Source organism: Nyctereutes procyonoides, unplaced genomic scaffold, assembly GCF_905146905.1.
Source record: "Nyctereutes procyonoides isolate TBG_1078 unplaced genomic scaffold, NYPRO_anot_genome, whole genome shotgun sequence".
NCBI lineage: Eukaryota > Metazoa > Chordata > Mammalia > Carnivora > Canidae > Nyctereutes > Nyctereutes procyonoides.
The window spans coordinates 50539228-50682866 of NW_026575049.1; the positions used below are offsets into that span (position 1 = coordinate 50539228).

The 143639-nt window shown below is 47.9% G+C and overlaps 1 protein-coding gene and 2 pseudogenes across 1 annotated transcript; 1 reads left to right on the forward strand and 2 right to left on the reverse strand.

The window, feature by feature from the left end:
* Window positions 1–2094: 2094 nt before the first annotated feature.
* On the reverse strand, window positions 2095–51155 carry KCNK12 (potassium two pore domain channel subfamily K member 12). Its single transcript, XM_055328967.1, has 2 exons — window positions 50643–51155; window positions 2095–3104 (listed from the first exon to the last, which is right to left on the reverse strand). Exons 1-2 carry the CDS (start codon window positions 51031–51033, stop codon window positions 2197–2199), a joined length of 1299 nt encoding a protein of 432 aa, XP_055184942.1. The 5' UTR covers window positions 51034–51155; the 3' UTR covers window positions 2095–2196.
* On the forward strand, window positions 19324–19464 carry LOC129512255 (U5 spliceosomal RNA; annotated as a pseudogene).
* An 11014-nt stretch (window positions 51156–62169) lies between the features above and the next one.
* LOC129512250 (U4 spliceosomal RNA) lies at window positions 62170–62351 on the reverse strand (annotated as a pseudogene).
* Window positions 62352–143639: the final 81288 nt, after the last annotated feature.

Sequence of the window (143639 nt, forward strand, 5' to 3'; positions counted from 1 at the left end):
TTTTATCAAGTCCTCATGGTCTACATGCCTCTGTCATGGGGATCTCCCACCCCCAAGTTATTGCTCGTTGCCTGGGTGACGCTTCTAATTGGATGCCTTTTCATCTTCCCTTCTTTTAGAGGGTTTGGCATGACACTACTTCTAGGTCCCATGAGAGGGCCTTGGCCTAGAGCGTGTGTGCCTCTCTGAGTGTGCTGTTACTGCAGTGTGACTGCAGCCATGGCTCGGGCGGGGCAGGGGTGTCGCTAGCTGGCCTGAGTGACAGTCACAGTGAATCCTGAGGTGTGGTTCTCTGGAAGCCTGCCCTTCTGGATTCAGCAAGGCTGACCTCTCTCCTGGCTGCTCTGCCTCAGTGACCTCACCTGAAGATTAGGACCTGTGTTTAGATCCCAATCCCAATTAGAAATTACCCAAAGTAGCTAAGAGAGTCGGTCAGATCCCAACATATTTTCCCCTTCTTGTCACCAACTGGAGGGGGCATATGGGAGATTGACATTCAAGCATGACTCCTGATGCTGTGTGCACATGTGTGTATGTGTGTGTGCATGCGCGTGTGTGTGTGCACATGTGTGTTCCAGGCACATATTCTTCCTTCACTGCCAGGGAGGGAGATTTCACGGCTTTTCATGCCTCTCAGGCATACAGTGTGAGGCGTCCTGGTGCTCTTCTAAGACTTCCTGTCAGAAGCTGTAGATATTGATGGGTCACACCGTGTCTGACTACGTTCTGGCGTCTGTCCTTGGGATCATCTTCTTAGATGAGGAAAATGGGCCAAAAGAGTATCGGTTCTTTACAGTCCAAGACAGGAACACTATCCTTTCAATGAAGGCAGCATCTGGTTAGTGACCCCTATGCAGCAATGGGTGGAGAACCAGTCCCTCAGCTTGAGGATCATCCAGCACAGAACTGATTCTAAAACGGCTTCCATCCACCCGTTCCATCAGCTCCCTCCCTCCCGCCTTCCTCCACCTCCGATACAGACTGTGCGTGGAGAAAACAAATTCACTTGATTGTCAGTGGGGGCCAAACAGGGTTTAGAATGGGATCTGTCCTCAAAACATTATGGGCTCTGGAGCCAAATTCTCTGACATTTGCAGGATGGCTGCTTTGGGTCCCTGGTGCTGCAGAGCCCTGACTCAGAAGGGGGTTCTGGAGGCTGCACTCTGCACCCTTAGGCTCTCTGAGAGGGGAAAAAGGAGCAGCTCAACGGGAGTCAAGAAACAAAATCCACAGCAACGAAGCAAGATTGCGCCTGAGAGGACTCAGACATTCCTTATTAGTAATGAAAAGCATTCCCAAGGACAACGCTGGTGAAATAAAGGAGGGTTGGGGGGGGGGATTCTGAGATGAGCCCCCAGCCTCAGAGATCAGCTGGGCTGAAGCAAAACAGGGCTCCTGCAGCCTGACTGCTCCCCTCCCTGCCGGCCACCCTGGGTTTCCGGCATTAAAGTAGCTGCCCTGTGTGCCGAGCCGAATGCAGGGACTCCAGGCTGAGAAAGGCCAGCTGCGCCCCTTACCATCCCAATTTCCAAATCTCGGGGAAACGCCACGGTCCGCGAGTCGGTGCTATGTTGCGTCTCATTGCATAATACTACACGGTTCTCCGTGTGTAGCGGCTGTCCTATTTATATACATCGGTAGGCAACATATGGCTCTCCCCACCCCCACCTGTCAAAACTGTGACTACATCACTTCTGACGACCAGAAGGAAGCTGCTAGGCTGGGCCAGGATTCTAAATGCTGCGGAGGTAATTCAGAGCCATGAGAAGTCGCACCATATGCTTTGGGGTTGCCGGCTGCTTGTGTGCATGGGGACGGGGTTTGGTGCCATCCGCAAGACCCAGGGACGCCCCCTCCTCGCGGCCGTGGGCGCACGGGGTGAGGGTCCAGGGCGCCGCTCCCTCGCTCCCTGGAGGGGAATCCGCTGGGGGCGGGGGCGGGGGGGGCGGAGCACGCGGTTCTTCAAGAGGGGACCCACGAGGACGACAGGCTCCCCCGAAACCTGCCCTGGATAACATCAGGCCTGGCCAAATAGTATTTCTTTTTTTAAAAAAAAAATTTTTTTTTTTTGGTTTGATTTTATTGGGTAAAGATTAAGAAAGCGCCAGCGTCTGCGAGAAGGAAGGCGGGCGGCGGCGGGGGCCCGCCGGCCCGGCCGGGGTCCGGGGTCCGGGGTCCGGGGCGCGGCCCGGCGGTCTACCTGGAGGCGCTGGTCTCGGCCAGCCGGTTGTTCATGATGCCCAGCGCGCCCACGCCGCCCGAGAAGCCGTTCTGGCGCGTGTGGACGCACGCGCCGCGCGGGTAGCCGTTGGCCGTCTCGGACAGCTGCTTCTGCAGCAGCGCCAGCGACACCTTGTTGGAGGCCGTGAGGTCGCGCATGGAGATGAGCTCGCCCGACAGGCGGCGGCCCTCGGCGTCGCTGTCGCGGGCCGCGGGGTCGGCGCCGAGCGCGGCCAGGCGGCGGCGCAGCCGCGAGCCCGGGGTGATGGCGTTGCGCCGGGCCAGGGGCGCGCCGGGCGCCGGGCAGCAGCGCGCGCAGCAGCGGCAGCTCAGCTTGCGCAGCATCCAGTTGAGCACCTGCTTGATGAGGATGGAGATGACGTTGAAGAGCGAGTAGATGCAGCACACGCCGAGCAGGATGAAGAGGAAGTTGCCCAGGCGGTAGAGCCCCTGGTTCCGGTAGGCGGCGTGCTGGCTGCTCACCAGGTCCCCGAAGCCGATGGTGCTGAAGGTGACGAAGCAGAAGTAGAGGGAGTCCACGTAGTCCCAGCCCTCCACGCTGGTGTACATGGCCGAGGCGCAGCACGACAGCAGCACGGCGAACAGGCCGAGGATGAGCAGCACGTGGTACACCGAGGGCTTCCAGCCCGCCAGGCCGTCGGCCTCCGCCAGCGCCGAGCCCGAGCCGCGCCGGAGGCTGGCGGGCAGCAGGCCGCTGCGGCGCAGCTGGCGCTCGCGGCAGGCGCGCATGATGAAGGCCAGCAGCGAGATGATGCGCTCCAGGAAGAGGTTGAAGAACAGGATGGTCCCGGCGCAGCCGAACAGCCCGTAGGCGATGAGGAAGGCCTTGCCGCCCACCGTGGCGGGGGTGGTCATGCCGAAACCTGCGGAGACAGGGCGAGGGTCAGCGAGGGTCAGCGAGGGTCAGCGAGGGCCCGGCGGGGGCCCCGGGGCAGGGCGCAGGGCGAACGCGGGTGCCGACGCGCCTCCGCCCCGAGGGGCATCACCCAGAGGAGGGGAACAGGCCCTGGGCGCGGTTTCCTGATGGGGTAGGGGGGGCAAGGCCTAAACTGATGGAGGAGATCTGTACATGGAAATGGGCGGGACAGGATGGTCACTAGGAAGGACCCATGAAATGAAACCACTACCTGGGTGCAGACCAGTGAGATAGCTGCTAAGCCACAGAGATGTCACCTGCTTTCCCATTCCTAATTTTTTTTTTTTTTTTAAGGTAACCGATGGCAAACGTGGGCCCACGTAGGACAGAATTCCATAAAGGCTTCATTTGTTTTTTTTTTTTTTTTTTTTTTGAGATTTTATTTATTTATTCATGAGAGACACAGAGCGAGAGAAGAGAGAGAGAGAGGCAGAGACACAGGCAGAGGGAGAAGCAGGCTCCATGCAGGGAGCCCAACGTGGGACTGGATCCTGGACCTCCAGGATCACCCCCTGTGCCAAAGACAGGCACTAAAACGCTGAGCCACCCAGGGATCCCCTAAAGGCTTCATTTTAACTGAAATTCCTAGGGACCAGGTAGAGTGTGTTCAGTCTGAGCAGATATGTGTGAGAGTCTCTGGAAGGGGGGTTATGAAACTGACAAAAAGATTGTTTGAGAATGAGCAGGCAACCTCCAGAGAGTGAGCTGGCTCTGCTGTGGAGCATCAGTTCCTTCTCCCCCAAGGACTGTCACCACCCTTGTTCAAAGGTTGTTGCCCTTCTTGCCCTTCTTGCCCCAGCGGGTCCTGTGCTGTCCTGTGTTGGGGGTCACTTTTGTCCTGGGAGGCCTGCCCTGTGCGGAGGCAGCTACCTAGTAGTTTGAATTCATAATTAAGTCTTAACTTGCCCACTTGGTCAAAGCAGAGTCTTTAAGGGAGATTCTTTATCAATGGATTTCTGCAGAAAGCTTGGCTTCCCACCAGTTTGCTAGGCCTTCCCGCCTGAGCTCTCAGCCTACTGCCAGCTCTGGTCTCTTTGTGGGACCCACGTTTGCCTCACTCTGGTTATAGAAGGGGTTTAATCTCTTGGCACAAAGATTCACTGCTACTTGCAGTCCGAGCTGGAAGTAGATCACAAATCGGAACAGCACCCTGGCACCTTTCAGCACCTACACAGCAGAAGTTCAGGGGTATCACTGTTAAATTTATGCCCCATGTCAGGAAGGCTGCCTGTGTGCTACCAGTGGGGTGAAGCCAGCCCTGGGAACTGGTGGAGGAGAGTTTTGTCTCACGTGGCTTACTCTTTCCTTCAAAAAGTCAGGGGAAAAAAAATTTTTTTTCGGTAATTCCTTAAGCCTATATACTAATCATTCTCTAGATTCCATGGAGGAAATCTCAATTGCCTGACCACAGTCTCATCTTATGCTTAATGATTTAAGTTAGGAGAAAAGCTTATGATGATACCCATGTTGAAGAAGATGAATTATATCCCTAGATACAGATTTTGGCCACAAGAGAGTAAAAAAACAAAACAACAAAAACCCAAAAAACAAAACTAAACTAAAACCACAGGAGCAGTGTAGCCAATTTAATAGAGGGATTTTTTTCCACACTTTAAAGCCAAACCCAAGGGGCACCTGGGTGGCTCAGTTGGTTAAGTGTCTGCCTTTGGCTCAGGTCATGATCAAGTCCTGTGGGGTTCCCTGCTCAGTGAGGAGTCTGTTTCTCCCTCTCCCTCTGCCCCTCTCCCGTTGCCCCTTCCCCCATAACATTCTCTCAAATAAATAAAATTTAAAAAATTACAAAAAAAATAAAGCCAAACCCACGTTCTTGGGTTCACAAAAAAAATCAGCTCTGAGTCTATATGGTTATATGTGGAGTGAAAGTGTTTGTATTTGTGTGTATGTGTGCACATTTATATAAAGTCCTAGATAGATGACCCAACTATCCAGCAACATAACTAAGTCACAGTCTGTTCATACAAGGAAATACTAGACAGCAATGAGAAAGCACAAACTACAACTACTTGTAATAATATGAATGAATCTCACAAAAAGAATGTTAGGGTGCCTGGGTGGCTCAGTCATTTAAGTGTCTGCCTTTAGCTCAGGTCATGATCCTAGAATCCTGGGATTAAGCCCCGGATCAGGCTCCCTTCTCAGTGGGAATCCTGCTTCTTCCTCTCCTTACCCCAGGCTCGTGTTCTTTCTCGCGTGCTCTCTCTCTCAAATAAAATCTTAAAACAAAAAATGTTACAGAAGCTGAACACAGAACACCTTCTGTATTAGTCCATTTCCAAAATTCAAAACCAAGCAAAATTTTTTTAGGGATGCATTGTTGGTTGGTCAAATTATAAGGAAAATCAGGAAGTATTTAAAGTTTTTATCTGAGTAATCTCTATACCCAACCAATGTAGGATTCGAACTCATGACCCCAAGATCAAGAGTCTGATACTCTCCTAACAACCAACCAGGTGCTCCCTCCTCCACCTTTTTAAGTTCTTATTTAAGGGAAGTAATTTCAATAAAAGAATTGGAATTTCCTGTGGGGGTGACAGGGGTAATAAATGGGAGGGGATACAGGGACTTCTGAGGGCCTGGAAATGTTAATCTGGTAGTGGTTACATGGGTGTTGTATAATTATCTGTGTGTTTTTGAGTTTGCTTCTTTTTGTATTATGATAAAAACTAAAAAAAAAAAAAAAAAGACTAGACTCTTAAGTGTAAGGGACCTTAATTCTGATCTACCTCTCACTATATAAGTGAGGGAGCAGAGGCAGAGGGGACATAACCTCTAGCTTGCTGGGGACAGATACCATACATACGTCCTGGCTTCTAGCCTGATCTTTAGACCATTCTACACTACACTGCTTCTACACACTGAGGAAAAACAGCACCTCTAATAAGGGATTCTTTTGCTAGATTCTGGAAGAAATGGGAAGTCCTGAGTCTGGAAAATTAACACTTGCCTGAGAGAACATCAAATGAGATTTTCCCAATCTTTAGGATTTTTAGCTGAAGTTTCAAATCTAAGAGTGATGTGTGGTATGTTATCCCATATTTGAAAGGGAAGTTCTAGATGCTTCTATGCTGGATTACTAGAAGATGAAAATGGGTCTGGTGACTAGCACCCCATACCCCCCATCTCCAGCCTATATGGAAAGGCTAGAAATTATCCAGGGATAATGGGAGATGGTCACGAAGTAGCAGAGCTGTTGTAGTAGAACGTGCTGTGTTATCCTGTACCCACCCCCAGGCCACGTGTTGGGGGTGCAGTTAAGAGCACCTCAGGCTGCAGACAGAGGAGAGCTTGCTCTTGCAGCTCTTGCCACTTGCAGAGGCTAGCAGAGCTGCAGACACAGGCAGGCCCAGCCAGGGCCACTCCACTGGATGGAGTATGGTGAGAGTTTTGAGAGAGCCAGAGGTATTTCCTAGAGTCTAAGATGTGCTGGAGAGTTTCTTTGGATGGAAGGCTGGCTGGAGGAGCTCACAGGGACAGGGGCAGGGAAGAGGGGAGCAGCCTGCACTTCCAATGCTTGTTGCATCAAGGATGTATGAGAGTGACAGGGTCGAGGGGATGTGCAGAAGGCAGCCAGATCTGAAGGGACTCTCCCCAAGAGGGTTGCTCCTGGATGGAGGGGCCCCTAGCAATAAGAGGCTAAGGGGTGGGGTGCTGGGAAGCATTCGAGGTACTCACAGGAGGTTGAATGGAGAGGGCACATCCACTGATAGAACAGTGTAGGGCAGTGGTCCCTGTGCCTGGTCTCCAAAAACCCATAAATGGGCCCCATGAAAGGGCATGGCTGTCCCAACAGTGCCCATTGCAGAGCCACTATCAATGGCTAAGAAAGGATTATAGTGGCACCAGTGATGTCAGACCAAGAGCAAACACAGATTGCTCCTTCTACACTGCAAGAAGGGAGAGGCTGAGCTTTGATTAGAAGTGAACTTGAAGGGGCGCCTGGGTGGCTCAGCGGTGGAGCGTCTGCCTTGGGCTCAGGGCGTGATCCTGGAGACCCGGAATCGGGTCCCACATCAGGCTCCCTGCAGGGAGCCTGCTTCTCCCTCTCCCTGTGTCTCTCTGCCTCTCTCTCTGTACATCTCTCATGAGTAAATAAAATCTTTAAAAAAAAAAAGAAGTGAACTTGAAGATTGAGTTTAGATCAGACTGGATATCTGAGGATGAGTTTCAATTTTAAAACTGCTGGTATTTAAAATAACAACTAATTGGAAAACTCTAGCATGTGCCCAAGATGTGAAGGGATCCAAAGGGAAGTCCTTTAAGACAGCAGATGAAGACGAGGCCATTTCCCTGGGTCAGCCCATTAAATAAACTGATTCCACCTGGATTCCCTTGCTGGGAGGAAGGCCGGCGCCACCCCTGCCCCTCCAGTGTCAGCCCCACAGAGCGAGGCACATCCCACTCAACAGACAGGAAGCCGTGGACCAAGGGGTTGAGTGGTGCCAAGACCCCACAGCATGGAAGGGTAAGGTGAGTCTGAAGCCCAGGTGTGCCAGTGTCCACCATCCACATCCTTCCCCCCACCCCACGTTGCCTTCTGAGGGCACTGCGGGGCCTCCATTCCTCCTAGAAAACCTAATTTCAATCTGGCAGCCTAGTGCTCTCATGTGGGGAGGCTGACCCTCTGTCATGCCCCCCAAGAGTCTTCTTTCCCCCCGTGGCTCTCTTTCTGGTGACCATTGCTGGGGAGAAGGGCCACTGCTCCTCCTCTATGGTTCCCATCAAGGTGGACTCTTCACCCCTCTTGTGGCACAGTGAAGATAAGATGGCTGTATAACCAGACTCGATCTGGGGCTTGGTTAGGGACAGTAGGCGGAATGCAATGCAGGGGGGACCTCCACTTTTGGCTAACAGACTGGCTGGTTGCCCACAGGCAGGGGACTCATTTGCCCCTTGGGGTCCTCACAGGACTCCCCTACCTGACCTAACTGCCCTGGGTCAAAGGCTGTGCTCTCCATCAGGAGCAGCCCCAGATTCCTTCAAACTCCCCTATGTCTAGCTTCCTAGGCCCCCTCTGGAGCTGGATTTCTTTTTTAAAAAAAATTTTAGGGCAGCCTGGGTGGCTCAGCGGTTTAGTGCCACCTTCATCCCTGGGTCTGATCCTGGAGTCCCGGGATCGAGTCCCACGTCGGGCTCCCTGCATGGAGCCTGCTTCTCCCTCTGCCTGTGTCTCTGCGCCCCCCCCCCCCCGTGTGTCTGTCATGAATAAATAGATAAAATCTTTTAAAAAATTAAAAAAATATAAAATTTTTAGTTTTTTAAAAGATTATTAATTTGAGAGAGAGAAAACATGAGTGGGGGGGGGAGGGACAGAGGGAGAGGGAGAAGCAGACTCCCCGCTGAGCAGGGAGCCCAATGCGGGGCTCTCTCCTAGGACTCCAAGATCATGACCTGCCTGAGCTGAAGGCAGACCCTTAACCGAGTGAGCCCCCGGGGTATCCCTAGAGCTGGGTCTCTTGTTGAGGATACATCTCTTCCCTTGATGATGGGACTAAGAATGAGACATGTTTCCCCACCAACTATTCTCCTTCCCCAAAGGAGTGTGGCCTTCTCCCAGGGCCTCTGCAAGGCACACCACTAGATACACTGCTGGAAGACCAACATCCGCCCACTCCTTCAGCAAACACAGCTTGGCAGGCTTTGTGCTGGGCTTGGGGATACGGTGGAAGCCAGACAGGTGGAAAACCAGCTGCCCTCATAGTATCTGGGCTGTATTCTTAGAGGTTTTGTACTGATTTTTATTTCTCTGCTGCTGCAGGCTCACCCCTGGGCCAGGGCACAGCTTTTCCCTGTTGCCCGCACATATAGGCTGGGCCAGGACTTGTTCTGGGGTCTCCTTATGGCCATGAGCATGGGCCCAAAGTGGTGCCAAATGCTTGACTGGCTGTGGTACTATCCTCCCAGAATGAAGGGGACGTGCAGGTCAGGAGCGTCTCTGACAGCACAGGGGGCACCCTGTGCAGTGTTCCTCTCACCAGCCCTATTCCTGTGGTTTGGCTCTGTGCTCACCACACCTCCTTTTGCTTTCCTACAGAGGACCTGTCTGCTCAGCTCAGGAAATAGGAAAGAGGTGACAGTTTATCCTCCTTCCCCACTCACCCCCAAAGGCTCAGAGCTCTGGGGGGCCCCCCAAGCCTTAGGGTCAGGCTTCTTGCTGAGGGCCGAGGGGCAGGCTGTCTGTGCCTGGCACTGCTATCTAGCCAGGTGCTTCCCAGAGGGGATGAGCAGTCCCCCACACTCCTGCAATCTGTGGGGAGCCAGGCCGGCTGCGGAGAGGGGCCTTAAAGCTTCAGCCAGAGAAAAGGCAAACCCAGCCACCCCGAGAGTCTCTTCCTTCCCCCAATCACACCCTGCAGAGGCGTAATCTGTCCCCAGGTTCGCACCAAGCCTGCTGTTTTGTTTATGCCACAATTGATCTGCCATCCCAGTTTGCAAGGAGCAGACACTTGGGGGCTTTATTATGCCGCTTTGACAAAAGCTGTGAAGCTCATTCCCACAGTCTGTCTGGTACCGCCCTCGCAAATGGGGCCCTGGTGACAGGGCCTCTGGAGTTCAGCTTAAGGAGGCTGATCTGTATTGGGCTCTGGGCAGCCTCTGTGCTGGACACTGGACACATGTTCTCTCGTCCAGTTCCCCCAACCACCCTGTGACATGGGCTAAGGGAGGTGAAGGTAGTGGGCTGAGTTACAGTTTGTAAGCGGCTGAGCTGACCCTGAAGCCCTTTCCACTGTGCCTGACGGATGGCATGGCAAGTCTTTGCTCTTCACCTGGGGGACATTATTTTTCTGGCTCTACAGTGTCACCTTGGGAAAGGGGAGATATAATTTATAGTCCAATCCAGTATACTTTTGAGAGTAAAAGGGTCACTAGTAATAACTACCCCAGGACAGCAGGTATAAATCAGGGCTGATCCAAGAAACTAGGTTGTATGATTAAAATGCAGATTCCAAAGCAGAGACCAGTTAACTCAGCTGGTTAGTGTGGTGCTAATAAAATGCCGATTCTAAGGCAGGTCCCGCTCCAGAGGTTTATTTAGTGGGTCAAGAAGAGGACCCAGGAATCTGCATTTAAATAAATGTTCCCTGATGATTTTTTTTAAAAAGATTTATTTATTCATGAGAGACACAGAGAGAGACAGAGGGGCAGAGACACAGGCAGAGGGAAGCAGGCTCCATGCAGGGAGGCTGACGTGGGAATCGATCCTGGGACTCCAGCATCATGCCCTGGGCTGAAGGCAGCGCTAAACCGCTGAGCCACCCGGGCTGCCCTTCCCTGATGATTCTGATGCAGACAGGCTAAAGCCTGTTCTTTAAGAAACAATGTTATAAGGACACCAGGGAGGCTCAGTGCTTGAGTGGCTGCTTTTGGATCAGGGTGTGATCCCAGATTCCTGGGAGCAAGTCCCACATCAAGGCTCCCCACAGGGAGCCTGCTTCTCCCTCTGCCCTATGTTTCTACCTCTCCCTCTTTGTCTCTCATGAATAAATAAATAAAATCTTAAGAAAAAAAAAAGAAACAATGTTCTAAGGTAGCCCTGGATATCCTGTTTGGAATCTGCCCAGTTTCAAATTTTTTAAAAGATTTTATTCATTTATTCATGAGAGACACACAGAGAGAGGCAGAGACATAGGCAGAGGGAGAAGCATGCTTCCTGCAGGGAGCCCGATGTGGGACTCGATCCCAGGACCCTAGGATCACAACCCGAGCCAAAGGCAGATAGATGCTCAACCACTGAGCTACCCAGGCACTCCTAATTTCAAATATTTTGATTTAAATTTCTCTTAAAAATTTGGCCTTACTGAGGTATAATTAATATACAAAATTGTAAGATATTTAAAGTGTATATTATTGATTTAATTTCAAGTGGCCCAAAACACTTGTGGATGGTGTAGCTGTTTCCTTAACAATATCTCCTACCCCCCACTCCTATGTGAGGCAGCCAGGCCACTTGAAGAACTGACCTTCATCCAGGTGCAGGCTAGGTCAATGGAAATTACCAGTTCCCTTACTGGGATTGGCTCAAGGATGGATAGACCTAAATCAATCAGTGCAGGGCATTTTTATGGCTACAGAGATTGGTGCAGGAATGGGCATGTGATCCCATTCAGGCAAATCAGATGAAAGAGTTTCTCTGATGGTTTCTGGGTTAAAAGATTGACATTTAGAGCTGCCCTGGATGTGGAGGGAGCAGAAGTAGCCCCAAGAGTAGTTGGCAGCCTTCTGTGGCCATGAGGTGGAGCCAGCCTTAGATGAAGCTGATGCTGCAGGAGGCTGAGTGGAGGTAGCCTGAAAGAATGAAGCTTCATGACCCCAGTGAGCTGTGACATCAAAAACTGGCCATGCTCCCCGACCTACCTCTGGACTTTCAATTCTTGGGCTCATAAACCCCTTCTCCTGCTTACACCTTCCATGACATACACCCCAACACACTCCAACTGGTGTTGGAGCACCAGGGTAAACAGCTCAGCGTCCAGGAAATATCACCAGACTTGAACTCAAAGGTTGGACCTCTGTTGTGGCCTCTATGGGCCAAGAGTGAAGCAAGTCACTACCACTAACTTCTCTGAGCCCCAATTTCTTCATCTATAAAATGTCAGCCTCCCAAAGTTCACTACAAAGTGAACCTTCTTTGTAAACTGCAATACCAACGTGTGCTTCTCATGATGATAAAATAGACTTACTGGTGGTGGGGAGAAGGTGGGGGTGAGTAGAATTCCCAAAATTAAAAAAAAAATGATGGATGAACGTGAAACAAGTTATTATGGCAGGACTTTTCAGAGCACTTATTGTGTGATTTATGAATCCGAGGGGGCTGTGCTAACACTAACCAGTGTTCCCCATACTAATCTGACCTCAGATTGTATTTAACTGCCTCAGGTGACCTGAGTGTTTCAAAGAATAATCTTTGGGAAATGCTGCAGTCTATCCTCACGAAGACTTAAGGATGAGATATTTTAAAAAACGCTTATGAGTACCCACATTTTCCAATAGTCACCGTGACAATGCAGTGCCTAGAATAGCCTCTGGTGTGCAGAACGTGCTTGAGCTAAGCTTGTCGAGTGAATAAATAGACTCTCCCCCTGCTGTTTGGAGCAGTGATTCTCAAACTAGATTGCCTAGGACCCATCTGGGGATCTTGTTGGATTCTGGGGCAGGGCTCCCAATTCTGCATTTGTAACCTGGCTTCAGGTGATGACATTGCAGATGGCCACTGAATTTTATTTTTAGTAGCAAGCATAAATGACTTACGGGACTAATTACCTTCGGGGGCCTGTCTCCACAGTGAGATGGGAATCCCTTGCAGCTGAGGCCACATCATATTGGCTATTTGGAACTCTGCTGCTCAGGTTTGAACCCTAGCTCCACCACCCCCTGGCTGTGTGTCTTTGAACAAATTCATTAACCTCTCTGTGCCTCAAAGCCCTTATCGGTAAAATGCAGGTAACATAACTACCTCGATCATTTCTTGTATTGAGTTAATATATGCAAAGTATTTAATGCCTAGCACATTAGTAAGCCCTTAATAAAGACTTATTATTAATCTTCCTATGCTCTACAGTGAACAAGGGAATCTTATGTGAAGTAGGCAATGATAGTTATTTGTTGACTGAATGATTGAAAGTAAAAATTTCAAGAACCTCTCAAGGGTAAGAGTTAACTATCAGAGATAGTGGAAAGTAGAGGTGTGGAGTCAACAGGCAGGGATGGGCAAAGCCACATTAGGGTTGCCAGATAAAATACAGAACTCCTAGTTAAATATCAAATCATTTTTTAGTATAAGCATGTCCCAATGATTCATTATTGAGCACTTGGCTGGCTCAATCAGAAGAGCATGTGACTCTTGAACTCAGGGTTGTGAGTTTGAGCCCCACGTTGGGCACAGAGGTTACTAAAAAATAATAATAAAATAAAAAAATGTTCTTTAAGGGTTATATATTAGGGGCACCTGGCTGGCTCAGTTGCTGCAGTGTGCAACTCTTGATCTCAAGGTTGTGAGTTCAAGCCCCATGTTGGGTGTAGAGATTATGTCAAAATCAAATCTTAAAAAAAAGGATTAATTATTTATCTGAAATCCAAATATAATTGGGTGTCCTGTATTTTTATTTGCTCAATTTGGTGACCCTACCCATGGCTCCACTTGTTTGCTTGGCACAGTTCTCTGGGAAGGCTTTCCCAACACATTCAATCTCATTTGATCCTTCCTGACTGGCTGGAGGAAGGATTAACAGCCTCACTTTAATAATCAAGGAGCCTGAAGCTCACTGGAGTCTGGGCCTTACCCAAGACCAGGCTAGCAGTCAGGCCTTCCCATGGCCATCCCTCTCCCAGCAGGGAGCAGTGGAAGATTCCAGGTGGGATGTAGGGTGGAGGGTTGAACTGCCATTAGGCTGCTCTGTGGTTAGAGTCAAGACACTGACTCATGCTGCTCTAAGTCACTACCCTGGGTTGGTTGTGGGGGAATAGGGGGAGACAGCCAACAGGCCTGGGTAAGCCCTGAACATTTTAGGAGAGCTCCAGGCTGAAAGAATGGACAGGAAAAGTCACTAAAGCATTCAGTGAGGAATAAAAAGGTGGTTGAGCCTAATAATAGTTGACATGTACTGAGGCCATCACTACTTCCAGGTCCTGGACCAAGACTTCGTGTATATCCATGCATTTCATCCTCACTATGACCCCGTGAGGCACTGGGTTTTATTCATTCTAAGTCACAGCTATTTTTTTCCCCTTGCATTTTAACATCCCTGAAATCAGGGTGCTTCTTAGGATAATGACCTGACATAGTTTATTTGGCAACATTTTAAATTCTTCATGGTACACAATACTGGTGCATTTATAATCGATGGTGCATTTTTAATCTCAGATGGGATGAGCCACAGTGGAAGGTTAACATCATCCCCATTTGCAAGATTAGCAAATACAGTCACACTGAACAGCTAAGGACCCTGAAGTTAAATAACTTGCCCAGATCACACAAGGGGAAGAGCCAGGGTCTGAAAGCAGAGGAAGGAGCTTGCGATGTGATACAGTCAAGTGCACGGGGGTTTGGAAGGAAGAGAAGGCCGGAGCCACAGCAGCTCTTTGCTCCCTGCTGTGCAAGAGAAGCACCTGGGAGACTTAAAGCTGCCCCCAGTGCGCAGGCGCGCCCACCTGGCGCCCACCGGGGTCAGAGCCCGCACTGAGGTCCTCCGGGTGGCCGGTCTGGGCGAGACCCCAGGAGGCCTATTTGTCCAGAAGGGTGGGTGGGGGTTCGAGAGGGAGGACATAGAGACCTGGCTTTGAGAAAAGCACTCACTCAAGAGTGAGTGGCGACCCTGTGGAGGCGGGAAGAGGGCCATGAGGGAGAACTTGCCCTCCACTTCGTTCTCAGGCTGAATTTACAGGAGCATCATGGAGTGAGGCCTCTAGAAACACCTCTCAGGGGCACCGCTAGAAGCTTCTCCAGCATCTCAGCCTGACCCCCGGCAACAGGGACAAACTTACAGGCTGCAGAGGACAAAACTGGCCAGTCCCCATTCCTGTTCTTTCCCAAGGCAAGCATGGGAAGGGCCAAGGCCACATTTCTTGGGAGCTGAGAGCAGACTGGGAGCCGAGGCCGGTGTCAGGCTCTTGCCTCCCTTGCCGATGGGGCAGCGTGGACGTGTTACTTCTCCGGCTCACAATGGCCTGCGGCCCGCCTGCCTGGGTCCGCGGAGTGCCCCCAAAGCAGCAGGTTAACTGGCAGACAGCAGGGCTCTCTCACTGCTCGGGGGCATCAGGTGAAAGGTGCAAGCCAGGGGGCAGCCAGGAAGGGCTGCCCGTCTACACCCGCGAGACTGACTCTCCTGACTGCTTTCACCTCACTGGGCCTCGGTTTGCGGGCAGCTGCAGGTGAGTGGCGGCATCGGCTCAGGACCTGCTGCAGGCCCTGGCCCCTGAGCCGGGTGGGGACCCAGCTGGAGGCCGGCACCGCCTCCCCCCATCCCGGGGTGCAGAGTGGCAGCGGGCGGGACACTGGAAAGCGGGACTGCTGTGGCGGAGCTGGGACCGTGGGCTGCTATATCGGTGGGCGCTTTGGATTTGTCTAGATTGCTGGATCCGAGGACAGCAGCCCTTGGCTCCCTTCTCCCTGCAGCTGAGCATGGGGTGGGGTGCGCCCTGGATGCTTGGTGACTCAGGACAAAGCACCTGGAAAACGCGGGCCCCTCCTTCTCCTGTTTGCTTTTGGCTTGTTGTAGGGGGGCCTTTGGGATGGCCTTTGTTTGAGGAGAGAAGGTGGGGTGGCTGAGAGAGCAGAGAGCTAAAGACAAGACTGAACCCCCCAGGCTGCAGGCTAATGATGTTTCACACGAGAAAAGTTTTGGTAAACCGTGAGCAATGGGCAGGTGACCCCAAGAACTGGTTTTGAACCCTGGCCCGGCTTTCCTGGCCAGCGGGGCTGGTTGGAACCTCCTCCTACTCTGTGCCACTTCTGTGGGATTAAGGTTTTCTCTCCTCACCAGAAATCATTCAGCAAAATGAGTTATTAAAAGCCAGTTAACTACTCCTGCCTCCGGGTAGCTCCTGCTTAACAACCTCTCCTGGGGAGCAGCTGTCAAACCCAGGCCCTGTGGAGCTGGCGGGAAGATGAGTCATTTACATGGAGCCCATCCTCCGTCCTGCCCCCCAGATCTGTCCCTGCCTCTTTGATGACTAATCCTTTTCAAGGATGAGATCACTGCCCCTCCTGCCCCCCACTGTCCCAAAAGAGCAGAGCCCTAGCCTCGGCCCAGGATTGTGGGGGAAGCTGAATCCAAGGTGAGGGGAGTCCCTGATGGGACATGGGACTAGCCAGCAGGAGCTGGAGTTGGCGCAGCAACGTGAGAAAAGCCTGAGGCCCGCCCTGGCCTCACTCCTTGCTCTTGGACCTCTGGGCTGCGGTGAGGCTGCCATTCGGGGAGGAGCTTGTGAGCTCGCGGCTTGGAAGTGTCACTACAATGTCAACTGAATCTCATGCCGCCTCAAATCCTCTATCATAACAGGAGCAGAGGTTTTATTATTATCTTTTTAAGATATTTCTTTCTTTATTCATGAGAGACACACAGAGAGGCAGAGACATAGGCAGAGAGAGAAGCAGGCTCCCTGTGGGGCACCTGATGCAGTACTCGATCCCAGGACCCTGGGATCATGCCCTGAGCCGAAGGCAACGCTCAACCACTGAGCCACCCAGGAGCCCGAGGAGCAGAGGTTTTGAAGCCCATGGTGGTTCCTGTAAAGCAGGGTCTTGCTGTCCCACGGACAGTTCGACCTCCTCTCAGTCAATTCCGCTTTCCTGCCCCTGGAGCTGTGCCTCCCGTTCTTCATGCCTGCCTGTGGAGCAGCAAGCCACATTGGAAGGGGGGTGTCTGTGAGGGGAGACACAAGGAAGGGAGCCAAGTGCCTGGGAAGCTGAACCTTCTGAGCCATTGGGGACAGGCTCTCCGTGCACGGGGCAACTCCTCAAGGCCCTGGTCTGTATGAGGAGTTGTCCCTATCTCTCCTTACAGGAGGAGGCCTGTGAACTGCTCCAGAGGAGTGATAAAGACAGAAGGCATCATGCAGACAACTGTTGGGAGCTGCAGTGGGGGAAGTGCACTTGAGGGTCCCCGCAGAACCCTGTGTCTGCCCTGGCGCCCCCTGACATGCCCTCTGCTCTCTGGACCAGCAAACAAGCTAGAGGGGCTGCCCCAGCACCTTGGCACGGGGGTCTCTGTTAGGGCCTGGCTATGTCGGAAGGGATGGGACTTGAGGTGCCTGGACTGAGGCTAAGGGGTCAGGAGCACCTCCTCCTCCACATGGGGCAGGGCTGCTCCTACCGCACATTCTGCTCTCGGCCACTTACAGGGAAGGATGGTTGCCCCGTGGGCTCACGGGAGGTGAGGGATTGAGGGACTGGGTATGGAGGCCTACTCTGTGCCCTCCATTCTGCTGGTGCTTTCCCAGATGTACCCCCAGAGCAACTCCTGGAGCAGGTGCTTCTGGCCCTTATTCAGGTGAGAAAACCAAGGTCAGAGAAGTCAAGTAATGGAACAAAAGAACACCAGCACACAGGTCCTAAACCCCACACCCATGGCTCTTTCCATTCCCCCTCTCGAGGCCCGACTCAGCCTCTAGCTCAGAGCCTCTAGCTCAGAGAATGCACTGTGATCGTGCCCTGAAACATGCAAACAACTATGCCATGATGGGGAACCGTGGCCAAAATGCCTACCCCGGGTCTGTGGCATGAGTGTGCATCTGATCCTGAGTGACAGGAGACGGAGGCTGGGGCTCAGTGGTGTTAAAGACCTTGTCGAGAGTCACAGACAGTGGCATGACTGGGATTCCAGCTCAGGTCTGCCCAACCGCAAAACCCACATTCCTCATCAGCTTGCCTTTAGCCCCCCACCCCCATTCACAGAAAATGACAGCTTATCTAGTGGTCACCAGCAAGGACTGTCCCACAAACATGGTTTCCATCTGAGTTTGAACTTATCTAACATGTTTTTGGAAATCTGCTATGTGCTGGGCAGGGACAGGGGACAGCACACTGTGACGGACTGTATCGTCCGGGCTCTGCAGCCAGAGGCTACCAGTAACATACCAGGAGATACACAAAATTGAGTTTACCGACTCACTGCCACAAGGGAGATGTACACCATGGGGAGCTGTGGGGTGTCTCGGCCAGCAGGTATCAGACAGGACTGAGTTAGGATTTGGGCTTGGGTTAGGTGATTTGGAGGGTTGCTCAAGGAAGCAAGGCTTTGCTCTGGATTAGATGCTGCCAGGGAGCAGGGATAATTCTAGGATTGAACATTTTAAAGATTTTATTTATTTATTTGAGATAGAGCACTCGAGAGAGAGCACTAGTGGGGGGAGGGCAGAGGAAGAGACTGAGCACGGAGCCAATGTGGGGCTGGATCCAAGGACCCTGAGACCATGACCTGAGCCAAAGGCAGACGCTTAACCAACTGACCCACCCAGGCACCCCTAGGATTGGACATTTTAATAATTGCTACCTATAAGGTGGGAATACTGGAGCAATGCCATAGCTGTGGTTGATAAAGCAGCAGCAGTCATTCATAGCAACCGGGTGGGGGGGTGGTGTTTAGTCATGTTGGTGGCTTGGAGGATGTTCTTATGTAGTCTGTGTTCAGACATGACTGTGGGTGAGTGGTCTTTTTATCTTACTCCTCTGTGGTCATCAGGTAGCCTTGCCTAAAGTTGGTGTCCCGTGGAATTGCTTATGTTCCGTGTCTGAACACCCCTGCCTAGATGTGAGCACAGGCCTGCTCTCAGCTCACAGGGGCTGCTCCTGTCTTTCTCAGAATGGTTCTGCACTCAGCATTCCATAACAGCATTTTATCGGATGCCATTCATTTTTTAAAAGAAATTCCTTCTAAGTCCTTCAGTTTATTAAAAAACATGTAAGTATATATACACGTATATATATGCACGTGTGTGTGCCTGCACGTGTATTTGATTCAAGTGGAACGCATCTCTCGATTGTAGAAATATGGGTGATTTTCATTTTAATTTTCTTCTGTATGCTTTTGTAAATATTTCACATTTCCTCTGGTACAAATGGGATTGTTAGTTACTACTTTTGAAATCATAACCTTTCCCCTAACAATGATTTTTTTTTCCTTTTTAAGATTTTTATTTATTTATTCATGAGACACACACACAGAGAGAGAGAGGCAGAGACACAGGCAGAGGGAGAAGCAGGCTCCATGCAGGGAGCCCGCCATGGGACTCAATCCCCGGTCTCCAGGATCACACCCTGGGCTGAAGGTGGCGCTAAACAGCTGAGCCACCTAGGCTGCCCCTAACAATTATTATTATTATTTTTTTTAAATTTATAAATAGGTAGGAACACCTGGGTGGCTCAGTGGTTGAGTGTCTGCCTTTGGCTTAGGGTGTGATCCCAGAATCCAGGATCAGTCCCACATTGGGCTCCCTGAGGGGAGCCTGCTTCTACCTCTCTGTGTCTCTGCCTCTCTCTCTCTGTGTCTCTCATGAATAAATAAATCTCTTTAAACAAATTTATAAATAGGTGTGTGTGGCTGGCTCAGTCAGTAGAATATATGCAACTCTTGATCTTGAGGTCGTGAGTTCAAGCCCCCTGTTGGGCACAGAGATTACTAAATAAATACATGAAATTAAAATGTATAAATAGACTCTGGTTTCTCTTCAGATTGAATAAATCTTTCGCCTTTTTTTTTTTAATCTTTCGCCTTTTACTAAGGATTTCCATGGAGAGAAACAACTCTGAGTCTTTGACTAATTTTTTTTGAGGCCTTACTTTGTGTGAGGCTTAAAAAAAAAAAAAAGTATAAATAGAAATGAATGAGATAAGGCCCTGTTCTCAAAAGAATGACCCTGAGACCCTGGGAGTATGAGAGACATCACAAGAAGCTAGGAAATAAGAGAAGAGGCCTAGGGGGCTTCCCAGAGGAGGTGCCGCTGGCTGAGTAGTAAACATGTCTTAGCCAAGCAGGTGGAGGTTGGGAAATGGATTCAGGGGTCATATGGATTAGACTTCTTAGGGAGCGTATACAGTAAGAGAATAAGGGCCTCTGGGGAACCCTGGCATTTAAAGGGGAGAAGAGGAGCCCGTGAAGGAGCTTTCATGCACTTAACAGATATTTGAGGATCTACTGTGTGCCAGGTGTTAGACTAGGCCGTTGGGATTCATCAGTAATTTTTTTTTTTTATGATAGTCACAGAGAGAGAGAGAGAGAGAGGCAGAGACACAGGCAGAGGGAGAAGCAGGCTCCATGCACCGGGAGCCCGACGTGGGATTCGATCCCGGGTCTCCAGGATCGCACCCTGGGCCAAAGGCAGGCGCCAAACCGCTGCGCCACCCAGGGATCCCTCATCAGTAGTTTAAATAGTTCCTTGCCCTCACAAGGCTTATATTTCAGCTTGGGAAATGGATACTAAAGTACAAACAATGTGCAAGTAAATTGTATTGGAAAATAGTTGATACCATGGAGAAAAGGAAAAACTAGAGCTGGCTAAGAGGGTGAGGGTGCCATGGGCTGGGAGAGCGCATGCTGCAGCATGAAGTGGGGTGAGCCAGGGCAGGCCTCACTAAGGAAGTAACATCTGATGAAGCACTGGAAGAAGTGATGTCTGGGGTAAGAGTGTTCCAGGCCAGTCAGCAGCCAGAGCAAAGGCCCTGTGGCAGGAGCTGGAGGTGGAGGAGGAGAGCAGGAGAAAGAAAGAAAATACTAGACAGAGGGATTAGTCAGCAAATCTCTCATTCACCCTCTCAGGGCAAAGTCTAACTCACACAGATGCCCCAGAACAGAAGAGAAGCTGTCACTCTCATTTGATTTTAGCATGAGGGATAAACAGATAAGCTAGTGCTCTTTAAAAAAGCGGAAGAAGTAGAATAACTATTCAAGTAGATTTCAAGAGACAGCAGAAATGCTGAATATAACTGATAACTACCTTTTATCTCTATCAGCAGATCACATGCTATTTTAGAAGGAATTAAGATAAGAACAACCATCGGTTGCTCAGTGTACAGAGCAAATTTTTATGTTTCATTTAATTAATTTTTTAAAAGACTTTATTTATTCATGAGAGACACAGGTAGAGGGAGAAGCAGGGTCCCCACAAGGAACCTGGTGCAGGACTCGATCCTGGACCCTGGGATCACGCCCTGAGCCAAGGGCAGGCACTCAACCACTGAGCCACCCAGGTGTCCCTAATTTGTTTATTTGAGAGTATGTGTGCATGAGCACAATTAGGGTGGGGGAGCGTGGGGGGAGGAGCATAGGGAGAAGGAGAGATAGAATCCCAGACTCCACACAGTGTGGGGCCCCAAGTGGGGCTTGATCTTACAACCCCAGGATCATGACCTGAGCCAAAGGCAGATGCTTAACCGACTGAGCCACCCAGGCGCTCCAAGCTATTACAATTTTTACATGACAGTAATAATAATAAAGCCATCTCTCTGGCTGCTGTGTTGAGCACAGCCTGAAGAGTCGGGATCTAGGAGTCCAGTTCAGAGGCTCCAACACCGAACAGGTCGGGGTGGCCCCAAGCAGAGCAGTAGCCAGGAGGAGCCTAGGAAAGGGGAGGCCAAAGGGAGGACACAAAAGCAGGAGAGGACAAAGTCACCAAAGCTAGAACAGACAAAGGGTTTGAGAAGCATGGATGAGGGAGTAAGAGGTCAGAGACTTCTAGAAGGATCTAACCAGATAGAAACCTGACAGGTCCCCTGGGATTTGGCAACTGGGAGAAACTGGCTGTAGGCATGAAATGAGGGGATAGGGCTTCATGAATTCCAGGCTGCAGGGGCAAAGCTCCGGTAGGGGAGGACATGGACACAGCGGAGGAGTCTGCCTTTGAAGCAGCTTAGGGGAGGAAGGCTAGGACACCCTGACCTGGCAAGGCTCAGGGCCAAGACAGGTGCTTCACTTACTTTACCTCAGGGAGTATTATGGTCTTTTTTTTTTTAATGTTTTTATTTTTATTTTAAGATTTTACTTATTTATTCATGACAGACAGAGAAAAGCACAGACAACACAGGCAGAGGGAGAAGCAGGCTCCATGCAGGAAGCCTGATGTGGGACTCGATCTCAGGACTCCAGGATTGCCCCTGGGCCAAAGGCAGGCGCTAAACTGCTGAGCCACCCAGGGATCCCCGGGAGTATTATGGTCTTAATGTTTGCCTTAATGGATGGTCTTAATGTTAATGCATCACCGTGAGGTGATGGCAGTAGGAGGTAAGGCCTTTGAGAGGTGATAGGTTAGCGGGAGAAGCCCTCTAACCTATGAATGGGCTCAGTGCCTGTACACGAGCTCCCTCATCTCTGCCATCATATGGGGATACAGGGAACAGGTGTCACCTATGAACCAGGAACTGGGCGCTCACCAGACACCGAATCTGCCGACACCCTGATCATGGACTTCCTAGCCTCCAGAGCCATAAGAAATAGATACTGTTTAAGCCACTCAGTCTCTGGTGTATTGGTCATGGCAGCCCGAACAGACCAGGCGGGGAGGTGGAGTAGCTTGTTCAAGGATCTGAAGAGGACGGTTAAAATCCTGGGTCCTGGAATCAGATTCAGATTGTACCTCGGTCCGCACTCACTCGGAGCTACCTGCCATGTCTGTCTTGTCTGTCAGGTGGAGATAGCAGTCCTGTGCAGGGTGGCTCTTGGACTCAGCAGAGTGAACATCAGTCTGTGTCTTCACTGTCAAGGTGACACACCTGGCAAGGGCAGTGAGGGAGGAGTTCCTAGCTGGGCAGACCTCTACCTTGGAAGAAAGACAGACAAATGCTCCTAAAATTTCAGGTGTCAGATGTTGCTTTTAGGCATTTACTCCTTGTCTTAGTCTGTTCGAGCTTCTATAACACAATCCTATATACTGGTGGCTCATAAATGACAGACATTTATTCCTCACAGAGCTGGAGACTGGGATGTCTAAGATGAAGGTGCCAGCAGATTTGATGTCTGGTGAGAGCCCTCTTCCTGCCTCACAGGTGCCATTGGTCTGCATTTATGAGGGAAGGAGTGAGAGATCTCTCTGGGATCTTTTTTATAAAGTCACTAATCTCTTGGGACACCTGGGTGGCTCAGTGGTTGAGCATCTGCTTTCAGCTCAGGGTGTGATCCCAGGGTCCTGGGATTGAGTCCTGCATTAGGTTCCCTTGGAGCTTACTTCTCCTTTTGCCTATGTCTCTGACATCTCTCTGTGTCTCTCATGAATAAATAAAATCTTAAAAAATATAGTCACTAATTCCATTATGAGGCCTCCACCCTTAGCACCTAATCACCTCTCAGAAGCCCTGCTACCCAATAGCATCATCTTAAGGATCAGATCTCAACATATGAACTTTAGGGGGACACAGGCATTTCAGACCATACTACCCCCTCACTTACATGTGCACTCACCTGGCCTCCCTCTTCTATAACATTATGATGTGCCTACTGTGTGCCAGCCATGAGGTGTGTTCACTGTGCCAAGGGGCCTAGTGTCTATCTTAGGAAGTGGGAAGACAGAGGCTCACCTCATTAGAGGCTTGGACAAGAGCCTGGAGGTTCTGAGCAGCAAGCCCCCTCCTGTGGGGTCTCTAGATGCCATCTCTCCACTAAGTCAAGTCATCAAAAAACAGCTACCGTGGACCATACCATCTTTGCTTCCCATAGAGATGCTTTCAGAAATGATTTAATGTTTTACTGCCTGACTTTAGGAAGACCAGGTCTGTTTCTTCAAAACGAAAGAAAAAAATCATTGCCCACAACCCTGATTAAAGATCCACGAGGGCCACCTTAGTGGCATAGTCGGTTGGGCATCTGACTCTTGATTTCAGCTCAGGTCATGATCTTGGGGTCCTGGGATCAAGCCCCACATTGGGCTATGCACTCGGCAGGGAGTCTGCTTAAGGATTCTCTCCGTCTCTTTCTGGCCCTCCCAGAAATACATATAAATAAATACAAATAAATAAATTTTAAAAAAGGTCCATCAGAGTTGCTTCTCCTTGGCTTTAGGATCTGAAGTGTTGGTTTGCTAGGGAGACCTGTCCACTTGCTTCCTTTCCTGAGTGCCTAGTGTGCCCACTGAGGGGTAGCTTGGAGGCAGTGCAGCGACAAGTGGCTGTAGGACTGTATCCCAGCGCCTGGGACAACTCATCAATCTTAAATCATTTTTTAGCCCCTTTCACCCCTTCCTCCCTGCTTGTCCACAAGACCTGCTGAGCACCTGGCTCTGTGCAAGCACTGTGCTGGGGTACCACCCTGCCCTATTAGAGCTCACAGCTTAGTTTCTTCTAGTTTTACTGTGAAGTTCATTCACACTATGTAAAAGAAGCTAGCTTTTAGTTATATCTAATAAGCAGCAACAGTTTCTAGAAATCTTCAAGTCACAGCAAGCCCACCAAATACACGGAATCTCTTTCTCTAGAGTGGGTGGTCTTTAAAATGCAGACCAACTCTTTCACCAAGGAAGGCTCTGACAGGTTTCACTCTGAAGGCAGGGGGATGACCTCGATGACCTCTCACTCCCCTCCTAATTCTTATGTTGAAGCCTAACTAACCCTTCCAGTTCCCCAGAACGTGACTGTCTTTGTTCATAGAGCCTTTAAAGAGGAAACTAAGGAAAAATGAGACCATGTAAGTAGATCCTAAACAGGACTGAGGTCCTTATAAGAAGAGATTAGGACCCACATACTGAGGCAGGACCACGTGAGGACACATAAAGAAGACAGCCACCGCCTACATGTCAAGGAAAGAGGCCTCAAAAGAAACCACCCCTGAGGACACCTTGATCATGGACTGTTGGCCTCCACAGCCATGAGAAGATGAGCCACCCAGTCCGTGGTGTTTTGTTGTGACAGCCCACGCTGGCTGCTGGAGCCCATGTGCAAGGCTGCAAAAGCCCTGCACCACTGCACCCTTGCTCATCCTGGGTTTTTACAGCAGTGGTGGCAGCAGGGAGCTCAAATGCACAGCTTAGTTTCTGAGCCCTGATCAGGAGGCTGTGTTTATATTTATCCTGCTAACTGCAGGGGACTGTTTATACCCAGAGCAATAACCTCCCAGGCGAGATGAGGGCAGCCAAGGAACCAGCTGCTTCCGTCAGGCCTGCTGGCTTCCTCCAGCCGGGCCCACACTGTCAGGCCCCATGGTTGTCAGGTGCCACCTCCCTCCAGACTCTCTGTGATGCCAGCTTTCCTCACCCCCACACCAGGCTTGGGCTCAGGGGCCGAAGTCTGGTTTTCCTGGAACACAGGCAGATTGCAGAGAAGCTGACTGCTTCTCTCAGGCTCTCCAGAATGTGCACAGCCCAAAGATTCCTGCCTTTGCAAACCAGTCTTCATCCTAGTCTCACTCAGATTCAGCATGATATGGGGTGTCCAGTAGGTGCTCAATAAACAGAGTGAGAAGGTGTTTGGGTTTAAAGAATTGGTCTAGACTTAAACCTTCATAAACTGTAAAGTGCTTTTTTGCTGCTCATCCTTTCTTCTTGCTCCCCTTCTGGCAGCTCTGAGAGGATGGTCTCCTGGGAGTGGGGCCCAGCCACTCTGGGATTGTTCAGGGATCTTAAAGCTTGCCTGGCCTCCAAGGAGCCAATGAGAGTTTCCAGCAGGACTGGCTGTCACTCTGATTTCTTACCAGAGAAATCACTGCCACATTGTGACCCTGGAAGTCCCCAGCCCAGGTAGGAGTGTGGTGGGGGTATCCAAGCCAGGTGAGGGTGCCCAGGCTTCTGCTACCTGCAGAGAATTCAAGGATACAGGGAGCCAGCGCAGGCCACCGTAGAAAGCAAGGAAAGATGCAGATGGGCTTACAGGTTTTCAGTGCTGGCTAGAGGGTTTCCCTTCATAATTCTGGGTGGCTTAATACCTGGGGGTCAGTCTGCACACGGACATGCACATTTAAAGGGACTATTTGAGGTGGGAACTTTTAATTTCCTTGAGCAGGTGTGTCAGAGTGACTGTGAAAAAGGGACCTGCCAGAGCACTGGATCACAGAACCTGTCACAACCACGGCCACCACCGCAAGCACAGATGACAACCACGTTGTTTAGCTCTCATCACTACTCTGTGTCACTTTCCTCTTGGTTTCCACTTGGTTTCTCTGGGGGTTTACAGCTGTAAAGGTCATTTTCACATACAGTTTATTTACCTTTCCTCCCAACCATCTGAGGTGGGTGGGAGTACCCTGTTTTTAGATACACAGTCTGAGGTTCAGACAGGCATGGTCTGTGGCAAGAAAGTGGTAGAGGTGGGTGTCAGAATTGAGGTCTGTTATCCCACAGTGGCTGACCCAACCCTCTTTTTAGGTCTTTGACAACGCTGTCCTAGGCTTTCAGAGCAGAAACTCATCAGAAGCTAGGTGTTCCTGTCCCAGAAGACAATGGGGTATATTCCCTCAGGCGTGTGTTCTGGCTCTTTGGGAGGAAGGGCAGAGCGGGGATCACCATGGTTACGTGGCCCTGGACACTGCCCCTGGATGAGCCCTCTGGGAGCCAGGCCAGCGACTAGGGCTTGGGGATGGGTCATTCCCTCCTCCTCTCTGCTACTATGATTCTGAAGGTCTATAAAAGAAGTGTGCCATCTTTATAGTCTATTTCTCATCTCTCTGCCACACAATGAGGCATCATCTACCCAGATTCAATTCTTCTAGCTCTTTCTATTACTGATGAGAGGAGATCAGGGGCTCTTTCCACCAAGGAGCCAAGAGGATGCCCATCACTGCTTCTAGGAGCAGGGGTCCTCAGATGTGGCACTGAGTCCCCAGGGCCTGCCTTCCCTCAGTTCTTGGTGGGCACAAAAGGCCAAGCAACATTCTAGAAACACAGCCACCAATTTCACCTCTCTTTTGGACTGACTACTGTCTCAGAGGAGAGCGAAGACAGACGTCTACCCAGAGGACAGACACACAGACATGCTAGGTACTCCTATTTCCCTGTCTTGTCCCCCCAGCTCCCTCTCAATACACACACAGGGTATCACAGGGATAAAGCCAGACCAAAGGGATTCTTATCACATTAGCTCTTTGTATCATTTCAGCCTGTTCTTCAGCGAGGCCTCGTAGCCCAGGGAAGCCCTGGCCTCTGCGTGCAGGACTTATGCCTTACCAGCTCTGAATGACAGGGATTGTGGATTGCGGCCTGGGGTCAGCATCTGGGAAAGCCTTTCTCTTTCATACGGCACTTTACCAGGTCCTTGAGATGGCCAGCATCATTGTTCCCAGGGTTTTCACTAAAACGTATCAGTCCCGTGTACTTTTCTGTCTGAATAACTCATAGATTGCAAAAGCTATAATTTCATGGGATTTGTTTCAAATGCCCTTTGTTGGCAGACGTGGGCTCAGCATGAACATTCTAATTTTCCAGCCTCCTAAATGGCCCCCCTGTAGCTAACACGCACCACGCACCAACATAACACACCCTCTTTCCACCCCCAGACAACCCGATTACTCACTCACATGGTCTTCACCAGGGTCCTCCTGGGAGGAGGGGGAGAGTCCCTGGCCTAGGTCTTGTGGGGGAGGCATTCATGCTTCTGACAAGCTACAGCACATCCTCTCCAAAGAATACTATGCATCCAACAACAGGCATGCTTTTAAAAAGTTTATTTCTATATTATGTATCAATAAGGTAAGACCTCAAATTTTTGTCCAGAAAAAGACTCAAAGGCAAATCTCTCTTGAAGTTCTATTATAGCAGTAGAAATATTGGAAATTTCTTTTCTTTCACTTCTTTGTGCTTCTCCCTTTATCAAATGTTCAACAATGAGCATATATGATTTTAATGGGTTAAAAACTATGTCATTATTTTTTAAAGGCAAGGTCTAACCGGCTGGCAGGGAGGGAAGTCATACCTGTGTGGTCAGAGAGTCACCGACAGGAGTGAAACGAAGAAGGAGGGTCAGTGGAGTCTGAACTACAAGGGTGGGCTCTGCTGAGGAAGAGGCCTTTGAATGCTGTGTGGGTTTTGGAGATGTGAAGGGGGAGAATAGGAGAGGGCTTTCAGGGCAGTGGTAATTTCATAATAAAGAATGGAGGGAGGGCAGCCCGGGTGGCTCAGTGGTTTAGCGCCACCTTCAGCCCAGGGTGTGATCCTGGAGACCCGGGATTGAGTCCCAGGTCAGGCTCCCTGCATGGAGCCTGCTTCTCCCTCTGCCTGTGTTTCTGACTCTCTCTATCTCTCATGAATAAATAGTCTTAAAAAAAAAAAAAAGAATGGAGAGGTGCCAGGTCATTTGACTAGAGCTGAGGGCAGAGCAAAGAGAAGCAAGGAGAAGCTTGGAGAGGCTGTAGCCAGTTTCTAGAAGTCTGGAAGATACCAGGCAGGCTGCCACCAGAGGATGGACCCTTTGGGAGGCCTGAATTCAGCTCCATGTCTATCCCCAGTTCAGTCACTTACTAAATCCCTTTTATGTCTCTCAATCCTCCACCATTCTGGCAGCACCAGCTTTGCAGGCAGGGTGGGGTGGGTGGTGGGCTATCTGCAGAGGAAGGGACCCAGGATCAGAGTCTCCCTTTTGTCACTTTCTAGCTCTTTTTGTCACTTTCTAGCTCTAGAAGCCCTTTAACTTCTCTTTGCTTCAGTTTTCTCATCTGTAAAGTGAGGATAGGGATTGCACCTGTTTCCATAGGACCGTGATGAGGATTAAATGAAATAAATCCTCATAAACCTAGCATAGGGCTTGGAAACGTTGACCATTTGTGCTGTTAGAGAACAAAGAACAGAATTTCTAAAGATAGAAGATGAGGAAGAATGGAGAAGAGAAAGGTGGCAGAATAAAATTCCCAGACTAAATTTTGTTCCTTTGTTTTCTTTGAGTAAATAATTGGCTCAGGAGGCCAGCTGGCATTATCTACGTGTTCTCTTGGGGAGGAACCCACCCACATTAAACTCCCAGAGAGAGACAGCTATGGACAGGGAAAAACTGTAAATGAAACCTGCTCATGGGTGCCCTAGGACCAGAGGAACAGCCCCTCCCCTGTCAGAAACTTCTAAGGGCTTCCAGAGCCTAGAGCTGTGGGTCCCAGTTATCTGGCTTGGATTCCCACAACTCTGCATTTATTGCAAAGGCATCTGGATCTGTTCACTGAGCATTGTTCTCAGCCATAATAACTTTCCCCTACATGCTTGTGCTATTATTTTCCAAGTACATGTGAAGTAAAACCACGAATACATTTAAAAGTGGTATTGAAGGGGATCCCTGGGTGGCTCAGTGGTTTAGTGCCTGCCTTTGGCCCAGGGCGCGATCCTGGAGTCCCGGGATCGAGTCCCATGTCGGGCTCCCGGCATGGAGCCTGCTTCTCCCTCCTCCTGTGTCTCTGTTTCTGTCTCTCTCTATGTCTATCATAAATAAATAAAAAATAAAATCTTAAAAAAAAGTGATATTGAATTAATTCAGAGGATTTTGTCAATATGTATTTTCCCTATTAATTAATGGATACTGCAAGTATATGTAACTTCTATCATATGGGTTCTGTGAAAATATTCTAAATAAATGTAAATATTTATTATTAAAAATATTTAAAATGATCCTCACCTTTAAAAAGGTCTGGAGACTTCTATTTTTAAGATGATCATCTAATCACCTGGATTAATCCCCTCTCCCTCTAAGACCTTGTTAAAAATGACAGTGAGGGGATAGATAGAAGGGCGTAAAGCAGGAACAACACTGAAAATGGGGAGGGAAATCCTTCTAGTGGATGAGGAATCTCAACATACTCCTGGAAGTTGACAGCAGTTGAGGTGGGTGTGGCTGAACAGGGGAAGGAGAGGAAGGATTCCCAAAGAACCCTGAACAGGCTTGGGTGAGGGCAATACCATAAAGATAATGGCTGGCTGCTCACCCACTGACCTAAAGAGAAATGTGAGCCTACAAGCCCCACTCATGCAGTCAGATTTTCTATTTTTAATTCTTAAATATGAATGGACAGCCACAGTTCAGACATTCACAGAAAGCCTGTGACCTCCTTCTGTCGGTTCTCCTAGCTAAGCCACTCCTTCAGCCTTTGGACCACTAAGGCTCAGTCTTCAGATCACTTCTGAGTCCCATGATCATTCCCTTGGCTGCACACTGGAGTTCCCTAAGGATTTAACAAGATACTCATTCCTATGCCGTACCCCTAGAGAATATCATACAGTTGGATGGTGGGGGTAGGGTGATAGTTGGACATTAGGACGTTAAAAAGCTTCCTAGGTACTTTTAACATGCAGCCAGGGTTGAGAACTGCCCAAGCTGATCTTTGGCAGGGGGTCAGATGACACTTGTAAGAGTGGTCCTCACTCCTGCCTGCACATTAGAACCATCTGGAGAACTTTAAAAAATATCAATTCCTAGATCTAATCCCCAGAGATTCTGATTCAGTTGGCTTAAGGCCGAGTCTGAACATTGACGTTTTTCCTAAGTTTCCTAAGTGTTTTTAATACCACTGCAGCCAGGGTTAAGAACTATTGATCTAGGGGAGCCCTGGTGGTGCAGTGGTTTGGCACCCCCTGCAGCCTGGGGTGTGATCCTGGAGACCCGGGATCAAGTTCCACATTGGCCTCCCTACATGGATCCTGCTTCTCCCTTTCCCCGTGTCTCTGCCTCTCTGTGTGTGTGTCTATGAATACATAAATAAAATCTTAAAAAAAAAGAACCATTGATCTAAAAGAAATTGATATCTCATTCCCGAATTCTCTCAAGTTCTAGACATGCATATCCAACTGCCTAATTGACATCCAACCTGAAGTCTAGCAGGCATCTCAAAATTAATATCTTCAAAATTGAGCTCTTGACTCTCATCTTCATCCCAGCAACTCCTCTTCTTGATTTGACTACAGCCTTCCTTATCTCAGTAAATGGCAAATCCAAGCTTCCAGTTGCCAAGGTCAAAAGTCTTAGAGTCCTTTTTGATTATTTTCTTTCTTTCACACCTTGTATCTGATCCATTAGCAAATCCTTCCATTCTACCCTTGCAACATATCCAGAAGGAGTAGCTGGGTCCAGACATACTCCCACCATAAACAACTAGGACACTAGACAAAATCTATGAAATGATTTTTTTTCAAACACTGCAATACAGGACATACAGGATTATGATCCCTGAGAGAAGGGAAACTAACAAGGCAAGACCTTTTATTGCCCTGGCTTTCTGCTTGGAGGCAATTGTCAGCAGCAGAGGAAATGGATCCAGACAGAGCCCAATGCTCTCCACTGAATTGAGAAAACAGAGATTTGAATTCAAGGAAGACAGGGCAGCTATCGCAAAGGCAGTGCCCACAGGGTAGTATATATGGGAAAGGAAGAAACTACCAAGATAAATTATAGAGGTTTCCTTGAGTCATTGGCTGAATAACAATCTGTACGGGTGTAGGGTGAAACTTCTTAAGACCAAGAAAAAAAAAACAACTTCCAGGAAAGAATAGCTGCCAGAGTTGTGTAAGCCAGACAATTTCTAGAGCTCTTACAGAACCAGGAATCACCTGAGTTCCCACCAACCAGGGTGCAAAGGTTTTAATTAATATACAAGACATTCAGTAGAGACCCAGGAAGAGTTACACCTTAATAGTGTGGCTTAACTAGCCACAGAGAAAAGTTTCCTTTAGATGTGTCTTTAAAAAGTTTAAAAACAAGCCTGGAAAAGATCAGATATATCTGTAAGTAACTCAGCTGTCTGCCAGAACAAAGTCTAACCCTTTAAAAAAAAATTGAGAGAGCAAGTGAGAGCACACATGAACAGGGGAAGAGGCAGAGGGAAAGAGAATCTCCAGGAGACTCCCTACTGAGTGAAGAGCCTGGTACAGGGCTCAATATCATGACCCTGAGATCATGACCTGACTGGAAATCAAGAGTCGGAGGCTTAACCAACTGAGCCACCTATCCAACCCTTTTTAAAGGAGTACAGCATAATCAGCCATCAAAAATGTAAAATTCACAATGTCTCTAATAAAAATATTATCAGACATGCAAAGAAGCAGAAATTCACAAACAAGAAATATCAGCCAGTAGAAAGCTATCCAGAAATGCTAGAGATTGGGGATCCAACAAGACATTTAAATAGCTATTATAAATATGTTAAATATACTCAAGGATTTAAGAAAAGATGAACATAATAAGGGAAATAGGAAAAACTTTTTAAAAGAGCTAAGAACTTCTAGAGATAAAAAAAATAAAATATCTGAGATGGAAATTTCACACTGGATAGGACTGACAGTAGATTAGCCACTTCAGGGGGAAAAAAAAAAGATTGAACCTGAAGACATAGCAATAGAAACTATCCAAAATGAGGCACAGTGAGAAAAAAAAGTCTGAAAAAAAAAGCAAAGGTAAGAGCTTCAGTTTTCTGTGAGATAGTATCAGATGCTCTAACATATGTGTAATTGGAGTCCACAAAGAGATGGTTGGGGTAACAAAAAGAATATTTGAAAAAATAATGGTCAAAAATTTTCCAAAGCTGGCAAAATTTATAAACACACAAATCCAAGAAGTTCAATAAGATCCAAGTAGGATAAACACAAAAAAGACCATGCCAAATCACATCAGAATCAAATTGCTGAGAATCAGGGATGAAGGGAAAATCTTAAAAGCAGCCAAAGGAAAAAAGGCACATTACTTACATATAAACAAAGACAAAAATCACAGACTTCTTGTCAGAGACCTTGTAAGCCAGGAAATAATCTTTAAAAGGCTGAATGAGGGATGCCTGGGTGGCTCAGTGGTGAGCATTTGCCTTCAGCTCGGGGTGTGCTCCCAGAGTCCCGGGATCGAGTCCCACATAGGGCTCCCTGCATGGATCCTGCTTCTCCCACTGCATATGTCTCTGCCTCTCTCTCTCTCTCTCTCTCTCTCTCATGAATAAATTAAAAATCTTAAAAAAAAACTTAAAAAAAAGGCTGAAGGAAACAAAACAACCCTTCAACCTAGATTTCTATACCCAGTTAATATATCTTCCCTGAAAGCTCTTCTGAAAGATCTAATCACTTCTCCCTGGCTTTGCCATTAAAACCTAGTCCAAGTCACCATCATCTCTCACCTGGAATATTACAAAAGCCTCCTAACTGGTTCCCATGCTTCTATACTTGCTCCTCTAAAGTTTTTTCTTGAACAGTAGTCAGAGTAATCTTAAAATATAAATCAGATTATCTCCCTGCTCTCTCCAGCGATTCTCTGTTTCACTCAGTAAAATCCAAAGGCCTTGCCATGGCCCAACAGACCCTGCATGATCTAGTTCTTAGTTATTGTTCTGACTTCACATTCTAACACTCTCCCACTTAATCCTCCTCCAAATACTAGTCCAGGCACATTAGCCTCACTGCTTCTCCTCCAATAAACCATGCAAGCTTGTGCTTAAGAACCATGGTTGGAATAATCTTCCACCAGGCAGCCAAATGGCTCACTCTCTTACTCCACTCGATGTCTTTGCTCATCAGAGACCCTTTTAGATCACCTAGTCAAAAACAGCACCCCTGTTTCCATCATTCTTTTTCTCGTACCTTGCTTTTTTCTTTTTGTAGCCTTTATCACCATCTGACACTTATCTATTGACTGTTTTCTTCAACTAGAATGTTACAGTGGGGACTTTGTCTACTTGTTCAGTTCTGTATGTGGAGGGTGAAATCAATCACTCCAATGCCTACACACACATACTGCTTCCCTACCTCACATTTTTCTGGAACTCTCCAGTTATAGGCTCCTTGATGCATGAAACACTTTGGGACCCTCAAAGGGGCTGGAAGGAGCCCTGAATGACATGTTTTCGCACAGTGGCGCCACTCTGCAGTTTGAAACCCTGGAACATTATAAGAGGTAAAGGCCAGGGCCTTACAGATGTTAGCTTCTTCAATCATATTACATGGAAAAGTTGGGCCTCTATCTGCAGGGTCTGAGTCATCTCCTTCCTCCATTCTCAGCTCTGGGGAGTGGGGCAGGGTCAGGAACTAGGGTAAAATTAGAGTACTCAGCTCCAGCCCTGCAGCTGGGGTGCCCTTCAGCCATAAACAGCTATAAAAGAAGAATTTTTTAATGGAAAAACCACTTAAAGTGAAATAAAACAGATTTATTTGGAGGTGAAGATGGTTATAGGAGCAAAGATGCCATGAATTAAGGTCGCTGCTACATACTCACCTCTGTTGCAGTCTTACCACCTTTCCCTAGTGCCTTTCTTACTTGCAAGACACAGGAGACTGCCCTCTGTAATTTGTGAGCAGGGAGGGGAGGGCTATCCTGCTGAGCCTAGATTTGGAGGACGGGCTTTCTCCTCTGGCCTCAGCCTGACTTCACTCCCCACTTTCTCTGCAGCTGGAGCATCCTCACCTACTTCCCCCCCATTATTACACACACACACACACACACACACACACACACACCCTTCTGGATGTAATGTAGAGATCCCCAGGCTCACATTCAGTCCCTTTTCCTGGATCTTGATGTGTGGCCTTGATGTCAAGAAATGGGGGCAGAACAGAGAACAAGAAAACCCAAGAGTAGTGGAGATGGTGTTGAGTCACTTTGAGTGCCAGTCACTAGATCCTGCCATTTGGTTCCTGAAAACCCCTCTCTCAGCTTATCTTTTCCCTTCCAAAGGCCACAGGATCCCTGTCCCCTGTCCCTAGCCCCTTTCACCCAGTTTACTCTGCACACAGATATTCAGGATCCTGGATTTGGATTGCCATATAAACAAATGAACAAACATTTATGGACCCTTGGCCTATTATGGGGGGATCTTCCCTGCAACCCTGTGAGGGAGACATTATTGTGGGGAAGATTTGTATATAGCTGCTAAGTCTAATGTGCCAAATTCTGCTAGCTCTTTGTTCAATGTGTGTACACCAGTAGCTATAAAATAAAATTATAACCATCATAGATCATGAGCCACTTAGAGCTCATGAAGAAACAATACACATTGGCAATCCTTTTGAATGAGTTTGGAATCACATTGCAGTTCAGAGCTAAATATACAAACTAAGTACCTACTCCTCAAGGATTTACCACCCATATAGACATGTAAGCTCCCCATAAAGTGCAGGGGACAGCTGGTAGTGGGCTGATTTAAATGTTTGAGGTGAACAGCCAAAACGAGGTACTTCACAATTATCTGGTTGTTTCCAGGCAGTCTAGAGAATGACAATTTAGACTAACTAGATTGCCTGATTTAATGACATACTATATAGTGACTAATCAGCCAAAATGCTCCTCTAAAACACTCATCATCACATTGTAACTCCTGCTCAAGAACATATAATGGCTCCTTATTGCTCCCCATGCCAAGTCTAAACATTTCTGCCTGGCTTTTCAGGGTTCACTGATATGACCTAAACCTATAAAACCAGTTTTACCTGTCATTGCTCCTTAACATGCTTAAGCTAGGCTGGTCATGATGTCACTCACTGTTCCTCCAGACCTCCCTGTCCTACAGTCTGAGAGGTGGCACCAGACACAGTGAAGTGAGCAAAGGATCTGGGGTCAGAGAGCTCAGCTCAGGATCCAGTTTTGCCACTCATGGTGTGCCCTCAGCCACATTCTTTTTAATAAAAGCAATAGCTCACTCAGAGTGCCTATGAAATGCTGGGGCCAGACTAAGCACTACACTCATTATGTCCTATAGTTCTCCTGACAACTGGTGAGATAAGCACTACTATTACTTCCATTTTATAGATGTTAAAACTGAAGCTGTGGAAGTTCGTTCATTTGTTCAACAAGTGCCAGGTGCTGTGCTCAGCAATAGGAATATAACCGTGGATGAGAGAGAGAACCCTGCTCTCAAGGAGCAAGGAGTGACGAGAGGTCAGGCAACAGACAAACAAGTAAACAAACACATAAGCCAGATGATTTATGAAGGCATTTCATGCTCTAATAAGACATGGAAGTAAAAACAAAAAAACAAAAACAAAAACATGGAAGTGTGATGAATGGTGGCCAGGAGTGAGAAGGGTCATCAGTGTGGTCAGGGAAGATTCTTTAAAAGGTGATGTTTGGGATCCCTGGGTGGCGCAGCGGTTTGGCGCCTGCCTTTGGCCCAGGGCACGATCCTGGAGACCCAGGATCGAATCCCACATTGGGCTCCCGGTGCATGGAGCCTGCTTCTCCCTCGGCCTGTGTCTCTGCCTCTCTCTCTCTCTCTCTCTCTCTCTCTCTCTCTCTCTCTCTGTGAGTATCATAAATAAATAAAAATTCTAAAAAAAAAAAAAAAAAAAAAAAAAAAAAAAATAAAAGGTGATGTTTTAGCTTTTGACATTGAGACTTTTTTTTAAAAATTTATTTACGATAGTCACAGAGAGAGAGAGAGGCAGAGACACAGGCAGAGGGAGAAGCAGGCTCCATGCACCAGGAGCCCGACGTGGGATTCAATCCCGGGTCTCCAGGATCACGCCCTGAGCCAAAGGCAGGTGCCAAACCGCTGCGCCACCCAGGGATCCTTGACATTGAGACTTGAATGTGGTTAAGAAGTCAGCCATGCTAAGACTCAAGGAGCAGGGTTCTAAGGAGCAGAAACAGCAAATGCAAGTACCCTGAGGCCTAATAAGTCCAGTTCGGTATAGTGACAGAAGCAAAGGAGAGAGAGCGGTACTGGTGAGGCTGACAGGAGACAAGGCCAGATTCCACAGGGCCTTGCAGGGCATGGTTAAGGAATCCGATTTCCTGCAGTGGGACATCACAGAAGGGTTTCAAGTGGAAAACTGGACAAGAACCTGGTCTGATGATACCTTTAAAGATCTCTGTGGCTGCTGTGTAGAGAAGAGGTTGTCAAGATGCAGACAAGAAACTGAGGGGTGGTTAGAAGACTGATTTAGTTGCCCCAGCCACAGGTGATGGTGTTGGTGATTAGGGTAGAAGGTAGTGATTGGTATGGGGATGAGAGGATGGGATCTGCATGTATTTTGCAGACTGAACTGACAGGAGTTGATGATGGATTAGATATGGAAGGTTAGGGAGAAAGAGGAATCAGGACAGCTCCTTATGTTGGTGACATTTATTCAGACAAGGAAGACTGAGCTGGGGCAGGAATCAAGTGGTTTTTTAACTATTTGATACCAAATTAGCCAGCTACGTTGAGAGTCAAGGAGGAAGTTGGGCCTATGGTCTTGAAGCTTAGTGTAGAAGATTGGAGTTATTGTGGAGATCATCAGCAGATAGACATGGGCTGCAAAGGAATGGGAATATGCAGACCCAAAATATGCAATTTTGGCATGGAATTATTTTGGGCTGAAGGCAATGGAGAGACAGCAGATATAGGAAAGCTCTCTACCTTTCCCCTATCTCTCTAAATGTAGGGTATAAAATTTCCTTTGTGAAGATGTCTTCTCTTCCCTCAACTGTACCAGAAAGAAAAGAGCTCTTCATCATGAGAGACACTCTTATCACCCTGATACTGCATGAGATTGAGTGTGCATAAGAAACCTTACTAAGGGCAGCCCCAGTGGCTCAGCAGTTTAGAGCCGCTTTCAGCCCAGGGCTTGATCCTGGAGACCTGGGATGGAGTCCCATATCAGGCTCTCTGCATGGAGCCTGCTTCTCCCTCTGCCTGTGTCTCTGCCTCCCTCTCTCTCTCTGTGTCTCTTCATGAATAAATAAATAAATAATCTTAAAAAAAAAAAGAAACCTTACTAAAATAACCCTTATGTTCCATTAGTTTCCCCTACCTACAACTCATCACTCCTAGATAATTTATCACTCCTAGTAGGCTAAACTCTTTTTTCTTTGTCTTATAACTTCACAATTTATCGTTCTTCATTAAGATGGCATATAAGCCCCTGGCTAACTTTTTGGGTATTCAATTCTTTCCTTAAAGGGCCTTCATGTATAAACATAATAATCCCTTTGTCCTGCGAATCCGGCTTTTGTCATTTAATTTGCGGGGCCCCAGAAACTGAATCTAAGGGGGTAGAGGAAAAAGACTTTTCCTCCCCCACAGGTGAAATCAGATTGCCTGAAGAGAGAGCAAAGAGAACAGTCTGGGGACTGAGTTTGGGGCTGTCCAACACTGCAAGGCAACATGGAGGTGGGGATCCAGCAAAGGAAACTAAAGAGGGCAGCCAGTGAGGCTAAAGACAGCATGATGTCTCAGAAGCCAAGAGAGAAGAGGACTTCAAGAAGGAGTGTCAGCCATGTTTCATATTGGTGAGATGCTGAGTAAGATGAGAACAGGGAAGTCACTACTGGATTTGCAGGAGGAGGCTGCTGGGGATCTTGCAAGCATAGATTCTTGAAAGGTGGGGTGACATCTTGATTGATGTAGATCCAGAGGAGAAGGGAGGAGAGCAAGGGAAATGTTGACTACCATTTTGAGAAGTTTTCCTGTAAAGGGGAGCAGAGAAAGGAGGAGGTAGCTGAAGGACAATGCAGGGGCCTAGAGAGGGGTCTATTAAGAAGGGAGAAAATATATCATGTTGGCATACTAATTAAGGACACTGGTAATGCAAGGGAGTGGGTAATGGCGGGAACAGAATCTTTGAGCAAGTTAGAGGGGATGGGACCTAGTGATCCAGACATTTGGAAGGCAGCTATGCTCACCACTATACCACCAACGCGAACCAGGCATTTGAAAGTGGATCATTCATCTGCCATCCTAACAGGGAGAGAAGCTCCATATGAGTGGATTTGGGGATGTGAGCCTAAGAGAGAACCTGTCAGGTTACTTTTATTTTCTTAATGAAGTGTGAGCAGAGTGAGGGGTGTGGGAGGCAGGAGGCGGGAGGCGGGAGGTGGGAGGAGAGGGGATAGCAGTGAATTGACATGATTGGAAGGAGGGCCTTCCAGTTGGATGTCCAGCTGGTACCCAGGATCACTAATGTAAAATTGGATCGGCCAGCATTGTGCCATTGTTTTCTCCAGCCACATTCAGCTGCTTGGGTGCAGGACAGGAATAGGTGGAAAGCTGGTGCTTTGATGGGGACAGGGGCACAGCACACAGGGAGAAGAGCAAGAAAGTTAAGGGTCTCTGCAGAGGGAGTAAATCCAGGCTGGATTAGGAAAGAAGCAGGGACCCAAACAAGATGATGGAAACATGAGTAGGACACTGTGGGTCCCAAGGTCCCAGGATGGCTGTTCTGGGGCAATAGAGGATGAGAGCTGGAAGGACAGGAGGTGGTGGTCAGAAGAAGAGATGTTTGGAGCCAAACACTTTGAAGGTAGTGCAGGGTCACAGCAAGGAGAGAGGTAGAGCCGAGGTGGGACAGAAAAGAGCATGGTTGCAGATGAGACGGTCCAGGGACATAAGCCTCAGGTCCTTGACGGGTTATGCTCCGGAGACAGGAGCGGGGTGCAGAGAACGGCAGTGAGCAGGGCTTCCTCGGTGATGGGTGATCAAGCAAGAGACATGTCCCAGCAACCCAGCTAGAGAATAATAGAGCTGAAATTCAAACCCTGGACCAGGGCTCTGGGTGCCCTTCCTGTCCCCTGTGTCACACGGCAAGTTGTCTGCTGGTGATGCAGCTTTTCTCATTCTGCCAGTGGAGCCACGAACAACACCCACCCCCTGCTGAATGGTGCGGGCCGGGGAGCTTTGTAAGGCACTTTTTGCACAGCAGGCATACAGTCCAGTGTGCTGCCCTGTGGGGAACAGGGCACCCTACCCACTTCAACTCTTGGCACACCTACTTCTGTGATGCCCACCAGGCCGTGCAGAGTGCTCACTAATTTGACCATACTCGCCTGCCATTAGGGACCGTGCTGCCTCAGGGGCTTGAGGCTGGTGTGTAGGTGGTGATGGCAAGAGAGGGGACTCTGTGGCTGCTGGGCTTCGCACTTACTGGTTGCATGGTACTACGCTCACTCTAAATGCACTGAGGTGCCTGGTTCTACTTAAAGAAGCGCTGGGGTGAATCCCTCTGCAAACTGACACTTTCTTGTACAAGGTGAATCATCATCTGATCTTCACATTTTATTTTTTCATAAACTGGTGCCCAGGTAGACTTGAGAACCTTGGAAACAGCCATTCATCCCATAGATATTCCTGGAGCCCCTCCCATGTGCCAAGCCCTGTGCCAGCCAATGGGAGGCAGAGATCAGAGATCACAGATCGGAAGACACAGGCCCCAGGCTGCTGGCAGGGTAGAGCCCTGTGGTTCTGCGTCCAGAGGCAGGGTCCTCTTCTCTGCCGACTGCTGAGCGCTTTCAGAGCTCCCCTACCACTGGTTCACCTGCCTCTCACCTTCCCTTCCCCACTCTCCATTTAAAAATAGAAGCCAGCCATCAAAACCTGCATGGTCTCCAAAATGCACCCTGCCCTCCTAAGAAATGCCAACCAGCTCAACGTGGGCAGAGTTTTATGTGTTCCTTTCCCTCTGGGCCTGGGCTGTCTCTGCAGCATTTCTGGCAGGCCCCGGTGTGAGGAGCTCAGAATTCAGAACACTTGGCAGCAGGGAAGGAGATCGCGGCCATTTGGAAAGGATTAGGAAGAAGTTAAACGGAGTGCGGTTCGGGGTTTGTGTTTATCTCAACTGCAACTTTCCAAAAAGCTGGGACACCCAATTCCAATAAAAGCCTCCCCAAGTATTTTTGGAGGCATTGTGATGGTGCTGGATTGTGTGGGTGGGGGTGGTTTTTCCCAGTTTGTGCAATGCGTTTAGTGACTGGGAAAACCTCTGTCCAATTTGGTGCACCAACCTGTTTCCCAAGGGATATGCCCTGGGCAGGTGGCGAGGCAGCAGTGCTGGGCTAAAGGGTGGAATTCGGCAGGGCCTCCTGAGGGCTGGGGACCAGAGGCTGTGGCCAAGGCCAGGCCAGACGGGGAATCAGAGTCGGTGGGAGAGCTGGGATCAGAAGTCTGGCTCCGTTATTCAGGACTGAACTTCTGCTACCACTCCTGGGGGGACGGGCTGCGGTTCAGAATTGGCTGGTATGGTTTCACACCAAGGATGGTGCCGGGCCCCAGCAGGGTAGGAAAGGACCAAGCAGACTCAGAGAGCCACGGAGGCAGCACCATCAGCCAGGGGAAGCCCCGTCATGGTGAGCTGACTGCCTGCTGCACACCTGCCAGCTGCTGAGAGAGCGTTGAAACAATGGCCCAGCAGAAGGGCCAGGGCACAGCCCGCCCCTCTGGCTCCAGGGCAAAGGGAGAGGGAGGGGCAGGGAGATTCCTGGAGCCCAGCTTGGGCCCAGCTTTTTGCATTAAAAAAAATATTTTTTATTACTATGTCCAGCAGTCCAAGGTTTTCAGTTACTCACACTCATTTATTCATTCCATCCATTCAGCATACGTTGATTAATCACCTACTTTGTGCCAAACATTCTGCCCCATGATTTACAGAAACTATCTCTTTGCTTTAATTATCTTCATCCATCTCCAGACGGTGCCCCTTTATAGTAGTCATTCTGTGCAGTGACAAGCCCTACTGAGACAGAGCTCCAAACTCAGAGGAGGAGGAAGGGAGAGTAGTTTCTGACATCTAGGACGTGCTAGGTCCTGTGGCAGCTTTTGACATAGCTTGTATTGTTTCCAGGGAATCTGGCATAGAGACAAATAGTGGCCACAAGTCTAGGGGCAGTAAGAGGGTCTTGCTCTAGTGGCCTTGAGGACCAAGTTCACCGGCTAGAAGATGGCAAGAAAGGGAAGAGCATTTCAGGTGGAAAGTAACAGCATAAACTACGGCCTGGAGGCTTAAAGTGCCTGTAGCTTGGGGGTGGGGTGGTGTGGAGTAGGGGGTGGGGGAGGGATGGCCAGAAGTTAAGAGTGGCTAGAAGGGGGGGGGTGCAGGGAGTGGGGTCAGTTTCATGTGCTCCCCTAATATCTGGGTAGGTTTGCCTCCAGGACATAACCTTGAGCAGAATCTTTCATAAAGCAACTGGCCCATGGGAACTGAGCTGGCCGTGTCCCCAGACTTTCTTGGCTGGTGTGAGGACCTTCTGGTTATTTGGTTTTGTGTTCCTGCCTCTCTGTGTCCACTGCTGCTAGCCCAAGTGCAAGGCTGAGGGCCCTTATGTCACAGGGTCCCCTCTCTGGGCAGGAACTTGGTAAAGTTCCACACAGGCTCCCAGAGTTCTGCTGAGCTCCGCACAAAGCACTTCGTGTCTGCCTTCTCTCATCTGCTGGCAGCCTCCCTCACAGAGAGGAGCAGGTTGTAAAGAATGGAAAGCAAGCAGCCCTTGGTTCAGTGTAGCCATTGGGGCTGCAAGGAGCACAGCAGAGACAAATCTGAGTCCCTAAATTGTGCTTGAGTCCTTGCCGATACCTTCTCACGTTCTCCTCCTCCACCCTCATCACCCAGCAGATCCCAGAGTGGGCTGTGATCCTTCTCTAATAGGTAATGCAGGGCTCAGGGGCAGCAGAAAGGCATCAGGAGTCCTAAATCCTCCATCCCGCCAATGACTCACTTGCTATGTGTCTCCAGGCAAATCTCTTGACCTTTCTGAGCCTATTTCTTTGTCTATGAAATGGGATAACAGCATCTTCTTTGATGTTCTAGGGTTTTTGAAAGGTTCCTGAGTAAATATGGGTGAAAGCACAGTAAACTGCGAAACTGGACATGTGGATGAGGGGGAGACCATCAGTGAGAATAATGAGGCTTCAGCTATGCCTCCTGCCCCCCAGAACCAAGGCCCTTGGTGTTGGCAGGGGAGAGTTTGGAGTGGGGAGATGTTGGCAGGCCCTGCAGCTTCCCCCCACCTTCCTGTTCTGCCCTAGAAGGTCTCTGACTGGGGATGCTTTCTCTGCCCATCATGCTATCAGGGCCTGGCAACCTGGAGCAACACTGTGGCTCCCGGGGCTCTTTGCTGCAGTGCCACCCCCTCTCCCCATGGCCTCCACCCGCTGTCCCAGCACCAGGCCCACCTCAGAGAAAGGTGGCAGGGCCCGACTTCAGCCCACATGAAGCTCCGCTGGTCCCAGCTCCATGACCTTCCCCTAAGACCAAGCACTGCCGAGAGGCCCCAATTCCCCTGGGAGACCAGGAGGGAGGGCAGGGGTTGCCCTGCCAGGGCTCCATTTGGGGAGTGGGGAGCAGAGGAGCTGTGTCCCCCACTGGGGACACTGGTCTAACCCACACTCAATCATTCATTCAGTTGTTTGCTAAATATGTTCTTTAAAAAGATTAAGGTGCGCACACATGTGAAGAATTATTAAGACGTTCTAGTTGAGGAACCAAAGAAAATGCATTTTAAAAAGCACCCTCCCAGGCCACTTATGTAACAGTGCAGGACAGCAACACGCCCCAGAGACAGTGGCCAATGAGAGGGCAGCAGATTACACACTGCAGGGTGGCTGAGGCCCAGAAGACAGGCACAGCACGGTGTGTGCGACTGAGTGCAGGGGATGAGCAGTGCCTCAGTTTCCCTCCTGTGCAGTGAGGCAACACAGCGCTTGCCAATGGGGCCAGCCCAGTTCTGGTCAGCTGATGCTTCCTGAGGGCTGGCCAGACATTGCACGCATGGCCTAGCTCGTTCAGTCCTTAAAGTAATACCCCATGGGGCAGGAACTCTCATTATCCTCACTCTACAGAGGAAGCCCAGGTGTGCGGAGCAGTACATCCGTTCACCAGGAGCCCATGGCTTTAAGTGGCAGAACTGGGACAGAACTCAAGCAGGCCAGTTGCGGAGCTGGTGTGTTCAGTCTGCACTGTATTGTACTGGGAGACTATGAGCAAATCACCTTCCAAGGCGTGAGAACGTCAGAGCTGGAAGGGACCCCCAGGGACTGGTACTCCTTCTTTTTAGGAATGGAGAAACTGAGGTACCAGGTGGCGACGTGTCTTGCCCAAAGCCACACAGCCAGTGAGTGACAGAGGTGGGTCTCAGCTGTCCTTTGATTCACCACTGTTTCTCTACACCCTGGCTAGTACAGGTACAGCCTGGGGAATGGTGATAACAGGTATTCCTGGGAGCTCGTTAGGAATGCAGAGTCTCAGGTTCCCTTAGACTTAACTGAGCAGAAACCTGCATTTTGACAAGAGCTCAGTGATTCACATGCAAACTCACATGCAGTTTGAGAAGCACTGCTCTTTGCTACGTAGTCTACCTTCCTGGTCTGCAGTCTTGTTACTGTGAGTACGATGACGTTGTATGCAGATACAGAATAACCTGAAATCATAAAATTCTGGAAGCTCCATCCCAGGCTTACATGGGGGTAAGTCCTCTGGGAACTGGGGGAGGCAGACAAAACAGGTCCCCCAGAGTTTAGCTCTTCAGGGGCTCAGGCACACCAGTCACAGGGGACCAATTACTTAGCTGGGAGCTTAGCCCTGAGCTGGGGGTTAACAGACAAGGGTCCAGAGCATCCTCCACCATCATCACTGACGGCTAGTGGAGGAGGTCTAGACTCCCTTGAGGAAAAGCCAGACCTGGAAGCTGGCTTGGGAATGGCAGGTTCAGGATAGAAGTTCCTGAGGTAGAGCCTGGCAGCAAGGGATGGTTGCCGAGAGCTGGCCAGGGCTGAGGGCCAAGGAGCTTTGGTTCTTTATCGGCACCCTCCCAGCACCTCCCTGCATACTGTGAAAGGCTCTGCTCAGTCCCATGGAAAGTCCTATGTCCTCAGAGCCTTGAGACCCTCTGCCTCCTCACTCTTCCCTGCACAGAAGTCCTGCCGCTCGCTGCCCCTGAGTGAAGTCAGAAGTTGAGACAGCGTAGCATGCCCAGCTCAGGCCCATACTCATTCTGATTTGTGGGCTGGCAACCCCTGTCTCCGTCCCGGCTCCTGGGGAAGTCAGCAGAACTAGGGTCAGAAGACTGGGGAAGACCCAGGCTGGGAGTGACCACAGGAACACAGTGGCCTTTTGCTCTGTTTCCCAGCTCCTTTGAACCTGAGGCAGCCACACAGGGGTAAGGAGAGTCCCACTGTAGTTGGCAGTCTCCCTACACAGACCACCTTCAGATGAAGCAGCAGCTTTTCCTGGAGGACACCCAAGGCACCTGACTTACTGCTGTTCCTCTGATGGCCTACTCTCTTCTCTCTACACTCTTCCCATTTCTCTTCAGTGTATATAGCATAATGCTCCTCTGACTTGCTGTATGACCTTGGGCAACCTCTCCCCATCTCTGAACCTTATGTGAAATGAGCAATGGGGCTAAATTAGCCATCTTCAGGTGGATCTTGGAGGAGCTCCTGGGCTCCTCGGAGAAACCTCTGGGGAGAGCATGGGATCCAAAGGTAGGCCTGATGGGCATGGCTCCTGCCCCTATCTCCTCCAATCAGAGTAACTTTGCTGTTTGCTATAATAGGATGTTTGTTGGCATCTTTTGGCAAAATGGCCTAAACGCTTGGGAGACAAGTTCTGAAGGACTTTTATGGTACTGTCCAGCTGGAATCCCCTAGGGGTAGATCTTTGCTCCATGTGGCACAGTTCTAGGCCTTTCCAGGCTGGAGCCTATCAGGACTAAGGGAAGGACGTTCCCTCTCAGCTGGATTGGCCCAGGAATAGAGGGGACAGGAGGGAAGAGGGTCCGGGTACCCCAACCCCTTCGGTCTTTGATGGCCTGGCAGCTACTCTCATCTGTTCCTCTTTCCTGTCCTTCTTCACTGTCCATAAACCTCCCAAAGGAAGCAGCTCTCATTAAAGCAGTAGAGGCTGACAGTGTTGACACCACAGCCTTGTTCAAGGGGTGGCTCAGCCCCCGGGACTGAATGCAATCCTGGCAAAAACAAAGTGGCCTGTTTCCATAGCACAATTGGCTGGATAACTATCCAGTCTCTGCTAGGCCATGGAGAGGTGTAGGCTCAGCTTGGGGGAGACCAGACAGTCCCCCACTCTGAAGGAGCTGGCCCAGAAGCCACGAAGATAGCAGTATCCACTGACTCAGCAATTTCACCACGGGGAATTCAACCCAAGGAGATATTGCAGAAAGAAAAGGCCATCTGCATAAAGATGATCACTGTGGCATTACTCAAAATAGCCCTAAACAGGGAACTACCCAGCTTCCCAGCAATAGAAGTAGTAAATTATAGAACATCAACCAGATGGAATATTATGCACCCACTAAAATTAGCATGTGAAGGCTATGTGGAAACATGGAAACAACACTGGTGGTAAAATGTTAACGAAAGGGAAGCGGCTCCGCAAAGATCAGTTCTCTTTCTTTTCCCTACCAAAGGCGTGATAGAGAACCGCAGCCATATCATGAGTGACTTGCTGTCTTGTTCACTGAAGAAAAGATGACTGAATGTCTCCCACGTGCTGGGGCCAGGGCTGGGTGCTAAGGATATAGCATGGCTGAGAACACATTTCCTGCTCCCCATCTAGCGCCTCCAATCTAACACTGAAGTTCTTCCCTAAATGTCCTTCAAAGCTGTCATAGCATCATCTTTCTTTTTTTTTTTTCTTTTCTTTTTTTAAGCATCATCTTTCAATAAAAAGTAGTTGGTGAGGAAAGTAAGAGAAGAGAGGTGTTCCCCTCCTTCTGAGTAATGTTCATTCCCTCCTGGGATCAAAGCAACCTCCAGCTGGATCACATACATGTCAGAAGAAAAGCAAATGTAAATGTGGTAGTGACATTTCGGTCTTATAATGTCTTAGTTTCCTTTGAAGCAAAAACTGTTTTAAAAATCCATGATAAAAAAGAGGAAAAAAGTTAGGACTTGTTACTAATCTCACGGCTGAATAATTAAGTGTGCCTAATTCTGAAAGTAGCAAACGAAATTATGCAGTGCCAAAAGTGACAACTCTCATACCTACACCATCCCGTCTATAGCAGCGTGGTTTTAACTTTATAGCTAAAATACACTGCCAGAAAACCTAATAAAAGGAAGCAAAAATATTTCTGTTTATATCAAGCTGCCATTTGAGAAAGACTTTTAAATATGTTCTTCCCCATGTGTAAATCTGACAGCAGTTGCATAATTAAAACCCCAGTGGAGAGTTTCCTTTTAATCTTTTCAAAGTAAACCAGTAAAACATCCTTTAGGATGTAAAATGATGGATTAATACCCTTTGGATTGCTGGCTCGTCTTTGAACTAGAGCACTGCCTCCAAGAATATTATTTAGTGCTAAAAGAACACAAGCCACCATCTTTATCTGTAGGAGTTCATGTAATCACAGAAGATGCAGACAGTGATGTGCCAAAGGCCACACATGCATCTATGATGAGTTATGCTCATCTCAGATTTTGCTAAATGGAGGACTGAATTAAATGAATGCATTCACATTAAAACCAACTTGATTTCAACCCCTTAGGAATATGTCACATAGCATAAATGAAAGAAATAATAATTACCCAGGACTTCAATTCAGTGTGAGCAATCAATATGAATATTTTAGACCACAGGGTGTTTTTTTTTTTTTTAATTTTACTTGAGCTATTCAGGTTGAATTTCTATACAGCCTCAACTATGGCTGAACAATCACTAGCAAATTTTTCCTAGATCTGTACCATGTGGACACAAACGTGTCTATACAGTTACAAACTGCCTAGCTCTGAGTATAGGGTCTTGCACAAGCCAAATGTCTGGACAAATATTTCATCTTATTATGATGTTCTATCTAACCCTGAATATACATAGGCACATCTGAACTTTTCTTCTGTGTCATCCTCTAGCTGAAAGCCCATTCCTGCCCTTTCTTCCTCTTCCCGGCACACACACACAGTGGCAAAAGAAGGCAGAAAGCAAGTGGTTTCTGTCTTTGTACCATTCTGATAAACATCAGAATGTCTCCTACTTGCTAGCACCTCTGTCTCTGACCTTCTTTGTGTTGGCTCCTGCCTTCTCAGCTTAGACCTGCCAGATGCTTCTAGTCTGTCGGACCTCTAAGATATGTTTGATCCTTCAGGTTTTCTCTGGAATTAATCAGTTGTTGTCCTGACCAACAGACCAGTCCTCTTGCCCAGCCCTGACCTCCCATCAGACCCACATACACCCATACCCAATATTAAATACTTCAGTCTCAAACAAGGATGTGCCCACCAACAATGCACATGAAATTGGTAGACCAAACACTGCATAACATGGATTCTGGAGCCAGCTGAACGTATAATTAACTGTGACCTGAGATGAGTCCCTTAACACTCTGTACTACGTGAGATTAGACTAAAGGTCTCTCTTGTTCTATTCATCTTTAGTGAAAACAGCCAGGATATGCTGCCCATAAACCCTGTTGATACATCTGCTGGAATATGTTTTAACCTGTGTCTTGCAGGATAAGCTTTAACTTTTTCAAATGTAGCACTGGGCCTGACATACACAATGCAACAGATTTATAGGATATATAAAAGAAGGTTTTTACATACTAAAATCTAGATGAATTCATTTAGCAGGGTCCGCACAACACAAAAAAGCAATGTCCATACTGCTGCAAGGACCATATACACCATGATATTCACTGATCAGATAAAACTGAGTGCATGCTAATTTTCCTCTCCATTGGATGAAGTGGCAGGCAAAGAATCCTGACTGCCCGTCTTGGACTGAGCTTTGGCTCCCTGAACTGCTAAATCCATAAAAGCACCAATACTAATAATAATTGTCCCTGAAGACTCAGGGCATTTAAGGGAAAGAAACTATGTAAGCATAAGAGAAACTGACATATGTAGGTCTTTACTTAAATCTCAGTACATTTTGCAAGAACAGGCTGAAATGACAACCTTGTTACTTTGGGATTCAGCACAATTTATCTGACAGATAGGAGTGACCAATTTGAACCACTGCCCCAGACCACTAGAGCAAGTGGATAACTGACAGAGATCCTGCTACCCGCGAGGCTGTCTTGGCATCCCTGCAAAGGTCTGGTTTGATGCCAAGCTGTCCACAGGCTAGTTCTGGTCCCTGAGTGCGGCTCCCCTCAGAGATACATGTCTCCCTGCGGCAGATTTTGGAAACAGTATGCTGGGTCATTCGTAACACAGCCACATGCTTCAGTGTAGCCCTCCTACACTGCTTGCCTACATCTGAAAACACAAATCAAGAAAGAGAACATAGCTCCTTTCTGCTTGACTAAAGAACAGCCAATCCTGCCAATAGATTAAAGGCTGGGGCTTGTAACAATTTGCCAACAGACTTGATTTTGTGCAAAGACTGAGAGAAGCTTTAGAAACTGTGGCTGGGCAGTGAATGAAGAAATTTATGGGAGCTCATCAGAGAGGCACAGAGACAATATCATACAGGTCACTGGCATGGGGCCCCATTTGGGTGCACTCACTGCCTATAGGAAGAGGACACTACTAACCTTTCCCTTTGGCCTGTGGGTTCCATTAGAAAGCTAAAACCAGAGTGTGTAAGTGGGAGAGAAATGCTGCGGCCACCCAATATGTGCACAGGTGTGCCTCTAGGTGGAAAAAAGCAAAAGGGTCTGTTTACAAGAGTTAGAGCACAAATCAGTAATGAGCTATGAATGTATGATGTCATCCTCTAGGACTAAGCTTCCTTAGTACTTTTAAAGCACTTAAAAAAAACTCTAGTTGCTATAGCAACTTGATGCAGCTCTTAAAAGGGTTTGTTGTTTTTTTTTTTTTTTTTGAGGGGGTCATTTTATATCTTCAATCACCATAACAACATGATATAGCTTTTAAAGGGTATTTTTATCCAATTTGTGTGTGCTTTGGGCTTGGGCCATATTTGCCTTTTCTACTTAAAATAATCAGATCAAGCATGACACACGAAAAATCATTGAAGGAAAGGAAGCCCTTTCGTAGACTATACATATACACTCAGAGAGACATCTCTAGCTGCTCATATCCTGCACATGGATGAAGTCTTTCTCTGTCTCCCAGCAGCCATCAGGAATGGCTTACACTGGCCAGTGAGTTTGTGCCCATCTCTGAGCTGGCACACCAAACTAGCCCAGAGAACTACGGACAGAAGGTGTGTCCGTACAGTCCCTCATTTCTCAGCCCAGTGAATCCAGCCCCCTCCTCTGAAACTACCACCAGGAGACAGTACCTTGGAGTGACTAGTGATACAGCTAAATGCCTTCTCCCACCCTGGGACTCAAAGCAGGAGCAGATGGGACATACACAAAATCTCACCAAAGTGGAAATCCTGTATTTATTGCGCACTCTGTAGTAACTGGGGAGGAGGTCTGTTTCACATGACACCCAGGATCCAGGGAAAGGGGGGAGGGAGGATGGGGAAAGTGGGTGACAAAAGAAGAAACGGAAGGGGTGGAGCGCAGAGCAGTAAGCGGCTCCAGGATCTCTACAGGAGAGGCTCAGAGGGAGAGGGTCAAAGTGGGAGAAGTGGGGGGCTTATTAATGGAGTATTTACATTGCATATTTTGTACGGTTGTGAAACCGTGAACTGTTTATGTCAAAAATAAGGAAAAGGGCTGGTAAAATGTATAGAGAAACCTCTCCTTCCGCCACCCCACCCAGCAGCCCTTCCCTTGGTGGAGAAGATGGCAGGGTGACAACAGAGGTCAAGAAAGTGGAGAAGTTGGGAAGGGGGTGGAGGAAGAAGGGCAAGAAAACCAAGGGAGTGGAGAGAATAAGAGCGAAGTCCCGGCTTCCAAGTGTAACGGGCTTGGGGGGAGGGGAAGGTGCGGTGTAGAAGCGGGTGGGAAGGAGATCAGGACAGTGGTCGCCCTCCCCAGGGTAAAGGGCTAGAGGGTACTGAAGGAAAACGCCTGGTAAAGTAAGAGAGGAGGAGGGAGAGGTAAAAACCCTGTGTGTTGGGGAGGGGAGCGGGGGTGGCTTCCCGCATCCTCTGCATGAGCAGACAGGCTCGGGGGGCGCGAGAAATCGGAAGGACACAGCAGGCCCTGGACGCTTTTGCTCACAAGTCCTTTTAGAGGAGAAAACAGGCGCGCAGAGGTCAAGTCACAGGAGCGCGGGAGCGCGGGCGGCCCGGGTCGGCCCAGCGCGGGGCTGAGGGTTCTCCCCACTGGGCAGCCCTGCCTGGCGAGTCCCCGCTGGGTGAGCGCCAGCGACGCGCCCCTCGGGCCGCTGCCCGCGCCGAGAGAGCCGGTTAGGAAGGGGCAGGGTCGGGAGGGGCGCGCGGGCGGGGAGGCGAGGGGAGGGGAGGGGAGGGGAGGGCGGGCCGCGAGCCGGCAGCGGGTGTCGGAGGCCAGGGGGAGCCGGGGACGCGGCCCGGCCTCGGAGCGGGAGCGGCGGAGAGGGCGGCAGGTGCCAGGCGCGGGGAGGAAAGGCGCGCGGGGCGCGCCGCTCACCTATGGTCGACACCACGGTGCCCACGAAGTAGAAGGCGCCGGGGAAGTCCCAGCGCGGGCGCAGCGCGTCGGCCCGGACGCCGGCGGCCAGCGCGGCCTCGTAGTGCCGGAGGAAGGCGCGCAGCTCCGGCTCCGCCACGCCGTGCGCCGCGCTGAAGTTGCGCAGCGTGTCGCCCCAGCGCGCCCGCGCCTCCGCCTCGCCCGGGCTCTCGAGCGCCGAGAAGACGGTGGCGCCCGCCACCAGGTAGAGGCCGATGAGCGCCGCCAGCAGCACGAAGCGGCCCGTGTCCTCGTTGAGGTGCGAGCGGCGGCAGCAGCAGCAGCAGCAGGAGGGGCGCGGCAGGCGGCGGCGGCAGCGGCGGGGCGGGGGCCGGGGGCTGCGGGAGGACATGGTCCGGAGCTCAGCCCCGGGGCCGGGGCGGCGCTCGAGGCCCGGGCCGCGACATCGCCCCCGCGGGAGCAGAAGCGTGAGGATGGTGGCCGGGGGTCGGGGCCGCCGCGGAGCCCCTTGCCGCCTGCCCCGGAGCCCGGACGGCGGGGCGCCTCGCCGCCTCCTCCGCCGCCGCCTCCGCCGCCGCCGCCTCCTCCGCCGCCGCCTCCTCCTCCGCCGCCGCCGCCGCCGCCGCGCCGCCGCCTCCTCGGCGCTCAGGCCGCACACGGGTCCCGCGGCCCTTCGGGCGCCCGGGCTGGGACGCTCCGCTCCGCGCCCCGACGCCTCGCCGGCTCCCGCGGTTCCTCACCCGCCCCCCGCGGGCGCAGGGGTCTGAAGCGAGGCCCCTGCCGCCCTGTGGCCGGCGTCCGCGGGGCCCCGGGCCTCATACTCCTCCCCAGGCAGGCCGCGGGCCGCGGGCGGGGCGGGCTCCGGAGCCGGGGAGCCTGGACTGGGACGCCGCAGGAGGGCACGGAGAGAGCCCCCGGGGGCGTCCCATGAGGCGCCCCGCTCGGCGGCTCCGGGCGCGGGCTGCGCGGGCTGCGCGGGCTGCGCGGGCTGCGCGGGCAGGCGGCTCCCACCCCCGGGCCTGGGCTGGCGGCGTCGGCTTCGGAGCCTCAGAAGCGAGCCGAGTCCCGGGAAGCGCTCCCTTTCCAGCTCCAGCCGGAGAGCCGCGCGGCACGGAGAGGCGGAGTCACCGGCGCCCGGGGCGGGGTGTTGGGGGGGGGGGAGATGAGGACGGAAAGAAAGGGGTGGGGAGTTGGGCTGCTGCGACGCCTCCCGGCCGTTCCCGCGGCGCTAACTGCGGGCGCCGGAGCAGGTGTCCGGGTGCGGTGGGGAGCCCTGCCCGCCCCGCCGGGCTTCGGCGCCGGAGCCCCTTCCTTATCTCCAGGCCGCCGCCAAACTTTGCTCAACTTGCTGTGCTCTGCGGTCCCGGGGGCTGGGGGCCGCCCGGCGCGAATCCTCCAGCTGCCGGCTCTGGGCTGCAGCCCGAAGTTGAAGTTCCCTCCTGCCCGCTGCTTCTTCCTGGATCCTTCCGCGGCGCTAGGTCCCCGGCGGTTCCTTTGGGGGAAAGGATCCCGCCCGGGAAGGAATGGCGGTGGGGCCACTCGGCTCCGGGCGACCTGGGAAGGAGGGCGTCTCCTCGGCTCCCGCCCGGGCGGCGGCCGGCGTCAGCACCGCGGACAGCGCATCGGTGCGGCAGTGGGGGCGGGCGGCGGGCGGCGGGCGGCGGGCGGCGCGAGCTGCGGGGCCCGCAGGCGGGGCGAGGCCGCCAGCCCGCCGCGCTGCTCCCCAGACCTGCCTCCCTTTCTCCTTCCCCTTGGCCCCCCTCCCGAGTCGGCGGCAGGTGCAGCCACCCAGCAGCGCGCTGACAGGGCGAGGACGCTGCGGAACAGAGACAGGGGAGGAGTCAAGCGCAAGTAGGGGATCGAGGTGCCCCCGGAGGAGGAGGCGGCGCCCAGACCCACCCTGCCGCTGCTACCTCTTCTTTCGCCACCCCGGCTCCCTGACTTCTGCAGCCCGGGGTGGGGGAGCCTGGATAGGAACCCGGCTGCCGCAGGGTGGGTCAGCGAGGTGCAGGGGCAGCTCGCCAGCGGGCTCTCCCGAGGCGGGCGTGGGGGGCGGAGGAAAGGGTGTGCTCTTGGGAGCGGCGGGGGCGGGCAATCGTCGCCCCTCGGTCCTGCGACCGGCCGGGAAGCCGCGGGTGCTCTGCGCGACTGTGGGAGCTCCTCCTCGAAACACAGTCCGGTCTTGTTGGCCTGGGTCACAAAGTTCTATTGTAAGGAACGCCCTCGCCCTCGGTATGGACGGAAAACCATCCTCTTCGGGCAGCCAGCCCTTCTGTTTCCCACCTTCCCATGATGATGATGATGAGACTACGCAGGTAACAGAAAATAAAAACAGTGATGGTGACTGTGTTTAGACACGCTAGGTGGGCGAACTGTGGCAAAATGCAGAGCTATCTCCCCGCCCCATTTCGCAGCCTGTCCGGCAACCACAATAGAAAACACTCAAGCTAAGGTCGACCTAAAGTAGTGGCAGCATCATCTGTCCCCTAAGGGTCAGGGTGCTCAAAGTGGTTCCGAAAAGAGCCTCCACTACTCACTGAGCATTTCCCAGCTTAGAAACTAGGTACCTCTGACCCCATGCCCCCACATGGAGACTGGGGGTGGGTGGGAAACAGGAGAAAGTTAAAAGGCATCTGATTTGGGGCATTGATTTTCTTAAATGAGGTACACTGGAGACTTGGATCTTTCTAGAAATGCTGTTCCAGTTTGCAGATAGAGCGAACTGCACTCCCCTGTGTGTAAGGAAGGGATAAACAAGAAGAGACTCCACCACCATAGTCAGAACTAGGATTTCTGGCTATGGGTGGCATATATCAAGTTTCGTAGTGATCTTCTTAGAAAGGGGCAGGGGAACCTTTGCCTGAGGAAGAGAATATCTCATTCATCATGGGAGCCTTAAACAACACAAATTATTCCCATTGTAGACTATCGCTATTATTTGCAAAATGCACTTCAGTTACACTCTCTCCGAGTCTTTGCCTCTCTTCAGCTCTCCAGCAGTGTTTCCCCAACTTCTCTCTTCCCTACAATACCCCCATCTCTTTGAGTTCCTGCAGCCAGGGGGACAACCCAGCCATGGACCTTTGGAGCTGGATTCTACTTGACTGGTCAGCCCTGACAGAAACCCTGAGAAGTGTCACCCCAGGAGTTGGCGTGGGAAGCCTCCGGATGCAGCTGAAGGGCATTGCCAGGCCTCTCGGTGGCTTTCTTTGCCCAGACTCCCAAGGCAGGGACAGAGCGCTTTGCTGCAGTGTTCTGTGCCTCTGGACCAGTTCCTTGCCCAGTTGGCAGAGGGCCTGCCTTGTCCTCCAGCTTGTTATTCTAGCTTGATTAGCAGCAACCCCCTGGCATCAATCTCAACTCTGAATGATCTAATCAATTTATATAATAGGAAAATGATGAGTTCCCTGCACAGAGGCACGGAGTCCTTTGGGGGCCCAGCCCCATGACGAATGCCACTTTTGCTCACTGAATCAATATTTAAGTCACTGATTTCCAGCTGGCTATCTTCAAAGCCTTTACCTTGGCCCTGAATTGCTGCAAGAGCCTCCTAGGGATGAAGGCTTGCTATCTCAGATGTCTCCCTTTATAGCTCCATTGCCAGCATCTGCCACTCATTGCTGTGATCATGCCATTTGATCTGATCATGTGACTAATGTCCCTGGATCGCAGTCTTCCGTGGCTCCCCCAAGGCGTGTTTATTTTTGGGTGGAGGATTTCACACGGGGACTGCCTGGCTTTTACCGGGAGGTGGGGTGGCCCAGTATTGGTGGGTGCCGAATCGGCTCCCTTGGCCCTGCTTATCGGCCGTAGCATCTGCACGGGGACTGTGCGTTGGCCCCTGCGGGAAGGGACAGGGGCCGGCGCCTCCGCCTGAGATTCATTTAGATGAGCTCAAAGCTCAGTGGTAGTTAACGTGTGGACAGGTCGAAAATACTTTGCCGTTGGTGGGTGCGCGGACCCACGAGCACGTGGAGGACAGCTTGGCGAAGCCGAGTTCTGGGGAGGTTGCGTGTGCCGGGTGTAAAGGCTGGAGTAGTGTACGGTCCTGGGTATGGGCGGGGGAGGATAAGCTGGTGCATGGCAGCGAGGGGTGTAGATTAGGTTTTCTGGGGGCTGGTGCAGTGGTTTACACTGGGGTTTTGGTGGGTAGGCTTGGATTTGGCTTAATTGGAGGATTGCTGGCGTAAAAGTCGTGTGTCACTTGGTGGATGGGTTGAGTGTGAAGAACTATTTTGAGGGGCTGGTTGGGGATGTGTGTGTGGTGATTGTTATGAATATTTTTTTTGGGGTTTATGAACAATGATTGGGATGTTGGTGGAATTGCTTAGGTTGGTTGGGTGTTTGGAATATGGTATTGTTGTGCCGGTAACTTTGTTAATATAGGTAATCTTGTTTGTTGGTTGGTGGTGACTGGACAGGGGTGTGTGCTACTTGGAAGGGAAGATGGATTTGGAATTGTCTGGGGGTAAGAAGCTTGGATTATTTTGATGGGATCAGGGGGGGGGTGGGTGAGGGATGGGGGTTGTTTGTATATGGGCATGTTGTGGTTTTGAACTATTATGTGGGTTTGTTCAGGTGGGGGGGAGGGTGGAAGGTGGTTGGGTGGCTGTTTAGTTTGGGTAGGAGTTGGGGGTGGGTTGGGGGGGGGCGGGGTGACGGGGTGTTATTGTGGAGTTTAGGGGGGCTAGGTTTGTGTAATGGTGCGGGGTTTTGTGATATTTTGCGGCTTTTTGTGGGTGTGGGGTTTGGTGGGTTGGGGTGGTGTGGGGTTGTCTGACGCATTGTATGCGTAGTTTTTGTCTTTGTCATCGAGATTGTGGGCTTGGTGGTTTGGATTTAAAAAAATAAAAAAAGGAATAGAAAATAATTTATCCCAAGGAAAATAATTTCTTTAAAATAAAAAAGATAGGAGTGCCAATGTGGCTCAATCAGTTAAGCATCTGCCTTCAGCTCAGACTACAATCTCAGGATCCTGGAATCAAGCCCCACATGGGGCTCCCTGCTCAGCAGGGAGTCTGCTTCCCCTCTCCCTCTCCCTCTTCCTTCCCCCGCTGCTTGTGCTCTCTCTTGCTATCTCTCTCACAAATAAATAAATAAAATCTTTAAAACAAAATAAATAGGAAAAATTGGGGAAAGTTTAACTATGCTACAGAGAAAATTGATTATGAAATTAACTTGAATAAAATAAGTTTGCTCCAGAAAATACTTTCTCTTAAAAATTAATCTGTGTTGCTAAAATTCTCATGAAAAATTCTGCATTCCAAGTAGCAAATTCAGAATGTGCTGGGTGCCTCCAAATCTCTTTGATCTTCATGATCTCAGAACTTCTCTATTATTTATTACTCATTGGCAATTAGTTGTATAACAAGATGTGTGTGTGTGTGTGTGTGTGTGTGTGTGTGTATTTAATAAATTCTGGATCTGGAGAAGGTGATCATCTCTATCATGTGAAGGGTCACTTGAGTTGTACAGTTGCAGAAACCCTCCTCCTCTTATCCTTCCAGAATTAGGAAAAAGGAAAATCTTTTATGTTTTACGTGATTTGGCAAATATTTCCTCACATTGTTTTACACAGCTGGTGGCAGAGGAGGACCAAACCAATTTCACCCAGGACCTTCTGGAATGAAAGGAAAGATGTCTTCCCTGAACTTGAGGTCATAAAGCTTTGTTGAGGAAGGGTAGGGGGTAGTGTCTAACCACAGCCTAGGAGCTGGGAGAAAGGCCCTTGGAAATGAAATTACTTTGAGGATGAGGAGTTGGACTGGAAGCTAGGCTCAGACAAGTATCTAAATACTTTGGTAGCAGAGGATGTAACTGATACCAGATGTCCCATAGGCACATCTTCTTGGCACTCTGTGGGATCTGAAGACCAGAGTTGGTTGAGCCTCAGCTGTGGGTAATGTGTGGTAAGGAGGGTGCGGGGGCTTGGGGGAGGCGCTGGGTTTTGGGTGAGAGATAGCTGGGCGGCTATGGGGGGTGAGTGGGGCGGGCAGGTTCTGGGGCGTGCTGGAGGCCGGGTCTGGTGTGGGGCTTGAGGAGGTGGGGGGGCACCTTGCGGGTCAGGGCCTTGCCGAGAGGGGCGGTATGTGGACGCGGCCGAGTAGGCCGTGCGTAGGTTGGAGATGGGGGTTTTTGGAGGGGGGCCGGGGGAGCGCTGGCAGGGGTTATGGCGGCCAGGGCTGACGCCTGGCTGGTGAGCTGTGTAGCAAGGAGCAAGCTGGGTGGCGGAGGGAGGGCGAAAGGGGACCGTTCCCATAACATCCCCACACACCTCGGGGGGTGTCGCGAGCGAGATTTTGTTTTGTTTGTGTTGTGTGTTTGTTTGGGTGGTAGGGGGGATTAGGTCGTGCTGTTGTCGCTTGGGCGCCAGGCTAATATCTTGTCAGTGTTTCCTTCATTGTTGGGACTCTGTTGTTGGGTGCAGAGTTATGTGGGATAATTATGAGTGCTGCGTGATGGATTCACGGGTGTATCTATGTGTTGCTAGGTGGGTGGGGGCGTTGGGGGAGTGGGGTTGATGGGGGGTTCGGTTAGGCGTTGTGGTGGGTGGCCTGGGGAGGGCTGGCTGGGGGAGGGCGGCCGAGGGGCCGATGGGCAGTTGCCATGGGTACCGGGGTGGCTTGCAACTACTAGGGCCGGGTGCGCAGGGGGGGAGGCTGCGGCGACACGGGACAGCGGAAGGGGCGGGGACAAAGGATGGGGTCTAGAAAACAGAACGAGCGCGAGCTTGAGAGCGAGCGCGAGCGACGAGAGCTACGGCGAGTGGGGGAATTTTGGTTGTGCGTTTTGTGTGGGGGTTTTTGGTGGGTTTTGTGTGGGCGGCTGTGGAGAGGACACGACCACCGCGCGGTTTTTGGTTATTTACATAGAATGTCTTTTCCACCTGTTTACTTTCATTTTTTAAAAAAAATTTTGAGAGAGAGAGAGCATGCACAAGTGGTGGGGGACGGCCAGAGGGAGAGAGAAAGAAATCATCAAGCAGACTCCATCCTGAGAGCAGAGTCTGCCCCAGGGGCTTGATCCCAGGACTCTGAGATCAGGACTTGAGCTGAAACCAAGAGTCAGATGCTTAATCTACTGAGCCACCCAGGAGCCCCACCACCCATTTATTTTCAATCTGTTTGTGTCTTTGGATCTTAAGTGAGTCTCTTGTAGACAATATATAGTTGGTAGATGAAGATTCCTAACTTAACTTGTTAAGAATGCCTATGCTTGTTCAGCTGCTTCCTGGTATATTTCCAAATAATCAGTGAATAGTTATTTACTGAGAACTCATCAGGTACAAGACAATGTGATGTGTGTGTATGTGTGTGTGTGTGTGTGTGTGTGTGTGTGTATGCATGGACAAGCGCTGAGCTCTACTGTCCCTGCAAGAGCTGAAAGCCTGGCTCAGGAGTGAAGTTACACATATGTGAAGCAGTAAGGGCCATGACACAGCAGATACAGTTAGGATCTGACTGTGTGGTAATGATCACAGATCAGAGAAGGGAGCCTGTGGTGAGGATTGCAGCAGTCAGAAGAAGCTTTGGGTAGCAGGCAGACCGTAGGCTGGTCCTGAAGAATGGATAGAGTTCAGATGGACTAGAAGAAAGGCAACATCCCAGCAAGGAAAGTTGGCCTGAATGTTCATGTGGAAGCAGGAAAGACCATATTGTATCTAATATGGCCAGCAGAGAAGAAAGTTCCTCTGTCTTTTATAATCCATGACTTCATCAGCTGGCCTGTCATTCTTTTAACATATCTTGAGTGCATGCAATACTTGACTGTGGGAAACCCAAAGGCGAGAGTTTTCCTTCCAGGAGGAGTGTCAGATATCTAATATAGGTGGATTAATGAAGCCAATGGACAAACTCTCCATTTCCCCATGTACACCAGCACACTGAGGGAAGTGTGGATCAAGCTGTGTCTGCAGAGGAAAAGAGAGACGAGTGTAGAGCCACAGACTCTAGTGTTAAGACCTCCCTGGGTTCCAGTTTCCATATCTGTCATTGTGAAGAATGTACAGTCATCTTTTTAAAAAATTTATTTTAGACAGATATAGTACCAGCAGGGAGGTGCAGAGGGAGAGGGAGAGAGAGAATCCCAAACAGGCTTCACACTCAGAACAGAATCCAGTGAAGTGCTCGATCTAACGACTCTAAGATTATGACCGGAGCTGAAATTAAGAGTTGGATGCTTAACCGACTGAGCCCCTGTACTGTCATCTTTATGTCAGCAGGATGCCCAAGGATTAATGAAGCGACTGATGCCTGTCTGGTTATAAGGAGCTTTGAAATGAAGCCCAGAATCCTAGAGTGAGGAGTTGTCTAGAGGCTACTGGGGACCATGCCTTGCCTCCTAATTCTCATACCCATCCAGAAATCTGTGGGTTCCTTGTCTAAACATCTCTATGAGCTCTCTCTTCCAATGTCAAATAACTTCTTAATTTTTAAATGTCTATTTCAGCTTTTATTTTAAAATATGACCAAGATTTTTTTGTTCTGTAGGTAAGACCATACATATATTGATTTGTCCCAAATGGGTTTTGACATAACTTTTTTTTTTTTAAGATTTTACCCACCCATTTGATATATATTGAGAGAACATGAGCAGGGGAAGCAGCAGAGGGAGAGGGACAAACAGACTTCCCACTGAGCAGGGAGCCCAATGTGGGACTCGATCCCAGGACCCTGGGATCATGATCTGAGCCAAAGGGAGATACTTAACCAACTGAGCCACCCAGGTACCCCTTGACATAACTTTTTAAAGACTGTATGAATAAACAATGTGTAGCTAACATAGAATACTTGAAAATTTCAATAAAGCAAAAAAGAAAACAAAAATCACCCAAACTCTATCCCATTATCCTGAGAGGATAATTGTTAATTACTTTTTCCTTTTGTTCTTTTTTAAAATTAATCTCTAAACCTAACATGGGGCTTGAATGCATGACCCTGAGATCCAGAGTCACATGTTCTAGCAACTGAGCCAGCCAGGCACCCCTGTTATTATTTTAATGACTCCCCTATTTGGTTTACTGGCTCTATCATCTATCTATCTATCTATCTATCTATCTATCTATCTATCATCTATCTATCTATCATCTATCAGGGAGAATATCATTTGTTGACATTATGCCCTCCCAAATGAAGTGTAAGCTGAATTTCACATTGGCAGGTCTTCTTGAATTTTTTAGGTCCCCTTCTTCTCTCTCCCTTGTCTTTTTTCATATTCTTTCCTTCTTCATTAAAATATTAGTAAATGTTTGGGTTTGGCTTCTCAACCAGACTGCCGGTTACAATTCAAATCCATTCTCCACCTCTTTTTCAGTAGTAATTTGTTATAAATTAACATTTTCTTGGCACATACTGTTGCAAGCATTATTCTAAATGCTTTAGATATGGTTATACTTTTAGTCTTCACAACAACCCTATAAGGTAAGTATTACTATTGCCCCATTTTATAGATGATAAAATTGAGGCACAGAGGTTAGCTGGTTTGCCCAACGTTACACAGCTAGCGAATGGCAGAGCTGGAATTTAAACCCAGACAGCCTGGCTCCAGAGTACATCCAACCAATTGAGTCCATAGGGCTGTCTGGTTAGTGGAAGCAGGCAATCAGTACAAACATGCAATTTTGACTGAAACATTCATGATGGATGACACAGCTCACAGAGGCAAATCTGCATTAACTGGATGCCACAAGGGGCTGGTTAATTTGTGATTGTAAAAGGCTTTCTGTTGTACAGTTTGCTTTTTTCTGTAAGGACTGTTTTTATATGTTTGTGACATGGTGGGTTGGTTAAAGGGTTAGGAGCCGGTGGGGAGCATAGTGAAGCTAAGTGGGCTGAGCAGAGTGACACAGCCAGAGAGGTCAGCCCTGTTTTCTAGCTCCCAGCCTCTCCATCCTACCAAGCACTCTCCAAAACTATATTCTACATTCGCCTCCTGTACTTTCCTCCAGCACACTGGATTCCTTCCACATTTCAACAAGATTGCAAATCATCTCCTTTTCCCCCTAGAGAGAAGTGTCCTGTTTCTTAAGCAAGGAGCTAGACAGAGATGGTTAATTAAATTTTCAAGTCAGTAGGCAGTAGCTTCCTTACTTCCCTGACATGGGGGTCAGTACTCTTTCTTTAAAAAGAGTTTTGTAGAGACTCAGCAGATTCAGAATATAAGTTGGATGCTTGCCTGACTTGGGCCGGGGCAAAGGGCCTAGTTCCCACACTCTCCCTGCCTGTGCCCTACTCCCACCTCCTTACTCCTGGAGGAGCTCAGTACCTGCAGTATTCCTTCATCCAGGCAGAAGACCTGAGTGGGGACAAGGGTGGAGTCTGAGGGGTAGGTCAATACCTGCTCTAGAAGACAGAAGCCTCCTGAAATGAATGCCTTCTGGTGGATATATTCCTTGGTCAGTCATCACCAAGTCTATAATGGAGGCCAAGCCTGCCAAGGGGGCAAATAGCAATCTACTTTCTGTTTCTATGGATTTACCTATTTTGGATATTCCATATAAATGGACTCATACTATGCCTGACTTTTCGTGACTGGCTTCTTTTACTTAGCATAATGCTTTTGGGGTCCATTAATACTAGCATATGTTAGTGTGTCATTTCTTTGTAAGGCTGAATAGTATACTGTTGTATGGATATGCCACATTTTGTTTACCTGTTCACCTGTTGATGCACACATGGGTCATTTCCACTTTTGACTATTGTGAGTAGTGCCACTATGAACATTCATGTGCTTGTTCAAGGGTTTGTTTGAACACCTTTTCAATACTTCTGGGTATGTTCCTAGGAGCAGAATTGTTGAGTCATATATTAATTCTTTGTCTACCTTTCTGAGAAGTTGCCAGATTCTTTTTCCACAGGAGCTGAATACAAATCCCCTTTTTATTGTCCTGTGTGATTCAAGGAGAGCTGAGATGCCACAGCTGTGCCCTTTACTGTTCCCAGGACCCCCAGGAGAATAGTCTTCACTGGTCTGGAATTGTTCCTGGGCTGGTACTCCGAGGGCACAAAGTGACACCCAGGAATGATCACAGATGAGGAAGCTATTGCCCCTCAGACCTATGAGGAGCCGCGTCCCAGAATAGCCTCTCTCTTCAGCTGCCGGGAGAGGCACTTCTGGGCAATATCCCTCAGTCTCTCTATTCATACTTTCTTTCTGGGCGGCCTCCTCCAGAGCATTGCTGAGAGATGGCAGGCTAATTTGGGCTGAATTTCAAGGAGGGTCGAGGCTGTGGAATGGTCTGTGTCTCCAAGACCCGGGCCTTTGGGTCCATCCATCATAAAATGTGGGAATGCCAACCCAGGGGACTGTAGAGAGAGTCAAACCAGGGCCAGGACATTTGGGCTTTATCTGCTGCCTACCCACCTTGTGACTTTAAGTAAGTCCCTTTCTATCTCTGGGCCTCAAGTTTCTCAAGTGTCAAATGAGAGGGGGTGATGATCACACTGACCATCTTGGGGCCTTCCAGCCCACCTTGCTCCCAAACTTTTTCTTCTCTGAATCTTCATTAAAGTCTAGGATTTTGCAACTGGCCAGAGGCACAGCAATAATCCAAATCACCCACTCTGGCCCTTGTTCCCACTCTTGGTATGTGCGTGCTGGTTTTGACTGGCCATTGTGAGTGGGAGCTGAGTGCCTACTGAGGTTTTCAATTAGCAATAATTGTGCCTCGGATAAACCTCATTGGCTACGATACTGCCACTGTGCAAAGCTTGTGCCTACTGAGGGCATTCATTATTAGCACCAGGATCTTCCTGCAGCTGCTCTACAAACAGCAGTTGCCCAGCAGATGCATGATGAGATGTGCTCCCAACACTGGCCTCAGTGATGTTGCAACTTGCAGGGGCTACATAGGGAAGTGACTCCCTATTTCAGCGCTCAGCTCACAGCTGTCAAGTTCATCTGCATCAATAGCAGCAGTAAAAAAAAAATAGTAGCACTGCTGGGTGCCCCCACGTGCCCATTCCCAGGAGTCTTGGAAAGCTGAGTAGCATTTGAGGTGCTTGTTTGTCTGTCATGAAACCTGGCCTTCACAAAGTATCCATCTGAGAATGCCTTTCTCTAATACTCTATTATTCTAATCAAATGTTCACTCTATTTTTACAACTTATATAGTGTATTTGACACACCCAAAGTGCTATAATAGAGTAAGATGTATTGTTTCTATTCTATTGGTAATTTGATTACCCAAATCTTACAAATCCAACAGATATAAGTGATGATTTTCTAATTTCAGGGTTGTTGTTTTTTTTAAGATTTTATTTATTTATTCAAGAGAGAGAGAGAGATGGAGCACAAGCAGGGAGGAAAGGGAGAAAGAGGCTCTATATTGAGCAGGGAGCCCAACTTGGGGCTCCATTCCAGGACCCTGTGACCATGACCTGAGCCAAAGGCAGGTGCCTAAGTGACTGAGCTATGCAGGCACCCCTCTGATTGCAGGTTCATAATGATTCTCAATACCTAAATATTTGTAAGTTTCCATATAGAAAATCTAATGCTCTTGAACTGGTCTTCTGATTATGACATGATAGAAGCCAATGCCTGGACACCCTCTCTCTCTATAGGAGGGGAGGCATGTGTGGTTTGGGGAATGTTCTATGTCACAGATTTTCAAAGGGCCAGTAAATTGCTTTATTGAAAGATGGGTTTTATGTGATCCCTGGGGCTCCATTGCCCCATCCCCTTGATGTCCTCTCAAGAAGCAGATGTTACCAAGGCTACCGATGGGGTAAGGGCCCTTGACCACAAGCAACACCAAAAGACCATGGTAATGAAAGGCAGAGGGGGGTGGGCAAGGCCATGGTAGAGAAGATGGGCACTAGAACTCTTGCTGTTTTAGTGCTATTGATGTTGACAAAGGATGCAGGAGATAGATGAGGGGGGTGGGCATAGGGGGATGACTAAATGACCCCTAAGCGGTTCCCGACCCTGAGACCTAGGCTCTGTGGGAAAAGCTATTAATTAGGACTGCAGCCCCTGAGGATTTTGTGCCAGATGGCCCCACTGTACTCAGAGAGGCACTCTTGGGCTCTCACCTAACCAACACTCTGCATCTGCCCAGGTGGGGTAGAGGATGTGCTTTTGCCCACAGAAGGTGGCCCAGGGCAGGCACACTGTGTTTATAGGAAGGACTTGCTCTTGAAAGAACAATTGACTGTGGGTGGCAGTGTCAGGAGTGGGCATGCATGTAGGATACCTCTACCCCTAGCATTATCTTGATCCTTCTGGCCCTGAGGGACTGTGCCAGGTAGCAGATAGAGGCACAGAGAAGGTAAGGCTGTGTGTGGTGGTGATGCATATGGGACACCCATCCATCAATCTAGTCAGACACATGCAGGCTCCTTCCGGGACCTCTCCCTACTTTCTGTTCCTTAGGCCAGTGCTATAGACTGCCCAGGGCCAGTTGGATCTTTACTAAGGAGAAAGGGCTAACAGAGGCCATGAGCCCCTTCCTTGTCATTTCTCCAGTGAGCCAGGAGGCTTTCCCCAGGGGAGAACCCTCTGACCACGGTGACCAGGAGCCTGTGTTGAGCTTTCACTTAAGCAAAATAGACAGCAGCCTATGTGGTATAGCTTAAGAATTAGAAAAAGTTCCAGTGCCACTCTCGATATATTTCTCTTTAGTGATATTTAGTGCCGAAATATCATTCATTAGCAGTTCTCACGTTTGAGTTTTGATGATTTAAATGTTTATAGAAAGGGCAATGTTATACTTAAAGACCTGTCTCTCCCACCTTATATTTTTCCCATGATAGAAGGGCCCTGGAGTGACACAACCCCCACCCCCACCACTGGTCTGGAGCAGGATACAGGGAGAGGTCCCTCAAGTGGGGCAGGTGTGTAGAAGACCAATGTTCTTGACTTGCCTGTTTGGCTATGAGCATCAGAACAGTGCGTGAAGGACTGGACAGGAATGAGAAAGGGGTAGGCTTGTTGTGAGTGGCTCCTGTGGAGTTTGATTCAATTCAGTCTGGCTGGCTTAATGATTCAGTGTTGGGAAAACACAGTGCTCTCCTGGGAGAAGAGGTGTTTGGTATAAATAGAAGGTATTATCATTGTGAGGCAATTGGGGGATGTCACATAGCTCAGTACAGCTCAAGGCAGCAGAAAGAGCCCAGCTGTGGGCTGTAGACCTGCAAGTGACATGTTTTCATTTGCTTGTCCTAAGAGGAAGAGTTCTGCTGTCAATGTGACCTGAGCAAACCCAGTACCCTCTCTGGGCCCTTAGCCTCTTCACTGTTGGGCACAGTGGACCTCTTCAGAGGGTCCTAAGTGTGCTGGTGAGCAGATGGTAACACAAGGAAAGGCTTAGCACTCTCCACTCAAACTCTGAGCAGGAGCTGTGCCTTCTGCCCCTGATCCTGTGTTCTTTATTTTTAAACATCCTTATTGAGCTGTAATCTATATACCACACAACTTACCAATTAAATGTATGATTTGGAGGTTTTTAGTATATTCACAGATGTATACAACCATTATCCCAACCTCAGAACATTTTTTAATCACACTCAAAAGAAACCCTATACCCTCTAGCTATCACCCGCCATCTCCTTATCAACACCCAAGAAGCAGCTCTACTTTCTATCTCTATAGATTTGCCTAATCTGGACTTTTCATATAAGTGGAATCATATAATATGTGCTCTTTTGTGACTTAGAGTAATGTTTTCAAGGTTCACTCATCTTGTGATACATGGTTCCTTTTTATGGCCAAAAAATAGTCCATGGTATGGATATGTTATTTATTGATTCAGCAGCTGTTGGACATTTGGGTTATGAACAATTTTTTGTATGGATGCATATTTTCATTTCTCTTGGGAACATATCTAGGTGTGAAATTGCTGAGTCGTATTTTAACTCAATGTTTGATTGTTTAAGGACCCCCAACTTATTCTTAACAACAATTATCATACAAATCAGGGACTCCTTCCTGGATGGCTCAGCGGTTGAGCGTCTGCCTTCAGCTAAGGGCGGGATCCCGGAATCCCAGGATCAAGCCCCCCACCCCCATAGGGCTCCCTGCGGGGAGTCTGCTTCCTCCCTCTGCCTGTGTCTCTGCCCCTCTCTCTCTGTCTCTCATGAATAAATAAATAAAGATATTTTTAAAAATTATCATACAACTCAGATTAATTGTGGGCCTTAAAGGCAGTCATTTGACAAATACATATATTTATCTATATTTCTTTCTGTGTTCCAGGCACTGTTCTGGGGGCTAAGGAAACAGCAATGTGAATGGAGGGCAGTCAGCTGTGAAACTTTGCCAGGGTAAGGACTGGGGCGTTTACACTGAATGCAAGGCAGAGAATTTGGAGGTTTGTATTTCCCCCAAAAGATTTATCGAAGTATAATTTATAAACAACAAATTGCACACATCTAGAGCGTGCAGTTTCATGAGTTCTTACATGTGCATATACCCGCGAAAATATCACAAGACCATGAACATCATCCCCGTAACTTTCCTTGTGTGGTCCTTTGTAATTCCCTCTCCTGCCCCTCTTTCTGTATCTACCCCCAGGCAACCACTGATCAAACTACAGATTAGTTGCATTTTTATTTTATTTTACTTTATTTTATTTTATCTTGTTTTATTTTAAGTAAACTCATTACCCAACATGGGGCTTAAACTCATGACCTTGAGATTAAGAGTCACATGCTCTACTGACTTGAGCCAGCCAGGTTCCCCTAGTTGCATTTTCTAGAATGAAACAGTATGTGCTCTTTTTGGTGTGACTTCTTGGCATAATTATTTTCAGCTTGTCTATATTATTGGTTGGATTGACAGTTCATTCCTTTTTATCACTGGATAGTGGTCCATTATATGTATATATATGACAATTTGCTTACCCATTCCCTAGTTGATGGATATTTGGAGTGTTTCTAGTTTGGAATTATTACAAATAAAGCTCCTATGAATATTTGTGTACAAGTATTTGAATGGACATATGCTTTGGTTTCTTGAGAGAAATATCTAAGAGGGAAATGGTTGGATCATATGGTAGATGTTTGTTTAATTTATAAGAAACAGTTTTCTAATGTGATTGTACCATTTATACTTCTACCAGCAGTGTATGAGAGTTCCAGTTGTTTCACATCCTTTCCAACCATTGGTTTGGTCCTCCCTTCTTAATTTTAGCCATTATAGATGTATATAGCCCATCATGATTTTAATCTACATTTCTCAAATAAAAAATCCACATTTCTCAATGACCAGTGATACTGAGCATCTTTTTATGTGTTTATTTGCCCTCTGTATCTTCTTTGATGAAGTGTCTGTTCAAATCTTTTGCCAATTTTTAAAATTTTTATTTAAATTCGATTAATTAACATATATTATTGGTTTCAGAGATAGAGGCCATTCATCAGTCCTATATAATACCCAGTGCTCATTACATCAGATGTCCTCCATAATGTCCATCACCCAGTTACCCTGTCCCCCAACCCCTCTCCAGCGACCCTCAGTTTGTTTCCTATGATTAAGAGTCTCTTATGATTTGCCTCCCTCTCTGATTTTGTCTTGTTGTATTTTTTCCTCTCTTCCCCTATGATCCTGTTTTGTTTCTTAAATTCCACATATGAGTGAGATCATATGATAATTGTCTTTCTCTGAATGACTTATTTCGCTTAGCATATCTTCTAGTTCTATCCACATCATTGCAAATGGCAAAATTTCTTTTTTTGATAGCTGAGTAGTATTCCATTGTGCATATACACAGTTTGATACACACATTGTGTATATACACATAAAGAAGTACATCTTCTTTATCCATTCATCTGTTGATGGACATCTGGTCTCTTCTATGGTTTTCTTTTGCCATTTTTTTTAAAATTGCGTTGCTAGTTTTCTTGAGTTTTAAGAGTTCCGTGTTATATACTGAATACAAGTCTTTTATCCAATATGTGATTTGCAAATATTTTCGCCCAATCTGTGGCTTATCTTTTCATTCTCTTAACAGTGTATTTCAAACAGCAGGAATTCCTTGGTTGTTGTTTTTTAAGATTTTATTTTTAAGTAATCTCTACACCTAACATGAGGCTCAAACTTGCAATGCCAAGATCAAGAGCTGTGTGCTCTACCAACTGAGTGAGCCAGGTGCCCCCAAAACAGCAGAAATTCTTCATTTTGATGAAGTCCAATTCATTAGTTTCCTTCTTTTTTGTGTCATGCTTCTGGTGTCATAGCCAAGGAAACATTGCCAAGCCAAGGCCACAAAACTTTCCTTTTATCTTCTTCTACAAGTTTTATAGTTGTCAGCTTTACATTTAAGTCTATGATTCATTTTGAGGCCATTTTTTCATATAGTGAGAGGCATGAATTAAAGTTCATTCTTTTGCATTTGGATCTCCATTTGTTCCAGCACCATTTGATGAAAAGATGATTCTTTCTCCTCCATAATGCCTCTGTACCTTTGTTGAAAATCATTTGTGCATAGATGTGTGAGTCTATTTCTGGACTCTCTATTCTGTGCCATTGATCTATGTGTCTATCTTTATTCCAATACCACCTCGTCTTGACTAACTTTATAATAAACTTGAAGTCAGGGAGTGTTCCTCCAGCTTTGTTCTTTTTCAAAGTTGTTTTGATTAGTTCATGTAAATTTTAGAATCAGCTTGTCAATTTCTACAAAAGAGACTCCTAGGATTTTGATTGGGATTTCATCGACTCTATGGAACAATTTGAGGGTAATTGACATCTTAACAACATTGAGTCCTATGAGCCATGAGCAAGTATATCTCTCCATCTGTTTAGATCTTTGATTGCTCTCAGCAGTTGTGTAGCTTTCAGGATCCAGGTCTCTACAGGGTATGTGTGTCACAGATCTTAGCATAGAATGGTCGCCTACTAAATGAGCTCCACACCTGTGACAATAGCTATTCTGGTTAACTGGTTGAGCAAGGACCCCCACCTGGGACTACTTGCTGGGGCTATGGAGGTGGTGATGAACATATAGTACAGCAACTGCCTATTTTCCCTACCAGAAAGCATAGTGTGACTGCTGCTTGGGGATTAATGAGCTTTTCTGGCTGCCATCCTGCAGACCTGCAAGATCAGCCTGCGTGCCCTGGAGCTTCATGCCCAACCCAAGCCTGGCACTGGAATTTACAGAAGTAGGGCTGAACCTGTCTTGCAGAAAGCCAGCTCTTTCCTCATACTCAGCTTGTGCACATCCTACCTGACATGGACTCATCATCTCAGATCTGCATATGTCCCTGAATCATTTTCTTGGACACTACTCTAAGTTTTTCCAGGAAAACACCCACAGATGAGAAATAGCCAGATCGGTGCTTTGATGCCGAAAGCCAAGAAGTATATTGTAAGGTAGGGTAAGTCTGGAGCCCAGAAGGACATGCGTGGATCCTTCCACAGGGTGTCTCTAGGATTGGTCAGTTTTCTTCACCCATGCTGCATCCCCTTATGCTGGTTTAAAGACATAGATGCCAGGCTGGATGCCTCTAGATCTCAATTCCAAATAATTTGTGCATGGGGTGGGCTAGATTTATATTTATCACTATATTAATCAAATTCCTCTCCTGCTCAAGAACCATCTGTGATTCCTCAGTACTCTCAGGATAAGGTTCCAACTCCTTGGCTTGGTATTCAAGGAAACCCAACATCTGTTCCTTCCCCATGTACCTTCAACACTCTATTCCAGCCAGGCAGATCTCAGTGGCCCCAGCATGCTCCCAACCCCAAAACCTTTGCTCACGCGTGCCCTATCCTGCCCTTCCCCACACTCACTTGCTCAGATCTCAGCAACCCTTAAAGATCAGATCAAATCCTATATTTTCTATAAAATGTTACTAACAATTATAGCCCACCCAGCCACCTTCTATTTCTTAGATTTAACCAGGGGTTTTATTTACAACTTGATTTCACCTTCATTAGTTCTACTTAAAAATAATTTATTATATAAGGGGATCTGGGTGGCTCAGTTGGTTAAGTGTCTGACTCTTGATTTCAGCTCAGGTCATGATCTCAGGGTTATGACATGAAACTCCACTTCAGGCTCTGCCTCAGGCTCGATGCTCAGTGAGAAGTCTGTTTGAGATTCTTTCCCTCTGCACCCCCCACCCACCTGCCTCTTGATGTCTTTCTCAAACGAATAAATCTTTAAAAATTAAATTAATTAAATAATTTATTATTAACTACTAATAATAAAAGTCCCCACTTAGTGAGAGCTCTGATATCTATGCCCGACACCACATATACATGCATTCATATGCACACTTATACACATTTTTTTTTGCTTGGCTTATAAACATTTATTTCCTTGTAAAAATTGTTTCTAACTCAAACATCAAAAAGTCTGGAGTCCCAATAGCCCTAATTATAGATGTTGACAGAGATTCAGAGAGCCTAAGTAACTTTCCAAAAGTCCCATAGCAAGTAAGTGTTGTGGGTAGGATTTGAACCCATACATGTGTCCTTCCTATTCCCACTCCTGGAGGATAAACAGGGGATTGAAGCTCAAGAAATTGTTCCCTTTGAGGTCACACAAGAAAAACAAATGTGCACTTCCATTTTTATTTAAAGATTTATTTATTCATTTTGAAAGAGAGAGCATTGAGTGGGAAGGGCAGAAGGAGAGGGAAAGAGAATCTCAGGCAGACTCCGTGCTGAGCAAGGAGCCCAATGTGAGGCTTGATCTTACCATCCTGAGATCATGACCTGAGCCAAAGAGTTGGACACATAACTGACTGTACCCCAGACACCCCAGGAACCTTCCATTTAAAAAAAATTGTGGTAAAAAAAATTTAAAACATGTGGTAAAATATATACAACATAATATTTACTGTTTTAACCATTTCAAAGTGAGCAATTTTTTAATTTTTATTTTATTTTTTCTAAGATTTTATTTATTTATTATTCATGAGAGACAGAGAGAGAGAGAGAGAGAGAGAGAGAGAGAGAGAGAGAGAGAGGCAGAGACACAGGCAAAGGGAGAAGCAGGCTCCGTGCAGGGAACCTGATGTGGGACTCCATCCCGGGACTCTGGGATCACGCCCTGAGCTGAAGGCAGTGCCAAACTTCTGAGCCACTCAGGCTGCCCATGAGCAATTTTTTTAATTTTAAGTTTTATATAATACCCAGTGCTCTTTACATCATGTGCCCTCTTTAACGTCCATCACCCAGTTACCTCATTCCCCTCATGCCCCTCCCCTCCAGGGACCATAAGATTGTTTCCTATGATTAAGAGTCTCTTATGGTTTGTCTTCCTCTGATTTTGTCTTATTTTATGTTTTCCTCTCTTCCCCTATGATCCTGTTTTGTTTCTTAAATTCCACATATGAGTGAGATCCTATGATATTGTCTTTCTCTGATTGACTTATTTCGCTTAGCATAATATCTTCTAGTTCCATCCACATCATTGCAAATGGCAAGATTTCATTTTTTATGGCTGAGTAAGATTCCATTGTATATATAGACCACACATTCTTTATCCATTCATCTGTTGATGGGCATCTTTCCATAGTTTGGCTATTGTGGACAATTTAATGGCATTACATGTGATCCCAGTATTGTATAACCAACATCACTAATTCCAATTCATTTTCATTACCCCAAAAGGAAATCCTGTGTCCATTAAGTAGTCACTCCCCATTACCTCCTCCTCCTAGTTCCTTCTTCCTGCCTCTGTGAATTTGCCACTTTTGAACATTACATAAAAGTAGAATTGTATGACGTGTGGCCTTCTCTGTCTAGCTTCTTTTCACTGGGCACTTTCACTTCAATGCTGCTATGTTAGATATCATCTGTGTTGTAGTTTGAGCTCATGTGTCAGATGGCTGTATCAAAATGGATAAGCCCTAAATGGTAGCACTGAGCCTGGAACCTAGATCTTATGATACCTAATGGCCAAGAAAATATATTCTGCTACCTGTCCTGGTGCTTTGAGTCTGTCTAACAGCTTTGTAGTTCCTCTATTTCAGAGAGGCCTATATGGCTTTTCTTCCAGACCCTACTCCCACCCAAAAACACACAGCACCTGACATGGAGTTGGGCAGCACGAGTGTACACCAGTGCTGGTTGCATTGCCCACAGCTGGCAAGATGTCTGGCCCCCACTGGCACAAAGGGCTCAGCAGGCAGGGCTCAAGGCTGCCTCCACTGCCCCAGCCATAGTCCCTACTCAGCATTCTCCAGGTCAGTCTATCAGCATTGAGCATGAGTACCTTCTCGCATCCCTGCTCTGTGTGGCTCATATTTGCACACACCCTCCTGGAGGCCATACAGCCCTGGACAGGGGTTTTCCCTGTGCAAGCACCTGGAAGGAGTACTCCCTAGCAGCTTGACTTCTCCTATGCTCTTTTGATTCCTCAACTTCCAAGGGAAAAGTATCATCCATACATGCAAAGGCTGGTTATTCTAGGTCTGGGGCAGGTTGTGATATAGATATGGCAGCTAGATGTAGAATTCAGTGACCGCTGTCTCCTGCTAGCTCAGCAACTCGAGGAACAGGTGACCAACCCTTGGGACTTCTATTTTTTTTTAAGATTTTTTTTTTTTTTTACAATAGTCATACAGAGAGAGAGAGAGAGGCAGAGACACAGGCAGAGGGAGAAGCAGGCTCCATGCACCGGGAGCCCGACGTGGGACTCGATCCTGGGTCTCCAGGATCGCGCCCTGGGCCAAAGGCAGGCGCCAAACGGCTGCGCCACCCAGGGATCCCCAAGATTTATTTATTTATTCATGAGAGACACACACACAAACACACACACACACACACACACAGAGGCAGAGACAGAGACATAGGCAGAGGGAGAAGCAGGCTCCTCACAGGAGCCCGATGTGGGACTCGATCCCGGATCCCGGGATCATGACCCAAGCCGAAGGCAGCCACCCAACCTCTGAGCCACCGAGGCATTCCAGCTCTTGGGACTTCTAGAGAGCACTGCCTGTCCAGTGTGGTCTTCTCACTCAGCTTTCTCCACCTGGAAAGCAATGCCTGACAATGCTTGCTAACCTGTTTACTCAGTTAGCCAGAGAACATATTCTGTTGAGAGGGATTTGGGTGTGATTTTTTTTTTTGGGGTGTGATTTTCTGCTCTCAGGGGACCTCCTCCATCAAGTCCGATTTTCTATCCCTACCTCTGGTACTTAAACCCCACCATTTGAGGGTCTTTATTAGTGGACAAGGTGAGGCTGTCTTTATGCTTCTGGTCTCTTAATAGAGGTAGTGCCAAGGATGGCAGAGAGGGTAGTAAGTTACAACCTCCATTTACAAATAAAAATGCTACACTCAATAGGCTGACACAGCTTCCACTCACATCCACCAGCGTCCTCCTTCCAATCAAATTGCTCTCGCCAAGCCCTTCCTATGCAGACGTTCTAGAGCCACCTCTGACCCTCAGTATGAACCAGTTTATCCAGCCTTCACATTTGAGGGAGACCCAGATTGCAGACCTGTTCTAGTTGCTGGGTCTCTGCACCTCAAGTTCTGGGCATGGATATGAGATCAGTACTCTGCCTATGTCCTGTGGGCCTCTGGGCACCTGCAAGCAAAGGTGCAAGACCCAGTTTTGCCCCGCCCACTGTTGTTTGCCTCTCCTGGCAGCTATCAGACTTTGCTGTGTGGGGTCAGCACTGATTTAAGGAGCTCCATCCACCACTCAGACCCAAGTGCTGCATTTGTCTTGAGGTGTCCCATGACCCAGCCATCCTTTAGGCTTCCCTAGGCCTGGATAAGCTCCTCGTGTGCTTCCCATCCCCTCACTGCCTTCCCCTATCTGTGACCTAACTGAGATGCAAGTTTTTTTACTGGGCATTTCATTTGTTTCCAATTGTTAGGCTGTTATAAATGATGCTCCAAGGATCATCTTTGTGCCTTCTGTCTGTCATTGAAATGGCCTCAATGGGAGCCAGACAAAGACAGGAGGGAGGCTCAGAATCCAATTGGATTTAAATATATGCAAGAGGTGTGGTCCTGCCAGATTGGGAGAACATGCAAAGAATTCAGAGTGACATTAAGCAGTCAATAGAGGAGCTCTAATATAGTGAAGAAGGAATGAGGGAGGCGGGGGCATGGTTTGCAAACTCAGACCAAACATGATGAGCAGGGGAGGTGCAATCCAGGGCCAGGCTATGCGGCCACTCAGCCACTCAGCCACTCAGTTTGGAGGGTGTGGACTGGTGATCACAAAGTTTAAGCAGAGCTACTATGTAATTGCGTTCAAGTTATCCCTATTATTGTTAGAAAAATCTCCTTAGGTGTCTGTAGCTGCAGATCTCATGTCCTACCTGAAACTATGGTCTATGAATAACCTCAGCCCCGCAAGAGAATGGTAATGCTTCAGTGTTTTAAATGGTTTTTAAAAAAGATGTATTTAAAAAAAATTTTTTTAAAGATTTTATTTATTTATTCACAAGAGACACAGAGAGAGAGAGAGAGAGAGGCAGAGACACAGGCAGAGGGAGAAGCAGGCTCCATGCAGGGAGCCCAACGTGGGACTTGATCCTGGGTCTCCAAGATCACACCCTGGGTTGAAGGCAGTGCTAAACCGCTGTGTCACCCAGGTTGCCCAAGATTTATTTATTTTAAAGAGAGAAAGGGAGAGAGTGAGAGAGGAAGGTAGAGCATGAATGGGGGGAGGGACAGAGGGAGAGGATCTCAAGCAGACTCCCCGCTGAGTGTGGAGCACAACACAAGACTTGACCTCAAGATCCTGAGATCATGGCCAGAGCCAAATTCAAGAGGGGGGCGCTTAACTGACTGAGTCACTCAGGTGCCTCCACAAGCATTTGTGTGGAGTGACTGGTAGATTCGCCCCACCCCTCCCCCACAGTGGCTTAGCACAAGGACAGTATTAATTTTGCTCTCCTCAATCAGACAGAATGGGGGCCTGCTTAGTTTCAGGGGGCAGGGGAAATAAATGTTTTCATGAGCACAGGCTTGCTTCTGGTAAAGCATGTGGAAGGGGACCGCTGCTGTGAGTTCCCAGGACCATCCAGCCTCTCTGAAGCCCACTAGCTTTGCATTACCCTTTCCTGAAGGCCCATCTGGCCTCATCTGCCACCCACTCTCAAAGCCCCACATTTAGGCTTGACTATGGTAGCACCCCAATCTCTATCAGGTATCTGTTGCTGCACATTTTACCATCCCCAAGCATAATGGCTTAAAACAATGACGCTCCTTTTTTCTCATGACTCTTCAATTTGGGCAGGAGTTGGAGGGGATAGCTCATCTCTTCTCCATTCAGTATCAACTGGAGCTGCTAGAAAGCCAGGGTGGGGAATCCTCTGGATGCTTTCTCACTCATATGTCTGGCCATTCATCTTGACTGTAGCTAAGACTGAGACCGGCAAATTCACCCAGCCTTTCTCAATGTGGCCCAGGCCTCCTCACAAATGGTGGCTGAGTTCCAAGGCCACGTGTCTGGAGACAGAGAGAAGGGCTGCTGGAAGCAATATTCCTTCATGGCCTAGCTTCATAAATCCTAGAGCCTCCTTTTTACCATATTCTGTTTTAAGGTAGTCATAAAGGGTGGGAAATAGACTCCACTTCTTTTTTTTTTTTTTTTAAGTAGGCTCCACACCCAACGCGGGGCTTGAACTCATGACCCCCAGACCAAGAGTCGCATATTCTACTGACTGAGACAGCCAGTCGCCCCTACACTCCACCTCTTGATGGGGCAGTAACTAAGTTCTGGAAGAACATGTGGAACAAAAGATATTACTGTGGCCCTTGTGGGGAATGATCATCTTGGCCACGCTCCTGCACCAATGTGTCATTGGCTATAGGCTACCCAAGGGGAAGGTGCTTGCAGCTGGGGAAAGGAGTGACCTAAGGACTATCTTTCTAAAACAGTCACTAGTGTGGGATGTTCAAAATAAAGGCATGTGAGATTTGGGTAAAAGGTGCATAGAAACAACGAATGGTAGGTCTCGGATCTGTGAGAGATGTACCGACAGGGTCTGTTCCAAGATGATAAAACAAGGTACTGACAGATCAGAAGGCGGGATGAATTATATACCTGTCCCTGGCCTCAGATGATGGTAGACATCTTGGTCCAACAGGCAAGCCACACCCCACACCCCCTTCAGAGGGGCTGTAGCAGGGCAGTGGTGCTCACAGGACCGTACATAAATATTCAGTGGTGTCTCTGGGAACCATGAGCTTCGGCCACTCTATTGTACCAAGCCTGGGACTGGGACCTCCATGGCTAGATTCTGGTTTTCTTCTAAATCAAAACTCTCTTTTCCTGATTTGTCTTGGAGCCTTCGATGGAGAAAAGTCTTAAAATGCAAAATGCCTTCTCTGGAAAGAGATCACTTACCTAATCCCAGGCCTCTGTTTCCTTGGAAAAGTAATGAACAACCCCAAACCATAAGGGAAAGCAATTGTAAAATCCCAACAAATGTGTGGGGGCAGCACCAAAGAAGGATGACCAGCAATGGGGAAATTGAGCAGATTCATCCACTGGATTTCAGGGTCATATTCAGCCCAGACCTCCCTCCTTTCTCTTCTTCTTTGGTGGATGTCATGAAAGTGAGCAGATCTGTTCTGAGCTTTGCTGCTAGAATGGGCAATGGGGAATGCACCAGATTTGGAGATGGAAGCCCTGAAAATAAGTCCCACCTCACCCCTCGCCAGCTGTGTAACTGGGGCAAATCTCTTAGCCTCTCTGAGCATGCTTCCCCATCTAAGCCCGCCCTCCCCTCCTCATAGGAGGGAGGTGGTAGACAGGTGAGATGCATGGGAAAGAGCTCTGTGAGTCCCCAGACTCTCTGTTCAAATATATATATATATATATATATATATATATATATATATATATATATATTTTAAAGATTTTATTTATTTATTCGTGAGAGAGAGAGAGAGAGACAGGCAGAGACACAGGCAGAGGGAGAAGCAGGCTCCATGCAAGGAGCCCGACATGGGACTCAATCCCAGGTCTCCAGGATCACACCCTGGGCTGAAGGCAGGTGCTAAACCGCTGAGCCACCCGGGCTGCCCTCTGTTCAAATATAGAAGTCATAACTGGCACTGACTCAGCACAAGCTCCCAGGTTCCCTGTCTGGGACACCACACAGAATCTCTGCAGGACATTCCAGAACAGAATTGAGTGATGCCTACTTTCACTGGGCTGCCCTGGAGAAAGACATTGTAAGCCCTGGCTCTCTCGATGTATCCCTGAACCTCTCAGGCATGCAGCATCTCAGAGCAGTGCTGTTGAGGGTGGACTGGCTGTGGAAATGGTGAGAGGAATGAATTCCTTCTGTCACTGGCTTTGACACAGACTGCAGAATGCTAGCTTACAGAACTAATGAAGATCTCAGAAAAAAGTAAGAGCTGGGATGAAATGCCAGTATCATGCTGAGTGCTAAAGTATAATCTGTGAGCTTGAATTTGTGGCTGGTTTGACCTGGACACCCTCCCTCTTCAACTGCCTGGGGCTCCCATCTACCAGCATGGGCACTCAGGAAAGGCCTGCTGTCAATCACTTAATCTTTGATGAAGTGGAAGCTGCTCAGCCCTTCCTTTTCGGATTTCTGCTCTCCCAGTGCAGAATGGAAAGCATTGGCCTGAGAATTAAGAATTATCAGCCCTCAGCTAGCAGGTCAAGGATGATTCTAATGGGTAAGGGGGCTCTTTGGTGTCCCCGAAATTCCTTGCTTTCCATCTTGGAGTCGGGCTGACCTTGGAGAACCCTGAGATCTGGGCCAGAAGGTGTCTTGGGAATTTGGGAGATGGTTTTCAACATTCAGATGAAAGCAGCAGGTCTACAGAGGATTTCTGCTCTGATCCAGATGGGGCACTCAGGGCTCATCTGACAGCTGTGGGTGTCACCCCCTGAAGCCCGGCTGGTTTATCCAGCTGTCTGTATAAAGGGGTACTTGTTGAGGTGCCTGGCTGGCTCAGTCGGAGGGGCACGTGACTCTTGGTCTTGGGGTCATCACTTCAAGCCCTACATTGGATGTAAAGATTACTTAAATAAACGAAGAAAAACTTTTTTTTAAAAGGGGGGCACTTATGAGAATGGAGGTTCCTCAAGGTCAAAGGTCACTGGTGAAGGGTCACCAGGACTCCAGATACAGAAGACAGCACCCTGTGCAGGGTGCTTCCTGGATCTGGGAAGGAAGCCTCATCTCTCCTCCACACCACCCAACTTAAAAAAAAAAAATTAGTTGTTATCTGATCCTTAGGCTGCAGCTAAAATGCAGATTTCCCTGGGAAGGTCAGGATACTTTAGTTTCTTGTAATTTACCCTTCTGGATGAATGAGTTCTAGACCTAGGCTCAGAAATTTGAATTGGTAGGGGATCCCTGGCTGGCTCAGCGGTTTAGCGTTGCCTTCAGCCCAGGGTGTGATCCTGGAGTCCTAGGATCGAGGCCCATGTCGGGCTCCCTGCATGAAGCCTGCTTCTCCCTCTGCCTGTGTCTCTGCCTCTCACTCTCTCTGTCTCTCATGAATAAATAAATAAAATCTTAAAAAAAAAAAAGAAAGATTGTATTTGTATTTGTATTGGAACAAAGCAGGTGGGCCCTGGAGGATAGTGAAAAATAGGAGCTAACAGTTGTGGAATGTGGAGTGCCAGGCAGTGTTACATACCAAGGTAAGTTTTCTCATGTTGGTCTCACAGTAACTGTGTAGAACGAGGACACTGAGGCCCAGCAAGCAATTGTCTGAGGTCAATCAGCCAGTAGCCACCAGCAGCCAACACGGCTGGCATTGCAAGCCAGATCAGCCTGGCCCCAAAGCTCTGCCCCACACTCCTTCTTCAGGGCAGAGGAGAGGAGGCAGTGGATGGTGTCAGAGGGGAAGAGTGAGGGCCCAGACAGCAGGTGAAATATCAGGCTGTGAGCATGTTTGTTTTGTTTTTAAAGATTTATTTGAGAGAGAGGGTATGTGTGCGCATGATCCGCACTTGAGTTGGGGGAAACACAGAGGAAGAGGAAAAAAGAGAATCTCAAGCAGACTCCCTGATGAGTGTGGAGCCCCATGCAGGGCTGAATCTCAAGACCCATGAGATCATGACCTGAGCGAAAATCACAAGTCGGAGCTTAACCATTGCTGGGAAAGAGACCCAGCAATCAATGACTTCGAGAACACAGAAGTGACAGGCTGCAGTAGATGCTGTGGGGCCCCATCCAGAGTCCCCCTTCCGGAATGAGGCACCACTTGCCCCGATGCTGGTGGTGGGTTGGTTGTTGAGGGCTCATAGCTGAGTCCCTCTCTGGGAATTGCCCTTGGCCCAAGGGATCTTGCCTAACCCAAGTTACACCCTTTTGTGGGGACAGCCTGCATCCAAGAAGGACAGCTAGATACAGAGTACAACAGTCCCACCCCCTCGTCTCAGTCTAGGACAACTTTGAAGGACCGTCCTAACTCCAGTGCTCCCCACTGGATCAGCTGAAGTCTCTTGTCTGACTTCACTACAATTTGGCTTCTGCCCTGAATCCTATGGGTGCTGTTCCCCAGAGTGCACCCCAATACCCCCCCGGGACAGAGTCTGTTCCAAGTATGCCCACCTACCACACAGTCCAAAGTAAGCACCCCCGTTTGGTGGGTGGCTTTGCTGCCGTCAGTCCCTGAGGGGCCAGGTTCCTTCCATTTTCTCTCTATACCATCCCTTTGGCTTTCCCCTTCATTAAAGACAGGTTGCAGGTCCCTCTGTGACCCCATTTGTGGAGATAGGAAAAAGAACATAGAGGTGGCCCAGTGGGCCTTAGGACACCAACCTAGTGGTGGCACACATTACTGGCACCACTCCACTAATTACCTAAACCTAGTCACATGGCTACACCCAACCGCAGGGATGCTGGGAAGTAGTACCAGGCTGTAACTCCTGCTTCAAAAGAGATGATGGTAGACAGCCAGAGGCCCCCATGACAGCCTCGGAATATGAATTTGTATGGCCTCAACTCGATGAGCCACAGAGCCAGAGTAGAAACTCGAGCCTGTTTACAGTGCACAAAGACCCCTAAAATATTGCCATCCTCATGCGCAAAAGCCCCCAGAGCTCCTTGGGATGTCGCTCACTGTGGGCTCTGCATAAAAGGCTACACTGTGGGTTTTGCCCACTATCTAGAGCACTGTAACTCTCATGTCTCTGGCAATCCTCAAAAGCTTAGCCAGATGTAAGTGAGAGAAAGTGACTCTAAGAGATAACCCTCAGTAGGCTCAATAAGAAGAAAATAATTCCCAAGCTTCAGTTTGTTATTATTAGCTACTATTATAGCTACAAATTACTTGTAAGAACCTTCCATTTAGTCATGACACACCGTTGCCTGCTTTTACCAGTTCCCTGGTCACCCCAGGAGAGTGGGCTTGACGGCAGTGGGCTTGACAGCTCTCTCTCTGATGGATGAACTGCTTATTGCACCGGGATGGGGCAGACTGTCCTCCATCCTTGTCCTAGGAATCTGCCAATAGGCCCAGGGCACAGGATCACATCATACTGACCCCGTCATCCCCCACCCTCCCCTTACCTGGCTTAGAATCTGTGGTCCATGTTGTCATGGCTTTGTTGCAAATTCCCTGAACTTCCCTGTCACCTCCCTTGAGCCCTGGCTCCATCCACATACACATACCCCATCCCCGTGCTGCAGAGGTCCATCATGCATCCAGGCTGTGTGGCCTCTTTAGGTCCCCACATATCAAATGTGCACTCAGTACCATCAGGCAATCCATGTATCCCTTCCTATCCTAGGGAATCCCTTTCCTGCCTGCCCTCACAGTGCTCTGCCTTCTCTCCTCCCTCACAGCCACATGCCCCTTTGTAAATGCCACAACCTTTGCAGAGAACACAACCCTTCGGGGATGCCTCAGTGGCTCAGTGGTCAAGTGTCTGCTTTGGCTCAGGTCATGATCCCCGGGGTCCTGGGATCGAGTCCCACATCAGGTACCCCACAGGGAGCCTGCTTCTCCCTCTGCCTCTGTCTCTCTCTGTATCTGACATAAATAAATAAATAAATAAATAAATAAATAAATAAATAAATAAATAAAATCTTTAAAAAAAAAAGAAAGAAAAAGAACACAGCCCTTTGGAGGGAACTCTTCACTGACCCATCACCAATGGCACCAGTGCCCACCTGCCCCTCACTCCTGTCCCAATAGAGGAAACGTCCCTGTTTCTGTCTGAGGTCAAACCCTCCTGTTGGTCTGTAAATCCTCTCCCTAAACTCTGTTGTTCACATCCGCAGCCATGCCTTCTCTCTGAGCTGGAGACTCAATCTCAGGCACCTCCACTTGGGCCCACAGGGGCTGAGGAGGGAGACACAAAGCCAGCCAGGCTGACCACTGCTAGGTCAGTGCCCATGGAGGAGCAAAACTCACCTCCAGGCTGTTGGCGAAGACCTAGCCCAACTAGGGAGAAGACTGAGGGGAAAGGCCGTGGCAGGGCATCTTTGCCAGGAGGGAGAGGCTCGTTCCTACCAGACACTTGAGATGTCTAGCGTTATGGAACAGACCATGAATGGGAGGGCTTGGAAAAGGCCCCCTTCACTGCTATTCCCAGGCCCTGCTGCTGGTTGCCCTCTGACCTCCAAGATGACATTCCTCTCTGGGGGTGCCTCTTCCTGGGCAGGCAAGGAATTGGGGCCAGACTTCGATGCTTATCCTGCTCCATCTCATGAGGTCCCAGGGAGGAATTGTTGATGGCCTTTGTCCTGGTGCTGCTTCTGGGCTGGGTGACTGAGTGCTGGGGCAAAGGAGGACTACCCCCCAGCCCATCTCCCTGCATGCCCAGGGGCTCTGGGAGCTCCAGACTCCAACACTGTCAGTGGAAGCACCTTGCTAAGAAGCTACTTGGTAGTGGGGGAGGAAGGGCAGGCTGCTCGGTCACCCTGGTCACTGACCCATCCTCTCTCCAACTCCACCCACTTTCCAACTAGTTTGTACCAGCATCTGGGAGCCAATTTATCCCAGCCCTGATGAGGTTTGTTTTGTTAAGGACTTTAAAATGTAATAAAAATGTGGAAAGGGCTTTGTCATCACTCTTCCCTTTTGACTGTACCTGAGCAATTGAATCAGAAAGTCCCTGCCTGCCTCTTCCTTGGCAGACCAGCAGGGATGGCTGGATGTCCCGGGATGAGGCATCCAGCTGGGGTTTGGTCCCCTTCAAGAAATCTCTCTGGCTCCATATCCTGGACTATAATGACCTGAGCAAGGAGTATGAGGGGATGGTGGGGAAGAGGGGCTTCACTCTGTTCTCTGTCTCCTCACACCCTGTGTTATACAGACTGTATGTGCCCAGGAGGCAGAGCCCAGGACTTCGGGCCCCAGCACCCTGAGTGTCACTGCAAGGCACAGTAAAGACTCAGTCTTGATAGTGGACTGAGAGGAAGGGGTAGATGCCTGTCTCCATCCAGCTCTCAGAGTCTGTCTTCCCTGCTCAGGTACATGCTCAGGCACAGTAGGTCCCTGGGATCTCTTCTGGAAGTTCTTCTCCTGGAGAGGGTGTTTGATGTCACTCTGATCTGAGCTCAGGCACTGAGGAGAGAATGCTCATCTCAAAATGGGTTTAGAAGTTCTTATGGGTCCCCTTGTATTCCCCTCAAAATGATATGTTGAAGGCCTAACCCTCAGTACTTACGAATGTGATCTTACCTGGAAATGGAGTTGTGGCAGGAGTAATTAGTTAAAGTGCACGCCCCTTGTCTCCTATGACTAAGTGTCTCTACGAGAAGAGGACAGTCAGAAGACAGCGTGTGACAATAGAAGCAGAGATTGGATTGCATCTATAAGCCAAGGAACCCCAAGGATTGCTGGCAAACAGCAGAAGCTGGAAGACACAAGGAAGGATTCTTCCCTACAAGTTTCAGGGAAAGCATGACTGTGTTAACACCTTAATTTGAGACTTCTGGCTTCCACAACTGTGAGACAATACACTTTTCTTGTTTGCAGCCACTCAGGCTGTGGTACTTTGTTATGGCAGCCCTAGGATCCTAAACTAAGACCGAGGTGAACCACTTCACTCCGGCGTACCCATTTAAGCCACATTAACACTGCCCATGCCCTGCCAGCCGATGGTGCCAGTATGACCTGGAGGCTCATCAGTTACCTTCCTACTCACCACTTCACTCTCAGAAGGCCCTAGATGGAGTCCGGTCACACTCAAAGCAGGACAGCTCTGAGTGATGAGCCCCATTGGGATGTTGGGCAGAGATGAGGCCTGGGGTCAGGGGGTAGTCAGTAGACCTGGATTCTAGGCCAGGCTTTCACTATGTCTATTGCAAATCCTTGTCAGGGCCCACTCCTGGGAAATCTGCAAAACACATGTTCTCACTGAGTTGTGTGATTCAAATGAATGTCTCAACAAAACAGAAATTATTACCGGTCATGAATCTTCAGAGTCAACTGAAGAATACTTGACACTCTGAATGTTAAATGTGTGAATGCTGAGGGCATGGCAATGACTATTCCAGCACATCTCTAGCCTGCCCTAATGCCCTGCTTGATCCTGGACGTTCACACCTTTGCAGTGTATCATGCTTGGGAGCTCTGCTGTACTTCTCTCACACTTACCACCAACCCAGAGAAAACTCAGCTCTCCTAAAACCGCACCTGAACGGTCTGAGAAACAAATTCAAGTCCTTGGTGATAATAATAAACCTCATTTTGTTCACCTCTTAAACGCTGTTCCTGGCACCAGGCCATTTCACCCCCACATTAGCTCTATGATGCGGCCTTTTTATCTCCTTGTTACAGATGAGGACATAGCTGCTCAGAGAGGTTGAGGATTTGACTCAAGGTCACATCACTAGTGAGGGGCAGAGCCAGAACAAGAGCCCCAGTCTCTTTGACTCCAAAGCCCCAATTCTGTTGGATTTCTCCCATAGGGAGATTCACTCTGCCCTTTCCCCAGGGCAGCTGCCTACTTTCTGACAGGAGCCTTTTAGAAAAAATGTAACCCTTAGGAGTTTTAGGTACCGTGATGGGCAGCGGATGGAAAATGTTGGAGTGACAAGTCCTTCGGGGGCAGCCTTTATGCCTATGAATTCAGAAAAGTCTCCATGCTTAGTTCTGGACCTATTTTTAGCTCCTCTCAATCTTGCTTGTGGCCCAGGCATGGCCTGAAGCTTGGCTGGCCTCCTTGGGCAGAGCTGCCAAGCAGATTGAACCCTACCTATTGAAATGGTCATGGTGTTTGAGATGAGGTGCTTTTCCCAGTTAATTCTAACCTGTCAGTATTCATTTTTTTTTCCATTGAAGCCCAAATAACAACGTGTCACCTCTCTAAACAAAGGGCCTGCATTAACTTTCATTCCCCTTTTTTGGGTTAGAGTCATGAAAGGTGCCAGGATCGGGGAGTTAGGGCTTGTGTTTGTGTGTGGAGAAGAAGGATCATGGGGTGCCATAAATTATGGGGCACCTATTCCATGGAAAGCAGTGCAGCTATTAGAATGCCGATGTGATTATCAGTATGAAAAGGTATTTATAATATATTGTATACTTAAAGAAAAATGTGCATAACCCATTGTGTATTTTAAAACATATTAACACATAAAAATTACCAGGAAGACATATTCTGAAATAATTACAATTGTTATCCCTGAGTGGTGAGATTTGGGGTGATTTAATTTTCTTTTATCCACTTATCTGAGGGTTTTTTTTTCCTTTCTAATGTTTCACCCAAATTCAACACAAAAATGCCTAAATTCAAGTAAATTTACTAAGAAATGTGGAATTGTAACAGCAAACCCTGGTTTTGACTTCCAGTGGTTACTGGTTTCTCTCAAATCAGGTCACAATGAACACTTATGTTTAAATGAATGTCTATTCAGGCCCATAGTGTACTCTCTCTCTTTTTTTTTTTTTTTTTTTTTTTTTTTAGAGAGAGAGCTTGCACAGGTGAACGGAGAGGGAGAGAGAATCTCATGCAGGCTCTGCAAGCAGTGAACCATCAGGAGGCTTGATCTCATTACGCTGAGATCATGACTTGGGCTGAAATCAAGAGTCAGTGGCTCAACTGAGCCATCAATGTGCCCCTCTATTCTTTTTTTTTTTTTTAAGATTTTATGTATTTAAGAGAGAGGGGGAAAAAGTAGTATCGGAGGGAGGGACAGAGGGACAAGCAGGATACCTGCTGAGTGAGGAGTCCAATGTGGGGTTCAATTCCAGGACCCTGAGATCATGACCCAAGCTGAAGTCAGACGCTTATCCAGCTGAGCCACCCAGGTATATATATATATATATATATATATATATATATATATGCCTGAAGGTAGCATCATATATATGATGCTACCTTTTCTTTTTTTTTAATTTTTTTTTTATTATTCATGAGAGATACAGAGAGAGAGAGGCAGAGACACAGGCAGAGGGAGAAGCAGGCTCCATACAGGAAGCCTGATGTGGGACTCGATCCCGGGTCTCCAGGATCACACCCCGGGCTGCAGGAGGCGCTAAACCGCAGCACCACCAGGGCTGCCCATATGCCTGGTTTTCTATTTTGAAAAACTTAAGACCCAGAGAAAAGTTGGAGTGAACACCCAATCAACACTCAAAGTCCTCTCACCTAGGTGGATGGTTTTGCCATCTTTGCTTTATCTCTGTACATTGTTTATGTATTTCTAACCCCCCAGCATCTGACACTATTTTTGGTGAGTGAATGAACCACTGTAATGGCAGGAAGTCCAGTCCTTCAAAGGCAGGGAGACCTAAGTAGGTGAGGGGACAGAAAGAGGTAGAGGCAATGGCTCTGGATATGGAGAAATCCAGGATGATGCCCAGGGTCTGGTTAGAACATGTGAGTGGGGCATCCAGGAGGAGGACAGGCCAGTGCCCAGGGGGAGGGGGAGATGCTACCTTCAGTTTTGACACATTGTGGTTGGGTAGCCTACCAGATATTCAAACAGAAATGCCCAGTGGGCAATTGACTAGGACTCTGGAGCTCAGGACCAAGGACAGGTCTGGACGTGGACATTTTGGAAACGTACGCGTGATGTGGGTGGTTGACCGTCATGCTGGCTGGCCTAGGCAGCCCCTGTTCATGCCTGTATTCTAGCATATTAACAGTTTCTCCTTTCATTTGCCCAGTTTAGACAATAATTTATAGGGCCACCCTAAAAAACTGAAGTCAATTGCATCCTGTCTACTACTCTGCCTGGCTCTTTGGGTGTTGCGTACTGAATGCAGTTAATTACTGGAGATCTGTGTCCTCTGTCCTTGGATATCTCCCACTGTCCTTCACTTGGTGTCTTTCAGGTAGATGGTGCCTAAGAAACTTTTGCCTGTACTGTGGTTGAAAGGTCCACAGGTGCCCATCTACTGAAGAGAGAGGAGATGGAGAGGTTCTGTAGGTTATCTTTTTTTTTTTTTTTATGATAGTCACAGAGAGAAAGAGAGAGAGGCAGAGACACAGGCAGAGGGAGAAGCAGGCTCCACGCACCGGGAGCCCGACGTGGGATTTGATCCCAGGTCTCCAGGATCGCGCCCTGGGCCAAAGGCAGGCGCCAAACCGCTGCACCACCCAGGGATCCCTCTGTAGGTTATCTTGCTGGAGGCTGGTGGACTGACCTACTCACCTGACACCAAGCTACTATTAGATGTGAGATTTCGGAAATGTCAGAGAGGTGAGGAAACTCAAACATTCTCTGTTCTCCCCACTGGCCCACCCTGCTCCCTTCTCTCACCTTCTGCTGGGGCTGTGACATAGGTAAGACCTATCCCCACCATACCTCCGCAGAGGTTCTGTGGCCACCCAGCTCTGAATGAGTCCTTCTGGGGCCTACCCTGCTAAGGAGAGCCATGACCCGGCCATATGTTTGGGCAAACCCTGTCCACCCCCACTTTCTGCTGTTCCCTCCACATGGGCTTTACTTTGCCAAACAACCCTCAAACATATCCTGAACACTTTTGCCTCTGGAACCAGGAATGCCTTTTCCTCATGCCCTCATGCCTCTCACTCTCATGTCTAACTATTGAAATTCACTTTTTTTTTTTTTTTTGAGAGCGCATGCTCATGGAGAGGGTGGAGAACAGGGGAGGGGCAAAGGGAGAGGGAGAGAAAGAATCCCAGTCTAGGCTCCTGCCATTGGGCATGGAGCCTAATGTGGGACTCAGTCTCATGAGCTGAGCCAAAATCAAGAGTCATACATTTAACTGACTAAGTCACCTGGGCATCCTGAAATCACCTCTGGGGCTAACTCAGATGTGACCTGTGCTCCAGGAGACTCTCCTGGATGCCTCCCTGCTGGACATAACACTCACTTCATCTGGAATATCCCAGGGGTACCCACTGTCTTCCTCATTGTTTCATATGGGCTCTTGTTTTTCTCTTTGGAACTCTGGGTGGAGATAACTTTCTTTTGTATTTCTGTGATTCTCCATAATGCCAAACATGGGGATCATTAGTCCACAACATGTACAGCAAGTGTGTGGAGTGAATTGCTAAGGATTTAGTCTCCAGTTAAGAGGCCCCCACTGAGGGTTATGAGGCAGGATGAAAACAGGATTTACATTCATTCATTCAACAGATATTTATTGACAACTTGGACATAGCAGATGACGCTATGTTGCATAACGGATTTACAGAAACACGGCCATCAGGGATCTCATTATTAGAGGTGAGAGGGGACAAGACAGACATGTAAGTAAAGAGTTCCCAGCCAATGCCACTGTAACAGTGACAAGATAGAGTGCACAAGGGAGTCAGAAAGGTGTCACCAAGGAAGTTACATTTAGGCTGGGTATTGAGGCATGCAGAGGAGTTTGCCAGGCCCCAGAGAAAGGGTGCTGCTGTAGAGGGAACAGTAAGCAAAGGCACCGAACCTCAGAAATGATTGTGAAAGAGACTAGAAGAAATTCAGTGCAAGGGGTGAAGGGACAATGTAAGGATGTAGGGAGAGGCAGGCAAATGCCAGGGAGATCAAGCAGGAGAGAAGAAAAGGAGCCTGACGTTGGAGGCACGGCCAGTTTTTAAGGAAGGGAAGCTGTGGCAGCTCTGGCAGCTAGGAGAATGGAAGAGAGGAGATTGTGAACAAGCAGCTAATCTCCATCCATGCTTACCGGGGGCTGCCTTGAACTGGTTATGGCTGCTTTGCTTTGGATTATAGGTCCCTGCCGGGAGCTGCCCGCTTCCCACCCCTGAGTTGCTGGCAGCAGCCACAGATCCCAATCATCTCCTCACCTATTCTCCTGGAGGAGCACTTCTGGGGACAGAGACTTTGGCAAGGCTGGCTTCTGGTCCAAGAGCCCCTTTGCCATCAGCAGGAAGATGCGCACACTCTCGGGGTGGGCAGATGGTGAGGCCTGCCTTCCACCAAGGCAGCCGCACTGGGCTGACAGTGCCCTTTGGAGTGTGTAGGAGACAGCAGGGGCCTGCAGGCCAATATCCGCCCTCCCAGGTGTCCACATTTGGCAGCCCCACCTGTCTCCAGCCAACTGTGTCGTTGCAGATGAAACTGGCAGAAGGAAGGAGCTGGGCTCCAAATTGGATTCCTGAATGTTTTTAAGTCACAACTTGGATGTTTCCCATTCTGTCTGGTTGGACTTTCAGTCCTTTTTTTTTTTTTTTTTTTTAAACTACCTCTTACATGCCCTTGGGTCAGCCTGGAGTGTGGGGACTGTCCCTCTCCCCTGGGCCCCCAGCACTTACTTAGTCTTACCAGCCTGCTAAGAGAGCAGGTGGGTCTTTCAGTCTTATTGTACACATTTATACAAATGGAAAATGTCGGCATTTAATCTGTAAAGGAGCCCCAGCTGGGAAGTTCCAAAAGCAAATGTTTGAAGGTGCAGTGTCCTTCCTCTGAGTGCGGGCCCAGGAGGAAAGCTGGTGTCCTGTCAGCTGACATCCTCACACTTACTCAGCACACTCTGTGGGTAAGACCTCCTGAAGACCGGGAAGACATTCTGCCCTCCTGGAGCTTCCAAAACAAAAAGACAAATTCACAGGCTATTAAATCCCAAAGTCCACATCGGTGTGCGGCCAGGCAGGCAGGGAGGGTTTGGTGGAGGACTAGCTCGCTGTGAATTGGGCTGGGAACCAGGGTGGACACTGGGCTGAGACACTCACTTGCAAGAGGGAGACATGAGGAGTGAGGAGAGCATGTCAGGCTATAGTAGTAATACGAACAACAGGCTAAAAGAAGAGCTTGGGGACCAGGGTGGCAGGACTGGAGGGTGGAGGATAGACTCTGGGAGCCTTGAATGCCTGACCAAGGGAGTGAGGCTCTTCTTATATAGGAGAGGTGGCACAGGCCTGTAGGCACATCCAATCCTGGCTGTGCCACTAATCAGCTTGAGCCTTGGGCAAATTCTTTCTCCTTCTGCACCAGGTGACAGGGGTAGACAGAGGCAGAAGTTCCCAACCAAGAGGACAGTGGTGCTCTTTAACAAATATCCACATCTAGTGCTAGTTGTACTGGTGAACATCTCTGGGGTATGGCCTGGACATGTCTTTGTTTTTAAAAGATGCTGGTGCTTCTTATGTGTATCACTGGATGAGTTCATTTCTAAGATCCCACCAGCTCTAAAATGAACATGTTTCTGAGGTATGAGAGGGCGATAATGTAGTCAAAGCAAAACTTTTCCTCTACCCTCTTAGGTTCAGGGACTAGATACTGCAAATTAAACCAACAATAGATAGTAACAGGAAGATAGATGTTCATTTACACATAGGTCAGGCATAGGTGAGGGAATGCTCAGTCATGAGTAACTCAAAAGGGTGGTTGGGATTTGGGGCTTATGCCTCATTTAGTAGAGAAAATGGGAAGAAGGGGAAATCTCCTATGGGAAGAGCAAATAAGTTTCTTCAGGAAAGACAAATGGGTTTTAAGGAGAACAGATGGGAGATAAGAAAGTCTGTGATGATGTTTGTTTATGCAGATGCAAATGGTCTTTCTGCCATTCCCTGGGGAGGGGAATGATGGTATGTTTGCTCTTGGTCTGTCTCCTGGGAATAGACCGACACCAAAGAGGGAATTTATGGCAGTCTTCATTTCTCAGAAGTTTCTGCTTTTAGTCAGATAAGAGAAGCTTGGAGAAGGCTTTTATCTGCATCTGTTCAATCTCGGAGGTCTTTAGCTTAAAAATAATCTTTATGCCAACACTGAGGGTCTGAATAGAGTCCCATGGTGAAATGGCTAACACGAAGGAATTCTTGGCCAGCCCAGAGCTGACCTTCACAACCTGTGGAAACCAGTGGCTGAGGATTCATTCTCACCGTGTAGTCCATGCATCTGAATTGCTGGGGTTATATGGATAATTTCAGAACAAAGTTGATGCTGGGGTGTAAAGACACATTTTGGGGGCTCAATGATCCAGATAATTGCAGTGGTGGTAATGCCCTCCCAGCATGCCCTGGGGGTAGTGGGAGCACATTAATCACGGGTTGGGGTGAGGAGAGGTGGTTGAGGAACAGGGAATAAATAAAAGGAATGAGCAGTCATGTCTCAAGCAGGCCTGCGAGGGCGGGGGGTGGCTGCCAGCATCCCAGGCAGGGAGACATGAGTCACACCCTGAGACGCTGACCTGCCAGCACCCAGCCTCTCTAGGAGGGAGGAGGAGGCAGGCTCTGGAGATTCCAAATGTCAGGCTTTGCCTCTTGCTATAGCCTCGGGCTTGAGATTTTTGTCATCCTTCATCATCAACCTTCGCAAGGCTACATGATGAACTGACCTCTCTTCATAGGTCTTCTGCTGCTCTTTATCCTTAAACCATCAGAAGCTCTACTCCTGGGGTGCCCGGGTGGCTCAGTAGGTTAATTGTTTGCCTCTGGCTTAGGTCAGGATCCCAGGGTATTAGGCTGGAGCCCTACATAGGGCTCCCTGCTCAGCAGGAAGCCTGCTTCTCCCCCCTCCCTCTCCCCCTGCTTGGGTGTTCTTTCTCTCTCTCTCTCTCTCTGTCAAATAAATACATAAAATATTTTAAAAAGAAAAGAAGAAGCAGCAGCAGCAGCAGCTCTACTACGGACCTCAAAGGCCATAGCCACTTGGTCACTATCCCAGGCTGTAGTGACCAGATACTCTCACCTCTGGAGCTGCCCATGGGACTGCTGTTTGTTCTAGACACTGGGGCTGATTGGTGACATTGGGAGGGAGGAAAGATTTGTCACTGTGTTCTCAGCATCCTGCTCCTCCCTGAGGCCCTCTCATTTGTGACCCCTGGTCCATCCAGGAGGTCTTCTGCCCAGAGAACTGAGGTTTTTTCTAATGTTCTATGGAGAATATCCAGACCCCACCCCTGGAAAGAGTGGGCAGGTCTCAGAGCAACTGAAAAGTTAGCTATTGTAGATGGCATTGCCAGACACCATGTCCTGCCCCAGGGGCCAGGACCACTCCATCTGACAAGAGCCACAGCCTTTTCTTCCTGCTGAGATCCACTTTCATGGGAGCCAGAGGTCGGCATCACTATTTGGTCAGCTTCTACCCTCCCAGATCTTCCTGGTACTGAGTGCTGAAGTTAGCGCCCCTCTTCCTCTCCACTCTTTGTTCTGTGACCTGCCAGGTCACAACGTCTCCCTCACCCATCAACACCTAGATCAGTGTCTACACACTGCTCTATACCCCAGCCTCAGGAGCTCTGGAGCTCCAAGCCCTGGTGCTATGCAGGCTTTCACCTCGCTGGGGGCAGCCTGGGTCGAAGCTGGACATGAAAGTCTTTTGCCAACCGTGGTGGAGACGTGCCGAATCTGCCTAAAGTAATTGAGGACATTTTCTGCCTGTGCGAGGGATTTTTATTCCCAGAGTCTGCTTGACCATGTGGGGCAGCCCTGTGTGGCTAGCTGAGGGTTCATATTTTTCCCCACAGCTGGATGTTTACAGTGTCTATGATGCACTTGCCTTTTAAAAATGTCATAGTCTAGAATAGCTCTGTTTCATTTTATGTTCAATCTCCCTTTTTATCTTTAAGTGGGAAATGGGGAGACCAGCAGTGACGAGGCTCATCTGTGTTCCAAGCAAGGGACATGAGATGGCATTTCCCCCACACGTGCTTTCTAGAACTAAGGAGCAGAGCTTGTATTCCAGCCTCGGATGGACAGGCCTCTTGACCTTGAACAGGCAAGGCTGATAGCCCTGGAACAGGAGTGGCTGCTGGGAATAACTGGGAGACATCATCTTAGAGCAGAGACTGCCCTCCTCCTCAGAACAGAGAAGGAGCTGGAAGGAGACAGGAGATGTCACCTCCACAGCCTCTAGATAGATGGCCCCTGGGATGAGAAAGAGGAGCCATTTCACCCAAGGAGGGCCCCTGGGTGAGCTGCCTCCGTCCCAGCACTGTGATGTGGTTGTTAATGTGAAGTTCCCACTGAGGTTGGCCATCGATGCAGTGGTCATGGCTCTGGGAGGTCATTAAAGCTAAATTTAAATAAATCACAACGAAGTAAGGTTTAAGCACAGTTCCTTGGTTGCGCTAGCTGCATCTCAGGTTCCCCATGGCCACACGTGGCTGGCAGTGACCTCCTCAGGCCGTGCAGATACAGAACGTTTCCGTCTTGGAGAGGCCTGCAGGTGTTTGGGAGAGGCTGACAGGTCCCATCCAGTCACCTTTACGTGGCCTGCCTATCGAACTGACGCCGCACACATGCCCGTCCCACCGCGGGTGGACGTTCAGAGGCTGCCTGTGTTCTACAGACTGTCCCAAGCTTCTTTCTCAACCCAGAGAACTGGTGGCTATGGTCTCGTGACCTCTCCTTTCTAGAAGGAACAGGGAGCATGCCTCAGATAACCAGGCTGACTAGGCAACCCTCAGGCACCCCAAAGATGTACTAATAGCCTGACATTTACTGTCCAAATGAATACCTCTGTGTCCAGCGGTGACAGCAGCCTCTTATGCGGCCGTGCTTCTGCCCCACTGCCAGTTAATAACTGGTTCGCACTGGACAATGAGACCAGTCAGACACACTGATGTCCAAATATATTTCCTTCTTGGCTCCTCGTGCCACACGTATCTTCCCCCAAACACCATTACCCCAAATAAAGACATCTGTTAATACCCTAGGAGCGGTCCACGAAGCTCCTGCTTCAGAATTGCTTGGTGGGGAGGAGCTTGTTTATTTATTTATTTTTAAGACTTTTACTTATTTATTTGAGAGAGAAAGAGACAGAGAGAGTGCAAATAGGGGGACGGAGAGGGACAAGCAGACTCCGATGTGGGGCGGACTCGATCTCAGACAGATCAGGACCTGAGTGGAAATCAGAGTTGATGCTTAAACAACACCCGCCCAAGGCGGCTTGTTTAAAATGCAGATTTCTCAGCCTCACCCAAAGCCAATGGAATCAGTATCTCTAGGGTGGAGCCACTGACATTGGGAGCCAGTGCTGGTGGGGAAGTAGCTCAGTCATCACCCTAAGAGTCCCTGGAAACTAGAAAAGTCACCCCAAGAGTCCCTAGAAACTAGAAATCAACCCCTTTTGCATTCTGGGGTCTCTGGTGAATTGCAAACCAGACTCCGCCTAGGGCTGAGAGCCAGATGCTGGTGGCTGATAAGGGGTGGGATGGGTGTGACAGCTGTTTCCCTGTCCCCTATGTACACACATGGATGAGTACACATGCACAAACTACTTGCCCGTAAGGTCTGCTGGGTAAAAACAGAACTTCACCTAAGAAAAACTTGCTCCAGGCCTGGCCTTGGGGGACAGGGATGAGTGCCTGGCCTTCTCTCACTCTCCGACTGTATGGCCTCCCAGCCCCAGCCCCCACGGCCTGCCTCAGAGAGACTGTCTTCCTTTTGTCTAAATCAGGATTTCACAACTTTTATTAGCCCTTGTCTCACTTTGGTGAACATAAAACTACCTCTGGGATTCTAATGTGCCATTGTCTCTCTTCTTGCCTCTCCTCCCAAATATTCTATAGTTTGTGTTACATTTTCCAAATGTAAAATTATATGCACATAATACTTAACAGAGTATGAAGGTATAGTTCCTTTCTGGAAAGAAAGTCATCCTCCAGAGCAGAGTTTCTCCAGCCTGAGCAGTGAATCAGAATCCCCTGCAGGGTGTGTTAACCACAGATGGCCAGGCTCCACCCCCAGAGGCTGATTCAGGAGGTCTGGGGTAGGGCCTGAGAATTTGCATTTCTCACAAGTTTCCAGGTGGTGCTGTTGCAGCTGGGTGGAGGGATCACACTTGGAGAATCACTGCTCTAGAATGATTATCCTCACATACACCCTACGTAGAGCCCAGGAAGGCCCAAGCCTTTCTTTAAAACACCCAGATGGGGCTCCTGGCTGGCTTAGCCTGAGGAGCATGGGACTCCTGATCTTGGGGTCCTCAGTTTGAGCCCCACATTGGGTGAAGAGATTACTTAAATGAATACAATTTAAGAAGCAATAATAGAATAAAACACTTAGATAAGCACATGAGGGTCCCTTCTCTCTCTGATCTCCCTCTGTCTTCAGACTGGAGCATCTATAAAGCAAGCCAACCCTGTTCTCAATAACCCTGATGGCCTTGCTGAGTAAACTTCCCCATTGTTATTCTGACCAAGTCCGTCCCTGCTAAAGATGTTATCCATACCGGCTAGCAGTGAAAGGAGAAAGGAAAGGTGAAGAATGAAGAACCCTTTCTTGCCAAAATCATACTGAACACAGGTTTCAAACTCCACACCTTGGAGGTTGGGGGAGGGGGGTTGTGATATGATGTGTGCTGCGGGTGTGTGTGTGCACTTACGCGTGCGTATGTGGGCATGTGTGCATATGTGCATGCCTACACGTGCTCACATGCATGTTTACTGCTCTTTAGATTTATGGGCACAACGTGTAGTAACCAACGCTGAAAATTTGTACGGTGAATCTGAACAGCACTGATGGAAAATGCAGGCCTTCCATCCCAGCCAGAGCTTGGAAGGAAACAACTGCATAGCTTACATATTTATCTGGGCCTTGGTGTCTCAGCAATGAAAAAGTTTGTGGAGTAAATGAGCAAAAGATGGAGAACTTTTCTGCTCTGTATTTATAGGTTTTGGCTTTTCCCAAACAATCCATCTTGAGCTATCCCCATAAAGCAGGCAAGCAGCCTCCGACGCTCGCATCTTGTTAGAAGTTTTACACTATTTATTTTTATTTTTATTTTTTTTGCCCTGGGAAACAATCTAGTTCTCTGCCAGCGAGGCTGTCAGGCCGTAACAGAGTGCCTGAGCTCATGCAGTTGTTTATGGGGCTTTCTCTGAAATTGTCAGCCCTTTTCCACAGATGGGAAAAGCAATGAAAAATCTCTCTGCAACAACCGTGAGTGGTCCATCTGTCCTCGGCTGTCCCCAGGCCACTGCTTGTTTGGTATCTATCACGCTGCTTAGCTAGTCTCACCTGGGCTGGTCAGTCTCACCTGGACAGTTACACTTCCTTACAGGAACTTGAGAGGACAAGTTCCTTGGTGGTGAAGGACTCTGAATGATGCCCTATGAGGAAAGACACAAGGGGGTGTGGAAGGTGTCACCTAGAGGTGCATACTCAGGGACGCTGCCCTGTCTTCAAATATTCAGATGAGCTATTATGTGGAAACATCTCTTGCTTCCTGCACTCCCAAGCGAAGTCCTGATTCCTAAGTCAGGTTAGTATCCTCCTCTCCAGGCACCTAATGTTAGTGTCCCTTGGAGCTTTTTTCTCTCCCTCCTTCCTCCGTAGGCAAAATCATTGCTTGACGTGGCTTTAAATATCGTCTTTGAGCAGGCGCCTCCCAAACGTACATCCCTAGCCCAGCTCCGTTTTCTGAAATGTAAACTTGTATGTTCCACTGCCGACTCACATCTCTACTTGATGTCTCCCTGACATCGCCAACATAATTTGTGCACAAGTCAGCTCTTGATTCCCACCCCCCCAACCTAAGTCTTGTCTTCCCACGACTTTCCCCATCGCAGTCAATGGCACCAGCCTCCACCCAGTTGTTAACTCAGAAACCTGGGATTCATTTTTGGCACTTCCTTCTCATTCATACCCCACACCCAATCCATTACCAAGCTCTGCTTATTCTCCCTCCAAAATATGCATGGAGCTCCTCTACTTCCCTCACCTTCAAACCCACCACCCCCATTCAGGCGGCTCGCAGGCACTATTTCAGGGCTCTTCAAGCAGTCTCGCTGCCTCTAACCCATCCTCCCACACAACAGCCAGAGAGGCATTGAAAGCTCCACATCTAATCATGTTGCCCCCCTTTCAAGCCCTTCAGTGTTGTCCACTGCTGTTAGAATACAGCCCAGGCTCCTTCTGAGACCTGCAGGGCCTCCCATTCTCACCTCCACTGGTACCACTCTCCCTGTCACTGTGCACTTGTGCCACACTGGCTTCTTGTAGCTCTGCAAATGCACCAAGCTCCATCCTGATCCTTCTGCCTTGGCTTGCCATCCCCCAGGATCCCGCCATCCCCACTCCCACTCAATCTTTGGGTATTTGTCTTTTGTGCCACTCTCCCAAAGAAGCCATCTGTTTTGGTGATCTGCTCTGCATAACCAAACATCCCCAAACCTGGTTGCTTAAAACAAGCACCATCTTATTATTTCTTATGGTTCTGCAAGGTACCCTGGGCTTAGTCGGGTGGTTCCTCTGCTGGTCTTGCCTGGGGCTCTCTCAAGTAGCTGTAGTTCAGATGGCAGCTGGGGCTGAAACATTCACAATGCCTACACTCTCGTGTCTGGCATCTTGGCAGGAGCATGCCAGCTGGGTCACTGGGATGGTTTGGTCTCTCTGTGTCACCCCAGGGGCTCACTCTCTGTGCATGGTCTACCAGCAGAATGGCCAGATGGATTGGGGCCTGGAATGACCCCATGAAAAGCCTTGTTAGAATGGCTGTGGAGTTGTATAACTGCCAGCATGACCAACTGGTTCCCAGGAACAATGGTACAGAATAGTGTAAAAGAACCAGACTTTGGGGCACCCGGATGGGTCAGTCATTAAATATCCTACTCTTGATTTTGGTTCAGGTCATGAATTCAGGATTATGGGATAGAGCCCTTTGTTGGGCTCAGCGTTGCTGAGTGTGGAACCTGCTTAGGATTCTTTCTCTTTCTATCTAAAAAAATAAAACAAAAACAGGCTTTGGAGTCTAATGTTTAAATCCCACCTCTACCGTATGTGATTCTTGCTTATTAATTAAGGCTGTTTTGGTTGCTAGCAATAGAAAGAATTTGGTCTAGCTCAAGCACAAAAGGAAAATTTGCAGTAAGGATCACATGTAGGACTGGAAGTCACAACCCAGCAGCAGCCATCAGTGGCCCTTGCTCCCGAGCACGGCCCCTAGCCTGTCTCAGCCTCCGAGATCCCTTATCTTGATGTCTCACATTCTCTAGTTTCAAGTCTCATGCCTTCATGTCCCTCAAGACTCTGACCCACTAGGTTCTAGCATCAGATTCCTGGTCAGCTGAGAAAGGCCAGGGCACAGGGTCACATTGGTACAGACTGAGCTGCTGGGGTCCCCTGAAAATGGGGCGGGGGGGGGGGGCGACATGGCCAGAAAAGGAAGTCGGCACCAGATCTTGAGGGACCTCAGGCAGAATTCAAGGTCAAGGTCAATTCTAGGTCAAGTTACTGGTAAGCCTTTGTTTTCTTTTTTTTTCTTTTTTTTTTTTCAGTTCTTTTTTTTTTAATTTTTTATTTATTTATGATAGTCACAGAGAGAGAGAGAGAGAGAGAGAGAGAGGCAGAGACACAGGCAGAGGGAGAAGCAGGCTCCATGCACTGGGAGCCCGATGTGGGATTCGATCCCGGGTCTCCAGGATTGTGCCCTGGGCCAAAGGCAGGCGCCAAACCGCTGCGCCACCCAGGGATCCCCAAGCCTTTGTTTTCTTCACCTACAAGTCAGGATAATGTACTTCTCAAAGTTATTGGGAGGATTAACCCAAATAATAGCCAAAAGTGCCTCACACAGAGTGAACACTAAATTTACAGTAAGTGGCATCAGTGTTGTGGGTTTTTTTTTTAGATGTATTTATTTATTCATGAGAATACACAGAGAGGAGAGGGAGAGAGAGGCAGAGACACAGGCAGAGGGAGAAGCAGGCTCCATGCAGGGAGCCTGACGTGGGACTCGATCCTGGGTCTCCAGGATCATGCCCTGGGCTGCAGGCAGCGCTAAATCGCTGAGCCACCCGAGCCACCTGGCATTAGTGGTTTTAATATGGCAGCTTCAGCACTGCTGAAGAACTGAACGAACATGTTAATAGCTTCAAAACATTATCACAGACTTAAAGGAAGGTTCTGCGCTCATCTTGTACTTGCTTTGTTCCACCCTGGTATTAGCCATTTCTCTGGGGAGCACTCATTCCCTGGAGAGAGTATGGAAAATACTGTTCAGAAGCCAGTTCTGGTCTCTAGATGTGCTCGTTGCTATTGGGATGTCACTGCTTCCAGGGGCTGTCAGGGGGCAGAGCTAGGGGACACACACACCTGTTTGTGGGCACATTTATTTCTCTCTGTATGTGGAAAATCATGTGTTTCCACTGATCCTTCTAATTCCAATTGACACAGGGTTTATTCTAGTAGTTTCCTTAATTGTTTATTTCCTAATTTTGATGGCTGTATTGTGGTTATGAAGAATGTTTTGAGGAAGGAGAATTATTTGAAAGAAATACACTCTAAGGTGTTTACCCAGTGAGGAGTTGTGAAGTCAACAATGTACTCTCAAATAACTTAGGGGAAAAAAATGTTCCTTGAACCATACTTGCAATTTTTCTTTAAGTGTGAGATTTTTCAAAATATATGTATTAAAGCCAAATCAATCATACATGAATAACCCTGTACATACATCATTTTCTACATGGGCAAGTGTATTCCTAAAAAAAGAAATGCTGTGTCCAAAGACCTGTACGTTTATTTTAATGAATGTTGTCCATATTGCTCTCCATAGCGCTCTTACCAATTTTTATAGACTTCTACCCAGAGACAAGGAGAAGCCCTTACGCTCCCGAATACAGTGTCTTATCAAATTTTAATTTTTAAAAATAATTCATTTGGTGAAAACTGTTCTCTTATGTAATTTTAATTTGCATTTCTCTTACTGTGGGTGAGTCTGAACATCCTTTCAGAGAGACTTAGAAGCCAGTTGCATTTCCCTTTCCTTCAATGGCTAATGCACAATCTTTACCCATGTTTTTATTGATTATTGTTCTTTTATGACTGTTGTTTTAATTATGGATTTAGATATGAGGGAAATGAAGCTGAAATGAATAGTAAATATTTTTCTCAATTCGTCACTTGTCTTTGGACTTTTGGGAGATCATTTTTGTCATGCAGATAGCTTTTATTACTATATAGATGATTTATCACTCTTTTTTGTCTTACACCACAAAGGATTGTTTTAAAAACCTTTTCTCGGGTGCCTGGGTAGCTCAGTTGGAGAAGCAACAGGCTCTTGATTTTGGCTCCGGTCATGATCTCAAGGTCATGAGGTCGAGCCCAGTGTTGGGCTCCGAGCTCTGCATGGAGTCTGCCTGAGATTCTCTCTGCCCCTCTCCCCCCACTCTGTCTCTCTCTAAATAAATAAGCAAAATCTTTAATGCCTTTTCTTTATGGTTTCTTCTAGTATATCATAAGTCACACTTGGACATACACATAAGAAAGAAAATCTAAGCACAATAAATTGGCTAAGGTAGTTCTAAAATGTCTTCATATTCCTATTTTGATTCTAAGCACTGATGTCCTTTTCTCCAGCAAATATTGTCCTCTGTATCTTCAAGAGAGTGTAAGTTTGATGATACAGCATTTCTTTAAAGAATATCCCACTGTACTCAGCAGTTGAGCGTCTGCCTTGGGCCCAGGGCACGATCCTGGAGTCCCAGGATTGAGTCCCCCATCGGGCTCCCTGCATGGAGCCTGGTTCTCTCTCTGCCTAGGTCTCTGCCTCTCTCTCTCTCTCTCTCTCTCTCTCTGTGTCTCTCATGAGTAAATAAATAAAATCTTTAAAATAAAATCTTTAAAAAAGAATACCCCACTGTTGATCTAGGATTTTCTTTCAAGTCTCTGACAATCTCAGAGTTGTTGATGTGCATGGACAGGCAGTGACGACCACCTCAATGACACACCTTAATTTCAGGTATTAAATTGTAAAAATAACTACAAATAGAAAACAGAGTCAGTGAATTATGGTACTAGTGGTAGGGTGGATTCCCCCTACTTATTTCTCTTCTGAATTGTTTTTCTAATTTTGCTTATTCTTCCTTTATGAGTAGTTAAATTCAAAAATATTATACAAATAAATGACAATAAATGACAAATGAATAAATAATAATAGATGACCAATAAATAAATGATAGTATCAGCACAGAAGAGCCAGATCTAATCACGTGGTTAATGATTTTATGTATCAACCATGCCTTTTGCATTAAGGTGAAGTCAACAAACACCTGGTTGTCCCTCCCACTCCGTGGCCTTGGCAGAAATTGCTAATCCAACAAGGTTCTGTTTTTCATGGATCTCAGAAGAGGCTTTAAAATTCTTCTCAGGGGACCCCTGGGTGGCTCAGCAGTTTAGTGCCTGCCTTCAACCCAGGGCGTGATCCTGGAGTCCCGGGATCGAGTCCCACATCAGGTTCCCTGCATGGAGCCTGCTTCTCCCTATGCCTATGTCTCTGCCTCTCTCTCTCTCTCTCTCTCTCTCTCATGAATAAATAAATAAAAATTTTTAAAAAAGAAAATAAGAATGAAAAATTTAAAAAGCTAGTTTTTTTAAAAAAAATAAATAAATAAAATTCTTCTCAGCGCAGCATTACTGGTAGGCACTAGCAGTTCAGTAGACTCTGTATGTAGGACTAAATCCCCCCCAAGCCAACAGTCACCCAGGGGAGGTAGAGGTAAAAGGGCAAACAGCCTAAATCTGTTATTAATTCTTCAACCATGCTGGATGCACACTATATAAAACTGATCATTCCCCCGTCTTTGGGAAAAAAATCATATTCCATATGTTGACGGACATTTAAAGACTTGCCCATTGCTCTTGTCTGTTCCCTAGTCCAGGCTAGCTTAGTTCAGAGCAGCACCCCTCACCTCCAACAGACTACCTCACCTCCAACAGACTACCCATGAATGGAATTGTGTAAGACCTACTTTTGGCAAATTTGAGAGGCCCACAACTTTTTTTAGTTTTGAAGGCTTCTCTTTTCCTACCCTAAACTATTCTCCATTGAGAATCCCTCATTCATACTGAGGGGTAAATCACTTCTAGCCCAGGGGCCCAACACCTTATTCCAGTTCAAATGCTGAACCACCTGGCCCTCCTGCAACAATGCAGGCTCAGTGGGGTGGGCCTAAGGTCTGGCTAGGTAGTGCTGGTCCAGACTGTAGAAGCAAGGTGCTGAGTTTATTAGCGCAGGCTGCCGTAACAAAATACCACAGGTTGAGTCGCTTCAACAACAGAAATTTCTCACAGCTCTGGACGCTGGGAAGCCCAATATCAAGGTACCAGCAAAAAAAAAAAAAAAAAAAAAAAAAAAAAAAGGTACCAGCAAGGTAGGATTTATTTGGAGCCCTCTTAGCTTGTAGGCTATGGCCATCTCACTGAGCAGGGGTGGTGTCACATGACCCCTTTTGGGGAGCACAGGAAGGGATCTCTCTAATGTCTTTTCTTTTTTAAAAAATATTTTATTCATTTGAGCGAGGGAGTGAGACAGAGAGACAGCATATACAGGGGGAGGGGCAAAGGGAGAGGGAGAAGCAAGCTCCCCGCTGAGCAGGGAGCCCAACTTGGGGCTTGATCCCAGGACCCTGGGATCATGACCCAAGTCGAACACAGAGGCTTAACTGACTGAGCTACCCAGTCATCCATGGTGTCTTTTCTTTTTCCTTTTTTTATTTTTATTCTTATTTTTTTTTTAAGATTTTATTTATTTATTTATTTATTCATGAGAGACACACAAAGAGAAAAAGGCAGAGACAGGCAGAAGGAGAAGCAGGCTCCATGCAGGGAGCCTGACGTGGGACTCGATCCCGGGACTCCAGGATCATGCCCTGGGCTAAAGCCTGAGCTAAACCACTGAGCCACCCAGGCTGCCCCCTGGTGTCTCTTCGTAAGACGACAGTGGTCCTATTTGATTGGGGCCCCACCTTTATGAATTCATTTAATCTTGCTTCCTTCCTTAGAGACCCTATCTCCAAATAACTGAGTTAGGGCTTCAGCATATGAATTTTAGGGGGACACAAACACCTAGTTCATAGCACTAGGGAACAGAACACTGGAGGAAGAATGTTCTACTTCGTCAGGTCACTGGGGAAAGCGAGTACTTGGGCTCGACCTCAACACCATGGATGATCAAGCTGAAAGATTTATCAGTGACTGAGGCCAGCAATATTTGTTGCTGGCAGGAAAAATCCATTGTGTAATTATGAATCTCAGCATCCTAGAATTATGGGGCAAAGGCTGTTTTCAATTCGCTTTAACAAAGCCTCTCTCTATGGCAATTCTAGCCAATTAAGCCGACTCTGCAGGTTCCTAGGCAAAGAGGGCTTTGTGTATGGGCTATATTTAGTGCCCAGGTGGCAAGTGGACATCTGCCACACTGAACCCAGCACTACCTTGCTCACCACCCCAGCAGGTCAAGATGACACCTGGAGGCTTGTGTGGCAACATAGAACCCCCCATGCCCTGCACTAACCCAGACACATCCTTCCCAGCCCCCAGTGCCTTCAGAAAAGCTGCCTCAGCTGACACAGTACCTCATTATGGGCACTGTGCTCTGGGCCTGCTGGCTTTTTAAGTGCCTATAGAAAATATTTGAAACCTGCATTTAAAATGTATGGCTCTGGGCTACCTGGGTGGTTCAGTGGTGGAATGTCTGCCTTTGGCTCCGGTCGTGATCCTGGGGTCCTGGGATTGAGTCCCACATCAGGCTCCCCGCAGGGAACCTGCTTCTCCCTCTAAGTCTCTGCCTGTGTGTGTGTGTGTGTGTGTGTGTGTGTGTGTCTCATGAATAAATAAATAAATAGCTTAAAAAAAAACACTGGAGGTTATTATGCTGAGTGAAGTAAGTAAATCAGGGAAGGACAAACATACTTTCACTCATACAGGGAATATAAAAAATAGTGAAAGGGATTATAAGGGAGAGAAAATGAGTGGGAAAAATCAGAGAGAGTGACAAAACATGAGAGACTCCTAACTCTGGGAAACAAAGTAGTGGAAGAGGAGGTGGATGGGGGGATGGGGTGACTGGGTGACGGGCACTGAGGGGGGCACTTGACAGGATGAGCACTGGGTGTTATATGTTGGCAAATCAAACTCCAATAAAAAAATATACATAAATAAATTTTTAAAAATGTATGGCTCTGGGGTGAATGAGTGGCTCAGTCCTTTAAGTATCTGCCTTCAGCTCAGGTCATGCTCCTAGGGTCCTGAGTTCAAACCTCACATCAGGCTCCTGGCTTTGCTTCTCCCTCTCCATCTCCCTCTGTCCATCCCCAACTTATCCTCACTTGCTCACTCTATCAAATAAATTAAATAAAAATGTATGGCTCTGAGAGACAAAAATTTCTAAATTAAGGGACACCTGGCTGGTTCAGTCAGCAGAGCATGCTATCCTTGGTCTTGGAGTTGTGAGTTCAAGCCCTATGCTGGGTGTAGAGTTTACTTAAAAATCTTTTTATTTATTTATTTTTATTTATTTATGATAGTCACAGAGAGAGAGACAGAGAGAGAGAGGCGCAGAGACACAGGCAGAGGGAGAAGCAGGTTCCATGCACCGGGAGCCCGATGTGGGATTCGATCCTGGGTCTCCAGGATCGCGCCCTCGGCCAAAGGCAGGCGCCAAACCGCTGCGCCACCCAGGGATCCCTTAAAAATCTTTTTAAAGGGGGCATCTGGGGATGCCTGAGTGGCTCAGGGGGTTGGGTGCCTGCCTTTGGCTCAGGGTGTGATCTCGGATTCCCAGGTTTGAGTCCCACATCGGGCTCCCTGTGTGGAGCCTGCTTCTCCTTCAGCCTGTCTCTCTCTGTGTCTCTCATGAATAAATAAATAAAATCTTTAAAAAGGGGGAAGGCATCTGGGTGGCTCCGTTAAGTGGCTGACTCTTGGTTTCAGATGAGGTCATGATCTTGAGGTCATGGGATCAAGCCCCACAATGGAGTCTGTGCAGAGCTGGCTTCAGTTGTGCACTCTCTCTCAAATAAATAGAATCTTTAAAAAAATTTTTTTTAATTTCTAAATTGAAATTAGAAAAGTTAATTAAATACCAAGAAAATGCCATTTGGCACCTACGATTGAATTATACTGTTATATAAATGTCTAATAAATATGTAGTTTTATTATGCAATATAAATATATATATATATGACAATAAGAACAACATGGATATTCTAAAAAGCTAAAATGTATAAAAGGCCTTTCAAATTTCCTAGAGCAAAGAGACATATTTAACATAGGGTATGGGTGCATTTTAATGTTTGATATGTTATAACATTAGAGGTCCCCTAATGTCAGCTTGCCCAGGCCTGGCCCAGGTATGTTTTCTTTTTTTTCTTTTTTTTTTAAATTAATTTTTATTTATTTTATGATAGTCACACTGAGAGAGAGAGAGAGAAAGAGGAAGAGACATAGGCAGAGGGAGAAGCAGTCTCCATGCACCGGGAGCCCGACGTGGGATTCGATCCGGGGTCTCCAGAATCGCGCCCTGGGCCAAAGGCAGGCGCCAAACCGCTGCGCCACCCAGGGATCCCCCAGGTATGTTTTCTAATGACCATGAAGACCCTGACCCTTGGGCAAGGCCTGATTCTTACCCAACGTGTTGCCAAGTTTGTGAGGAGGCTTAGGTTGGCCCAGTCCAATCCCGGCATGACCTGAGCCCCAATGCTCTATAGCGGAGCTTCTCAGAGTGTCCTCCAGAATCCACATGTGGAGGGCTTATTAAACATGCAGTTTTAGGCTGTGAGACCTACTGAGTCAGATTATCCTGGAGAGAGCCCCGGGAAGCTGTATTGTTGCTAAGCCCCCAGATGACTCAGATACACAATCAGGTATTAGAACTCGAGCTCTCTGGGGATCCCTGGCTGCCTCAGTGGTTTGGTGCCTGCCTTCGGCTCAGGGTGTGATCCTCGAGTTCCAGGATTGAGTCCCACATCGGGTTCCCTGCATGGAGCCTGCTTCTCCCTCTGCCTGTGTCTCTGCCTCTCTCTCTCTCTGTGTCTCTCATGAATAAATATTTAAAATCTTAAAAAAAAAAAAATAGAACTTGAGCTCTGTAGGCTCTGCTTTCCGTTTGACAGAGGACTGTCCAGAGTTGGTAAGAGCAGGTCTCAGGATATGAACCACGACCTCTGAGATGCCCTGGCAGAGGACTGGGGCCAGAGCCAGGACCCAGGCAAGAGGTCTAGGGCTGGAAGAGGCATCAGCTAAAACCAACAGACTGAGGCTTGTGCCCTTTCGCTCCTGAGTTCTCCCACCTACCACAGGCCTTAGCAGGAGCTCCCTGGGGCTGGATTCAATATCCAAAGCAAGATCAAAGGGAAAGACATGGGGGGCATGGGAGGGCTGATATGCATTCAATTACTAATTTGTTTGGTATACATTCATTCATCCTATATTGATTGAGCACTTATTCTGTACTAGATCCTGGGCCAGGCCCTGGCCATACAGTCATGAAAAAAATGAATATTGTTCCCTGCCTTGAGAGGCACACAGATCTGGCATAGCCATTGGGCAGATGCTAACAGGGTTGCTTGGGCCAGGTGAGAGCTGCCAGGAAGTGAAGTTGGGGGTCATGGGCCAGAGGAAGGGGTCCCATCTCACTCCAGGTAGGAAAGGGCCCAGCCCCAGGTGGCCTCTGTGGAATGTCTACTGAAGGTTCTCTACCTGCAACACATCAATCAGTAAGTCTCGACACCTGCCTCTTTCCCCTGTTCCATCTACCTCCAATTCCTGTCCATTCTGCATCCAAAACCTCTCTGACTACTGTCTACTTGTCTTTATTTCCACTGCTACTATCTCAGCCTAAGCCACTGTCCTCTCCCGTCAAGGATGATGGCAGCCACCCACTGGCCATGTCATTACGGTCCTATTCTTCACCATCTCCAAAGAATTATCCTCTTAGCTTCCTTTCATTTTTATTTTTAACATTTTATTTATTTGAGATAGAGCACAAGTGAGTACAAGTAGGGTGAGGGGCAGAGGGAGAAGCAGACTCCCTGCTGAGCAGGAAGCCTGATGTGGGGCTCTATCCCAGGATCCTGGGACCATGACCTGAGCTAAAAGCAGACTTTTAACCAACTGAGCCACCCAGGCACTCTGGTCCTCTTATCTTCCTGCAGGGACATGGATCCCCTGCTTAAAGCCCCACCAATGACTTCCCCATGCATTTAGGATAAAATCCAAACTACCTCTGACGTGGCTCATGAAACTCCTGATAATCTAGCCCAAGCTTTCTCATGGACCTTGTCTCATGGTAGCGTCCCCCTGGTGTGCTCTGCTTCCTGCCAAAGTCTTTTAGCCCCAAGTACACTCGCATACCGGGAATGCCTTTCCTCACTTCCTTTCCCGTTACCTAAATGATTGCTACTTATCCTTTTGTCACTTCCACAGAGAAGCCTTTCTTGACCAATCCCCACCCCTAATGTAGAAGAGATCCCTTGGCTCTTTTACCTTTATTTTGTATTCATAGCATGCACATGGTAATTATATATTGTGACTATTTAATGACTTGATCATAAGCTCTTCCAGGCAGAGACCTGATCTAATTTTGTCCTTTTTGGTAGACACAGTGCCATTGGTACTCAATAAATATTTGTAGAATGAGTGAGCAAGCAAGGACGTGGTGTGCATATTCTAAAGTATCCATCTTTATGACAGAAGGCATGAGAAATGCAAGGAAGAGAAAAAAATCATAGCCCCTGAATTTTAATAAATTTAAGAAAGTTTTTCTTGATCAAGATATTTGTATTAGTTGTCTACTCCTGAAGAAAATATTATCCCCAAATTTAGCAGCTTAAGACAAACACTTATATCTCACACCATTTTAGTAATTCAGATATTTGGAAGGCATTTAGCTGGGCAGGGGGGTGTCTACCTCTGGGCCTCTCATGAGGACAAGACTGTAGTCATTTGAAGGCTTGACTGGGGCAGGAAGCTTCGTTTCCAAGATAGCTCACTCACATGCCTGCCATTAGTATTGGTTATAACTTAGTAGACCTGGTTCTTCACCATGTGGACCTTTTTATAGGGCTGCATAAATGTCCTGACCTGAGATGGGGGCTAAATTCCTCCAGAGCAGGCGATCCAAGAGTGCACAAGTCAGAAGTCAACATGTCTTTTATGAGCCTTGGGACGTCATGCTATGTCATTTCTGCCACCTCCTCTTGGTTATACAGGTCAGCTTTACTTACTGAGGAAGACTGCACAAGTGCATGAACACCAGGAGGGGAGAGTCTTGGAGTCCATTGTGAAGGCTGGATACCAAGTGCTGAAGTGTAGCACCCTATGCATAAGCATGAGTTCAAAGAAGGGAACAATCTCTGGTTTGACGAAAGAGGTTGATTCGCTCTGTATCCTGAAGAATGATAGCTGCTGGAGAAATGTCCATAAGTGGAGGGAAGGCAAGCTGGGTAGGAACATAAGCACAGGCACTGAGGCAGAAATGGACATCATGAATTTATTTGTGATTTTTTTTTTATTTGGGAGAGAGAGTGAGCATGAGCAGGAACTGGAGAGGGGTAGAGACTCAAGCAGACTCCGTGCTGAGCACAACACCTGATGTGGGCTTGATCCCATGATCCTGAGACCATGACGTGAGCCAAAACCAAGAGTCGGATGCCCAACTGACTGAGTCACCCAGGTGCCCCTGGACATCATGAATTTATTAATCAGAGAAGAACCTGGTATGGCTGAAGCAGAGAGTGCTTATGGTTTGAAGTAGAGGTAAAAAGACAACGTAGTTGGATGATAACTAATTAAAGAGAACCTTAGAAGCCAGGCAGTGGCATTCTGTTCTGACGGGTTGTCAGTTTGGGGCAACAGTGAGTGTTATGACATCCGACCAGGATGAAACCAGAGTTTTAGGAAGCATAATCTAGGGGCAGCATGTCAGAAGGCTTAGTCTGGGGAGAGACAAAAGTCAGAGCCATGAGCCTTGTGCTGGTGAAAACCTAAAGTAAGATCTTGGTGATAGGAGTGGAAAGGAGGCAGAGTTTTAAGTGTTATTATAGAGGAAAGGAAATGGAGGATGAGATGAAGAGATGGGTCTGCACCTCACTTTCTACATGCACAGAATGAGGGGTGCGATTCCCTATTCCACCCATCTCCCAGCACTGGGTTGAGAGCATCGTGGGATTCGGTGGATATGAAGTGCCCTTGATCGGAGAGATGGTGTAGACACTGAAGGGATTACCATTGTTGTAGAAACAACTCACTTGGTGAGCAGTGTTTATTTTAGGATAGAGCAAGGTAAGGTTGGGAAAAGAATAGAGGATGTTTGGGGACATGTCTGCCCAGCTCCCCCTCCCTGTCCCCTATTCATCCATTATGGATCTAAAATCCAGCACCTCTCTCTTCCTGTCTCTCTGTGCCCTACAGTTAGCCAGCTGCAATCTGAGCACTTAACTCCATGTGTCCTGGGGGGAGGGGGGGCTTGAAATCTCCCCTTTCCCTCTGTTCACTTCAAGCACACAGCAGTTGGGAGCCTGTGCTGGGGCAGCACCAGCCACCCCACCAGCTACTGCTTTAGGCTGAGCAGCCTGAGAGACTGGGTCTTGCAGAGCCTGGAGCTGTACCCCCAGATGTACAGAGGAGGAGAGATTGACCCAGCCCACATACTTTGACCTGTAAGGTCTCAACCTCCACATCTCATCTCTCCTGGTCCACTTAGTTCCTTGCCCCAAATTAATTTGTGGAGAAGACAGAGCGGTTTGGTTCTCATTATGTTAATAACAGATTCTATATTTGAATTTTTCTTATCATCTCCAAGTACTTTGACAAACATCACCCCTCAGGGCATGTAATGAACGACAGCACTGTTGCATCCCAGCTTCCCAACTTCCCAACTGGCTAGTTCCAGTCTGCAGGCCTCGGTCTCCCCATCCATGAAATGGGCTAGCGATAGAACTACCCTTGTGAGGCGTCCGTGGTGACTGAATGGGGCTCAGCGAGGTGTCTGGCAGGTCACCGCAATAGGCCAGAGCTCCCACTCTCAAAGTGCCTGCAGGCTGGTTGGAAAGACATGTGAAAAGAAAAAAGTCTGCTTTTTTTGGGCTGCCTGGGCTTTTGTTAATAAATTTCCAGCGGGACGTTTCCGCCACTTGCCTTTTTTTAGAGACACGAAGAGAGGAGAATTGAAAACATTTCCTATGTTGAAATGAAAGGCACTATTTAATCTTGCCACCATCTGCCTTCGCTCCAGGCTGGGAGCCCGCAGGCCCAGCTCCCTGTTTCCTAGCGACAGGACAGGCACACCTTCCCCATTAGAGAAGAACACCCACTGCGGGGGATGCTCCTGCCCCAGGGAACTGTGAACCCAGCGTCCCAGAGCAGGGGACCCAGCCTTCCACACGTTGGTCTTGAAACAGACCACCCGGTGACTCCTTCCTGGGGTCACACTGCAGTTGGGTCAGCACCTAATTTGCGACATCCTTGATGGTGACCCTCAGTGCCCCAAGTCCCCTCCTCTTCCCCAACCAAACTCAAAGGTTGTCTCCATTTCCTAGGGCTGCCATAATAAAATACCACAAACTGGGTGGCTTACAACAACAGAAATTTATATTCTTAAAATTCTGGAGGTCAGAAGTGAAGGCATTGGCAGGTTGGTCCCTTCCAGCAGCTCTGAGGGAGACCGGTCCCCATGTTCTAGTGGCTCCGGCAGTCCCCGACATCCCTTGGTTTGTAGATGCCTCACTCTCTAACCACATCCTCCTGTGGCTTTCTCCATCTTTTCACCTTATGGGGGGCACCTGTCACTGGATTTAGGACTCACCCTAATCTAGAATGATCTCCTCTTGAGATCCTGACCTTAATTATACCTTTAGAAACCATTTTGCAAAATCCTATTCTGAGGTTACTGGTGGACAAATCTTTTTTTTTTGGGGGGGGGTGGCTATTGATCAACCTATTGTCGAGGCTGTCATATCACCTGGGCCCCTCCTGTCCAGGTGAGAAGGTTTGGTAAACTGCTGGTAGGAACAATATTTGGGATGCAACTTGATCCACAGCCAAGAGATGTATATTTTGCAAGTGGGGCTTGGAAGAGGGCAATCCCATAACCGAAAAGGATGTTAGCCCTCATGGTGGAAAACCAGGTTTGGTGATCCTGGTGGGAGACCCTTTCCGACAAGACAAGACATCTTCCTGGTGATCCTGTTCCCTGAGCAGCAGTGGCCAAGCCTGTGCAGCTGTGCAAACAGGGGTGTCACACCTGCATTGTCCTCCTAGAGGGAGGGGCTCTTGCACGGCCTCCTACATCCTGCGGGGCTGTCAGGGCCCTTCATCCTCCTGGGCCGGGGTGAAGATCCACCAAGTGCCCTGCTGGTGGTTCTGGCCCACCCCAGAAGGGGCTCCCCAGGCTCTGGGGATGACCCATTCTCTTTCCCCTCCCTCTCACAAACCAGACCTCTCCACCTTCAGATCTGAGAGGGTCTCTTGTCCCCCAAATATCCCCTCACTGATGGCTGAAACCCAACCATCTGAAATCCATTTCTTTCAGTTCTTATTTTTATTTTTTAAAACATCCTATGCCACAACAAAACTATCACGTGAATTTTTTTTTTAATAGGTAATACATTGTCATAGTTCCAGATTCAAAAGGAACAAAAGAACATTCTGTGAAAATTCTCTCCTACTCCTATCTCCCAACCACCCAGTCCACCTCTCTGAAAGCCACTGATGTTTCAGTGAAGTATGCTCCAGAGATACATATATAGTCCTAGATCTGTGTTTTCCGTCTTCTGCACAAATGGTAGCTACTATACCTAGTTTTGCAGCTTGGTGTTTTCACCTCACGATATATTTTGGGGCTCCTTCCACATCTGTCATAGAGAGCCTGCTCACGTTTTTTTGTTTTTTTTTTTCTTTTTTTAAGTGGCAGAAGTACCCACAGTGTGCAAGCACCGTGGCGTGTCACCCATGCCCTGTTGTGGACACGTGGGCTGTTGGGTAAGTTTCCTGCTGCTGGAGACAAGGCCACAGTGAATAACCTTAGATGTGCATCGTGTCACATGTGAGTGGAAATAAACCGCTAGAGTAAATTGCTAGAAGTGGTGTTGCCAGGCTCCCCCTCCTCCTGCCGTATACCTTCCGGAGGGCACTCAGGCCCTAGACTGAACAGCACAGCCTCTAAGAGCCCGGCTGGTTTATTTGAAGATGGCGCCCTGCAGATGGAAGTATGAAACCCGTCTTGATGGGGGTATTTAGGGATGCAGCATATCTACTCAGATGGGTTCAAGACCATATAATTTTTATGTTGCTGTTAAACCCAGCTCAGGCCTTGCTTCAAAGCACACTCTGTGTCAAGATCCCACGGAACAGTCTGGGGGCTGCAGACCCAGGTCCTATCTCCAGCTCTGCTCTGGGTGATCTTGGCAAGTCACTCACCCTCTCAGGGACCACGGGTACTTGAATCCTTGTCGTTTCCCTCTTTCGCAGACTTGCAGAAGGATAGGAAAATGTGTTCCAGAGCTCCCTGCAAGCAAACCATGCCCCAACAGCAATTGCATCCTATGTATTAATAATTACAGTGGCCCTGAAACAGAATGAACCCCATTTCACTGGCTGGTGTATTTATTTTCAATTTTATGTCCTTGGCTCTCTGAAAGAAAAATAAGTTTGAGGAACATATTTCATTCTGTGCTTAGCTGGCCTTCCAGGGCAGTGAGGGCTGCAGGCAGATCTGTGGGGTCTGGCCCTTCAGACTCGGAGGGGCAGGGGAGGTTGCTGTGGGAGCCTCCTGGGCCAGGTGAGGCATAGGGGATCTGTGAAGTTTTTCTGCCTGGAGGCCTTGAATATGGACAACTAGCATTTTCCTGGTGCTTTCTCAGTTAATATGTGATTCAGTCAGATTCTTAGTAATAGCAGATGTAAGCAGAAAAAGAAACTAGTGAAAAAATGATCTAGGGGGGGATGGAGGGACTCACAGGCTTGCCTTGAATTTAAAGCAGGCAGCTCAGAGACCAGGTGGGAATCAGTACAAGACAAAGTAGCCAGGAACTCAAATCCCTCCCTGGGAATGAAGAGGTGAGGACCCCATGGCTTCAGACACTAAATGTCACCACAGGCAACATGACCACTGCCCAGGCTGAGCACAGGACGCCAGAGGCTGAGGTGACCTGTTACTACAAATTGTCATTCCGTTGCCCACCTCAGCCACCATGGTGGGCCTGATGGGGTGGCCTCTGTCTGCTCTTATAAGCCACCTACTTGAAAATAAATGTCCTCCTACCCCAATGCCTAATGTATGGAACCCTGGTTGCTGTCCACAAGGGAGGCAGAAGAAAGTGGGTGACCTTTTCAGCTTCTAGAATTGGGAAGCCACCCTGCTCCTTAAAGACTTATGGAGGGGGACCCTCCATCCTCAGGAGGGGACATTAGTGTAGAGTGCAGAAAGGCAACAGTCTTGGGATTTGGGTTACTAGAAGCATATCCTACTTGTTGAAGGGTATTGGGGTTTAGGGTGGTGTCTTTTCCTGAATCAGGGCTCCTGGGATCTTTATATGGAGATCTCAGTGCAGAACTGTCTGACATTGTAGCTTATTGCTCACAATCAGCACACCATTACAGGATTATTGGCTGATGCCCCATCTTCTCCATCTTTTCCAGTGGCGCTAATGTAGGCCTGAAGCACACCCCCACATCCATTTGAAACCCACACCCCTGAAGTGGCCACATAGCTCCTTTGAACCATGAAAATAATGCTGTTTATCCTTTGGAAGATATTTGCCGTGAAGCAAAGAGCTTAGGTAGAAAAATAGGATATTAGAGACAGAGATGTAGCCTGGGGCCATCTGCCAGTGGCTGCCTAGGACTCAACCACTGAGGGGGTGGTGGTCACTGTGCAGCTCAGCTTCACCATGGGAGTCCACTCTGTGGAGACAATGTGAGTGATGCATGCCTGTGCTCCCTCGCACAGTGAGGAGTCTCCGCAGCAGAGCAGAGGTGCCCAGCCGTGGCTGCACATTGTAGGCCTCAGTAACAGATGGTGGCAGGGGTGACTGTCTCATTTGTGTAGGTTACAGAAAAGGAAACCGAGGTGCAGAGAGAGGGGCAGTGAGTTGCCCAGGGTGACTCCGTAGGCTAGAGACAGAGGCAGGGGATTAGGGCATGGTCCTGCACCCCTGCCACCCCAGCAGGATGCTGATACAGGTGATGGGACATAGGTACCTGGGGATAAGAACCACCAGGGGACCTTGTTGAAATGCAGACTTTGATTCAGCAGTGGGGTGGTCCAGCTGAGAGTCTGTGTGTTTAACCAGCACCTGGGAGATGCACTTCCAGGAGCCAGGCTTGGGAGCAGTGGTTTGCACCCCAGCAATGCATTAGAATCACTTGGGGAGCTTTCATAAAATACTGATGCTTGGGACCAGAGCCTCATTGAACTGGAGGTGGCCAGTGAACTTCATGTAGGCCTGGGTTGAGGAGAGCCACAGTAGAAGCCACTAGTGAGAAGGGGTTTCAGGAATACCTGCAAGCCTCCTCTCTTCCAGCTACTGCTCCTAAAACCCCTTAGGACACAGCTAAGTTTAAACAAGCAAACACTTACTGGAAATGTGCAGTACCCCTCAAGTACGCTCCTTACAACAGAGGTGCTGGGTGCCAGGACCATTGGGAGGAAGAAGCCATGAAGGAGGGAAGGTGTGTAGAGAGTCTGGAGCCAGGAGGCACATTTTACGGCTGGCCCAGTTTGGGCTGTGAGAGAAGACCTTAGTAGGCCCCCACATAGGGAGGGGCCTGACCGGTGTGACCCCTGAGGGCTGGGTGGGTGTGCAATGAAGGAACCCCCACAGGTGGGGCCATCAGCAGGCTGAGTAGTCTGCCTCAAGCTGCTTGAGTTCCACTTTTCTCTAGGGTGGGCAGTGGGGGAAACCCCCTCTCTGGCCGATGCTGTCACCAGGAACCTCCACGCTCAGCACACCTGAGCCGCTCAGCACACCTGAGGCCGACTGTAATTTTCAAGAGGGATATTATTCATTTTCAAGAGGCAGGTCTGTCAAACAGAACCAAGGAAGTAAATAGTGCAAATGAAAAGGCATGGCTTTGTGACTGCTCCCTGGATGGGCTCCCCTGGGGAACACAAGCTCCCCCTTGGACTCCCAGAAGGGCTCTGGTCAGCAGATCACACTCCATGCCCTCTTAGAGAATGGTGAGGCCCAGGAGCAAATGAAGGGTTTGCAAACACCTGTTAGCTTTATTTAATCCAGTATTTCCAACTGCATTTGCCCATGGAACTTTTTTTTTTTTTTTTTTTTTTTTTTAGTTTATTCATGATAGTCACAGAGAGAGAGAGAGAGGCAGAGGGAGAAGCAGGCTCCATGTACCGGGAGCCCGACGTGGGATTCGATCCCGGGTCTCCAGGATCGCGCCCCGGGCCAAAGGCAGGCGCCAAACCGCTGCGCCACCCAGGGATCCCGCCCATGGAACTTTTATTGCAGAATGACCATTAATGTTCTAGAGGGCTCACTATGGGATGGAGACCCCCTTTCTTGGAGACCCTAGGACAGGACTGATGCCCAAGTGCCTAAAAACTAGGGGTTTAGGACCAGCTGGAAGCAGAGGTGTGACTCCACACCTCCAGTGTTCCTGCAGTCTAGACCCTCTTAGAACCTTCCTCTCTGAGAGCCTTCAGAGGGATCCTAGCCCAAACCACGCCTTCGTTTTGGACTTGTGGCTTTCAGACCTGGGAGACAATGAGACAATATATTTATGTTTTCAGCCTCCCAGTTTGTAGTGATTTGTTTCAACAGCCATAAGAAATTAATATAATCAATTATTTGATTACCTTGAAGAGGTTTCCTGGCCCACTGCCTATCTGGGTTCCAGACTCTTAAACAACAGGGCCCCCCTCAGCTTATGGTGTGCTCTGCCCTCAAGGACCTGAATCTTGCAGCTCTCCGGGCCTCCTTGGGCTGGGAGGCCCAGGCTCCCTGCCTCCCAACAGAATCCCCTCACTAAGTCCTCTCCTTAGGTGAGGGCTTAGCTGGAGACCGGTTCCAGGTTCTTTCCTTCTTGGCACCTGGGTCGCTCAAATCTAAGCTGACCGGGAGCATGGATCTCAGAAAAAAGGGCCCTTTATGACTGTGGGGGCATAGCAGTGGCTCCTACCTGCTGCGGGAAAGCCAAAGAGAACGGCAAGCCTAGTCGGAAATGGGCCTCCGCAGGCCATGGGGCCTTCATTTCCTCTCCCGCCTGCTGCTGGAGTCCCACAGCCAGCCTGGGTACCAGACAGTTAGGCCCCAGATCCCCAGAGGGGCTAGGGAAGTGAGGCTGGCTGGGCCTCAGCCAAAGTCATCTGAAGGGGAGCTCTATCCATCCCCCAGTACTGAGGAGAGAGGGAGGAAGAGAGAGGAAGGGCAGGGTGGAGACTCAGGAAAAAAAAAAAAAAAAAAAAAACCCGAGGAGGTAGGACACCTGCTTTCATGGGCTGTGTGACTACTAAGGCATTGGTGAACTTTTTTGTGCCTCAGTGTCCCCTATCAAGAAGAGCTTTGCTTTTGACCACCGTTCCTAAGTTCTCTTCTGTCACCAAAAGTCTGTAAGACCTGGACCAGGCTTTGGGAGTTGGGGTGGGGTTCAAAGTAAATGAAAGACCAGACCTGTCCTGGAAGTGAGTGTGGTCCAGTGGGGGAAAGCTAGACACTCACCAGTGACAGAAGTTCTCCCCCTCATGGCAGTGGGAGCAGGGACTCTCCCCCAGGATGGGCTACTTATTGGGAGCAGCAGCCTGAACCCTAGATGAATCACCAGGGACCCTGGAGTAGGACCTCAGGGGTCCCAATGCGAGCCAGGGCAGAGCACCCCACAGGAGGAGGGTGCTGGCTGGTGGGGGGTACACCTCTTGGACAGAAGTGAAAGCTGGGCATGACAGACAGATTCATATCCAGCCTAGGTTTCTGGGCTTTTGTGGTGTGAATTGGTGTAAAGAGTGAGGGGGAAATGGATATTTAAGGGGGACTGAATTGATTTATATCGAAAAGGACAGGAAGTGAGCAGGGGGGAGCCCTGCAATTGGGGTTTTGAGGATGTGTGAAAGGAGGGGTGCAATTTGGGGGTAACTGAGCCATGGTGGAAATACCCATCAATGTGTCCTCTATGCTATGGTCATAAGCGGCCTTTCGTGTCTTATCTGATGACTGTAGTAAAAATTTACATTGCTTTTCAGTTACTTTTGGATGTCAGACTGATGATTCTTTGGATGCTGAGGCTGACTTCTAGGTGAGTGAAACCAGCTGCTCCTAGGGGTGCAGGTGGGGGGGTTGCTGCTTAAGAGGGAGAAATGCAGAGCAAGACTGCATATATCTTGTGGCCCAAGTCAAGGTCAAACACAGACCTTCTCCCTTTTTCTCCCACTGACTTCCTAGCTCTTTGTCTTATGATCAGTTAAGATTAGAACTATTTGGGGCACCTGGGGGGCTCAGTGGTTGAGCATCTGCCTTTGGCTCAGGTCGTGATCAAGTCCCACATCAGGCTCCCCACAGAGAACCTGCTTCTTCCTCTACCTATGTCTCTGCCTCTCTGTGTCTCTCATGAATAAATAAATTTTAAAAATCTTTAAAAAAAAGATTAGAACTGTTTGTCCTGAAACCAGCTAGACACAGATCAACATTACCTGTTCAGCTGAGACTTGCTCTGATTACAACATTATTGCCCTCCCCTGTTCCTTGTGTGCTCGTCCCTGTAAAATCCCAAGTCAAACCCCTGAAGCCATCTAATCTCACCGGGCCACCCCCTTTTTGCAGTAGCCTGAATAAAATTCATATCCTTACTTGTCCAGTTTTTGTCTTTGACACCGGTGATGTGCTTTCTCCGGCTTCATGTAATTTTATCTTCACAACTCTCCCAGGAAGCATATGAGGAAGATATTCTTTATTCCTACTTTATACTTGGGGGATGAGACTCTGCAATGGTAAAAGTAACTTTCATGGGGTCGCAAAGGTGTGAGTAGACCTGAGGCTAGAGCCAGGGTTTCCTGATTCCTGTCCCTTGTGAGGCCAGCCTGTCTTTAGCTATGAAACCAGACACAGCCCAGGTCAGGCCAGTTCAGACTGGCAGCTTCTGCTCCTGCAGTCAGGGTCCTCTCCCATCTGTCATGAGCCTGGGGCCAGACCGTGTGTAAGGATCTTAGTAGAGCTTCCAAAAGGGCTCCCAAGAGATGATGTGGTCTGGGCTCTATTTTTCAGAAGTGGCAACAGACTCATGAGGTTTAGTGACTTGTTCAAGGTCACACAGCAAATAGATGGTCAGTAGAGCAGGGCTGAACGGTGTGTGTTGTGGGGGGAGGAGACACCTCAGGAAGGTGCATGACCCTTGACCTTGCAAATTACAATCTGGCCCCTGAATTAGCAGCTGGGATATGACCTCCTTTGGGCTGTGCCCAACCCATTCCTCCCAGTGGGTTCTCAGGACTTGAAGAGATGCTCCAATAAGCTGCCTGACGTCTCCCACCCCCACACCTACAAAGTGGGGTCTGCAAGTATACACTGACCCCAAAACTAGTTGTTGGGATGTTTGAGGGCAAGAGAAGGGTTTGAGATTGTTTCTAGAAAAGGCGTCTGCAATAGGCTGATTAATGGTTCCCACAGATGTCCTAATTCCTGGAACCTGTGAACTTCTTACTTTATATGGGAAAAGAGACTTGTCAGCCGGAACTTTCAGATCTTGAGGTGGGGAGATTATCCCAGATTACCCAAGTGTACCCTAAATGTAATGCCAAGTATCCTTGTAAGATGGAGGTGGAGAGAGATGTGACGATAGAAGGAGAGGAGATATGAGGACAGAAGAGGTCAGCTGATGTGATAAAGGGAGCACAGGTGCTTCTAGAAGCTGAGAGTGGCAGGAAATGGACTCTCTCCCCTGAGCTTCCAAAGGGAACCTTGATTTGGGCCCTTGAAGAGTTGTTTGGACTTCCGGCCTCCAAGCTTGCGGTAATTTATGACAGCAGCCCTAGGAAACTAATATGGGATCTTTCTAGGGGTGCTCACACCACACAGCATGAACTGCCACCTGTTTTGTCTGTGGGGAAGGCCAGCTCTGAAAAGCTGGGGAAGAGAAGGTGCCTCTGGGGGTGCGGGGGGGGCCCTCCAGAACAGAAGTAAAACTGCCTCTCTCCCAATCCCTGGGTGTCTTCAGGACTCCTGTCTGTCCCTGTGGGTGCAGGTGGGGAGAAGGGGGACTTTGTGCTCCCTCCTCCTCCCTGCCCCCACCCACCCCCACCCCAGCCTGTCTTCTCTATCAACAAGCTTTCTCCTCCAACCACCAACCCCCATACCAGTCATGACCCCGACACCAGTCTCATCCTCCTGGGTCAGTAGTAGAGGGAGAGCACAGTGTGGGGCATCTTCACAGCAGCAGCAGAATCCTGCTCAGGGAGGGATCCGTCTTTGTTCCGGAGAACACTGGCCCTGGGCAGGACCTGGAGGGACACAACTGAAGGAAGTGAGGGACAGAATTACTCGGCACATGACAAGCCATTTGCTCACCAGAGGGAAGGACAGAGACCCAGCGACATGGCAGGAGCCAAGTTGGTGGAAGCACAATTGAGACTTTGAAATAAAGGCTGTCTAAATTTTAAAGTCTGTGTTTGTATACATTTCCTCTATCTCTTTCAGAAACCCAGTGACTTTTGCTAAGACGAGAACAGCCTTTTTACTTTCATTTTTGTCTGCATTTGGTTTAAAATAAGCCAAGGCAAGGGGCTGAGTTCTGTGGTTAGCACAGGGTGGGGCCAGCACGTTGGGATGGGGAGATGGCCTATAGACTGGACTGTTAACAATTGAGGGGAGCTTGTAGCATCTTGCCCTTAACCTCACTTAATCCTGCCACCGAAGGGGCGCCTGGGTGGTTCAGTGGGTTAAGCATCTGCCTTCGACTCAGGTCATGATCTCCAGGTCCTGGAATCGAGCCCCACTTTGGGCTCCTTGCTCAGCGGGGAGTCTGTTTCTCCCTCTTCCTCTGTCCCTCCCTCCGCTCGTTCTCCCTCTCTCCCTCTCAAAGAAATAAATAAAATCTTTAAAAAAAAGAAATCCTGCCACAGACAAGCCAGAGCAGGGCAGTCAAGGGGCAGGAAGGGGTAAAAGCAGATTTTATTCGGGTCTATTGCAATAGGGCAAAAGGGACTTTGATAAAGAACTGTGCTCACCTTGGAATAAGGCAGGGCAAGTGGGAATTTGTAGCCAGGGAGCAGGAAGGAGGTGGTGGGTGAGAGGAACATCAGGGGTGACAAAGATGCTGGCCAAACTGACCTCCCAAGACATGTCACCTGGAAGAGAGGGAGGATGAGGAATTTGATCAGATATTGAGGGTGAAGAGATACAGAGTGAGGGGTTCTAGTTAAAATGAGTTAGCAGGGCCTAGCTAGAAATGGATTTTACAAGGAGGTGCACAGGTGGGGCCATGAGAAGATTCAGGAGCCTGACCAAAGTTTGGTCAAGCAAAGCATCTTCGTCAGTCCTCACAATAATTTAACGAGGTATAAACCATTATCCTTGTTTTGTAGACGAGGAAACCGAGGCACAGAGATGTTATATCCCTTGCCAAGATCATACAGCTGGTGCATTAGCACTCCAACCCAGGCCATCCGAATCCAGAGCCCCTGGGCCAGATTGCCCCTAGTTCCCCCCTAATGAGTGAGGTTGCAAACTCTGTCCCTGGCCCAAGAACCCAGAGGGGCAGAGAGACAGAGAGACAGAGAGATGCCAGGCAGGGCCAGCTGTGGAATGGGGGTTCAAAGCCATCATAAGGTGCCTCGGGACAGGGCACCCCCAGCTCACACTTGGGCTGTACCTTGTCCTGCGCCCTTTCCCCAACCAGTCTGGGCTTCCTGGAGGGTGGAGTGGCACGGGGTGGCTCTGCTAGATAATGCTGCATCCAACATCTGCGCAGGGCTCTGCTTTCTCCCCGGACTGTCCTGGATGCGGTCTGATTTAATCAGCACAGTTGTCCCTCGAGGGAGATAGAAGTCGTTGCCTCCACTTATGAACGAGGGGATCGAGGGATCGAGGCTGACGGAACCGGGCGGCCCGCAGCGTCACCAACAGAATGCTAAACTGGAACATGAGATTTTTTTTTTCCTTTCCACCCCAAAGTGCCCCCTCGTCAGGTTAACAGCTTTAAAAAGCATCCCCCACCCCCACCCCCTCAAAAAAGAACCCACTCTCTCATTCTCTTTCCATTTTGAAAGCACAGGCCCCTTTTGCAGATGGTCTCGAGCCGGAAATAGCTCGGCAGGGAGATGGTTTCCTCGGGATCGGGCAGTAAGCAGCCTTCCTGGGTGAAGGGCTCCCTCGGAGCGCGTGGGCATCCAGCCCCAAGGGCACTTGCGGATAAATGCAGAGCTCAAGGCTGAACTGCCCCTTGTTCCCGTGACCAGCGAGCGCTCTTTGCAAAGTAAGAAAACGGCCTTCGGCCCCCGGTCAGCTTCCCTCCAACTCGGAGAGAGGCCAGTCCGGTCAAAAGCCACTTCAGGGGGATCCCTGGGTGGCGTAGCGGTTTGGCGCCTGCCTTTGGCCCAGGGCGCGATCCTGGAGACCCGGGATCGAATCCCACATCGGGCTCCTGCTTCTCCCTCTGCCTGTGTCTCTGCCTCTCTCCCTCTCTCTGTGTGTGACTATCATAAATAAATAAGTAAAAAAAAGCCACTTCAGTTAAGGGACAAATGGGTGCGAGGGAGCAGCCATCTCCCTGATCCTAATTGGCTTTTCCTTCTCAATCTCTCTTCTACTTAAGACCCTCTTCCTGGGAAATGACTGAAGTTACTGTCCTGTATCGGGCCAGGGGCTTTCTCAGCAAAGGCATCCAAGGCTTGGGGTGAGCGCCAGCTGTCTGTCTGTCAGAAGGTACAGCGCGCCTCCCACAGAACCCGAATTGCGCACTTCCCGGGCACCCAGGGCAAGCAGGTGCACACGTGGGACCTGGTCCCGGCCCTAGAGGACCTCCGCACAGGAGTGTGGGAGGAAGAGGAGGCACACCGGAAGAATGCAAGAAAACCCAGCGCCTGGGGCTTGCAGGAGGCTGGAGGGGCTTGGGAGGAGATGAGCCGTCCCCTGAGCCCTGGGGGCCTCCTCCATTCGTCCAGTAAGAGTTCCCCTCTGTGAGCCTGGGGTCAGGCCCTGGGGGAGGTCGCAGTGAAGGCAACAGATAAAAATTCCTGCCACCCTGCTGGGAAGAGACAATAAGTAAGCCACAGAGGAGGCAAGGGAGGCCTCTCAGGAAATCAGGCCGAGCTGTGGGATGGGGTAAGGAAGAGATTGTGATTTTAGACAGGACGGGATGCTTCAGTCAAGGGTAAAGGGAGGAAGCCCTAAGGACGCCTGGAGGAGGCCTTCCTGGGCAAAGGGAACAGAGATGGCAAAAGCTGAGCCGGGGCCTGCCTGGAGTTTCTGAGAAACACATTTGGAGGATGGACTCTTTCTTGGCCAGGGGTTGTGACAGGGGAAGTGTCCTTTTTAAAAGCAGTTACTCTGGGAAGCAGTACAGAAAAGCATCTTCGAGCCTCCACTCAGTTCCCTGGCAGTTACCGTCGTGCCTGGAAGGATGATGTGGGGGAGGGCGAAGGAGATGGCTTGCAGCAGGGAGGGGACCTGAGCGGCCATTTTCTCTTCAAGGATACCAGGGAAAGGTTAGGGGCAGAGGAGACTTGTGCTCGGATGTTGGCTCTAAGGGATTACTCTGTGTTAAGAATAGTCTATAGGGTCCAAAGGTAGAAGCAGGGAGGCAGGTTGGTACAACAGGGTTGATAAGTGGGTGCTTGATTTAAGAGAAACTGCCGAACCAGTTTCCAAAGTGGCTGGACATTTTGCATTCCCACCAGCAATGTGTAAGAGGGCGCTTGTTCCACATTCCTGTCAATGCTTGGGATTATCAGTCTTTTTAATTTAGCCATTCAAGGGGTACCTGGGTGGCTTAGTTGGTTAAGCATCCGCCTTTGGCTCAGGTCATGATCCCAGGGTCCTGGGATTGAGCCCCGCATTGGGCATCTTGCTCAGAGAGGAGTCTGTTTCTCCCTCTCCTTCTGCCTGCAACTCCCTCTGCCTGTGTTCTCTCTTTCTCTCCCTTTCTCTCTCTCTCTCTCAAACAAATAAAATCTTTAATTTAGCCATTAGAGGGGGTGTATAGTAGTATCTCGTTGTGATTTTAATTTTTACTTCCTGGATGACTAATGATGTTAAGCATCTTTCCCTGTGTTTTTGTAGGAAGTTGGCAGTGTGGAGGAGGGTGGCAGCAGTAGAGATGATGAGAGGGGTCTCATTCTAGTTACAAGAGGTCTACAGGAAAAAAAAAACAGGTCTAGAGGGACGCCTGGGTTACTCAGTGGTTGGGCATCTGCTTTCAGCTTGGGGCGTGATCCCAGGTGCAGGGATCAAGTCCCATATTGGGCTCCCTGCATAGAGCCTGCTTCTCCCTCTGTCTATGTCTCTGTCTCTCTTTCTCTGTGTGTGTCTCTCATGAATAAATAGGTAAAATCTTAAAAGAATAAAACAAGGGGTCTAGAAAGAACAGTGGGGTGATGCACTCAAGATCGGGAAGCCAAGGGGCGCTAGAGCTGATATCTCTCCTGAGTCCTTTGGGAGAAGGAACTACCTCTGGACAAACAGGATCTCTGCCTTCAGTGTCATCCTCAGTGTCCACTTCCCCTTTGTCTGAGGTGACAGAGGCCTGCTTTTGGCTGAATGTAGGGTTATCCAGGATGGAGACTATACTTCCCAGCCCCTCATGTGGCTGCTAGAGGCTGTCTGGCTAATGAGTTGCCCACAGAAGAGTTAGGGCAGCTCCGCCCGAGCAATCTTTAAAGGACAGCCGGCCCTTCATCCCTTCTTCTATCCTCTCCCTCTGGCCTTTGCCTGGAATCTGAAAAGCCCTGTAGGCCATACCTTGAGAAGGTAGATGGCGTATCCAGAAGAACCCTGAGCCCCTGGCTCCTGAAAGGCTTTGTCAACCCTAGACCGTCACCTCCCAGGTTCTTGAATGAGAGAGGGAAATACACTTCTAGGTGGTTCCTTGCTGCTGCTCTCTCAGCCTAATCTGAACTGATAGGGCAGACAAATAAGTGTCTGCTCTCCAGAGCATTTTAGAAGGGATCCATAAACTTGGCCTGTGGATGGATAGGATTTAGAGAATGCGAGGCCAAGCTAGTGAGCATTCTGGCCTGAGGCAAAATAAGTGGCCTGGCTGAGGAGTGAGGTACAAGGAGCTGGATTGGAGCTGGATTGTAGAAGGCTTTGATCACCATTGAGACTGGGACTGGTGCATCCAAGCCACGAGATTGGCACCATGTTGAATGGCTGCTGGTACCTCTGTGTTTAACTTAAGTGTGGCAGGTGGGAATTCCACCCCCTTTTCCTTATTCACAAGAAAAAGCCTGGCTTCACCTTTGGAGCCTCCTTGTACCCCTGGACCTTATTAAATGCTGCTCCCAATTAGCACACAGACCGGTTGGCAGGGGTTGTTCCTTAATGTGGTCAAACCAGCAGTCCTAACCTGCCACATCTGGTTCTTTAAATGTGTTGTTGTCATTCCTAAAGTTCTACTCCAAGACCAGATGCAATGAGCCAGCCAGGGCAGGAAGCCCATCTCCTCCCTTAGGCTTGGCCTACTGGGCTCTCACTTGTTGAGCAACCCCATCTTCCCTCTGAGCCTTCTCTTGGACTTGTCCTTTGCTCTGTACCAGAGGAACCAGGAGCCAAGCACAACATCATCCTGCAGCTGAGCCAGGTTGGCAGTTCTAACTGCCCAAGGGGCTCTCATGCCCTTTCCTCCTTCCTGCTTCCTAGAAACCTCCCTGATATCAGTTATCTGAGATGTGGGGCCGTAAGCTACTGGAACACTCAGTCTCAGAGTCCAGAGAACATCTTTGCACTCCTGACACCAGCTGCTAAGGATTTTCTGCACCTGGAGGTACAAAATGAAACTCTTATTATTTCCATGTGAACCTCACTATGTTAGCAATGTACAGTGGCTTTGTAGGGATCACTGGGAAAAGAAAGAGCTTTTATTTGAGGTTATTCAATGTGCGTTGAACATTGGTCTAGGGCACCTGGGTGCTGCTTCTGTTCACTGGGGAAGCATGGAAGGCAGACAAGGAGAAAGGAAGGAGGTAGAAGTGGGGAGTACTACCTTCTTGGATCTGCAGATTCCTGTGACTAATGTTGTTCCCTGCCTTTCTTCCACCAAGGATGCCTCTGGAAGGCAAACTGGACTTTTTTCTTTTCTTTTTTAAGATAGATTTATTTATTTATTTATTTATTATTTATTTATTCATTCATTCATTCATGAGAGACACATAGAGAGAGAGAGAGGCAGAGACACAGGCAGAGGGAGAAGCAGGCTCCACACAGGGAGCCCGATGTGGGACTTGATCCCGTGACTACAGGATCACACCATGGGCCGAAGGCAGATGTTCAACCACTGAGCCACCCAGATATCCTAAAACTGGACTTTTTTCTGATAATCAATTTGCTTCCAAGTTTGATTACCCAGAAATCATTGTAGTCACCAGTCCAAGCTTCTGGTGAGTATGAGATGAGCAAGATTGTCACACAGATGATGTCATTCCAGCTGAAAATGAAGGAAGTAGGGCTTTACTTAGCAGTCGAGCCTCATCTCAGGGAAATTTTAAGCTTTTGCTTGGGTTTTCTGAAATATTGTGAATAGCCCAGGATCACATGACCCAGCTCTTGCCCGGATTCCACCTGAGAACCTGTCATCCCTTACCTCTAAGGACAGCTTGTTGGAGGCCTTTGAACAGGGCTTTCAGGCTCTCACTCAGGGTATCTTCAGGTCTTCTGACCATCTGCAGTGCCTCAGGTGAGTCCTGGCCTGGAGCCTTGCATTCCTAGAAATTCTAGCAAATTCTTCATACCCCCCAGACATACTGACAGTGGGAAAAGTGGGTGTGTGTGTGTGTGGTTGGAGATGTGAAGAGGAGCTCAGGTTTCTTGAGGAAGCTAATTTTATGACTAATTAAATCGAGAAGGATGTGGAACATCCTAGCACTGGTTTACAATTCTCCTCACACCTTCAGGTTACCCAGAGGGTTGTTTTTACAGGGAGAGAAGCAAAGCAGGCTCAAGATTTTCTCCTTCAGTTAGAGGGAGTAAGGATGCTTGGATTTTGGTCCCTGTCCCTCCCTTACTTGCAGTGTGACCTTGGGCACATAACTCAGCCTCTCAGAGCCTCATTTCCTTACCTGAAAGACAGTGTTATGAAAATCAAACAAAAATCACATAGAGCATTTAAATTTAAGGTCTCTGACATATAGTAAGCACTCAAGCAATGATGGCTGTGATTGTATGCTTATTACATATAATATTCTCCGCCTTTATTGTAACCCTCCCATCACCTCCTAAGAGACATAGCTCCAGAGTCTGGCTAGGAGCTCTCTCAACATGGAGACAGTGTCTTCCCCACTGGAGCTGGGGCTCCTGTAGGCTGATGGGATGTAGTCTCCTCCCTCTGTGCTAACTCATCCCCAGTCCTCTCCTCCAGGCCCAGTGCCAGACTCAGCTAGATGATGAAAAGGTCCATAATATGCCACTGTAGGGGAAGAAAAATAATTTTTCCTCTACCCTTCTGAGTTCTTGGTTAAGACCCCTGTAATAAAAGACAAGTTCACTAGTGAAAAACAAACAAATTTATTAATATGAATACCTCGTGTGTACATGGGAGATGCCCAGGAAAAAATGAGTAACTCAAAGAGGTGGCTTTAGAATTCGGGATTAAATGCCATGTAGGGATGCCTGGATGGCTCAGCGGTTGAGTGCTTGCCTTCTACCAGGGCATGATCCTGGAGGCCCCGGGATCGAGTCCCACATCGGGCTCCCTGCATGGAGCCTGCTTCTCCCTCTGCCTGTGTCTCTGTCTGTGTGTGTGTGTGTGTGTCTCATGAATAAATAAATAAAATCTTTAAAAAATAAATAAATAAATGCCATCCAAACTGGGAAGGGGAGGGAGGAAAGCAGGCCTTGAGAGAGAGTGTATGTATGATTTTTAGGGAAGATGAATGGCCCCGGAAGAAGAGTCATCGGGAGGTATGGTAGTTTGTGACAAAGGTTGTCTAGGTGTAGTGCAGACTTTTAGTCTCCTTTCCTGTGAGGAGTCAACCTGCCCTGGTTGGTGAAACCAGGAGATCAGGGACAGCAGAACACCTTCCAGAGAATCTGCCTTTAAGCAGTTAAGGGCAGTTCAGAGAAAGCCTCTCCCCGTCTGCTGGTTTTCAAGTGCGTACAACTAGAAAAATAATCAATTTACCAAAGCGGCATATTTTGGGGTGGCAAATTCTGCTACCCTTCACCACAGTGGCATGAGGATTATTTTGAGCTGAAGACATTTGAGAATTAACAGCTGCAGGAAGGAGCTTTTTTTGAACTTCCTTTAGCTTCCTAAAAGCAGTCTCCCAAAAGAATTCAACTGTCATAAATCCCCTCTTCCAGGAGCTTCGCAACAGAGAAGATTGACTTTTATCACTAAAGATAAGAAGTCAGCACGAGTCAGCACCGGGATAAGAAATCATCTAAACATACATTGTCCAAAAACTATCAGTTCTTCTGTGCATTCTACTAAGGGCTCATTTATTTTTCCTAAAAGTCACTTCTTCCCTAGTAATGGCCCCCTGCCCCTCCCCATCCTCTATTAAGATGGTCTGTAAGCCCTAGGTTCTAACTACTTTCTTGAGTCCCACTTTTCTGTGTACTCCCTAATATAGGTACATGAATAAAAATCTGTCTTTTCTCTTACTAATATGTCTTTAGTCAGTTTAATATACAATATCCAATTACTAAACATAAGAGGGTGGAGGAAAACTTTTTCCTGGCTGGCTAATATCTTACCTAACAGCATCAAGGTTTTCCTCCAGGAAGCTTTAAGACTGGCAAATTGAAGAAGGCATGCTATTCCAACTGAGAGAAGTTGCCCATGGAAAGGGCAATGGGTGGCAAGACCTTTGTGAAGGCATCCCATTCCATCTGATTCTTCATTTCCCGTGCTCAGAAATTTACTGCTTGTGTACCCAGAGGTGATCAGTTTCTACAGAACATCTCACAGTAGCCAAGCCCACAAAAACTGATGGATGAGACCAGTATAAGGAAACCCAAGAGGTCACCAGAGGTTGCTTAGTGAGCCCTGAACTCTGAGTAGGTGGGCAGCGGTCAATGATCATGATGGCTGGCATCAGCAGATAGCCCATTATAAGGCCAGTATGTCACACAGCCATTCCGGGGCCACAATCATCTGGATGCATGTTCACAACTGAATTTCTACACACTCTTTTCTATACAACTCCAGACCTGAAAATTTGCTATCTCTGGCACATTAAATTGAAGGTTTAATGGAGTTTCCAGATGATTTTTCTGAGGTTCAGAGTCTGAAGACCTCAGCTCCAGGAATACATCTGCAGATAACTGATTGCTTTTGTGGTTCTCTCTTCACACACAGTGCTTCTGATCTGTGGATTCCTTCTTTAGACATGTTAATTCTTTCAATTAGGGTATTTTTGGGAACCAGGGAGCTATTTGCTCACCATAAAACTTTGTTTATCTCTGCTCTGATACAGTAAATTTTATATTTTAGCTTCAGAGGTCTTTTTGATTTAACTCTAAAAAAATCATTTTTTCTTTTAGCTAGACAGCCTTTATTTTTTTTTTTAAATTTTTATTTATTTATGATAGTCACACAGAGAGAGAGAGAGAGAGGCAGAGACATAGGCAGAGGGAGAAGCAGGCTCCATGCACCGGGAGCCTGACGTGGGATTCGATCCCGGGTCTCCAAGATCGCGCCATGGGCCAAAGGCAAGCGCCAAACCGCTGCGCCACCCAGGGATCCCCTAGACAGCCTTTAATGTACAGTTGCCCAGTGCTCCCCTGTCAGTGTGGTAGTAGGAAGCCCTCAGGTCACCCCCTGCAGACTTCTGCTCCTCCCTGTTCTGGGTAAAAACTGTCAGCAAGTGTATTTTGTTTTTGTCTTTTGTTTTGCTAGGCAAGAGTTCACTCTGTCTCTATGCTTAGGAGCTCTCACTCAACTGCTGGAGGGTGGGAGTTGAGCATACTTGGAGAAGGAGGCTGGGGAGGTGACTGTACTTCCTGTCCATGCCCATTGCGCTGATGGCATATGAACAGTGCCCCCTTTCCATTTGCATGACACTTTGGAAAACAGATTATAAGGTTACCATTGCTGAAGCCCCTTGGGAAGCAGAGGATAAAGATTCTGACTCCTTTCCTTTTGAAGATCAGTTTTCTTAAAATAGCTGTGACCCAGGGTACACTGACTAACATAAAAAGAGGACTCAGGGGATGCCAGAAAAGAATGAGGAGGCTGGACCAGGGACTCAGGCCCAACACCTGTATGAAGGAGACCAGTTTGGGGCATTTTGTAGCCCTGGGCTAGAAAACTCACCTGGTCCCCCTCCTGTTCCCCCCAGCTCTATGTGAAACCTCACCTGGTCCCCCTCCAGTTCCCCCCAGCTCTGTGTACATATATGGGTTGTGTTAACATGTTTCCACTCATTCATTCATGCAACCATGTTCACTGTTCCTGTCATATGCTAGGCTTTTATCTAGTGAGATATAGCAATGAAAAATATACACCTTACCTTATTGGAGCTCATTTTCTTGTGAGGGAAGAAAGACCCTAAAAAAAAAAAAAAAAAGGAATAAGGAGAGGTGCCTGGGTGACTCAGTCCATTAAGCATCTGCCTTCAGTTCAGGTCATGTACTGGGATCCCTGCTCAGCAGGGAATCTGCTTCTCCTGCTCCCTCTATGTAACCCCCCCCACCCATTCTCTCTCTTTTACTTGCTCTCTCTCAAATAAATAAATAAAATCTTTTAAAAAAAGAAATAAATAAAATACCACTATGTGGCCTTAAGTATGATTGAAGAAAGTGAGTCAGAGTAAAGGGAAGGAGCAGTTATTTTATATGCAGTGGTCAGGGAAGGCCTTACTGATAAAGTGATTTTGAGTAGAGACCTGAGGGAAGAGAAAAGCAAGTCATGAGATCCTAGGGGAAGAGCATTGCAGGTAGAAGGAACAGCAGGTGCAGAGGCCCAGAGGCAGACAGGCTTATTTAGTCACAGTGGACCTGGAGGTTGGGGAGGAGAAGAAGGGAGGAAGCAGTCTGAGAAGAAGGCAGGAAGGTTCTTTATCTAAAAATTTATTTAAATAAATATACATTTATTTAATGTAATAAATTTATTTAATATATTTATTTGGTGTAAGTTTTATGTGACCTGAGAGGCTTCTCATAAGGAAATGAAGACCCAAAAAAGTGTTTTAGCTTTAGGGTTTTTCTTTTTTTTTTAAGATTTTATTTATTTATTTATTTATTTATTTATTTATTTATTTATTTATTTAAAGATTATTTATTTATTTATTCATTCATGAGACACACACACACACACACACACACAGAAGCAAGCTCCACGCATGGAGCCCGACGTGGGACTCGATCCCAGGACTCCATGATCACGCCCTGGGCCAAAGGCAGGCACTAAACCACTGAGCCACCCAGGGATTCCCTTAAGATTTTATTTATTTATTCATGAGAGACACAGAGAGAGACAGAGACATAAGCAGAGGGAAAAGCAGGCTCCATGCAGGGAGCCCCATGTGGGACTCAATCCCAGGACTCCGGGATTACACCCTGAGCCAAAGGCAGATGCTTAACCACTGAGCCACCTAGGCGTCCCTAGCCTTAGTGTTTCTGAGCTAGATTTGAAGAGTGGAAAAGACATGGAAAGATAGGGCAGGACAAAGGGGGGAGAGTATGAGCTAAGGTTAAGAGATGAGAGAGGGGCACCTTGGGTGGCTCAGTGGTTGAGCATCTGCCTTTGGCTCAAGATCCCAGGACCCTGGGATCAAGTCCTGCATCAGGCTCCCTGCAGGGAGCCTGCATCTCCCTCTGCCTGTCTTTGCCTCTCTGTCTCTCATGAATAAATTAAAAAAAAAAAAAGAGCTGGGAGAAACTGAGCAAGGCGTATGTGTTAGGAGTCTTCTGGGTGTCCCTCTGCCTTACAGGTAGGATACTCCTTTCCTCCAGGAATGAGGAAGGCACCTCTTACACAAGGATTTTATGAGCGCTTCAAGGGAGAAGGGGAATGGAGGTCAGAGTGATTTCCTACATCTGCCATTTTCTCAAACTCCTTCATCTTAAAATATTCAGTATGCTAGGTGCCTTATTGTGGGGTAGCATATTCTGAACCCTGTCAGTATCTTGTAGTCACCTCATTGCCACTCCCTCAACCACTGTGATCTATAGCAGTAGTTTAAAATATATTTCCTTGCATGAGAGATGACAGGTCACAAAGTTCTTAGAAATCACGTAGGCCTCATTTTCTCCATCTGTAAGATGGGCATTCCTCATAGGAGGCAGTCTGGTGGCATTCTCAGCCAGAGACTTAGTTCCTTCAGGGGGTCTGGAAGCCACATGAAAAGCAAGATGTCTTTTCTTGATGGGAATGTCCCAGACAAACCAGGATGAGTTGGTCATGCTCAAGAGAATGTCCATTAGCTAAATTTCTTTTGAGGATGAACAAGAGAAAGGAACTTTGGCCAAATAAAAATGGGGGAGTAGGGAGGAGGAAGGACGCTGGGATATCTCACAGAATCTAAGGAAAAGCAGGGCATGGGAGCCTCAGGTAGGAACAGACCCAGTCAGCCATGGAGAGCTTAGCTAAATAAAAGTTTTGCCAGCCTGTCTCTGGTCATTAGTGTGAGCCATCACAGGCAACAGGTAACCAGCAGGTAACTGACAGACACACTTGATGCCCCTAAAATGACTTTCCTATAGTAAAAACAACAGGGCTATTGATTTATTTTTTGCACCCCATCTCAGGTAAAATGTCCCTCGTGGCCCACCCTAATTAGCAACTTACCAGGAAGGAAGCCCTGGAAACAGCTCAGCCTGACCACGATAACACATTGCAGAACCACCACATGCCCTGCCTCTCCCTTCACAGGTCAGACCTGCTTTATCACGTGATGGCTCTCCCTGTTTGTGGCCCCCCCCCCACTTTGTAACCCCACAAAACTGGCTGAAAAATACTAAGAAATATCAAACAAAAAGGGTCAAGGACAGGCCAACCACTAAGATACTTTACTCCAGGCCCATAGGATCCATCGGTTTTCAGGTATAATTAGTTATGTAATTATGAATTGTCCAAATGAGTTGATTTTTTAAAAAAGATTTTATTTATTTATTCATGAGAGACACGGGGGGGGGGGGAGAGGCAGAGACACAGGTAGAGAGAGAAGCAGGTTCCATGCAGGGAGCCCGATGTGAGACTTGATCCTGGGACTCGAGGATCATGCCCTGGGCCAAAGGCAGGTGCCTAACCGCTGAGCCACCCAGGCATCCCTGTCCAAATGTGTTGAAATCCAAAATGTTCCCTTGACATCTTGATATCAGAGATACTTGTTAAACATCTTGCCGAAAGATATATATATTATAGTTTCAACGTTCTCTTTACTCAGCGCTCTAGTAAGGTAAGAAGAGGAGAAATTAAAAAGAAAATAGGAACAGCACAGCAAGCACCCATATGCCCTGCAGGGAACTTGCCTCATTCACAGATTGCCAGCACCTAACAGGCTGCTTGGCGCACAGTAGGCTATGTACACACATGTTCATATACACATGCTCACCCACTTTTGTGTATATGAAGTATAAGTCAACTTTATTGAAACATAGTTGACATATTGTATAAGTTTAAGGTGTACGACATGAGATTTGATACACTAAAATATTGGAAAATGATGAGCACAGCAGGGTTAGTTAACACTTTCCCATAAATATACTTCAAATGAATGAATTGTATTTATATTTGTAGAGTTTAGAGTTTACTTCCTTATAAGAATCATGTGTTCCATTTAATGTCATTGTTAAGGACACAAAGTTTACTTTGTGTAATAGAGAAAGCTATTTTTTTTAAAGATTATTGATTGATTGATTGATTGATTGATTGGGGGGGCATGGGCAGAGGGAGAGGGAGTAGCAGACTCACAGCTAAGCAGGGAGCCTGATTCTGGGCCTTGATCCCAGGACCCTGGGATTATGACCTGAGCCAAAGGCAGATCTTAACTGACTGAGCTACCCAGCACCCAGAGAAAGCTATTTTCAAGTGGAAAAGTGGAGCTGATTTAAATAAGTATACTTAGGGGTAATGTGGAAGGTGGGACACAGATGTAAAAAACCTGAAGTTTAAGTTGAGGTTCAGGAACCCTGGGGTGGATGGAAGTGGGTGCTGTCTTGCAAGAGTGGTAAGGATAGAGGCATTGGGAATGTCTACTTCCAGGAAAGGCTTCCCAGCCCTTCTATCCTGACATCACCCTTATGCACAGGAGATTACAGATGAATGCCGCTGGGCAGGTCTGTTGCTGGTCCTGTGTTTAGGCAGCTCTGAAAGCCACAGCCAAGACAGGCAGACTTGTGCAAAGAGCCGGGCAGGCACAGGCTTTCACACCCATATTGCTATCAATAGTCCCTTCAGGACAATCTAGGCTTTTCTCGTATGCATCTGAAAACTCATTACCCTGTTCCAAAGCTGCTTCCACATTTTTAGATATTTGTTACAGCAGCACCCCACTCTGTGTACCAAAATCTATCTTAGTCAGCTCGGGCTGCCATAAGAAAATACCACGGACTGGGTGGCTTCAACAACAGGAATTTATTTTCTCCCAGTTCTGGAGGCTGGAAGTCCTAGATCAAGGTGTTAGCCAGTTCCATTCCTGGTGAGAGCTCTCTTCCTGGCTTGCAGATGGCCACCTTCTTGCTATGTCCTCACACGGCTTTTCCTTAGTGTGTGGGCAAGAAGTGATTCCTCTTCTAAGACCACCAATTCTATCAGACTAGGGTCCCAACCTTAAGTATAACCTTAATCACCTCTGAAAGGCCTAGTCTCCAAATACAGTCACACTGGGGGGTTAAGGTTTCAGTGTATCAGTTTGGGGGAGGACATAATTCAGTGCATGTAGCATAAAATAATTTGCAGGGACCATTGTGGGTGATCTGGGTGCCAGAAGCTCAGAAAAACCCCTTCTTGGTTCTTCTCCCCTCCCCCTCACCTCATTCATTAACTTAGTATTTAATGGAGTACATTGCAGGCACTTTCCTTGTTTGCATTGCTCCTCTAGGCTCAACAAACTGCCTGGAATCTCCCCCTCCACACCCCCCCCCCCCAAGCAAGGATCTAAAAGGGTAACTTGAGAACTGAGGTGATCTCACTATAAAAGCTGATGGGGGGGGGGGCTGGCCTCTAGTGGGGCCCCCATTTACCATGGTCCTCTAAAGTTCTGTCCTCCTGAGCAGCATTCCCTGCCCATGTCTGTCATGCATTTGTGCATTTGCTAGTTCTTTACGTCAGCTGGGTACTGGGGGGATCCAAAAATACTAGAAGACACAGCCTTAGGAGCTCACAGCCACACCATTTGCCACCAGCAGTGCTGCCCAAGCAAGCAAGAGAGAAGCTGAGGTAACAAGGTTCTTATTTCCTGGACAAAGAATTAGATCAGAGTACGGAGACTGGGAGGGGACTTCCAATTTAATAGTGTTAACACCACAACTTGGGAGACAAATTTTTAGTTCAAAATGGATTGTTGAGGAGGAAAAATTTTCCTCTGCCCTTCAAGAGTTTTCTAGCAGGTCTAAGAATTAAATTGACATGAGTCAGATTAACAGGGAAAAAAACAATTTAGTTACTTGGGCATGGAGACCCAATAATAAAATTGAGATCTAAAGAAATGACCAAGGCAAACAGCTTTTATTATACATTTTAGACAAAGAAACAAGTCTGTGGGGGAACTGACAGGACAAAGAAAACTTAGGCTCAGGAGCTTCAGTTAGTAAGGAATTTTAAACAGAATTTGCACTGGGATAGTAAATTAGTGAAAAGTAACCAGATTTGTTTATATAGTCTTGGCTCTGAATTCTTTATCTCTCGTTATAGGGATGTCTCTCTATTCCTGGTACAGGGAGGGTACTTTTCACATGGGAGATTTATTTCCTGCTTCCTGGAGACAAGGTGGGATGGGGATCAGAACATTCTTCTCACACTGCCTATTTCTTAAGGAATTTTAAAATAACCCATATGCTAAAGTGATACATTTTGGGGTGATCTGTCCTTGGCCTCCATAGGATCAAGGACTTCAGTTTACAAAGTAAAACTATAAAATTTGGATCTAGGGCCAAACAGAGTTCTTAGACTTGACACCAAAAGCATGATTTGTAAAAGAAAAAAAAAAAAAAATCATAGGGGATCCCTGGGTAGCTCAGCGGTTTAGCGCCTGCCTTTGGCCCAGGGCGTGATCCTGGAGACCCAGGATTGAGTCCCACGTCGGGCTCCTTGCATGGAGCCTGCTTCTCCCTCTGCCTGTGTCTCTGCCTTTCTCTCTCTATGTGTCTTTCATGAATAAATAAATATTTTAAAAAAAGAAAGAAAAAAAATCATATACTGGACCTTAATAAAATGGAAAAGGCTTTCTCTGTGAAAGACCATGTCAAGAGGATGAAAAGACAAGTGACAGAAAATATTTGCAAACCACATGCCCAACTAGAATGGACTAGTTCTAAACTAGTTTCTAGAATGTATAAAGAACTCTTAAAACTCAGTTTAAAAAAAATACACACAGTCCAATTAGGAAATGAGCAAAAAGCATGAAGAGATATTTCACTAGAGTGTGGACAGCAAACACACATGAGAAGTTCAACCTTGTTAGTCATTAGGGACTCACAACCTGAAACTACAGGGAGATAGCATGCTCATCTATCAGAAGAGCCAATATGAAAACAGCAGTAACAGCAAATGCTAGAGAAGATGGGGAAAAAACCAGATCACAGATACATTGCTTGGGGGCAGTTAGAATGGTACCATCAGTCTGGGAAAGCAGTTCAGCAGTTTCTTAAAAAATTAAGTATGCAATACCATATAACCCAGCACTTGTTCTCTTGGGCATTTATTTCAAAGAAGTGGAAACTTATGTTTACAGAAAACCCTGTACTATTTTTTAAAATTAATTAATTTATTTATTCATGAGGGACACCACGAGAGAGAGAGAGAGAGAGAGAGAGAGAGAGAGAGAGGCAGAGACATAGGCAGAGGGAGAAGCAGGCTCCATGCGGGGACCCCGATGTGGGACTTGATCCCGGGACTCTGGGATCACGCCCTGGGCCAAAGGCAGGCGCTAAACCGCTGAGCCACCCAGGGATCCCCCCCCCCCGTACTATTTTTATAGCAGCTTTATTTGTAGTAGCCAAAAACTGTACAGAATTTAGATCATCTATAAGATGCGAATGGTTAAATAAACTGGTGTATCCACGCCCTGGAATATCATACTCTGTGAGAAAAAGGAATGAAGTGTTGACACACACAGCAAGTTACATGAATCTTCAGGGGATTATGCTGAATGAAAAAAAAAATCCCCCAAAGTTACATACTATAATCACTTATATGGCATTCTCAAAGTGACAAACTAATAGAGATTAGTGGTTGTGGGAAGACAAGAGTGTGGGTGTGGCTGTACAAGAGCAACAAGAGGGGTCCCTGTTGTGGTGTAATTATTCTGCATTTTGACTATATTAGTGTCAATATCCTATTTGTGATATACCCTCGTTTTATAAGATGTTACTACTGGAGGACACTGGGTGTTGGGTACTGGGATTTCTCATGGGATCTGTCCATATCATTTCTTACAGCTATACGTTGGAACTATCTCAAAATGTGAAAGTTCATTTAAAAAAGTGATTCCAACCTCTTCTCTGTGTGGGGGCATCGAGCTACCTTGCAACTAGTCTTTTTTTGTTCTGGGAAGTTGCTTGAGGGGCTCCCTTTGTTATAGAAAGGTAAGGCTTGTAGGCCCTTCTTGTAGTACTCAAGATTGGCTGCCCTCTCCTTTATATACAGAGGCTGGTGGTAAAGCCTTCTCCTTTGCAGGAGGAGTCTAAGGGCATTCTGAAATGGAAGTTAGTGGTACCCTAAATCCTACTGTCTGATGTAGCTTCTGAACATAGCTGCCAGACCAAGGTTTCCTGGCAGCAAAAGACACCAAGGCCTCTATGAGGTGTTGACAGAGGCTGGAAGACCCCCTGGACCCAGGCATGTTAATGGCAATTTGGGAACAATGAAGAGATCATTATGGAAGCTTTTGTAATGCAGAAATCAACTGGGGAGGTAGGGTGTAGGTACCAAAAGATGAGCCTGCAGCATGAGGCAATGTCTGGTGGTCTCCACAGGACTACCTTCAACAGCAATGCTAATCACCACTTGTAATAATTTGAGTTAGAAGCTTCTAGAGGAGAATAATGGATTTTCAACCAGTGGGGGCAAGTGAGAGCTAGGAAGATAGATTTGAAACATCAGAGAGATTATTGGGGAATACAATTTTCCTTTACCCTTCAAGGTTCTTTTGGCTGGTCTAAGAATTAAACTGACATGAGTTGGATTAACATGAAAAAAATCAAAATTAATTACATGCATACTGGGGCTCTCTAAGGATATGAGGCCCACAGGCAGTCAGGCAACTGCCATCCAGAGCTAAGGAGGAGGGGATGGGGATCTGGATCTTGAAAAGGAAGGAAGACAATTCACAGAAGATGAAAAAGAAATGTCTAGTAAACTAATGTTTGCTGTGCCATCCAGAAATAGTGGGACTTGGAGAGGAACTGTAACAAACAGACTTTGCTGGGTTCCCCGCTGGCTACCACCCCAATTCATATACTGTCATTATCTATGGGAGAGCTCCCTTCCTGGAGCAGGTTCTCCATCTAGACTCTTGTAGGCAGTTAGGGGGAAGGTCAGAGTTTCCTCCTGAGCTTTCGGTTTCTTAAAAATAATCAGCCTAAGGGCACTTGGGTGGTTCACTTGGTTAAGGGACTGGCTCTTGGTGTCAACTCAGGTTGTGATCTCAAGGTCCTCAGATGTGATCACCCTGCATCAGGCTCTGCACTCAGTGGGGCGTCTGCTAGGGGATTTTTTTTTTTTCCTTCTCTCTCTCTGCCCCTCCTTCCATGTGTATACATTCTCTCTCTCCTAAATAAATAAATATTTTTTAAAAAATGATCAGCCTAAAATATTCCACATGTCATTCCAATTTCTGTGGGAAATTTTACTTTCCTATAAGACCAAAGATGTGTAATTATATTTGAACCTCCACTCCTAGAACAAATCACATCAGTTTCAAGACATAGGAGGGACAGTCTCTATTCACCCAGCCCTGAGTTCAGCAGCTCTGGAAAATTGCAACTGATTTTAAGCAGTCTCAAAGCAGATGCTTCTCTTTGCTCTCTGGCCATCTCCAGGGGGTTACCTTTGCCTGTCATTTTCTCTCTCCTGCCTTCCTGTTCAGAATTCCAGGTGGAGTCTCCTCAGGAGCAGCCTGGGCTGCAAACAGGCATGGAATGGTGCTGAACCACATTCTGCCGTGCCTGCTGCCTCAAACATCAGTCGTCTTAGGTCCATGCATTTGGAACAGTCAGGGAAATTCTTCTAGACACTGATAACTGCATTCTAGACAGGCGAGGTCTATTATATGTGTCTGATCTCATGAGACAGATACCCACTCCACATGGTGAGTGTGTAGGGCTGTCAATCTCACAGGCACTTGGGGACTAGAAAACATGCAATGGGAAAGCCACCTGTGGCCTGGCCTGAGGAGATAGGACTTTACTTTCCTTGCCCCCTCCTAGGGAGCCTTCTTCTTGCTCTCCACTTTTAGCTTCCACATAGTTTATCTGCTCCTCAATGGCCTCCCCTGGGAGGTGACTTTGACTTACCATGGACTGAGTGGGAGAAACACCAAGGAAGAGGTGCACTCTGGGTGATCACCTGGAAACCTTCCTTCTGTGATGGGAAGCTTGTGTCCACAGGCAGATTGTGTCTCTAGAACCAATAATCTGGATCATGGGCAGGTCCTGTGCCAGCTCCAGGCTGGCAGTCTCCTGTGTGTATTTTGAGGTCACTGGGTACTTCACAAAGATTTCCCACTTCCATGTTCCAGAAAGTCTATGAAAGAAATTAGTATTTCTTTGTGTGAAGCCCTCCCCAAAAAAGGCCTTGGTGCTGGGGAGGAACAGAGATGGACAGACTCCAGCTCAGCCCACTAGGAAGCTAGCCCCTGAAAAATGCAATAAAAGGCAGTTTGTGAAAAGCCACAGAAGAGAAATCTCACTCTGGAACCATGCGTGTTGAAGGGAGGAGAGCTGACAAGCATTTCATCTGATGAGTGCCATCTGAATGGTGGGCAGTGTAAGAGCAGTGGTCCCTGCCAGGGGAAGTCAGGCTAAGTCGAGTTCTCCAAAGAAGTCAAGCTAGAGTCCGCAGGTCAATGATGGGGTAATTAATGAAGGAAGAAGTGAGAGTGGTAAGGCTGATTCAAAGAACATTCTAGAGGTCAGGGCAGGTAGAAAGGGGAGGGCAGTCGGTATGGCTACAAAAAAGCAAGATGAGGGATTTTTGTGCTGATGGACTTGTTCTGCATCTTGACTGCATTAGTGTCCATGTCCTGGTTACCATAGGGCACTCTAGTTTTGCAAGATGTTGCCATTGGGGGAAACTGGGTAAAGAATGTGTGGAATCTCAATTACTTCTTACAGTTGCATGTGAATCTATGGTTATCTCAGAATATGAAGTTGGGTATTTATAGACAATAAAGAAATGTTAGAGGGACACCTGGGTGGCTCAGCAGTTAAGTGTCTGCCTTAGGCTCAGGACATGATCCTGAAGTCCCTGGATGGAGTCCCACATCAGGCTCCCTGCATAGAGCCTGCTTCTCCCTCTGCCTATGTCTCTACCTCTCTTTCTCTCTCTCTCTGTGTGTCCTCATGAATAAATAAATAAAATCTTCAAAAAAAAAAAAAAGAAATGTTAGAATAAGGTTGCTTCATTATATATAAAAATCTGTTAATGTCCCATGGGACACTAAATGGTAACCACTGGTGTTATCTTTTCTCCCATATGAAAATCATATACTGTACTGGATGCAAATTTTCAGATTAACATGCAACTTTACAGAATATGAGCCCTTAATTAATAGTAATTGGCAAAGGCAAACAATGGTATATTATGTTTAAAACTTAATCTTTAGGAGTGCCTGGATGGCTCAGTTGATACAGCATGCAACTCTTGATTTGGGGGTTGTGGGCTTAAGCCCCGTGTTGGGTGTGGAGATTACTTAAAAGTAATATCTTTTTAAAAATTTAAAAATAGGGACCCCTAGGTGGCTCAGTGGTTGAGCATCTTCCTTTGGCTCAGGTCATAATCCCAGGGTCCTAGGATCGAGCCCCACATCAAGCTCCCTGCAGGAAGCCTGCTTCTCCCTCTGCCTATGTCTCTGCCTCTCTCTGTGTGTCTCTCATGAATAAATAAATAAAATCTTTAAAAAAAAAACTTACAATGACATATTCTAGATCCCTTCACAGTCATCTTCTTGGCTTTATATGGGTTTCATATATATATTTTAACACCAGATCCACTTGGATTGCCTGAAATTCCAGCCTTCCAGGACTGCCCGCCTCCCCTCATGTTGCCTAGTTATTATAGGCCACCGCTGGCTCCGAGGATGTCCCACACTCTCCTCCCACCCCCATTGTCACAGCTCCAGGGTTCTCACTCTGTTGTCTTCACCTACTGGTAACCCTCCTCGTTGAGGTCTGATGGTGTGGCCGTACCAATAGTTCTTCTCTCTGAACCTTATATGCTCAAGAGAGAGAAACTGAAACAGTCTCTCAAAAGGAACGTAGTGCCAATCCAGCAAAATCTTGTGCATTGCTCAGCTTCCATTGAAACTGTCATCCCACAGAAATCATTCCCTCATTCCTCCCCCTCTCCTCTCCTCCTTCCCTAGCTGGTTCAGGAGAGGACACTGGGTTCTCCAACCTGCCTGCATGACTCTGGGCATCCTCCTGACTTCTTCCCAGGCCTGCCCACTTATAGCCGGCCCTCCTAAGCATCCATACCAGTGCCAGCATGATGGCCTCTGGAGTAGGGCAGCAAAGGCCCAGCCTTGGGATCAAACACAATCTGTTAGGGAAATTAATGTGTCCAGTAACTGCTGTCTCTATTTTTAGTAGAAATAAAAAGCAGCTCAGGAGTGGGGAAGCTGTCTCTGGGGACAGCTTTTCCAGACAAGCATACCATCTCCATCTAGTTTCTGAGATTTAAGTATCCTCTTTATTAGGAAAGGGGTAATCCCAACAGAAGTTTTTCATCCTCCAGCACCATTGATACCCAGAAGGTCTCAGTTATACCATATCTGATCCTCTCAAACTGTGGAAGGAGGAGAGGGCATTGGTGGGAGGTCCAAGGGTGGGACTTTTGCTGGGTGAGTCCTAAGCCAATCTGCACTCAGGAACTTAGTTCCAAGTTTTAGAACTCAGAAGGCACAGCCTTCTGTCTAGATTTTGCTCAGGGCCTTGTAAACAGTAGGTGCTCATTAAAGAATGGAGGTGCTCATTAAAGATTGTCTTCCTTCTCAGACCTCTCAGCATCCACCTTTTACGTGGTCCCCCCCCCCCAAGAATAAGTGACCACTCTCTTTTGCAAGTTCTGTTGCTTATAAAATGTACAGGGTAATGTATGTGTTTGTTGATTATAATGATGGTGTAGGGGAGGAAAAAGTTTTCTTTGAATATTCGTAGGGTCCTTGGGTGGGTCTGAAAGCGTCTCCGACAAAGACAGATTATTAGAAAGAAAGCATACAAATTTATTTAATAGAAATTTTATGTGATGCAGAAGCCTTCATAAGGAAATGAGGACCCAAAGAAACAGACCTGAGGATTTTTATGTAGGGTTGGAGGGAAAGTGGACATTCATAGAAGAATTTAGTAACTGATCAGAGAGAGTGAGCTAATAAGTGTAGTAAACTGGGAGAAACTTAATGAGTTAGGATTTTTCTTGGCATCACTCTGTCTTCAGAGACAAGTACACTCCTCCTCCAGGATAAGGAGGGCACTCCTCGCATGAGGGTTTGTGACCCATTTCAGGGGAAAGAGGTGCCATTTTTGAAAACTCCTTCGACTTAAAATATTGAATATGCCTAACGTATATGGAACCCAATGAATGGCTTCAGGATTGTTTATGTAAGAAGCTTATCAATCTGAACACTTTATTTTTTTTTGAACACTTTAAATATATTCAGTTTATTGTATGTCCATTATACCTCAACAAAGCGGTTTTTAAAAAGTAAGTGCCTGAACGTTTTTCTGCATTCATTAGCTACTTTTCAGGGAACCAACAACCTGGATGCTGCCCATTTAAATATGGTCTACAACCCATCTCATTGTAGTTTTCCTGCTTTTTTCTATTAAGTATTTTTGCTTTTATGGACATAGTTGTTGGTATAAATTTTTATGTATATGGTATAAATTTTACTCGACATAAAATTTGCTAATCTCTCTCTCTTTTTTAAGGATTTTATTTATTTAGTCATGAGAGAAACAGAGAGAGAGAAAGAGAGGTAAAGACACAGGCAGAGGGAGAAGCAGGCTCCACGCAGGAAGCCCGATGTGAGACTCGATCCCAAGACTCCTGGATCACTCCCTGAGCCAAAGGCATCCCAAATTTGCCAATCTCACTGAGAAAGTATAATTCTCAGAAAGTTAAAAATAGGGATGCCTGGGTGGCCCAGTGGTTGAGCATCTGTCTTGGGCTCAGGGCATGGTCCCAGGGTCCTGGGATCGAGCCCCACATCAGGCTCCCCTTAAGGAGCTTGCTTCTCCCTCTGCCTGTGTCTCTGCCTCTTTCTCTGTCTCTCATGAATAAATAAATAAAATCATTTTCTAAAAATGTTAGAAACATTAATCTCGTGCAAATAAAAAAATGAGCAAATGTCAAATATTTATTTAACTCATTATCAGGCAACCAGCAAGATGATAAGGCTAGTTCAGAGAGAATTGGAGAGAGTGAAGTCTTTAGAGTGGCAAAGAGAAAGAATGTTTGTAAGAGTTTGCTAATTTAGATACAGAAATGGTTAATATCCTACATTTAGCTAGCATTATTCAAAAGGGAAAGAAAGGTAGTAATGATCCTTTTTCCTTAGTTCCAAGTTTTGGAACATTTTCTCTTTTTTTAAAGATTGATTGATTGATTGATTGATTGATTTATGATAGACATAGAGAGAGAGGCAGAGACACAGGAGGAGGGAGAAGCCAGTTCCATGCCAGGAGCCCGACACGGGACTCGATCCCTGGACTTCAGGATCACGCCCTGGGCCAAAGGCAGGTGCCAAACCGCTGAGCCACCAGGGATCCCCTGGAACATTTTCTCAGCATGCCTTTGGACAGGGGCGCCGGGGTGACTCAGTTGGTTAAATGTCTGCCTTCAGCTCAAGTCATGATCTCAGACTGAGCCTCACATGGGGCTCTCTGCTCAGCAGGGAGCCTGCTTCTCCCTCTCCCTCTGCCTCCGCTCTGTCTGCTTATGTTCTCTCTATCAAATAAATAAAATCTTAAACAAACAAAAGTGCCTTTGGTCACCTAAAGATTTTGTTTCTTTTTTTTTGTTTTGTTTTAAGATTTTATTTATTGATTTATTCAAGAAAGAGTGAGAAAGAGTTGGAGGGCAGTGGGAGAGAGAGAAGGCACCTCACGGAGCAGGGAGCCAGACCTGGGGTTCAATCCCAGGACCCTGGGGTTAATGACCTGAGCAGAAGGCAGACACTTAACCAACTGAGCCACCCAGGTGCCCTGTTTGTTTCTTTTTATGTTATTTTGTTTTATTTTAAAATTATACTGATCTACCCTAAAACTTTGGAACTGTTGGCTCTGGGAAATCCTTTGGGTTTTTTTGGTTTTTGTTTTTTGTTTTTACACAAGTGCTAATTTAAGAAAAATTAAAATGTTTACAGAGGCATTTTCCACTCATTCAATACAGAAATAGCTTTACTGTATCCCTTGGAAACAATGTAAGTTCTTACAACTTTGATAACCTACTTTTTGGGATAGAGAAAGATGAATGAGAAAACGAGGCTGCTTCTAGCAGCTGAACCTTTTCAAGAAGCAGCTTTCTAATATCTTCCTCTTGAATTGTGATTTCTGGTTTAAGTTTGTCCTGCTCAGGTAACTCACACTGGCTTGGACCCCAATTTAGGGGATTTAATGGCAAAATCCTATAGGAATAGGACCCCAGAGGCTGGTGATGGGATAAGATGTGGGGAGCAATTAGGAGAGGGTCCAGAAAGAAGGTGCGGGCTAGGCCACTGTAATTCACAGGTCTTGGCCCACAATCCAAGACTGTTCAGGTGACATCCTTAAGAGGGTAGGGGACAATTTTACTGAACCAGGAGCATCATGGAGCTTTCATAGCAGCCCACTGGATTTAGAGAATTTAAAAGGAAAGCATTTCAGTTAAGAACCTAGTCTTTCCTAGATAACTGAGGGTAGAGCAACAAAAATCATAGCAGCCCTTTATCTGCCTCTAAGTCATTATGGCTCCAAGTGGGTGGCATGCTAATAGCATAGTCTATTGGGTTGATGTTTTAACCTTTCTAGGTGATACATCTGCAGGTATCTGGGGCCTTCTGAAGATGATGCTTCTAGCCATAAGAGTAGCTCATGATGCAGTTTCAGATACTATATCAAGCCAGTGGTATTGATATTACTGGGTAGGATGGTGGTGGCCTCTTGCTGTTCCTCCGCTGTCCAATATGGTAGCTACCCCCCATCTGTGGCTACTGAACACTTGAAACATGGCTAATCCAAGTTTAGATGTACTCCATATAGAAAATACACATCTGATTTCAAAGACTCACTAGAAAAATAAACCAAAATATCTCTTCAGTAATTTTTTTTACATCAACCACATGTTGAAATGATATTTTGGATATATTGAGCTAAGTATATTATTGAAAATAAACTCTCTTGTATCTTTTTACTTTTTAAAAATGTATCTACTAGAAAATTTTTAATCACACACAGCTTGTGTTGTATTTTATTGGACAGTGTGACCTACTCTATCATGTGCCTTCCCACACAGTTCCTGAGAAGTGACAGCTCCCTGTGCTGTCATCCCTCCCAGCTATCTGGAGAGAGTTAACTTCTGAATGGCAACTCCTCTCT

Coding starts and splice junctions, on each gene's coding strand:
- KCNK12 (XM_055328967.1), bottom strand. CDS start 51,033: ATGTCCTCCCGCAGCCCCCGGCCCCCGCCCCGCCGCTGCCGCCGCCGC. Junction 3,105..50,642: donor CACCGTGGTGTCGACCATAG/GTGAGCGGCGCG, acceptor CTGTCTCCGCAG/GTTTCGGCATGACCACCCCC.